General features: G+C 39.2%; 6 protein-coding genes and 1 long non-coding RNA gene across 9 annotated transcripts; 3 read left to right on the forward strand and 4 right to left on the reverse strand.

The window, feature by feature from the left end:
• Nucleotides 1-11,158: 11,158 nt before the first annotated feature.
• On the forward strand, nt 11,159-25,566 carry ywhaba (tyrosine 3-monooxygenase/tryptophan 5-monooxygenase activation protein, beta polypeptide a). The gene is made up of 7 exons (XM_014987243.2): nt 11,159-11,301; nt 15,193-15,353; nt 17,453-17,593; nt 20,535-20,658; nt 21,747-21,910; nt 22,058-22,153; nt 23,399-25,566. The coding sequence occupies exons 2-7, from the start codon at nt 15,201-15,203 to the stop codon at nt 23,453-23,455; spliced, it is 735 nt and encodes a 244-aa protein (XP_014842729.1). The 5' UTR covers nt 11,159-11,301; nt 15,193-15,200; the 3' UTR covers nt 23,456-25,566.
• A 5,462-nt stretch (nt 25,567-31,028) lies between these two features.
• Nucleotides 31,029-40,511, reverse strand: tomm34 (translocase of outer mitochondrial membrane 34). Of its 3 annotated transcripts, XM_088005869.1 has the most exons (9): nt 40,255-40,511; nt 39,383-39,533; nt 38,896-38,995; nt 36,436-36,588; nt 35,955-36,127; nt 35,659-35,806; nt 34,173-34,299; nt 33,693-33,885; nt 32,730-32,839 (listed from the first exon to the last, which is right to left on the reverse strand). In XM_088005869.1, exons 2-8 carry the CDS (start codon nt 39,510-39,512, stop codon nt 33,703-33,705), a joined length of 1,014 nt encoding a protein of 337 aa, XP_087861995.1. In that variant the 5' UTR covers nt 39,513-39,533; nt 40,255-40,511; the 3' UTR covers nt 32,730-32,839; nt 33,693-33,702. The 3 variants fall into 3 exon arrangements, with proteins under 3 accessions (XP_014842726.1, XP_087861995.1, XP_087861996.1); XM_014987240.2 differs by lacking the exon at nt 33,693-33,885 and having other exon boundaries at nt 31,029-32,839; nt 40,255-40,508; XM_088005870.1 differs by lacking the exons at nt 32,730-32,839; nt 33,693-33,885 and adding an exon at nt 33,936-34,089 and having other exon boundaries at nt 40,255-40,510.
• A 1,885-nt stretch (nt 40,512-42,396) lies between these two features.
• LOC106917930 (protein-glutamine gamma-glutamyltransferase E-like) lies at nt 42,397-54,509 on the reverse strand. Its single transcript, XM_014987239.2, has 15 exons — nt 54,389-54,509; nt 49,301-49,471; nt 48,400-48,654; nt 47,316-47,434; nt 46,864-46,992; nt 46,298-46,475; nt 45,544-45,679; nt 45,315-45,424; nt 45,075-45,190; nt 44,870-44,996; nt 44,263-44,438; nt 43,997-44,171; nt 43,743-43,906; nt 43,073-43,206; nt 42,397-42,873 (listed from the first exon to the last, which is right to left on the reverse strand). The coding sequence occupies exons 1-15, from the start codon at nt 54,420-54,422 to the stop codon at nt 42,726-42,728; spliced, it is 2,172 nt and encodes a 723-aa protein (XP_014842725.2). The 5' UTR covers nt 54,423-54,509; the 3' UTR covers nt 42,397-42,725.
• Nucleotides 54,510-60,055: 5,546 nt separating this feature from the next.
• LOC106907059 (protein-glutamine gamma-glutamyltransferase E-like) lies at nt 60,056-77,986 on the reverse strand. The gene is made up of 16 exons (XM_014972590.2): nt 77,883-77,986; nt 77,534-77,742; nt 71,643-71,813; nt 71,270-71,524; nt 70,798-70,916; nt 70,584-70,712; nt 69,285-69,462; nt 68,722-68,857; nt 67,780-67,889; nt 67,081-67,196; nt 66,857-66,983; nt 65,652-65,845; nt 65,172-65,346; nt 64,617-64,780; nt 61,360-61,493; nt 60,056-60,867 (listed from the first exon to the last, which is right to left on the reverse strand). Exons 2-16 carry the CDS (start codon nt 77,568-77,570, stop codon nt 60,720-60,722), a joined length of 2,193 nt encoding a protein of 730 aa, XP_014828076.2. The 5' UTR covers nt 77,571-77,742; nt 77,883-77,986; the 3' UTR covers nt 60,056-60,719.
• A 98-nt stretch (nt 77,987-78,084) lies between these two features.
• Nucleotides 78,085-88,728, reverse strand: LOC106907060 (protein-glutamine gamma-glutamyltransferase E-like). The gene is made up of 15 exons (XM_014972591.2): nt 88,454-88,728; nt 87,146-87,316; nt 86,738-86,992; nt 86,426-86,544; nt 86,069-86,197; nt 85,500-85,680; nt 84,624-84,759; nt 84,301-84,410; nt 83,786-83,901; nt 82,620-82,746; nt 81,904-82,073; nt 80,964-81,138; nt 80,185-80,345; nt 79,466-79,599; nt 78,085-79,371 (listed from the first exon to the last, which is right to left on the reverse strand). The coding sequence occupies exons 1-15, from the start codon at nt 88,686-88,688 to the stop codon at nt 79,224-79,226; spliced, it is 2,367 nt and encodes a 788-aa protein (XP_014828077.2). The 5' UTR covers nt 88,689-88,728; the 3' UTR covers nt 78,085-79,223.
• Nucleotides 88,729-95,406: 6,678 nt separating this feature from the next.
• LOC106907063 (G protein-coupled receptor 37-like 1) lies at nt 95,407-102,398 on the forward strand. The gene is made up of 2 exons (XM_014972593.2): nt 95,407-96,169; nt 100,386-102,398. Exons 1-2 carry the CDS (start codon nt 95,570-95,572, stop codon nt 101,382-101,384), a joined length of 1,599 nt encoding a protein of 532 aa, XP_014828079.2. The 5' UTR covers nt 95,407-95,569; the 3' UTR covers nt 101,385-102,398.
• A 4,221-nt stretch (nt 102,399-106,619) lies between these two features.
• On the forward strand, nt 106,620-113,149 carry LOC106907062 (uncharacterized). The gene is made up of 3 exons (XR_001415497.2): nt 106,620-107,286; nt 108,147-108,251; nt 112,616-113,149. It is a non-coding gene; the product is annotated as an uncharacterized LOC106907062 (long non-coding RNA).
• Nucleotides 113,150-128,970: the final 15,821 nt, after the last annotated feature.

The raw sequence follows: 128,970 nt of genomic DNA on the forward strand, positions 1-128,970 counted from the left end.
ATTTCAGGGTGAAAACACAGATTGTGATCATGACTGTGTGTTCATGCTTAGCTTGTTTGTGGATTTGCTGTGGTTGCTACAGGTCAAAAGCATTCCATTTTCTGAAAACAATAAATTTTTCTGAGAGCATAAACATAATATGCAGTTATCAGAAATATTTTGATATTTTTACTCATTGTCTTCCATCTTTCAGTGGTCGGTGCTGCCTTGCAAAGTCCAGCCTGGAAAATTTCTTCCCTGTAAAGTTGACAGACCTTCTCTGACAGATCCTGTGTTCAGTCAGCATTAGTGGAGGTCTCATTTTGCTTGTGTGTTTACGAAAAGCCCAATGCACATCAGGACGCTTCATTTTAAAATGACTGCCCTGTTGCATCGGCAGCACAGGCGCCTTGCAACACCTTGACTGTGCATCTCAACACCTTCAAAGAGAAAAACTTTTAGCCTTTACTTTCAGAAGGTGTTGACAATGTGAATGACTACAGAAAATGACATGAAAGCCAGGTTTGTGACTTTTTAAGACGATGTTTAAATATCTCATCAGCTAAAATACTAAAATGTACTTTTGAATAGTTTGCACAAGTGCATGTTTTTGTTTCCTGTTTCTGTTTTGTATTTTTGCATCTTGAATTTGTATTTGAAACCTGGTTATTTCCCTCTGACATGGAATGAAAGCGGTTCAGATTTCTCCCCTGGTCTTAAGATTTTGACCTTGGGAGTTTTTTACTTGAGTTGTTCCGATCAGACAGTTTTACTTTCATACACATGCAACTCTTTGCAGCTAAATAGCATTTAAGGCTCACATTTGAAATCATCATGAAACAATAAAAATACTGGATTTTTTCCTCCTTTGTCTGGAAAACTCAGAAAATTGTCAGTCTGGTTCAGTGTGAAGAATCATGGAAGTGCACTTCTATACTCACAACCTGAAATACTTAAATACCTGCTCATCAAGCAGGAGCAGCAGAAACTCCTTCCAGGACATTTCAGCCCAGTTTGGGTAGAAACTGGGCCGTGGCCTCAGAAATTCATCTTATATAGAAAGTAGAACTCAATATTCATTATCAGGCCATTTTTCATTTCCTTTATTCAGACAAGTTTAACCCACATTCTTTCGTAAAAGAAAAGTATCCACACCGCTGAAACATTTATCTTAGCTGCATTTGTCACCAGACAGTGAATGACAAAGATATTATTTAAATGTTGGTCGTTTCCTCCTGAGCGGTTTCATGAGAAAAGCTTCACTCCGTGTTAAAACTATTTCAGTTTTTAAAACGACCGGACTCTTCTCTTTAAACACAGAGTGCATGTGAAACATGTGGACACTTATACCTGCCTGTTTTAATAGTTCCAGCACCAAATATCCATAAATATACATTAATATATAAAGTTTTATATCATTTTAGTTTGATTTTATTTTTGTTTCTTATGCTAATTTTTTTGTTTGTTTTATTGCTGTAAGTAATGAACTGTTTAGAAATTGTTTGAATTATATTTAGACCTATGTTTTCTTTTAATCTTAAATCATTTTTTAGTCTTTATTATGTTAGTTTATAGTCAGCATAAATTAGTGTACTAATTTATGCTGATTTGAATTTGCTCCTGTGTCTCATAATCGTCTTTCAAATCATTTTAATTTGTTTAGAAAACAATCCTGATTTTTTTTTTTGTTTGTTTGTTTTGTTTAGGTAATAGTTATGTTTTTCTTTTTGTTGTTTATTTTTTGTCTTTTAAAAGAGTATTGTGTTTCTCTTGTGCATGAAAGTGCTTTTAAAATCAAAAAGCCCTCACTTAATCCTTATTAAAATAATTAACGAGCGCAGCTTGTTAAAAGAAACTGCTAAGAGAAAATTTCTTATTTTTTTAACAAAAAATAAAAATGTTCTGTCGTTGATTTCAAAGTTTTAATTTAAGCAAAGATTTTTAGAATAATGAGACCAGAGTGGAAATGCATCATCATTATTTAATGAAAATTAAACACAACCAGTCTACCAGCGATCCACTGAGTTGATATCTTTAGATTCTTCTGTAGTCTGGGGTCGTGTCTGTCTGACGGTTAAATGTTTCTGTAAATGATAAATGGAAAAAAACTGCGAGCTCAAACAGATCAGCAACAAGAAAACTGCTGGAAATGAAGAGAGATGTGAAAAAAGAAATGGGCAGAAGCGTCAATAAACTGGATAAACGTAAAGAGGTTTGGCACAGTGATAAGGGAATAGTTTAAGTAAACATTTGTAGGAAAATTTTATTTTCATTATGTTATATTAGAAACAGATTCTACCTTTTTTTACCACAACATTCCTTAACATGGACACAGGTCAATAATTTAAGAACAATCAGTTCTTTTCCATTGTTTTCCAGTGGAAAACAATAAAAGAACGAGTTTATTTTTGCACATTCACACAAACAGGAACTCTCTTCCACACCTTGAGTCATCTAATAAGTGATGAGCATCCAAAACACAACAGGAATGGCACTAATCCCCAGTTCTCCATGCTCTATAAATAACTGTTCTGTTCATGTTAATCTGAGGAGGCAAGCAGGAGCCTGGAAACCAGAGACAGACTGTTGGAAAGAGAGCGCCTATTTCACACTAACATTCCACATTCCTGCAGTTTTCAATTCCTGCAGTGATTAATCTTACATCACACATGAAATGTGAGAAAAATACATCTGCTACTTTAATATCTACAGTTGAATGACGAAATTAAGAATATTAGTTTACTCGTGATGTAAATATGGAAGGTAATAATCAAAAGTGTATTACTTCACTGTTGAACAACCAGCTGACTGGTGTTTTCTTTGCAGTCTCCATTTGGTGGACCAGCGCGGCCGCCAGGAGGATTACGGAGAGCCGTAATTTACTGACAGCTGACGTGAACTGCTTGTGTGGGGAAAAAATCAATTTCACATCAGTTTGAAAGGCTAATAAAAGGATTGATAAATACAAAAACGAAGGATATTATATCTACAATTTTAGTTTTGTAAATGTCTCATATAGTTACAGTTAGTTATAGTTTCCCCATTAATTACTGTTTTTATTTAGTTCAGTGTTTTTTCATCTTCAGTTTTTGTTATTTTGTCCGTTTTAAACAATAACATTGTTTCTTACAGGAGAGTATCTGCATAACTGAAATGAGAGGATTTGTCCTTTAAATGTTTCCTTTTAATTAAATACAAAATGGTCCAAATATCAATCTTGTTTGTTTTGAGGAAGTCTGTGACCTCTCTGTCCCTGCCGGCATGATCAGTGTTATAAACAAATGACTGAAGTTCATTGGTTATTGTTGCCCCCAGTTTTGTCCTTTTTAACCTTTTCTGCATTGTTTCTTTCTTTTCCACTCATTCATTCTTCATACCTCACACTGCAGTCTTATTGCTGTTATTTTTAAAAGCCGTCACCCCTCTGAGCAAACAGTTTGGAGTTCAAATGGTGACTTCATTGATTTTCAGTAGATCTCTCATCTGCTTTGAGGCCCCCAGCAAGTCCTGAGTTATACGACTTCATAACACGTTGATTAAAATTCTGTCACATTGATTGAAGACTGGAGATGCTGGACTCCATCATGGCAGGCAGCTCTCAGTCACTTCTGGGTGACTAACGTTGGAGGCAGCTCACGTTGAGCTCCAGGTGATCAGTTCCCATGGCTGTTTGTTTATTTAACCCAAAATGAAAATATTAAGTCAACTTTAACTGCAAATCATTTCAAAAAGCAATAGCGTTCAAAATGCAGTGCAAGAAAGCATAATCAGAAGGACTGAAGACTGCTGTGTGTTTTAAATCATTTATAAAGTTAAACCCAAAATACCCTGAGAGATTTAAATTACAAATAATATTCTTAGTCTACTTTAGATTATCTGTTGTTTTCAAGTCAGGACTTGACCTGAACAACTACAATCAGTATTATTCCTTTCATTCAGAAGAAACATGCAGGTAGAAAATAATTTAAAACCAAAGCTTCTTCAGATATCAGTACGCTGTTTATGAGGGGATCAATCAATCAATCAATCAGTCAATCAATCAATCAATCAATCAATCAATCAATCAATCAAATGTTGTTATAGCACATTTCAGCAACAAGGCATTTCAACGTTCTTTACATCATAAAAACAAAAAAATACAAATATGAGAGAAAATACAATTAGCAGTTGAAACATTAAATTTTCTCATTGCTACACATCAGATTATTGATTAATGTTTCATTTATTATGTTTCTAAATCAGCTCTAACCAGGTGGGTTTTCAACATAGATTTAAAGGAACTCAGTGTTTCAGCTGTTTTGCAGTTTTCTGAAAAGCTGAGTGCTGTTTCTTTATGTTTGGTTCTGGTTCTGGATGCAGATCCGGACCAGAACCAGAAGACCTGAGAGGTCTGGAAGGCTGATACAACAGCAGCAGATCTTTAATGTATTGTGGTGCTACACTGTTCAGTGATTTATAAACTGGCAACAGAATTTAAAGTCTGTTCTCTGAGCTACAGGGAGGCAGTGTAGGGACTGTAGATCTGGGTGATGTAGAACTGGGTGGTGTAGAACTGGGTGGTGTAGAAGTGGGTGATGTAGAACTGGGTGGTGTAGAAGTGGGTGATGTAGAAGTGGGTGATGTAGAACTGGGTGGTGTAGAAGTGGGTGGTGTAGAACTGGGTGGTGTAGAAGTGGGTGGTGTAGAAGTGGGTGATGTAGAACTGGGTGATGTAGAAGTGGGTGATGTAGAAGTGGGTGATGTAGAACTGGGTGGTGTAGAAGTGGGTGGTGTAGAACTGGGTGGTGTAGAAGTGGGTGATGTAGAACTGGGTGATGTAGAACTGGGTGGTGTAGATCTGGGTGATGTAGAACTGGGTGGTGTAGAAGTGGGTGGTGTTGAAGTGGGTGATGTAGAACTGGGTGATGTAGAACTGGGTGGTGTAGAAGTGGGTGGTGTAGAAGTGGGTGATGTAGAACTGGGTGATGTAGAACTGGGTGGTGTAGAACTGGGTGGTGTAGAAGTGGGTGATGTAGAACTGGGTGATGTAGATCTGGGTGATGTAGAACTGGGTGGTGTAGAAGTGGGTGGTGTAGAAGTGGGTGGTGTAGAACTGGGTGGTGTAGAAGTGGGTGGTGTAGAAGTGGGTGATGTAGAACTGGGTGATGTAGAAGTGGGTGATGTAGAACTGGGTGGTGTAGAAGTGGGTGGTGTAGAAGTGGGTGGTGTAGAAGTGGGTGGTGTAGAAGTGGGTGATGTAGAACTGGGTGATGTAGATCTGGGTGATGTAGAACTGGGTGGTGTAGAAGTGGGTGGTGTTGAAGTGGGTGATGTAGAACTGGGTGATGTAGAACTGGGTGGTGTAGAAGTGGGTGGTGTAGAAGTGGGTGATGTAGAACTGGGTGATGTAGATCTGGGTGATGCAGAACTGGGTGATGTAGAAGTGGGTGGTGTAGAACTGGGTGGTGTAGAACTTGGTGGTGTAGAACTGGGTGATGTAGATCTGGGTGGTGTAGAACTGGGTGGAATCAATGCCACTAAAGATAAATGTATGGATCAGTTTCTCTGATGCTGAGACATCAGTCCTCTGATCCTGGAAATGTTTGTCAGGTGATACTTTGTCTTTATGTGGCTCTGAAGGTTCAGATCAAAGATTCTAACCAGGTGATTATAAAAATCTAAAAATGTGTAATTGTTGACTTAGCACAGTGCTTCTCAATTCCAGTCCTCAGGGCCCCCGGCTCTGCATGTTTTAGATGTGCCTCTATACCAGAACAGCTGATTCAAATAATTGCATGACCATCAAGTACTGCAGAAGCCTGTTAATCACCCAAATATTCAATCCAGGTGTGTGGCAGAAGGGAAACACTTAAAACATGCAGGGCAGGGGGGCCTGAGGACAGGAATTGAGAAACACTGACTTAGCAGAAGAGAACAGTTTCCTTTAGTACCTCTTCATCCTGAGCTTGCTGTGTTTTTAATAATAATTTTAATAATGTAGCTGATAGCGAAAATTCAACCTGAAAGACTCCATCACCTCCATTCGCCCATCGGTGTTATGCTCATCTCCGACCTCAGCTCTGGACCTCACCCGGTGTGTCCAATCATCAATCAAGCTCTGCATAAAGGATCCACACCGAAGCCGTCAGCCGCTTCCCAGCTGCGTTCAACCCACCACCGCCCCTTCTCCACCCACATCCTTCGGCTCTCTGGGATGTCACCCTTTCCAGACCTCCACCACCAGTGTTAGGCCCTGGGGGAGAGCATCCCTAATCGGTTATCGGGATGTTCATCGAGTTCACATCAAATCTCAGCTCAGATCAGCTGCCGGCCCGAGCACCAAAGAACTGTTATTCATTGCTGTCATTAAATCTTTTAGTTGTTCCTTTTTCTTTGTCTGAGTCTTTCCAGATTGAAATACTTCCATCTGTGATCACAGCAAATAGATGCTAAATATTTTTTGAAAGGCATATATAATTCTCCCCCTTCATAATTATGTGCTACTTTGTGTTGTTGTATCATGTAAAATAAAAATTAAGTGGTGTTGTGATTTTAGTGCAAAAAGCTCAAGTGGAATGATGTTCCAAGGTATGAACTTTATCATCTGAATTTTATCATCCGTGGTTGGCATGTATTTGAACATTTGCACATCTATGGTTAATATTTTTCATCTAATGTTGATCTTATTTCAATGGTTAGAGACAATGTTTAAATACTGCTGGTCCAATTTTGGCAAATCTGTATTTTCTTCCGACAGGTTTAAAATATTTTAACACTTTTTTAATGTTACTCTCCCATCCGAACATAAAAAAAACTTCAGGCACGCTTCCTCTGCAGTTTGCTCTCTTTATTGTCTCGCTGTTCACTTGTAACCTGGTTCTTAAAACCTCTACATTAAAGCTGAAATTTCATCACACTAAAAGATGAATGAATTCATTTAAGACCCGGACTTTTAAAAGGGATCCGGAGCGTGGTGAGCTCAAACGCTTTCCGCAGAGGATGCGTCTAAATTTAACACACTTCTAGGTCACAGTAAACTGGTTTAGCTTTGGAGAAAACGACTACCTGAACACGTTTAGGATGCGGGGGTCTGTCAGGCGTGAAGGTGGATGTAAAATTATGACAGAGTGTAATAAAGATGCAGCATTGATGCTTTCATAAATAGGGGCAAGAAGAAGAACAGTAAATCTACCAACAATCTTTACTACCATCTAGTGGCCACTATTGTGAACTACAACTCTGGGAAGTTTTTTTGTTTTGTTTTGTTTTTGTTTTAACAACAAATAAAATAATATTCTTCTTTTAGTTTATTTCATCCTCTCACACACACACACACACACACACACACTTTTAAAACATTTGAGTAAGTTTTCCACCAGTATGGAGTGAATATTTCTTGAAATATATTACGTAACCATGCTATTAGTGATTTTCAGCAATGATAAATGATGGAGCAAAGATAATAAAATTTTAATGTTGCCATTCTTATTGCAAAAGCTTAATTTTAAATAAAATATTAAGAACTGCAGAGGAATTAGGGAAGTGATACAGTTCCCATAACAGGTTTGCTCCCACTGAAGGAACATTATGATGATTTGTAGTTTTAAATTATTTAGCTTCATGTTACATGAACAGATACATTTGTTTTGCAGACAGACACCATATGCAGCAATAGCAATCAAACATAATGTGAAGATCAAATTAAAATTAGCACCATAAAGACAAAGAGAATCCTTAAAAATATGGTTGCAATATCCTGTATTGCCCCTCAGTGGGGAAAATGAGAAATAAGACAAAATGCAAAACTGATCATAGATAAAGATAACCAAAATTATAAGAACATGGATATCAATTGGCATTTAAGCCTCATTATTTAATACTTTGAATGGGAATAGCTTATCAGCAAATAATTCATTTCCCCTTGATGACCAATAAAGTTGATTCTGGTTCTGATTCTGAATTATCCTTCTCTACAGTTTGTCTTCAGTTTTCAGAAACTCGTTATTTATTATTACCTTGTCTGTTTCAAGTTATTTCAGAGATCATTGTGGGTTTTTCAGTCATTAACATATATTAAAAATGTTGTCCACACTTTAATTAAGAAAATAATTTAGTTAATCCTAATACAACTTACCTAAAACAAAAACGTTTAAACTAATTTAACGTTAAGCAGTAAAAGAAAATAAAGTTTTGTGTCTTCATATGAGGGCTGGGTGATATCGACGTAAAGTTTCATCGCTATATTTTGTGGTAATATTGTGATAAGGATAAAAGTGACAGTAAGAACTGATTTTTATTTCTACTTTAGGTAACTGTATGACTGTGTCTGTGTGTCACAGCAATAATAGTCCTACAAAAACAAATACTTCCCTTGAAAAACAGGGACAAAAAACTTGTAATGTGCTTTTTCAGGACATCAGTCACATGATGTAGTATGATTTCATTTGTATCAATTAACTGCACATGGTAACTGTATTTTCAAATTTATTGGTATTTTTTTATGCTTTTATTGAACTAACAATGGAGAAAAACGTAAAACTATCAATCCTCTCAATAAGGTCAGTTTGGGGGTTTAAAGATCATTAACTGAAATTTATTGTGACAATGATAACAAAATATTCTTATCATGATAGGAAACTTATCACAATAAATGATAAATGCCAACCCCTATTTTATATGCAATGCATGGAAATATCAGACTTCAAATGGGAAAACAACTCATGTGTATAACTGAGTTACAGGTCTGTGTAGATGGGAGTAAATCCACATCAAGTGCCCTGAATAAAGAATATCCATCCATCCATCCATCAATCCATCCATCCAACCATCCATCCATCCATCCATCCATTTTCTTCCGCTTCATCCATGGTCGGGTTGTGGGGGCAGCAGCTTCAGAAGGGAGGCCCAGACTTCCCTCTCCCCAGCCACTTCTTCCAGCTCCTCCGGGGGAACCCCAAGGCGTTCCCAGGCCAGCCGAGAGACATAGTCCCTCCAGCGTGTCCTGGGTCTTCCCCAGGGCCTCTTCCCGGGGGACGTGCCTGGAACACCTCACCAGGGAGGCATCCAGGAGGCATCCTGACCAGATGCCCGAGCCACCTCAACTGGCTCCTCTCGACGTGGAGGAGCAGCGGCTCTACTCTGAGTTCCTCCTGGATGACCGAGCTTCTCACCCTATGTCTAAGGGAGAGCCCAGACATCCTGCAGAGGAAATAAAGAAAGAAAGAAAGAAAGAATAACTTGTAGAAATCAAGATTATGTAATATTTAATACTGAGACTCATGATATATGGAAGGGGCTGCACAGTGGTGCAGTTGGTAGCACTGTTGCCTTTCAACAGGAAGGTTTGATTCCCGGCCCAGGGTCTTTCTGTATGGAGTTTGCATGTTCTCCCTGTGCATGGTGGGTTCTCTCTGGGTACTCCGGCTTCCTCCCACAGTCCAAAAACATGACTGTCAGGTTAATTGGTTTCTCTAAATTCTCCATCGGTGTGAGTGTGCATGGTTGTTTGTCCTGTCTGTCTCTGTGTTGCCCTGCAATGGACTGGTGACCCCGCCTCTCACCTGAAATGCCTTGTTGGAGAAAGGCACCCCTCCCACCCCAGTAGGTACAAAGGTGTACAGAGAATGGATGGATATGTGTATGAAAATGATGACTGCAGCTCTATGCTTGATAAACTATTGATCTACTAATTTATTATCTATTGACACTTACTGCCACCATTTTTGCCTTCAGAAATGCCAAAGTACTTCATGGCACAAAATCAGCACACAGATTTCGGTCCATTTTAACAAAATAACATCACACAAGTGGATAGAAACCAAATACAGCCTTTCTTTACATAGTTGTCATCCTGGGAACACAGAGTGAAGATGTCACTGATGACCTGAGGGGTCTACATGTTCATGCCTTAGCAAAAATAAATTTAGGCCCCAGACCGTTCAGTACCTTATAGGCCATACACAAGATTTTAAATGTTATCCGTTGACAATCACATTATGCCGATAGTCGTGAATAGCTATCGGCATATGTGATTTATTTTTCTTTTATTGGCATTTTGGAAGAGATACAGCTGCATGACTATTTTTTTACAGGCAGCACTACATATCAGTGCTCTGTTTTGTTGGAAGACTTTTAATTCTAAAGAGAAATAAAAAAAAAAACATCTGAAGTTTGGTATTACTTTTAGTATTTTTATGTGGTTTGTGAAACTTAAATTTGAATCCAAATGAGACTTTCAGTTTTTTCCTGACAGCACTGAAGTAAATCCTCTACCATAAGACATAAGATGTTTTAATTTGTTATTATATTCCTAGGACATAACAAAATTGCAGTGGTACCTTGAGTAATAAACAAACAAGTGAACAAATAAATAAGTAAATAAATAACAAAAGCATATAAATATCTGCTGCTAAGGTCCGTGAACTTAGTGTCAAAAATATAATTTAAAAAGTGCCTCAATTGGCCTTGGGCGATAATGAGACAAGGCAACATGGAGCTGTGTTTCATCAGCCTAATGTAATGACACCGCCTAGTGGCAGCACATAAAGATTAAAAAAGGTGGGAAATTGAGGCATGTGGGACACCATAATACAAATAAATAACAAAGAACTATGCAAAAGACTCTCTCTCTCTCTCTCTCTCTCTCTCTCTCTCTCTCTCTCTCTCTCTCTCTATATATATATATATATATATATATATATATATATATATATATATATATATATATATATATATATATATATATATAATGTACATTGAAGATTTGATCTGATCCATAATATACATAATAATGTATTTAATAATTAGAATTTAAAATCTTCTATAGTGTGGTAACTGGATCTAAAACCGGACAAGCATTTAGTTTTATATAAGTTTAATTGATATAATACAAGCCTCTGTAAAATTTAGCTCAAAAAAAGCAAGATAGAAATCGGCTTTTCTATATATACACACGTCTATAATATTTGTAATATAAATATTATATATATTATATAGATATATAATATTTGCCCACACAATGCCGCATTGGCTGACATGATGCTGAACTTAGATACGACAGCAACGGTCTCATGGAAACAGTTGCCACGGAGACTGGCGAACGTCATCCTGTAACGGTTGCCATGGACCTCCTGACGTCAAAGCCCCTCGCAAGATGGTTAGGAAACCCCCTGGCGCCGTTGCCATAGATACTGGCGGGGGGAGGGGTGGGGTTTAGAGGAAGCGGAAGTGTCAGAGCAGGCGGAAGTGGTACTGCCCTGAATATCCCGAGCAGCGAGCGGAGGACGGCTTGAGATACTCCCATCGTTAAGAGAATAAAATCAGGATCTCTAATACGCTCAAAATGTGAGTTTACTATTATATTAATCGAGCAATATGTAATATGAAGGCTAAGCTAAGTTTTCACAGGGGAACGGCAGTCGGACCGGTGGTCCCGCGGGCTGCCTCTGCGGCGGAAGGTGCCTATTGTGGTTTGGGGCTGGGTGCGAGAATTTAGGCCAGAGAATGTAACCAGATAATGAGAAATAACCTACAAAACGTTTGCGACACGGTTACAGGTACTAACGGCGCAGTCGGTATGCTGCTGATAATTTGCCTTCGAAAGCACGGGCTCGGCTCGATGCGAGCCGCAGACCGTGTGGGGAGGGAGAAGCTTCTCTCGAGTCTGGCCATTTTGACAGCTTAGCAGCGGCCGAGCCGTCGCGAGAGAGCAGCCCGAACAATTTTAGCATCCTGTGCTAAATACGCATCACGGCGCACTGCCTGTAAGAAGCTCCGTCTTTAAAAAGACGATATAAATGCACATTTTGTCCTCAATCGCTGTAAATTGGTATTATAAGAAACGTAGCTCGGTTGTGAATGGCTGAGCTCCGTCATGGCGCAGTGAAACGAGCTAACACACCCTCCATATTTCCCGGGAGTTTTCGCCTCATACACGACGTTTATTTTTTGCTGAAAATTGAAAATCGCTGCTTAGGAATTCCAAATCGGCTTGATTAGCTTGAAAGAAATGCTATATTTGCCCCCAGATTGGTGAATCGGGCCTTCGGTTGGGTGTCGGCGCTCGGTCAGGTCCCGCTTGCTAGGAGCTAAGCTAATAGGCGCTAATCTATCTCTCCATCTTAAAATTCCGCAGGGGAATGCGACAAGGAGGGCGTAGCTGTTAGCACGCCGAGCCAGTCGGAGGAACCGAACGCTCCCGACTCGATAGCTGTTTTTCAAGCTTTTAGTGAATCGATGCGTTATGTTGTGTTCGGTCCTGTTCGCGGTTTGAAGATGGTGCCTTTTGGGTTTTTTTCTTTTTCCTTTTTTTCGGCGTGAGTAAGCCTGTTAACAACCAGGTGGTTGGATAACAGCCCTGCACGTGTAGAGTGAGATACTGGCGTGCTGGATGATCGGAGCTCAGTTCGATCAATTTTATTCGATCCGTGTGTCATTAATGTCATCTATTTAAAACTAAACCGGGACAAGCGACATTACATGTATAGAAGTAATCAGAATAATAGCCTTACATGTTTGTGTTTAAGCTATCACCAGGAAGAAGATGCGTGCAACGTATATATTTCATTTATGCCTTTTTTGTTGTATTTTAATGCAGATTTAATAGTTAAAATAAAAACTTTGAATTGTATAAATATCCTTTAAGTCAAGGGACATGTTTATTGTGTTTGAGAAAGGATTTAATGCATTTTTTCCTTTCTTAATTTTGCTCTATTTTTACTTGAACCACTAACATTTCAAGTAAAAACGTACTTAATAAATATCAAATAAAACAATTGATTCCTCAATGTATGAAAGTATGTCTTGGTTAGTAGTAGATTTGAGGAAGTGAAAGTACACGCAATATATTTTTAGTAATAGGTGTACATGCTCATTTTGAAACACCAAAAATAACACATCCCTGTGAGTATTTTCATTTATGCTGCATGTAGCTAGCAGAAAAAAGCACAACTCTCTCCTCTACATTTCATCTGCTGATGAGGAGAACAAGTTTTTAATTTCTAGTTTTACCACTGCCTGGTGCTTTTGGTACTTTGTAATTTGGAAAAGGAATGGAATGTGACTCCATATGATCAGGTGATTGATTTTGGTGTTTCTCTGCTGTGAGTTCAATTACCCTGTAGAGCTAGAGGAAGCATGTATAATTGGTCGCACAATAACTAAGTGAAGAAGTTGTCCAGATTAATTTTATCTTTTGTGAGATTAACCAGAGCTACCAACAGATTTTAACCATCGGTTTTGATGGGAAAAAATTTTAAAATAAAGCTCTTTAAGTCAATTTAACCAATTTAAACTGTTTAATACATGTCAAACTTGATTTTATAAAATGTATATAATTTAACTCTACTTTTATTTGAGGGTGAAAAGAAATGGAACAAGGGTTTTCTATGTGTCTAACTGTAAAGCTTCACAACTACTGCAACTAAATGAAAAAATCCAAAGATATTTTTTTATTCACATCATCAAATTGCCCTCATGATTAAAGCAGCACCATCTGGCAATAAATAAAACAGGATGTGGTGAAAGTTTAGGGAAATGCAGCAGTGAACCATCTGTAATCTAACTTAACATGAAAAACTGGATCCAGCACATACCTATATGTTGTATAAATGCATTTGATCACTGTTTTATTAAAGCTTTGTTGCTAAAGACTGACCTTCTAAAGAAACGCAGTCTGGATAATATGACACTGGTGATGAAGACATGCAGGTGGGGCGTCTTACACCACTGAACTTTTTTTATACATTGTGGTGTTTGTTCAGCATCACATTACAAATGGCTGAGCTGCTGTTGTCCCACTGATGTCTTTATTTTAATTAGCAGCTGTTAAAAGCACAAATGACTTTGTTTGGTTTTGGATTTGGCAGTTTTCAGGAGGAACGTTTATTTTGTGCTAAATGACAACTCAAACATTTTTACAGTATTTTTTGACTAATTACTCTCGTTGCCAAATATCAATTTGACTCGGAAAGCCAATCTGAAGCTATTTTTTAATTACTTTGATTTAAAAGATTAATTCCTGATTTAAGTGCCACCTGGTGGTGTGATGAATCTCTACATGAGCATAAATTAACCAAACACCCATTTTGATCCGGTAATTATTAACATTAGGGTGCCTTACTGCACAGAAGTCCAGTGTCTTAAGGAAATAAAACCCATTTTGAAGTTGCTACACATTCCCTTTGCAGAGAAAATCTTCTGTTTTATCTAGGCCCAGATGCTTAGCCAGCTGCAGCAGAACATCAGTGTTTGCCTGAAGATATGCAGAGTCAAAGCCGTGGAAACAAAATGACATAATACCTCGTCTAACTAGTTGAGTAAATGCCGACCTGACGGTAAAAGGAATGGTTTGACCACCGGGTTTCTTAGAGACTTATATTTGGGTAAAGTGCACAATTTACTCAAACGCTTGTACTTTGTGGCTTTATTAAATCCAGGAAATCAATTTTGTTGCTTTGTTTAAATTTTTTGTGCCTTAACAGCAGAATCTTTGAGTCATTGTTTGCAGTGTGCCAGCGGTTGTAACAGGAACTCCAACAAAGGTGTTTCTCTGCTGCTTATCTCTGCAGGCTGGATGCATAACTGCTATGTAAAGCATGTCAGGTTTGGTTTTCAGTTAAAACGAATAAAAGGTGACGTATTCAAACAATACTTAACTACATTAAACCTATTGCCTGCAACAAAACTGCCAGTTTTTCATTTTACTATAGAGAACATCTTGTTTCCACATGGAGGTCAGAGGTCACTTGAGCCCCAAGAACACTTAAACTCAGCAGTTTTGAATTTATATTTGGAAGAAAGTTGATTAGAGCTAATAGTATAACCTATATTTCTTCTGCTGTCATGGATAAATATTTAGATTCATGACTGAGGAAAACTCCAACATTAAAGTAATTCTTGGAGATGGAGGTATGACGGTCCCAGGGAGTCCTGCTGATGGGTCTGAAGAGCTGAAAGTCTTCAAGGATAAAATAATGATACATTGATTGTTTTGGGTTGAGCTTTTAGATCCATTAAGGCTTTTGAAAATGTTTGAGTTTTAAAAATGGTTGTCGATCTGAAGCCCGGTGATCCACCTTCTCGTTCATGCCCTGCTGAGGTCATCCGCCCTGGAGGTTTCCACACCCCTTTGTCCAATTGTTTTATTCAATGAGTTGTTTGCTGCTTTGATATAAATTAATAATGCTCTTCCGTACGCCAGACCCCTAATTTTGTGTGTATTTTTTTGTCTTTCAGCCTAAAAGATGGATAAGAACGACCTGGTGCAGAAAGCCAAGCTGGCAGAGCAGGCCGAGCGCTACGACGACATGGCGGCTGCCATGAAGGCTGTGACGGAGCAGGGTCAGGAGCTTAGCAACGAGGAGCGCAACCTGCTCTCCGTTGCCTATAAGAACGTGGTATGGCAATTATGGCTCTACAATTGGCTCCTAATCTGGCTTACATCCCACAGTAGAGCTCATAGTTCACTATAATTATAAATTTAGTTGGACGAGCGTCAGCTGTGCTTAAAAGCTTTGATTTTTACTTTTTCAGTTAAAAAAAAAAGTCAGTTCTGTCATTGTTCGAAGAACCAGTGGCAGAAACACAACCGATTCACTTTCACTCCAAGTGAAAGTCTTTTATGAGTCACTGACTTTCTGCACATCAATGCCAACATAATTATGCTGAAGCCACGCCCATTTTTCATGTCACTCTCACCTTTACACATTTGAGTCGGTCTGAATAGCATTGCTTCAGAGTTTGAGACTTGATGTCGTCTTTAATGTGTTCTGTCACACGCTGACCCCTAAAGGTCAACCAGTTTTATGCCCCAGTCTCTAAAATAAACACATTTTAAGAAATGGGCTTGTTTTTTAGGTGACCAGGGACAGTAAACTGACTTTTCATTAATCTAGTTTCACATTATTCACCTATCCTCTTCTAACAAACACAAATATTTAACAAGTAGAAATTATTGAAAAGAGGAGAAGATTTTATCTTACTCAAACTTTCTTGCGCACAATATGCAGGAGCAGCTGCACTGCAGTTTTAGAGTTTGAGATCTTTTTTTTTTAACTTGCATCAGTACTAGGAATATATTAAATCACTGTAATTACACCGTAAAAACAGAGAAATGCCAGATGTTTTAATCAGCTAAGAGTAATAAATCATTGTTTTGTTGCCATTAGGGCTGTTGCAACTTGTCACCTGATGATAATCATTGGTCAACATCACTATGGTTCAGTTGTTCATCTTTACTTATTTTCTGAACTTCTTAATAAAAGTTATGGCTGTTTTTGTCCAAACTGCTTCATGTCAGAAGAGTCCTCTGCTCTGTTTGTTGCCCAGGAGCGTTTATGAGAAAAATATGTATTTTTAAAGTTGTTCAGTTGCTTGAAGCCCAAATTCCTCTCAGTTAATTTGTTTTAATTTCTTCTAATTGTGTAAATAATGTCAAAATTATAAATTAGTTTGTTTAACCAGGACAAATCCCCAAATGGAGAATATGGGAAATACTAGTAATTAGTCCATAAAAGGTCAAACTCTGAACAGCGACTTCCAGAAAAACAGCTTTGTGTACTCCAGCCTCCACCTCTCTGATCACCTCATTTTGGTTAAGTGATGTAGAAATAAAAAATGTTCTTGTACTTTTTAGGGATGCACCTGTATGAAGATTTGGGCTGATATTTTAGTAATATTTACTGATATTATTATATATATTTTGACACCTTTTAAAAAAGAAAAAACACCCCTCTTTCACCACTTTCTCTCTGCTTCAGTTAAACATCCCACAATCCTTTGCTGCATCACTGACCAACTTCCTTCACTTGCCCTCATTAACAAACTGCAACAAGATGGAAATATCAGTTGTTAATATCAGCCCAGATTTATTTATCAGATAGATACCGGTGTGTTAAAAAAATGACAAATATCGGCCGATACCGATGTTGGTACCGATATTTTGTGTATCCCTATTTTTATTCAGTTCAGTCTCATAGAATGTAAGATTTTTGATTAAGGGTGCACCTTTAAATAAACCCTGATGTCCTTCATTTTGGGACATCGGTGATTGGGCGATACTTGTTTATGAAGCCGATCTGATCCACTGATCTGATCCACCTCAGCAAAAGCCTAAAAATCAACAACTGTTTTCTTTTGCTCTGCCATGAGAGGTTTGACTGATGGTCACCCGACTGTGGTCAAATCAGCAACATTTCTGACAAAAGAAAAATCAGTATTGGCCAAAATCAGAATCGGCAGCTCAGGCTTTTTCAGGATTGGTAATCAGTGATGGGCCAGAAAATTGCAATCAATGCATCCCTATTCTTTGTACATTTATTTTAAAATCCATGAGTTCATGACTTTGACGTGCTGGAGGGAACATTTTTTACAGGGTAAAATGATAAATATTCTTGCAAAAAAAAAACAACATGAACTTGCCTTTTTTTTCCTCTTTTTTTTTTCTGATTTCTGATGATGTGTTTAATGCCGGTTGTGTGTGTGCTGGTGCCGATAGGTGGGGGCCCGCCGTTCTTCCTGGCGCGTCATCTCCAGCATCGAGCAGAAGACGGAGGGGAACGAGAAGAAACAGCAGATGGCCCGTGACTACCGCGTGAAGATCGAGGGTGAACTCCAAGAAATCTGCCACGACGTGCTGGTATGAACAGGAACAGGGAGGGGCGGCTGAGGGGTGTGAAGAGAATAAAAAACGGGGTGGGTGGTGATGATGGGTCCAGGGAATGGGACGTGGGACTGGAGTTGTTAAATAGGGCAGAGGTGGTGGAAGAGCGACTCATCCTCCCTCGGTGCTGGAAGGCAGGTCGGTGTGCGGAGATTCTCACATCTCTGCTTCGTTTTCTGTAGCAATTTAAACGTTTTTAAATAAGACGGGCTAGGAATTTTATAACAGAATTGCACAAAGATCTGTTTGAACAGATTGAGTGTCAAACACCTAATGTTGAAACTGGAGATGCACCGATTCTATATTAATATCTGTATTGGTTCTGATATTTAAAAAAAATTCTAGATAGAGTATCAGTGACGATGTGTCTGATCTATTCTGTCTAATTCTATGCTTTATGGTCTAGGTGACGTCATGTTTATTATTTATTTTTCATTATATTTAGAATTCCTAATTTGACTTTCTGAACTATTTGAAAGATGTTTAGTTTATTTTTACATGTTTGACCAACTTTTGTTTTAGTCTTATTTATTTTCCATTTGCTGTTTTACTCTTAACTGCATCAGCTAATCAATTTAAAGTTGTTTGTACATGTTTGACCAAGTTTGTGAAGCTGTTGGTGTATTTATGTCAGTTCAGGAGAGTGTTTCTGTATCAGATGATGGTAAACCTCAGATATGTATCGGTATTGAAAGTGAAAAAGTGGAACTCTAGTTGAAACTAGAAAAGATGGAGAACCTGAACCCTGAAGATGAGATGTAGTTTAAAATCTGCTACACCTCAAACTGGTTTAATTTGCTTTACTTCACCCTTAAGAGCCTCATAAACAGCTGAAGGGTTTTATGTGGGACTCAGCCTCAGCTTGACCCTCAGAGAAACTCTGCCTGCAGTTTTTAAACACCACAGGTGTGATCAGCTCCACCAGCAGCCGCTTCTTCACATTCTGGCCCCGACGAGTGGAGAGCAGAATCTGCTCAAGGTCAAACGAGACTGAAATATTTCAGCGCATGAGCAGATGGCTAATAATATCTTCAAGGTCAAAGCTTGGTGGAGCCTCAGCGGTGATGATGTGGGGCTGCAGGAATGAAGGGAGGAAAGGATGAGTGGAAGCATGCTGTCCTTAAAGCAGCAGCAGCAGGAGGAAGAGGAGGACAGGCTACTCCAGGACGAAGAAAATAATCGTTTTTGTGACAAATATAGTGTCTGAAGATGGAGCTTAGTATCCAAAGAGTTGGCCTCAAATTGCTATCCCACAAATTTATAGCTTTGTTTTCTGTATCATTTTATTGCAAAATTAATATTTGAGTCTAACTGCCGCAATAAAAGATTTAAAATTCCTGACATCAGCACAATCGTTAAATCCAGCCCCTCAGTTGCAGAGTTTCTCTTATTGGTTCATTGCAAACAACCAAATCTGCACTCCATTTTCCCACATCGACTCCCGGCCCTGACAGGACTTGGTGAATTCTGTTCATATTCCATAAACTAGTGACCAGAAAAGCCCCAAAAACCTGGGTTAGTATCTGCATGTTTCAGCAAGTCAAAGTTAAGACTTTTAACATCTTTTAATGCCATCTTGAATGAAATTTTGTAAATATAAGGGATGGTTAGGCGATACAATCAAGCAGAGCAAAACTGTGAACCCGGCTTTAGCCCTGTTACACATCCTTAACCTTCATAGTGCCTAGCTTAAGTTTGTTTTCACAGAATAGCCTCTTATAACTTCTGAAAACTTTGTTCAGCAAACTCGTAATAAATCTGTGCTTACCCATGATGACGCTAAAACGCTAGCTAGCTAGTAAGTGTTTATTAGTTAGCTAGTTCTGGGAGCCTCACCCATCTCGAGTTACAGAACGCAATGAAGATTTCTATTTGACTCAAACTTCTGCCTGACTGAAAAGTACAAGAAAATAACTACAATAGAGCAAGATTTAAGATTCCATTAACAAGTTTAAGATCAACTTACGTTTATTTTTAATGAAAATTTAAGACGTTAAGGATTGGTGGACACTCTGTAGCTCTCAGCTTGGTTGAGGTGAATTTTGGTGCAGTTCAAATATGCAGTACATGTGAACGCCAAGTGGACTGGAGATCACTTCAAAAGCAGGAAGTGGACTATAGCAAAGGGTATTCTGGGTAAACTAGCCTAGCACTAGCTAGAAAAATAAGAAGTCTTTAGCTAAAGAGAAATCCTCCAACCACTAAAATCTGATGATACTCCATATTTGCTTACATTTCATGAAGAAAGAAGTTATGCTCATTGCCATCTTCAGAGGTTTTGTCGTTTTCTTCAGTGGTTCTCTGTGCAGCGCCACCTCAGGCGAGGAGGGGAACAGGTTTTTTCAAAGGGTTTGGTTGGTTTGACAGCAGCTGAAAATGTAACAAATGTTGCAACTTTGGTTCCAAATTAAACTGAATCTACCAGACTGTCAGGTGGGAAGACACCTTAAAACAGTTTCTTTTTTTACTATGAACTTTACTAAGCAAGATTCCGCATGCAAAAAATATGCAACGTTTAGCTGAGATAAAGATATTTTTGCATTGCAGAAATGTCAGTAAGTGCTAACAGAAGTGGGATAATGACTGAGAAGTTAAAAATCAGAGGAAAAGTGCTGGATGGTGATTGCTTGAGCAGATATCTGCACATTCTTAGGACAGGTTGGTGGAGTCAGCAGATTAAAATGGGCCTAAATGTAATCACTGGAACAAAGCTGGGCTCAGTGAAGAGATGCTCCGGGGTGAAGTTGCAGCTGATCACATGATCTGGATAAAACCCTTCTTTAAACTATTAGATGAGGACAGCAGCAGCAGCCAGCGTGGCGGGGTGTTACCTGTTGGGAGCAGAGGGAACGGCCGGTGATAGGGTTCCAGGTTTGTTCTGATGTACTGACCTCTGACCTGTCCCTGTTTGTTCCAGAACCTGCTCGACAAATTCCTCATTGCCAACGCATCTCAGGCAGAGAGCAAGGTGTTCTACCTCAAAATGAAAGGAGACTACTTCAGATACCTGTCAGAGGTGGCCTCTGGGGACTCGAAGAAGGGTGAGGATCCCAGCTCAGCCTCACTGCTTCAAAGACGAACAGTTCACACCTTCAGTTCCTGCAGTATCCACACGAACTGGAAGAATAAAACCAAAGCAGTTCATCACCTTTTTATCATTCGCGTGTGCATGGTATCATTTGCTCACGACGGTGTTAATTACACAGAATGCATGTGAAGAGTTTCTACAAACCATTATGTGGAAATGACATAATTGGCCAGAGTGGATGTCATTTGATCTCATGCTTCTTTGTCATCTATTTATATCCTTTTCTTTAAGCTTAAGTCGAAGGCGCGACCGCCTCATGCAGGCTGTTGCTAAGCGACAGCTTCATCGTTTGTTGCCAAGGGTTTCAATCATCTAATTGCCATGGCAATGGGTTGACTGAAGTAGCACTGACTAGTATGGGTGGGCGATATGGACTTTAACTTTTATCATGATATTTTAAGGTACTATTGCAATAATGATAAAAGTAACAATAAGAAATAATTACTTGTTTTTAGGTAACAGTGTAGCTCTAGAAAAACATTCCTGTTTGACTTGTGGGAACTGCACACAGTAACTGCATTTCATTTTATTTGCATTATATTTTATTTGCATTTCATTTTATTAGTATTTCAATGTTTTGGTATTTATTGAAACTTTTAGTGAACAGTGGAGAAAATAGTAAAAATAACATTCCTCACAATAGTTACAGGTTTCTTTAAACATCAGTAATTGGAGTTTATTGTGACAATAAGTCAAAATTCTTATAAGATATTTATCACAATAAATGATAAACGATGTCGGTGCTCACCCGTAATGACCAACACTTCAGTTATCAAACGGTCGCCAGGCAGAATCAGAATCATTGTACTAAATATTTAGTTTTATTTGATATTAGCTGAAAGTAAAGACATTTTTCAGGTTGAGTCTCTGAATGGACAAAAGAATAAAATAATAAATTAGCAGCACCGGTTTCCCTGAAAGAGAATTGTGTCCTCCACTCATAAAGTTTGTTGATATGAGCCGTAGGACGGAGGCGGCTGTGCAGGATCACTGTGTGACGTGTGTGTGTGTGTGTGTGTGTGTGTGTGTGTGTGTTTAAAGAAACGGTGGAGAACTCTCAGAAGGCCTACCAGGACGCCTTTGACATCAGCAAGAAGGACATGCAGCCAACACACCCCATCCGGCTGGGCCTGGCCCTCAACTTCTCCGTCTTCTACTATGAAATCCTCAACTCGCCCGAGCAGGCCTGCTCTCTGGCCAAGCAGGTGAGTTTCAGCACACACACACACACACACACACACACAGGCCGCATGTCTGCCTCTCGGCCGTTAACCCGACCTCCGGAACGGACGCCGAGGCTTTCCAGGACAGTCGGGAAACGGTAACGATGGATTTTTTTTTTTTCACTGCAGGCTTTCGACGAAGCGATCGCCGAGCTTGACACCTTGAACGAGGATTCATACAAAGACAGCACGCTGATCATGCAGCTACTAAGGGACAACCTTACTGTAAGCATGCAACCAACTGTTATCTTAATAATCCCTTTTTGTTATTAAAGCATTTTATTGAAACATCTGTTGGGATCCTCCATAATTCCTGGACATATTCTCCCTTTATTTCTTGAGCTTCAGTAGATTTGACACATTAAACTTGTTGCGTAACAGTGAGAGACGAACGAGTTTTACAGATAAAGCTGCGTTCAGCAGCAGCTGCTCTGATTGGCTGCCTGTCACCAAATGATTTACGCTCTCAGGTTATTTATCCAGCAGTGAAACATCAAACTGTCTGATGGGATTGGTTGAACCTTTTTTGATTTTCGTTCCATTCGCCATCACCTGTAGTAACTCGGCACAGATGTTGGTTTGAGGTTTAAAATCAGATTGAGCTTGTCTGATTATTCTGTAATTACTGGTTTGATGCTGCAGATAGCTTTATGAATGCTAAATTAAAGGAAGGATAGTCTGACCTGTTTCTCATCGTCTACTTGGCACGTAAACATCTGCAATCTGATCAAGAAACGAGAACTGGAGCCAACATTTAAACGTTTTCCTTCTGTAAGGGAAAACGTCCTGGAGTTTGGAGACGAATGAAGTCAGCGGTTCTGAGTTTCCATGTTGTCATTTCTGTCTGACCCACAGATTCAACACAGACGTTAGGTTTCTGATGGGAAATATTTCATTTTGACAGTTGCGTGTCAAATGATTTATTCACTCCTCGATCATTAATGGAAAAATCTTTACAGGCAAAAATGTAATCAAACCTTTTTTAATAACTGCTGAGCTCATTTTCACATGTTTTTGTTGACTTTTGTTTAGTTAGAAGGCTTCTGTACCATCACCCTAATCTGCCTCAGATTGAATTCGAGTCCCTTCTGTTCATAAATACTTCCAGTCAGGAGATGGATGCTAATAAACGGTTTTACTCATTTTGGGGTAAATAGATTCAGATTAGCTTTATTTTATTTAATGTTACAAAAACAAAACAACGTGAAATGCAGTTTTACAAAGCAATAATTTCCTATAAATAAAAATGAAGAAGTGGAATATGAAGTTTTAATCTCTTGAAATCTGCTTCTGTCTCAGGATCACATTTCTTTAGGTTTTATCCTTCAGTTGGTTTATCACCTGCTGTTTGGCTCATTTACTTACATTGTTTGTTTTTTCCAGTATAAACTCTTTGTAATCATCTCCTGTGTGACTGAGTTACTGTAAATTCAGAAGGTTTTGACTTACAGATGTTTTGTGTGTTTGCAGCTGTGGACATCAGAAAACCAGGGAGACGAGGGTGAAACCGGCGACGCAGACAACTAGAGCGCACTTCACTGTTAACCCATCCCCACACTTCTCCTCTTCCTCCTCTCCCTGTATCTCCTCCTCTTCCTCCTCTCTTCGTACACATAAACAGCCCGTTCATTCCCTCGTTCCCGCCTCTCCGAGCCCGGCCGCCTGACTTCCCTTCTGTATAACCAACAGCATGAATAGCACCCGACCTTCACAAATATTACTGAGCGAACGAGGCGAGGTTAAGGACCGCGCCGCCCGCTGCCCCACCCGCCCTCTCTCCATCATGGCACTCCAACACAGGCCAGCAGGCTCACACCTCTGGCTGGTTTAGTCTTATAGCACGCAGAGAGGGTTTTTATCCCAAACCACCAACTAAATGAACATCTTCCAGAGCCCGCCTTCTCCTGTTTATACCTTCCTTGTTTAATCTTTCTCTTCCATCCCTCCCTCCTAACATCTCAGTACGTTCTCTCCCTCCTCCCCTCCTGTCCTAGTGAGTTAAAGCATTTATATAGTTGTCCATTCCTTCTCTGTTTGGCTTTTCATAGTGTACTGGCAAAGAATGGCTGGTTTTATTCCACTTTAAACAAAACAAAGGTTATTAAACTGTCCGTTTATTTTCAACAAACGCTGTGATGCTTAGTTTTTCCTCTAAATCCTCCCGACCTGGGAATGGAGGGGGTGGGTGGTTGTTTGAACAGCAGGGGAATTCTGCTGGGGGTTTATACAGAAGGGTCCTCCATACAAGGCTGTATTGTGACACTGATAAAAGTTAAACAAATGTTTTTTTTTCCTTTTGGTTTGGGTAATCAAACACTCGCTGGTTTCTTTTTTTTTTTTTTTTTTTTTTTGCCAACTGGGACCTTTAAAGATTTGACGCCATTTCACACAAAAAAATAGTAAATTGTTCAGCAAAAGTGGAAACATTCCATCTTCATTTTCAGCAAACACGACCCGCTTGCTTCCCCTCCTTTCTCTCGCCTGTCCTTTGGTTTACTTTTCCGGGTGTTTTGATTCTGTAACCAATCGATCAGTTCCGTTTTTTGAAAACTGTAAAATTGTAAAACATTTTTAGAGCTTAACTGTAAATCTTTGTTGTTGTTTTTTTTGTGGAGAACAGAATGGTTTTTGGATGTTCGTTACCACCTGCCTGCAGATAAAACCTTGAAGCCGTTACAGTCAGCTGCTGTTTGATGCTTCGGTGAATTATTTTTTTTAATCCAGATTTGTTTCTGCCTTCCTTCTCTGCCCTCATTCTGTCCATTCCTGCCTTTACAAGACAAGTTTAGTCAAGTCTCGTGTTACAGCTCGCGGCAGAACGCTGCAAAAAATGCCTGCCCTTAGCTGTAGCCGCTCAAATCTTCTGCAGCACGAGTTAAAAACGGTACAGTCTGTGGAATGACACCGCTTCCTGGGACCTGGCGTTTCTGTTTCAATCAGACCAACATCAAAATCTTAATTCCTCCCCTGCTATTGAAACAAACGTAGCTCTGGTGGAACTAGTTGGAAAAAGTAAAGTTGGTTTTTGGTGCAGGTAGAAGCCTCGGCAGGTATGTACATTTTAGGAGCCAAATCACAGCCGATCAGCCAATCGAGGAAATGAGAACCTGTAGTTTGGATTATGGTTTTAGAAAAATGTGCAGATCAGTTGAGGCACGCGTCCAACTGCACCGAAACAAATACTAAAAATTAAATCCCCCAAATAATCAGATTTCATATTCGACTTTACATCCTGGTATTGGCAGATGTCAGATAAACACACTGCAGCTTTTCCCAAAACATTTTCCCCCCTTTTTTCTACTCAGTGTCACAATAACCTTGTCTAAAGCACCATGACATTCCACTCTGTAGATGTAGAAGGTATTTTTCTTTTTCCTGGGGACAAATATTTTCATGCACTGACATTTAAAAAGTAGAAAGACAAAAAAAAAATCTCATCCTCCCTGCTGCTCTTTTGTTTTCCTCTTTAGCTGAACAAAGACAGTTATTCTTCGCTTTCTAAGGACAAAACTGATCCCTTGCAGTAGTGAATGTGGCACCGAGCCTGTCTGTATATCTGGTATCTGAAATCATTTTGTTTTTACTGACCAGTATTCTGCTTAAAATAAAACAAAAATCAACCCAAAAACAACAAAAAAGTCTGCTTCTGTGACGGTTTTCTTGCTTAGCTCGCACGTGGTTGTGAAACTTTAGGGTTAGCTTAAATATACAAAAAAAAACACAAAAATGGTTTAAAAATTTTGAAAAAAAATCCTGAGTACCTTTCCTTCACTCTGGTTCTTGACGTAAAACTAGATTTGTGTATGTCTTTTAAAAAAAATCCAATTCTAGTTTAACCTTTCATGTTATAAACAGGATAAATTGTAAAAGACGATTTAAAGTGAAATAAAGTTTTATCAGTTCCGAATCAGCCCTTCTCTTTGTCGTCACCTGCCAGCCTGGTCATGCTACATGTTTCTGACTTCCTGTTGACCATATGTTGTACTTCTAAGGGGGTTCGGTTACCAAACAACCAAATAAACAATCTACCAACCTGCCAATCAACAGATCAAATCTCTGGCTCAGACAGCTGTTGAGGGGAAAGACTGATGGGACAGAAAAATGCAAACCTTCAGCACGTTAACAGGCTTCAGTGATATCAAGTCTCTGCGTCGTTTTATTCAAATAAAGACGTATGCAAAGTTTTATTCTCGTTTGGTCTTCATAGACAATCAGACAACGGGTCGAGAAATAATCCTGCGCAAAAACAAAGGACTTGGACTGAATGCTGGTTTCTGTTCATCATTTCCACCATCCTCGTCACTTTTACACAATCCTTTTTTTGGTTGAAACTACATTTTTTTCATAAACTGGGTTTCAGATGAAGTTCTCAGATAAATTAATAGAAATATCCTTTGATCCTCACTGGGGAATTTCAGCTGAACCAGCAGCAAGTTAAAGTGGATGAGAAGACAGGACAGGAGTAATATAGTCCAGTTAAAATGGCACACTGAGATTAAAGGAAACGTGCAACTGATTGTATTTCATGTGGATGGATGCATTTCCATAAAACTGCAAATGGCAAGAATATTGCTAGGAGGAAGGATCTGTTATGCTACTTTGTGCAACCAGGATGCAGCGATCTGTCACTGAAGAAGCTGCAGCTCCATGTATTCAGTTCAGATCCGTTTATTTTGATGGCACCAATTCACGACAAATGTTTCAAAGCACTTTACAAAAAAAAATAATTGAAACATTCCAGTTGATCCTAGTTGTCAGTGCAGTAAGCTCAATTAATTCAAAGTAAAGAAAGTTTCTAAGGAAACTCATCAGATTGCATTGAGTCTTTGACTCGCAGCATTTTCTCCTGGATATAGCGACGATCGCTGGCGTTCTCTTTGGCTTTACAGCAATCCTGCACATGGAGCATGCATGTGGCAACAGTGGAGAGGAAAATCTCCCCTGTAACAGGAACAAACCTCCAGCAGAACCAGAGCAAGCGGCCATCTGCCTGGGATTTGAGAAGATGAGGCAGATGCATGATATTCTTGAAAGTATGGGGTGGAAGACATTTTCCAGCAGTAATCTGGACACATCAATTCTTTCTCCACATTTCCTGGCCAGTTTGTCACCCGACATGTTTCCTGCTGTCCTGAGAATGGGCGGGCCACGCCCTCCTGTTCGCCCGGGTTGCCTACTGATCTGTTGGGGTCAAACGATCACAGAGCCTGTCTGTACACCTGAAACAAACGATTCAAAGGGATTTCCTCTAGAAGTGTTTTGATGTATTTGATCCATATCGCCCGTGTTATGAGAACGGCTTGGTTCAGTGTTTGGGATGAACCACCTGCAGCCTCCAGACTCAAACTGCTGGGCAGTTCCGCCTTCAGAGGTTTGTTCAGGAATGGGAGTTTGCATCTTGTCCAAACCTTGACTTCACACTTTGATTGTTCCAGTCCCGACCTTTGACCACTCTGGAGTTGATCATTCACCAAGTCTTCGCCGCGGCTATTTGAGCTGTTCGATTGGATGATTTCAATTTTCTTCCACTTCTTCCTGGCTCTGGTTTCTGTTTCAAACCGTTTGAGATGATTTTAGCTCAGCGGTCTACCTTTTAATCACTGCTGCCCATTTTACTATGATTTTCACTGAAATTCACTAGAACCAGTTTTAGTCATCCCTGTTTTTCTTAACTCTATTGTTTTGTCAAAGCATGATCAATTGATCTGCACATCTACCAGTAAAGTATTGGTCTGCTCCAGTGGGTGCTGTTCTGTCTGGTTTATCTAAATGTTTGCATTCAGGGCCAAGAAGCTGCCGCGCCCAGCTCACATGAGACCAGAAACGAGACTTCGTATTCATTTCATGTGATATTTGATTTTGACCATTCCACTGGGGAGACATAACTCGGAAAAGTGTTTCCAGACAGTTAATGTATCTTCAAAATGAATTGTTCCAGCACATTTACGCAGATCCTTGTGTGAGGACACGTTTCCGTCTGCGCTGGGTTTGAAAGCTCAGAACTCCAGGAGTCTTTTCTTTGTGCGTCTCGTTGTCTGAACATGCCTGCTGCTGCTCGCTGCGGCTCCTGTCAGCCGGAGCGGTGAGTCACAGTTCACGCTGTGGTCGCTCGCCGACTTTTACAGCGTGTGTATTCAGCGGGGAGGAGCTCAGAGGTGTGTAGCATCTGACTCACTGCTACATTAGTTTTACATGTCACATCGCAGGGTGTGGCAGGAGCTTCAAGTTCAGAGCTGCAGTCACTGGTGAGAACGCTGGTGTGCTCAACCTACGAATCTCACAGAATGTAGGAAAACCGAATGACTGCAAAAGCACTAAACCTTACCAAGAATCTTTCTAGTGGAAATATCTTGGTCACTTGAAATTAAACAAAACTTACAAGTAACTTTTCAGCAAGATCGAAAAGCTTCTAAGTAATTCCTTAAAATTGGAAAAGTAGTTCTATTGGTGGATTATTTTACTTATAACATGGGAAACATGTCTAAGGAAAATAATTTGCCAATGGACCTCGGCCTTTTTCATCAACATTAAAGAATTATTGACTTAAAACAAGCTCCTATACCTTAAAGTTTTCTTAAGTTTTGTCTTATTTCAAGTGTACTAAGATTTTTTCACTAGAAAGTAGACCAAAAATACTTTGATTTTCTGTGTTTGCAGTGAATTGTACATCCACGTTTGGTCTCCATGTTTTAGAGCACAGACTGACGTGTGTGTGTGTGTGTGTGTGTGTGTGTGTGTGTGTGTGTGTGTGTGTGTGTGTGTGTGTGTGTGTGTGTGTGCGTGCGTGTGCGTACATGTGTTTGTTTGTAATACGTTGTGGGGACCAAAGCCTGGTCCCCACAAGGGGAAACCCTGTTTTTGGGTCGGGGTCAGATTTAGGACGAAGGTGTGAATTAAGTTTTGGTCAGGGTTGGGTATATAGTGGTTAGGGTTAAGATAAGGGTAAGGTTCAGGCTGTAGAAATGAATGAAAGTCAATGGAAAGTCCCCACAAAGATAGCAACGCAAGTGTGTGTGTGTGAGAAAGAGAGAGAGAGAGAGAGAAACCGTCTCCCCTCCTTTCAGTATGAACTGGATCTGCTTTGAGGAAATTCATGTCTGAGTTCTCTGCCAACGTAAACATTTACCTCAACATGTTGGTTACACTTTCGCTTTCAAGCTACTCGCCATTACAAGCTTTGAAGAAAACTTAAATATCCAGGTGAAAAACTGAAGAATTTTAACAACGAAAGGCCGTCCAGTCGTACCAGAACTAAATGAGATCAGTGAAAGCAGTGTGGTTGTCGAGCGATGCCTCTTTGTCCTGCAACAGAACCCAACGGTTTCTGTTTCCTCTTTTAGCAGAGGAACCGTTCCAGACAAGCTGCTACGCACATGAACATCCAACCCAAACAGGCAGAAAAGACCTCGCTTGTAAAACACAGACTTGTTTACCACTAAACATTTGAGGTGTCCAGCTCCACAGGTGGATGATGTGACCTGTTTGCCCGACTCATCAGAATGATCTACCAGCAAGTAAAAGAAAAGGTTTGCTACAAACCTTTGACTCTGATTATCATTTTAAAAAATGATTCCTGGTTGACGGTTTCAGCTGCCAAGACAAAAGCTTTAGGACATCTGGGAGTGTCGCTTACTAAAAATTGGGCAGAATTGTTGCCACCAGTGCAGAGCTTGCTAAATGTTAGCAACAGATGTTTGTGAGTGCAGCTAACAAAAAGGACTCAGATCCGCCTCTGGAGCAAAGTCATTTTATAATGAATCCTGCTGATTGTTTTTGTCCAGAGAAGAAAAGGTTAGAGGTGCCAACAGTGTGGCAAAAAAAATCCACTTTAATCAGAAAGCTGACAACAGTTTGGTAGTGCAGCCAGAATTTAGTGATCTCCAGTGTGTTGCTGGTTCAGCAGAGTGGAGGTTGTCTTTGGGTCAGACATTTCTCCCACCACTTGTCTGCTGCTGCTGTTTCTGATTTAATGACAGACTGTCTTCTATCAGTTCACCACAAGCCAGCTTATCACCATCTGTAAGCAAATGATTGTTGCTTCGGAGTCCTCTGACTTGAAGAATTTGTTATACAAATGCAAGTATTAAAAGAAACATTAAAAACTTGGACCTGTAGTCAGGAAACCCACCAGAATGTAACCCAACTTAGATTTTAGAAAAAAAACACGTAGAGAAACGGAAGCAAAGTGATCAATGCCAAGCTCTGAAGGCCGGTGACCGCCAGTCAGGAAGAATGATCAACACTGTAGATATGGACATTCTGCTAAAGATGTGATAATACACAGACCCCACAAACCTAAACCGGGATTGATCCACACACCTGAACCGCCATCTTGGTAGGCAAGCACAACCTGAAGCAAAGATGAACAACAAATAGAAAACTGAGCACTTAAAAACTGTAATGTACTTATATTGTTTATAAATTAGATTGGAATGAGGCAAAGCTAGTTCTAAGCTTATGGCTTGTTTATTTTTAGCATAGCAACTGAGTAGTTACAGCTGCCTACCAAGATGGCCGTCGGCTACAAAGTCACTGTAAGTGTGACGTCACTTAAAAACTGCCTAAATGTAGCTTTTGAAACTGATAACCTCTAAGCTGGCAGTAAACATGCTTTTAATTAAGGCTGTTTCTAGTTTTAAATGCCATGTTTTCACAAACTTTTAGAAAATCACTAACAGAAAAAGTGTTAAGATAAAAAGTGATAAGATATCCATCTGTGTGTAATTAATCCAAGTAATCTTTCACATTTTGGTAAAGTTCCCAAAATACATGAATTTATCAAATAATATTCTAATTTATTGAATGTGTGTGCGTGCAAAACAGAAGAAAAAAAATATCTGCATGACTGGAAACACCTGCCATGACTAAACTGATTTTTATCTGAAAAGTGTTGCATATTAGCAAGTTAAAGGTCATATTTTATCAATCTGTTCAAACCAGGTGAGAACAACCAAGTTTTTATTAGGAAGACAACGGTGAAATAAAAAATGCTGAGCCAAAGATGTGAAAACACATTTCACTCTGAAGGTTTGTTTACGATCAGAACAATCTGATCAATTTATGTTTCGCAAACTTTCTCTGGATAAAGCAAAAACATGAATTATCTTTTAAAATCCTTTTTATTTTGCATACACTAATCCAAAGCAGCAGATGAATGACAAAGGCAGGCACTTCAGGCAAGATGGATGGAAAGGAAAACATTTCTAATGTTCACATCGCAGTGAAAAAACAGGAAAACAAAATGGCGGGAAGAGAGTTTTTTATTAAAGGTCCCGATCCTTCAGAGGAGAAATGAAGCGATCTTACACAAGCAAACAAATGTGTTGATATAGTTCAGAACAATGTTTGATCAAACATTACAAAAACTGCAATAAATGAGGAACTTCTTAAATGTTGAAAGATCAACATCCTCCCGTGATAAGCGGTCAAAAACCGGAGACCAAAAGTAAAGAACTAAAATAAAATAACCTCAGAGCAAAACATGAAAAAGATCATGAAGTTTCATCATCATCATCACAGCTAATCCGATTTATTTTATTCATATAGATCTGATACTCAGGAATCGCTTCTCCAGCCAAGCGGATTCATTTTCTTTCCCGTTTTCTCCTAAAACTTTATAGTTTAAAATCTGTATTTATCTTTGGGGTTCAGGGAAATCCTGTTTTCAGGGTTCATCTTTCAACCTGACAGCCTTCTGCAGCTCTGAGGTACTTTCTACAATATTTCAATCCTCAGCAGACGCTTCAGTCCGAGGGATTTTCCTTATTTTGAGGTCTATCAGTTTCATCAGGATTGTTTTTTATTCTGAAGCAGGTAAAGTCGACTTCATGTGCTAATTCAGGAATCCTCAGGGATGAACCGACAGATCGGCAGATTTTCTTAATCAGCCGATTCATGACGAATCAATCTGATCCACCGACATTTTACCTGAGGTCTGGAAATCAGCCGCTGTCGCCTTCAGCTCTGCTGACACCAGGTCACGTCTGCATGTTAACAGTCACTGCTGCAAACTTAGCAACTACGTTGATATATTTAGAAAAAAAAATTGAAGTCGACCAAAATCGGAATCTGCAAGTCAAAGTTTTAAAAAAATCGGTGACCGTCTAGAAAAGTGAAGTCAGTGCACTCCCAATCACAGCGTCTGAGTTTGTTTCCTCCTGATGAATATTTACTGAAAAGTTACTCATAATGTAAGAGGCATGAACGCATAAAGTATGACATCATGTGGCTTTTTTTCACTGCATTTCCCTTCAGGATCAGAGGAAACATTCAGACGGAGAAACGACTTCAGATCAGAGATTCCTGATCTGAAAAAATACAATTCCTGGAGACTTTATGTCCAATCTGCATTACTGTTGGCTCAGCTTTTATAATCGTCATGAACATTTACATCTGGGTCCATAATTTCTGCTGACTCATCGTGTCTGATCCACCCACAGACAGACACAGTGAAACCCCCAGAGGAACCGGTTTCATGCCATTTGGTACCAGAACTGAGTGTTTGGAGTATTTTATTAACAGGTTTGGAAATAAACTGATTAAAAAGGAATGGAAAAACTTTTTGCTGATAAGCTGCTAAATAAAAAGATGTTTTGTCTCTGCGGTGGACTGTAGATGAATATTCGCTCATGGCTGAACTTTATGGTTATAGATGATAAACATACAGGCTGGAAACGTGAGGGAATAACTGCAGCTGATATAAATAAACATAAATACTGAATCAGAGGGGCTGACTGTTAAAACTGAACAGCTGTAGATCGGTCGGGTCAAACTGGAGCGTTCTGACTCAGACGCCCGGATCCCGGCACCGTCTCACTTCTTCTGCGCCTCCTGCAGCAGCTTCAGAGCGGCCGAGTTCTTTGGCTCCACCTTCAGGAGGACATTCAGGTCGTCCACACAGGCCTTCAGGTCCTGCAGGGACGAAAATGAAACGTTTCAGTGACAAACCGATCCAGACGCATCAACTCACAACTAAAAATCCAAATATAAACACATCAGGACGTCTCAGCTGGAAGAAATGTGTCTGAGCTGAAAGGCGTCTGGAGAATCTGTGGTAATAATTACAGCTTTTCAGGAAGAAAGATCAAGTTTTTCATAGATCAGAGTTAACAGAAGTAAAAACAGAAACAGGAAAATGTTTCCTCTTCATAACAGAGGAAGGTTGGGTTTTTCTTTCAGCCCCGCATACAGACTGAGCTCATGCTGAGGCCGTCCTGCTTCCTGTTACCATTCCTACAGACCAACAGCAGATAAAGTCCAGTTTATCATCTTAAATCCTCAAGATAAGATTAATAAGCAGTGAAAGGTGGCAGCCCTGCTGCCTCCACATCTTCTGGTGTATGTGAGTGAAATGTTGCTATGAAAGCTGCTGTGTTTGTCTAAAACAATCAATCAAGTTTATTTGTGTAGCACATTTCAGCAACAAGGCGGTTCAACATGCTTTACTTTAAGAACATGTAGAACATACGTGTTGCTGTGGTTACACATCAGATTATTGATCAATGTTTCAATTATCATGTTTCTAAAGCAGCTCAAACCAGGTGGGTTTTAGTCTGGATTTAAAGGAACTCAGTGTTTCGGCTGTTTTGCAGTTTTCTGGAAGTTTGTTCCAGATTTGTGGAGCATAGAAGCTGAATGCTGCTTCTCCATGATTGGTTCTGGTTCTGGATGCAGATCAGAACCAGAACCAGAAGACCTGAGAGGTCTGAAGGCTGATCAAACAGCAGCAGCAGATCTTTAATCCGTTCAGTGATTTACAAACTACCAGCTGTAGTTTAAAGTCTCTCAGTGAAGGACTGTAGAACCGGGTGGTGTAGATCTGGGTGGTGTAGATCTGGGTGGTGTAGATCTGGGTGGTGTAGATCTGGGTGGTGTAGATCTGGGTGGTGTAGATCTGGGTGGTGTAGATCTGGGTGGTGTAGATCTTCCTGGTTTTGGTCAGCAGCGTTCTGGATCAGCTGCAGGATTGATATCTTTAGTCAGACCTGCTGCTGCAGTAATCAATGCAACTAAAGAGAGACGCCTGGATGAGTTTCTCTGGTCTGAGACTTTAGTCCTCTGGTCCTGAAATGTTCTGCAGGTGATGGAAGAACCACTGTGGAACCGGCTTTATGTGGCTCTGGAGGGTCAGGTCAGAGGTCAACCTGATCACTGGTTTCTAACTGTAATAACAGAGACTGTGCGTTGGCTCTAGCTCCATCACTCTAGATCATTCTTCTTTAGGGAAAAGGTTTGCCGCTCTCACCTTGAGCTCCTTGTGAGCCTGCGCTCTCCGGTAGAGCGCCTTCACGTTGCCGCCGTCCATCCTGAGCGCCTCGCTGCAGTCCCTGACGGCGTCTCTGTACTGCTTCACCGACAGGTAGCACAGCGCCCTGAACACAACACAACTCATTAACACATTTATTTAGACATTTTAAGACTCTGAATGTTATGTCTATAATTTATAGTCACTGGTTAATCTAGGGTCACCAGGCCCGGCGGCCCGGCGGGCATTGGGGTGCACTGCCTGCCCACAGTCAGCCTTGCCCCCTGGACTGGAAGCTGTTTGTTGTTTTTACCTCAGAGTGGCAAACTCTCTGTTATTCCTATATCAGTTTGATACAGTGGGAGCTTCTGCACTTCCATTGTTAGCACCTTCTGTCACTTTTATCAGCAGTTAAAACTGTTTAATCCGTTGTTAACATGTGGTAACCTGTTTGTCCGAGCCGCCTACGCAGGTGTGTTAGAATCACGGCAGCAAACCAGGAAAACGCAAAGAACTTTTCACAGTTTTTCCCCCAAACTAACCGACTGAGTTGAGTAAAGCTGCTGGATGCAGGTGAAGTTAGCTAAAAGATGACTAGCTAATGTTAGCTAAAAGATGACTAGCTAATGTTAGCTAAAAGATGACTAGCTAATATCAATACAGAACCTTAAGCTTAACAAGTAGCCTGTAGGCTCCTGGTGTTTATGTTCAAAAGTGTGTAATACTTGTTACATTGAGTAACTTTTTTGGAAAAAGGTACTTATACGAGTAGTTTTACTGCACTGACTGTACCTTTTTCTTTACTTGAGTAATATTATTGTTGCTATGTATTCGTTTTGCCCCCCTGTTAAACTCGTCTGGAGACGGGGCTGAGTGTCACTCTTAGCGGTATTGGGAAACAGAAATCATGGAGCAACTTCATGATTTAAAAATGAGGGAGCCACACAAGAAAAAAAAGTGTTTCGCTGGAAACTGTCAGATCTGGCAACCCTGCCGAACGGTGCCATGTTTGTTATCCGAGGTGAGAGACACGGAGCGGCTCTTATTGTGAAAATGTTCTCATCACGATGAGGACTTTGATTTATTGGTGTTTCAATAAATTCCCATTAATGATGTTTAAAGAAAAAAAAATCATGCTATTGGAAATGTTATCTTTGCTACTTTCTTCACTGTTTTATGAGAACATCAATAAATATGTGATTAAATGCAGCTGCTGTGATCAGTTTAGTGATATAAATCTCATTTATTTACATAAGTGGCGACTTGAGGAAGCCTGATTCAAATGGGAAGTACTTAGTAGATTTTTAATCATTTTTATCATCACCAAAACTGATCATTTCTGGTTTCAAACCTTCACTAAAATTGTTTCTGAGCAGACGGGGCTGAATTTGAGTAAAATTCTGTTTGCAGGCGTCTGGTGTTTGTTTTTAACACATCCTTCTTGTATTTTCTGGTTTATCTACATGTAAAGGTATCTTCAGCTCACCGGTTGGTGTAGGTTGTGATCTCGTTGGGGTTGAGTTTCAGGCTCTGGCTGTACTTCTCTATGGCCTTCTTATGCTCCCCTTTCTTCACCAGACTGTTGCCTTCTTCCTTCAGAGCCTGCGCTTTCTTCATATCTTTGTCACTTGGTGCTAGCAAGAAAAAAAAGGATTTAAATATATAGCTCTTTGTTAGGTCCAATAAATTGGGGCAAAATGATCCCATTCCATCTCTTAAAAGTGCACTAAGAACTGAGTGGTGACTTATTCTTTGTTGCTGCAGGAAGCTGTAAGTGCTCACCGGGTTTGTCCGTTTTCTTGATGCCGTTCTGCTGCGGCGCCGGGTTCGCCTTCGGGCCGCTGCCTGCAGCCTGCTGGGCGAGCTTTTCCCTCACCGACAGAGGAACGGTGGGGATGGGAGGAAGTTTCTCCCTCCACGACGGGCCGTCTGCCTCTGTTAGCGCTTTAGTCATTCTGAGAAAACAGGAGATGATTTTATTTACCTGCAAAATAAACGACAACATGCTGCCCGCAGTGGCAGAGTGGGCGCAGATGTAAAGCTGCTGTGTGTAACTTTTATAAAAATTAAGTTTTTACATGTTTGTAAAACATAATTAATTTGTTTGAAGACATAAAACAAATGATGACAAATAAAACACCAGTTTCAAAGAAAGGATGTAAAACTGAGTGAGAAACTAAACCGCCACATTCTTCCTAAACTCGTCCTGAGAGGCAGAAGCTGGTTTATCTGTCGGGTGTTTGAAGGGAGCAGCGGTCCTGACCTGTTGGTGCCGTCATGAGCTGCTGCTATGTTGCAGTCGATCTGCAGGGCGGTTTTGTAGTCGATGTAAGCGTGTCTGTAGCGCTCCAAGGCTTCGTAGGCAGCAGCGCGTCGGAGCAGAGACTTCACGTTGAACGGGAACAACTGCAGAGACCTGAGGGAGGACGAGCAGACTGCAGCTGAACAACTCAAACGCTGCGTTTCCAACGGGCCGGAAATCCACATGAAACAGGAGGCGCAAGGTTTGGAAAAAAGAATAAGATGAAACAAAAAATCTGGTTTCTGCAGAACTGCGTAAATAAATGAGTTTTCATGAAAACTCCTTTTAGTTGTGATTTGTTCTGATTTTGGATTTTTATTCATATTTTTTAGTTGAAGCATTGCTTTATGGAACAATTATTGACTCTGTTTTCGATGCTGTGCAGTTGGAAGGAGTTCTGCTCTTTTCTTTCGGCCAGTGAAGATGCAGGAAACAATTTGTTTTTTACAACCAGCAGCCATAATAACATTATTTTATTAAAAAAAAAAATAATAAAAAAAAAAAATAATATATATATATATATATATATATATATTAGGGCTGTTGTAAACGAATATTTTAGTAATCGAGTAATCTATCGATTATTCTTACGATTAATCGAGTAATCGGATAAAAAAAATTTATAAAATGAAATATTGGTAAATCTGGCATAATACCGGTGTTACTATCAGATATCAATATCAGTCCAATTTTTCATATTTGAGCATCCCTAACAGTTGCTTTTTTGTAGTTTAGAAAACTAACCTGTAACAAAAATAGCTCACTTTCTAAGTTAACCAGAAGAAAAGTTATAGAAAAATCTGAAATTATATTGAATTTAATAACAAAGAGGCAGGCTCACAAATATGCTTATAAAAAATGTCTACAATCCAGCTTTTAGTTTATGTATTCATCTTCAGTGAGTTTAATAGATTAATTAAACTCACCTTGCCACCTAACCTGTCGCGCTTTGGGTTTGAAAATACGGGAAATGCCGCCTGGAGTGGGAGGAGAGGGCGAATGAACGAACATGGGGTGGAGGGGAGGAAATAGACCAGCGGACTGACGAACCGTTAGACCGGGGGACGAACACGGGGGGAAGCAATACGGGATATTTACCACACCTTCACTGGTCACACTCAGAAACTCATCTACCAGCCATGTACGATGCGCTCCGCCACCCGTTTCTTCAGACCGGGATATGAAATTTATTGTGCGGTTCGTCGGTAAAGCTACATTTACACGGTAAGCATCAGCTACTCAGCCGCCCGCCCTGTTCAGGCTATCCGCTCACCTCAGCGCTCTTCCCGCCGTTCGCTTTCAACCAGCAGCCCCGGAGGAGAAATGCTGCCGTACTCCAGGCATTCCCCCAGTCATTTTAAGGATGCTTATTGGCTCCCCAAAAACGATAAAAAGTCGGGCATTATCATCAATCAATAAAATCCCCACGGGCCAATCTTGAAGATTGGACTTTATGCCGCTGAGACTTAGCTTTTGTCAACAACTCAGAGGCGGAAGTGAGAGCTCCGCGCAACGCATATGAAGTCCCGGCCGGAACACGGTGCGCTAACTAATAAAACATAAATTAAAGAAGCTTCGAGGCAGGTAAATTTTCCTCGAGGAATTTTAGTAATCGAGGTACTCGAATCATTCGAGGAATCGTTTCAGCCCTAATATATATATATATATATATATATACATATATACATACATATATATATATATATATATATATATATATATATATATATATATATATATATATATATATATATATATATATATATATAATATTTCTGGACGATAAATTGTCCCAGAAGTTATTTTGATAAACAGTAATATCTCAAAGATGAATAACCTTTAAATTGTAATGAACATTTAACCCTGGAACTGGAAAACATTTAAATATCCTAAATAAATAAACAAAACAACAAACAAAATGAATTATGAAGTCTCTGTAAACAAAATTGTCCTTCATAAGAAGGGCTGGTTGAGACCAAAGCAGCAGACTGAACCATAAATCATCCAAACGAAAATTATTGAGCTCATTTTAATTTATCATGTGATTAATTGATTTATTGCTTATTGTGGCATAAAGAGAGCAGCTGATTAGCAGCTCAAAAGGCTGAACAAACATGAGACTGTCTTCAGTCAGAGGCTTCTTCAGTCAGCAACACTGACTGCTACTGGAGATCCTCCAAAGATACTTGGATTAAACGAGCTATAACTTAATTTTACTTTGGGATAAATGAAGTGAAATGAAATGTTAAAGTTATACTTAAATGGAAACTCTTCCTGGTCATAAATATAAGATGTTTAAAAACAAATAAAAATAAAATATAAAACAAAAAACAAACATACAGATAAATGAAAAAGAGCTAGGAAAAAGGAGTAAACTGTTAAAAACTGAGATTAACTAGAAAAATGACACAAACTACTTACGTATCGCAGTCTTTGACACATTCTGAACAGTTCCCGTCCTTCAGGTAGCTGGCGGCTCGGTTGGAGTACAGGATGGCCAAATCTTCAGGGTTCTTTTTATCTGTGCATAAACAACAACAGCAGATTAAAACTGAACATTTTCCCTGCAGGGTGCCAAGAAGAGAAGCAAATGTTCATTATTTGACATGTAAATGGGATGAATTCAACAAGAGTTGAGGCTTTTTTCCTCCAAAACGCTCTGAGTGTGTGTGTGTGTGTCTGTGTGTGTGTGTGTGTGTGTGTGTGTCTGTGTGTGAGTGTGTGTGTGTGTGTGTGTGTGTGTGTGTGTGTGTGTGTGTGTGTCTGTGTGTGAAAGAAAAACAAAAGAAATGTGGAATATCATCTGTGATATCGTTGGAGGTATTTAAAATACATAATGTGGTATCACTTTTTTCAGTATTGCTAAAAAAGCTGCCATGTTCACAGAAAATGGCGCATTTATACTCACTGGACTTCTCTAGTTCCTTGATGGCCTGGCTGTACAGGCTGGTGGCGTCTCCATACTGGCCCGTCTTGAAACATTCATTTCCTGCTTGCTTTAGTTCTGTCCAAGACTTGGGTTTCTGTTTCTGAGGCATTTCTAGACTTTAAAACTGTTCCTGGAAAAATAGAAAATCAAATTATTCAGAGAAAATCCTGCATAAATCTTTAAGTCAAGCTGCTCTTGTTATATTTTTTATTGTACTTTTACTTTCAGTTCCAAGTAAGACGACTGTCTATTAGAGTAGAATGAATGTTACTGACATCTTTAAAAAGTAATTACAGAAATTAATGCGGCATGATTTAATTTAACTGTATAGTTTGACTATAATTATATGACTGGATTAATTTGATAACACTTATGTGTAAACTGAACCGTTTGTTATTACACTACATTTGTTGTGCACCATTCATATACAAGGTAATCAAAAGAAAGAAAAATGAAATCAGCAAAAATAATTAATATTTATAGCACAATATTCCTTATATCAGTTGTCATTAGACTGTAGATGTTGTGAAGTTACTGTACATATAACGTGAGGGCAGCTTAATTTAAATGAGGACTTAAAACGAGTAAATTCGCCACATAAAGTCATTATGATTATAGTGTATTCCTTCACAGTAAACTAACGTTAGCTAGTGATATAAACTAACCTATCAGTCTGGCTTTTTCAATCATACCGAAGCTAAATTAATTAATTGCTCCGAATAATGCAACTCAGTTTATAGAGGGTATTTTTTAATAAAGATTTTTGGGGGCATAGTGTTTTGAGGGGAGTATATTAAAGCTAACTACTTAGCCACTGCTAAGCTAGCTCTGTAAATGTTAGCACATCTTACCGGCTGGTTGATCTGACAGTGGGGATTCCTACTCTGCAAAACACGCAGTTTGGTTTGAAAGCGACAACACTTGTTCCCAGTTAGCCCAGCTAACGCTAACATTACTCTGAGCTCTAATGTCGTCCTGCCGGTTTACAGACACGAGGTTGTCCTCGGTCTGTGCGGAGCTTCTGGAAAGAAGATGCCGGTTGGATCTAGTAACTTCTCAGTTTGGTGGAGGGAGCACTGAGGGGGAGCTACTGCAGGCTAACGTATCGGTTTCACTTCGTTTAAACGGTGCGTTCAGGGACCCTTTCAAGCGTCGCAAATCTGAAATGTGTGTGAATAAGCGTTGCCTTGTGCCCTCTAGGGGCCGATCGCTGTTTTGAAGTTCCACTTTTTTCCCTTATAGATATTTACATAATTAAAACTATAATTCATAAATTTAATAACTAATTTAAATGTTTCAGTAATGAATTAAATTTAAATGATTAAGATTTATTGTCATACGTAACTGTTTCAGTTGTTTTTTTAAATTTAATTTTATTAATTCACAGTTCCTTTACTATGAGCCACAATAAAATATTTTTAAAATACACCCAAACTCAAAATGGATTACCTGCATAGCAACTCAACTGTAGACCAATCGCCTTGGTTGTAGTAGTTAGTCCCCCCAAACTGAGAATTTTACATTTGACTGAAAATATAACATAAAAATAATGGATAATGAATCATTTCTAAGTTGTAATTATTTAATTGTGTAAATTATAAATTATTTCAACATTTCAATTATCAATATAAGTATGTTTGTGTTTTTAGTTTTATTTGTAATTAGATATTTAGCAATTTATGTATTGCTAACTGAATTTCATTATGTCTACATCCTGAAAAACCCCTCCAATTATTATGAGTAGTAGTAGCAGCAGCAGCAGCAGCAGCAATAGTATTTGTTATTAATCAAAAGCACATGGACACATAAAATCACCAGAACCATTTTATTTAAGAAAGCAAAAATAAAACATCCATAGTGACTGGTTTATAATCAAGGGTTTGGATCGTACAGCTCCAAATAGTAAAACTTTTAACTGGTTTTAAATGGCTTTGGTGAATTATTTTTACTATGAAATTGGCACATTTTATTCTGATTTCACAAATCAAAGGAAAAACATACAAAACGTTTAAACTCAATTGAGAACTGAAATACTTTTTTTACAAACAAAGGTACATCATTCTCTATTTTTTTCTTCTTTTTTCAATACCATCACAAGTTGACACGTTTAATTTAATGTGTCCCATTTTGTGGACAGCCGTGAACGCATCATCAGACGGAGCGCAGCAGTTGGTCGGTTTCTATTTCAGGGAAACGCCGTTTCTGGCTCTGTGAAGCAAATCATGTTCAATGAGAAACTGACTTAAAAATGGATGTTGCTTCTGTTGAAAAGCTTAACTTTAATAATAAGAAACTAGTAAAAACTTTAACTCTTCTCTAAAAATGTAACTTCATCTCATAAGCACATCCCTCTGTTTGCTTTTTGTTTGTTTGTTTGTTTGTTTGTTTTGGGTTTTGTTTTTTTCTTTTTGCTGTAATATATCCTTCTTCATATGTATTTAAATATATTTTTGACACTTTTTGTTATGAAAACTATAACTGAAAAGGTACACAAAGTTTTATTTTACCAGTGTATATTTCTTTAACTTTTGGCTCTCTAGACTTTAACATCAACACCCTGAATGTCTGTAATTATTCTTTATTATTTGTTTTTATTATTGTAATATTCTAATATTTGTCATCAACGTCCATATGTATGTTCATGTTATTTGTTTGAAATAAAATTATATAAAAAAAATCATGTTCAATGAGCAGGTCTCGCATTATTTGAGTATTAACTTGAAAATTAGAAATAATAATTTAAAAAGAATTTTTTTAATTTCATTTTGTTCTCTCAGATGTCTGCAATACTGTCATTTAGGCACACTGGCTTAAAAATACTCTAATTTTGTCTTGTCACAATCAAAATGTTAGGCATTTCTAAGGCATTTACTGAGGGTAACTATTAACTTATTGGAATGAATAAAAAAGTAAAGAAAAAAGAGAAATAAATAGTGTGAAAAATTAAATCCCAAGTGACAGAACAGGATGAAAAAATCATAGCAGACTCCAACTTTTCATGTTTTGTAAATTTATTAATCAGGAATACATATTATAAAGAGAAATTCCTGAAACACGAAGCACACAGAAGTATGAAACTGCAGGAGAAAGTTTCTTTAGTTCTTGGAAAGCAGAAGGACAGTTTGTGATATTTCTTATATATCCTTTCATTAACACTCAAAGTCCTTAAATAAATTATTTCTAGATTAGCAAGAAATTGTGCAATGCTTTAATTAACATATAATATCCCAGATTATGCAAAACCGTGAAACCTAAAATACATGACACATCTTCTGTCTTGATTTCAATCATCTTGTCGTAAAGGGGAGACAATGTGAGAAAGTCAAGGTTTAATGTTGACGATGCAGCTGGACTTGATGTCTTTGAAGGAATTGCAGCTGAAGTTGACCAGCAGACTCCGCTCTCCGGTTTTGTAGGGAACGAGGACGACTGCAACACGGAACCTGCAGTTTGGCCTCAGATTTGGAAGTCTGCAAGCAGCACAAAAGCAATTTCAAATTAGTTTGAAGAAATATTAGCTAATCAACACTTGCTTTTACTGTTTCCCTCTCAGACTTTATTGCAGTGTAGAAAACCTTCAGTTCAGCAGATTATATTTAATTACAGGCCTAAAAACCATCATAAATAACATTTCTGCAATGATTTTGCAGTTCCGTCATGCATACTCACTTGGTTATTTCTTGCCCGATCATGAGTCCACTTCCAGACAGACTCATAGAGCAATCCCTCAAGGTGTCATCGATAGGATTCATGAAAACCACTTCAGCAGTCAGCTCCTGGTTCACCTTGCTTCCCCCAGTCACCTGCATCACAAACAGCCTTAATCAGCTAAAAAAACTAACTCTAAAATAATTTAATGTACTTTTTTAACCTAAAAAATAAATTAATAACTCAATAAAAAAAAAATGCAAAAAATATATTTTCTTCAAACTTAGCAGTCCTGGTGAAAAGACAAAAAGTACAAATATGCTTGAACCAGATCTGATCCAGTTTCATGTTGTGCAAAAAAAAAGAAAGCCACTACGCAGTTTCACACTGTAAAAAATAAAAACAGCGTATCTCCAGCGGTTTGCTAATTGCTGCTGGCTAGTCTGAAGGAGCTCTGAGCCTCATCTTGAAGGCGGGGCTAGGTCCAACCAGGCGTTTATGACTGCTGAATGGTTGCCATGGAGATCAAAGGATTTCTCAAACATGCATAAAAGAATCAAGGCGACGCCCCAGGTTTGATTTGATCAGGGAAAAACATTAAAACATGATGGAAAGCTACATGATACTGCCCCTTTAATAGGTGGGGAAGAGGTGACTTTTAAAAAGTTACATTGGTAGTTTCTGTACTTACAGTGATGGAGACTGGGGGGTTGATGAGCACAACTCTGTTTGTTGCCAAGTACACGTTGTCCTCATTCTGTAGGTCAGTGATGATCGCTGATATGCTCATGGTCCGGCTTTGTATCATGTACTTATGGTAGATTGAGAATGGGACCTTAATAGGGACAATCAGATCTAAAACAAACCAAAAAAACAAGCAAATTTGAGTTCATGGTTGTCAGATTTCAGTTTTAGATCCAAGTTTAAAAAAGAAAAGTGAACGACCTTTCTTCGGCAGCAGCTTCTGCTCTGTGACCTCGGTCTGGATGTTCCCCGCTGGCTGGCCCGTGTACTTCATGGCCTGGATGCTGATGTTGACAGAAAACGTTCTGGTGGTGCTGGTGTCACTGCTCAGAATCATCTTCAGGTTCACATCCTTCCCATTCTCAGGCTTGGAGACCTTCATTGGGAATCAGAGGAAAGTGAAAGTTCACTCTCTTCTTCATAGCAGTAGACCAGGAAAGATGTCCAGCACTCTGGACGAAGGCTACCTCTTCAAATCGGATGAGCAGTTGTGGTTGAGAAGGATCAGGTGGAGGTACGGTGCTCATCTCCGACCCTGAACCCAAAACCCCCGTACCAGAACCACCAGCATCCCGCCTCATCGTTGATCCATTTGCGATTTTGTCGAGAGCATATGCAAAGACCTTTCTTTCCTCCAGAGATCCTGTATCGGGTCAGTCAAAGAAGCTGCGTGAATAAACAAGTTTCATCACAGCATTTTAACGCATTAACAGTTTCATCTCTGTTGATTTGAGTCTGTAAATATCAGGTTTCCTCCAGTGTTGTTTGATTTATTTTTTTTTTTTTCATACATCAGTAACACGGTGTATGAAAAAATACACCGTATTTACACCAGTAACACAGTAATACACAGTGTTACTGGTAATTATCTGTTCAAAATGATAATGGCGTTTGATTGTACATACATAACCTACAGAAAGATTTCCCTTTATTTAAGTTTTGTTGTTGATGTTTTATTTACAAAATTTTCTATCAACTTTAATTTTTTTTTTTTTTACAAAAAGCTCTTGTAGCTAATCAGAGCTCAGTTTGAAAACACAGAGCGCCCCCTGCTGTCCATGCAGGTGAGCCCACCTTCTCTGTGCTTGTAGGTGTTGGTGAGGTCCGTCCTCTTGTATGAGCCAACCGCCTTGGTGGAGATGTTCTGTCCAACTGTCACCGTGTCAGAAAAGATTTTCATCCTGGATCCATCACTTCTCACCTGGCAAGGCCATCAAAAACCCATCATAAGCAATCAAGCTTTTCTTTATTAATGCTTCAGAGTTTACTCTATACTGACCAGCCAGTAAACGGAGTCAGCGTTGACCTCGGCGAAGACAAACGGGACGTCGTATTTAAGATCGACCTCTCCGTTCCGGATGGCGGTCACTGAGGCCGGGCCGCAGCAGAACAGACCTGCAGACACACATGCAACAGATTATCAAGTTATTTTATTCAAACGTTCACCCGACTGGTTTAAGATGAGTACAAACAAGTTGATGAGAATTAATAAAAGATGCAGAGGGAAGGCTTTCCGTACCTTCACTCCTTTCCTGTGGTGTTGGATCCACAACCTGCCAGCCATCATATTTCCCGTCTGTTGCCAGGTCTGGTCGTCTCATCCACCCCTCAACCCAGACGTGAAAGTTCCTTAAGAAGAGAGCACAATATTCAGACTCTCAACAAACCTGCTAAAATAAAAACCAACAGACATTGAGAGGTTTTCAGACTCTGTGCATCTTTAGAGCAGTAAATACAGAGCCTCTCACCAGATGCTGTCTCTGGACTCCCTCTCCATCGCTCCGTTATAATCAAAGTAGCTGTCGATGGTCAGATTCTTGTTGGTGTCGTGAGCTGACTGGAAGTTGCTGACGACACGGCAGGGAATCCCCAGCAGCCGCATCACTGAAACCACGCATGAAAAATTCAGGAAAATGTATTTTTTTCTCCACCTGGTTCGTCTTGATGCCTTTGTAGTGACTTTATTTTTGATTATTAAAGCTGCAGTATGTAACTTTAATAATAAATATGTTCTTTTACACATTTGTTGAAATTGTCACCATGTTGTGACTTTATAGTATGAGACAGATAATCTGAGAAAAAATAGCTCCTCTACCTTCTCTCAGTGCTAAATAGAAACAACCAATCAGATCCAGGAGGCGGGTCTTAGTGCTGTCAATCACAATCCGTTCATTTTTCTTTACTATGCTGCAGCTAGCGTAGCCTGTAGCATGGTGGTGGATAAACAGTCTTTCTGTAATGGCAAATTTTTTATACGCCATTAGCACATTTAGCAGCAAGTACACAAGGTTGACTGACAGCTCTAAGCCCCTCCTACTGGCTCTGATTGGTTGTTTTTTTGCATTTCTTCAGGAGATGAGAAGGTGATCCATCTTTTCACAGATTATCTGTCTCATAACAAACCGTGACAATATGCAAAAACCGTATTGTTTAAAATACTTATATGCTGCAGGTTTAACTGAATATTTTCAGTGAATGTAGAAGCTGACAGTCAGACTTTACCAGAACACATGACGCCGGCAAACACCCAGCACTGCCCGTATCTGACGGAGCGGTAGTAGGAGTTGTACCACTGCTTCAGGATGGCGTAGCTGCCGCTCCAGTAGGTGGGCGGGAACCCGCCGCTGAAGTCGTTTCCCCAGTTTCCCATCACAACGCCGCCTTCATCAGAGCTGTTGATCTGAAGGAAAGTTAATCACACTTTCACTTCAGCAATATACTCGAATCCAAAGTTATACGTTTCTGCTCCGAATGTAAGAAAAGGCTGTCATGGTTAACTGAAACTAACAAAATAACGAAATATGAAATTCAGGAAACATTTTTGTTAACTGAAATAAATGAAGACAGTAATTAATCGGAAAAACTATAAATAACTGGGACTATAATGTGTATTTATAAAACTAACTAAAGCATGCTGAGATATAAAATCCTTCATTTTTGTGTTATTAATCTATTTATTATTCTTTCAAACTTATCTGAAATTATTTTTTCTTAACACACAAGCAGTTTACGTCAGCTGTCGGCAAATTACGGCACTCTAAACTGAGAGCCAGGGGTTTGTGGCCTACCATGGCGCTGACCACCCGGCTGACGTAGATGGGGCTGGAGCGAGCAGAAACGTCATCAGCTGGATTAAGCCAGTGTTTGACGTTGAGGTCGAGCATCTTCATGCAGATCTTCACCATGCCCTCCTCAAACTGCACAGAAAGACAGAAATGGTAGATTACTGCTCTTAATCTGCTGTTATTCCACAGCTGTGAGATAAAATCTAAACACCAGGTGTCAATAAACCTGAACAGTTTATATTCAAACATCCAAACACACTTTGTCCTTAACTTTAATAAGGTGAACTAAAGTTTTCTGAAAACTGAGAATTTGCTCCTGAAAACTTAACACCAATAATCAAATAAACATTCTCTTTTTTAAAATTAGACATCATGGCAGTTTAGTCTCATCTTGAAGGAGTTCAGTAAAAACACATTAAGTTTTTAATGTTTATGAGTTTGGTTTGTGTTTGTACCTGCCCAAAGTCCCAGGACATTGGAGAGATGTAATCTCCGCCTCCTCTGTAGATGATTCCCTGTTCATTCAGTACATACTCCCGCCTCTCCTCCTCCTTGGGCAGAAACACCCAGTCATCTGAAGAGGAAGCCAAATAATACAGAAACTGGTCAATCAGCTAAAAACAACACAGAAAAACTTTTGATGGGAGATATATCAGCTTTTAGAGGGGTTAAATAGAGCATTTATGAGTAGTAAGCAACTCAATTTGGAAAATCAGGGAGAAATTATTATGGAGGATATTTAGATCCACATTGAAATTGAATTGTTTTATATCTGGACCAGGTCTGAATATTTAAAAGATAATAATTTACTGTCCAGACATAAATGCAGATATTTTATTGGATATTTTCCTATAAAATGGTAAACATTGAGTAAACATGTCTACATACATAGCTCTGGAAAAAGTAAAAGTAAAATCAGAGAACTGATCATTTTGTAGTGGTCTGATCTATCTATCTATCTATCTATCTATCTATCTATCTATCTATCTATCTATCTATCTATCTATCTATCGATAGATAGATAGATAGATAGATAGATAGATAGATAGATAGATAGATAGATAGATAGATAGATAGATAGATAGATAGATAGATAGATAGATAGATAGATAGATAGATAGATAGATAGATAGATAGATAGATAGATAGATAGATAGATAGATAGATAGATAGATAGATAGATAGATAGATAGATATGTCACTCTTAGGTTGGGAAAATGCAATAAATGTTTGGTTATGATGATGAAATATGCCATTTATTAAGTACAAACTAATTTAAAAAGTAATTATTAGGTCAAAATGGTTTCTTTTGTCTATTGAAACACGTTCAATACTTAATTTAAAGCAAAATAAAATCAAATTTTTAAATAATTGTTTATCTTATCAGGTGAGTGTGTGTTAAATGGGCCAAGTGGTCTGAAAAAGTTTGAGAAACACTGAACTAGAGCTAATTTAGAAACTTCTGAAAAGCTCATTACATCCCCTCACAGTCAAAAACAAACAGAAAGAAATGAAAAGACAAATAACCCACAAACTCACCAGAACTCCACGGGTTGAAGAGGACAGAGAAGTTTGCCAAAACCTTTTCCTTGTCCTTGAGGCTGGCAGACAGAGTGTATTCGCCGATGGGCGCGTCAGCTGGCGGTGAAACGATCAGAACCAGGACTCCGGTTTCAGGAGAAGAGCCCCGTTGAAGCTCTGCCTTCCACACCGCCTTGGCTGTAGCTGAATGCAGTGACCGGCCCGGGACGCCGAAGCGAGACTTCGTCCCCAGATCCTCCGATGGATCATTTCCTGCAAACAGACACAACTGAAGGAGTAAGGCAACAATCCTCTGGATACAAGTATCAGTTCAGTTTTTTACAAAAAATATATGAAACTTTATAAAATAGAGATTAATTTATAGGCCCCATGCAAATAAAAATTGCTACTAAAGGCGCAGGATGTAACTTTAATGAAAAAAATATGTTTATTATTTATTTGTTAAACTGCCTCCATGCTGTGACAGTTTGCTATGATGGGAAAGATAATGAAGTACACATTCCTGCAACATTAAAGAGCAATAGAAAGCTTTATATCCTTGGCATTCTCTCACATTTTGTCACAAACTTCAACATGTTTTATTGAAATTTTTTTTAGATAAACTAATATGGATAAATAAAAACACAAAGGCACTAAAAGGCTTTTTATATATAAGACTAAAAGGTTTAACTGATGTTTGGGTGGAACTGGAAGACATTTTAAATATCAAAAATAGATCAACAAAACAACAAATAAAATGAATAATGAAGTCTCTTTAAACAAAACATTCAGTTTTTGGTAGACAGACAATAACAGTAAATCATGCAAATGGGAATTCTTTTAATCTATCATGTGATTAATTGATTTATCACTTATTGCAACAGGCCTAGATAAAAACAATTAATTTAAAGGCACCAACCTGTCACCACAGTCATTATGAGCTGATCAAAGCCCAGGTTGAAAGGTTGAGTCAGTTTGAGGGTGAGTTTGAAGGCTTGGCCTCGTCTGACGATCAGCTCCTTCACGGAGATCTCACTGGTGTGATGCTCATAGTTGTTGGTGTCAGTGTGGAGGTCCACTAATCTGAAAACTACAAAAACAGGACAGGACAAACAAAAACTAAATAAGAATCATAACATTAATCAGAAACAAACTAGATTTGAACATTCAGAGCAACATAGAGACAGTTACAAAGTTGGCCTTCTATCACCTGAAGAACATTTAATGTCTCAGCAAGACATAAAGAAACTCATCCAGGTGTTTCTCTTCAGCCACATTCTGATTAAAACCAGGAAGATAGAGCACATCACCAGTTCTACAGTCCTTCACTGAGAGAACAGGCTTTAAAATACTGCTGGTAGTTTATAAATCACTGATGAGCTTAAAGATCTGCTGCTGCTGGATCAACCTTCCAGACCTCTTGGGTTCTGGTTCTGCTCTGCATCCAGAACTAAACCCAAACCTGGAGGAGGAGCATTCAGCAGTGTATTAATCAAAAATAATTGTTTTATAATACTTTGTGATTGTTTTGAACTTGCATATATGGTTTAGTTTGTTTTACTTTTGTCACAATGGGTTCCAGATTTCCCTCTTACATATAAGATCTGGATTTTTGTGAAGTTTCACCTGGTCAAATAAAGAAAAGACAGAAAGAAAACTTTCTATGCACCACAAATTTGGATCAAATTTCCAGAAAACTGCAAAACGGCTGAAATACTGAGTTCCTTTAAATCTACACCACACGTGTCAAACTCAAGGAAAAGCAAATTTGGCCCACCATAGCTTTTCATGTGCCCCTCAAGACTCTAAATTACATCAGTAAGTTCTTCCAGTTTGTCACAGATGTACACAAAATCAACAAATCTGTAAATTTTTTCTGATTTTACTGCATATTTTCTCAAAACTGGTCAAAAACATTGGGGTTAAGCGACTGCTGAATCAGCCTTACTTGATGTCAAGTTATACTCTGTAATCGATACAGCGAGAAATAAAAAATCTCATTTAACATCATACATGAGCACAAATATTGAATTCCTTACAAATATTTCAAAATTGGCGCCACAAAATGTATAATTTTGATTGCAAAACTTCAGTAAAGCAATCACAAAATCCTGGAGGAACAGCTACTTATTGATGTTTTAATAGTTTAATTGGTTTTATTAATGTATTCTGGCCCTATAAGATGATTCAGATTATTTTTAAAGCGTTATAATTTATGTTGTTCATGCTATTGAGTAATTAACGAGGTCAAAGTCCTTCTCGCGGTTCTGAACCAGATTGTTCTGAAAACCAATCCTGCCTGTTCAGGTCAGTTGGATGCAGACGGGGCGTGGTGAGTGTTGAACTCTGTTACTAACTATCTGTCAAAAGTCTGCTGACATACATTGACAGCAGAAACTGGGTGTGTTGGTTGCTTAATTTACTCATCCCAGCCTGTGTGTGAACGGGGCATGCCAAAACAGGAGAGTACAATGAAACACACCCTTTCCTTAACCTCTGCAGCAACACCCTCAAGAGTTGTGCAAACATTTCAGAAATCCACAAACCTCATGCAAAGAAAGCTGGATAAAGAACTGTAAGTAAATAAATCCAACCACAAAAACTGATTGAGCAACATCTGAACATGGATTTTGCCCCAGAAAAGAACAACGAAGAGAAAGTTTAGGTTAAATGAATCAATAATTACCTGTTAATTATTGTGTGACTATGAATGAGTGTGTAATGAAAGTGAGCTACAGGTAAGCTTATCAAATTATTGTATTAAGGTTGTGATTCCAGTCCTTCTAATTCATTTACTGTTTCTGGCTTTTTAAAAAAGAGCAACACCTACACAGGTAACCGATTCTCCGGAGAACTAAATGTTTTTATTTAGTTAGAAAATCCTGGCTAAAAACATCCAAAATCTGTTGCAGCTGCTGGATGTTGTGAAGCAGATTCCCTCATTAAACGCAGGTAAGAATCTCTTCAGAAGCATAAACCTCCAGGCGTGTGTTAACATGAAGCTCACAGGAAATGTCAACAGCCACAAGCCGAGAAAAGAAACAGCATCTCTCTAATTACCTGGCACTGATTATTTTACAAGCAGTTTTAATAATGACAAGTTCACTCTGTGGTCAAGTTGTGTAAGAAAAAAAAAATTATTTTTTCAAGTCAACAGCAGGACAGGTATGAAAATATTTTAAAAAATTTCTCCAAAATCTGCCCATCTAAGCTGTCTGCCAGAACCTTTGGGTAAATATTCTCTTCTCCAGAACAACCTGGATTAGAAATGTTGGACCTTAACAGCAAAATGCTTGGAGAAAATTAAACACAACTCACCAAACCATCAGGCTTTTTCTTATTTATCTGTAGGTTTGGGCTTGTATTTGTCCTGGTGTCATGTTTGTTTCTTTGGGTTATTTTCTATTTGTTTAAATTAGATTTCTGCTTCAGTTAGTCTCATTTAATTCTCATCCCTGGCCTCATTTGGTTTTCTTTTCACTTGTGTTGAACAGGGTCTGTTATCTTCCAGATCACATGTTTCAAACCTAAGGCCCGGGGGCCAACCATGGCCCACCATAGCTTTCTGTGTGGCCCACAAGGCTCCAGATGCTAAGTCATATCAAGCCATTTTCTGTTATTCTGTGATTGTGTAAATTTACGTAAAATCAACAGATTCCCACATTTTTACCCGCTAATGTATAACCGTAAGTTTATTGTACATTTTAACTCCTGCCTTATGGCAGTATTTTGTACTTTTACGACACTGATGCCTGAGCCTTACTTGATGTCAAGTTAATGTAATACATAAATGTAAATATTGTAAAATTCCTTAAAAATATTTATAAATTAGCGCCACAAAAGTAGTGATTTTATATGCAAAAAAAAAATAAAAGAAAATCACTAAGTCAGTTGTGACATCCTGGAGGGATTGAATAATGTGAGAAGATGTTTAATTTCATGAAGTGCTTACAAAAAGCAGAGACAGATATTTATTAGTATTTTAACAGTTTGTTAATGGGTTTTATCAATACTTTAGAACATTCCTGATCTTGATTTGGCCCAAAATGAAGATGAGTTTGAAACGGCTCTTCTGGATGTCTGGTTTTATTTCTCGTTTGCATTTATTCCTGTAGTCCATCCTGTTAACTCAGCTCATGTTTTTCACCTGGTACCTGATTAGTTTCCGCCTCACCTATCTCACATTGCATTCAAGTTCAATGCTTTTGTCTGGTGCAGGATTTGTGTGTTTTTACATCTGTAGTTTGGTGAACTCATGTTCATGTCAAGTTTAAATAAATCTTCATGATGCCACATCGCCGTTCACATTTTCCTCGACCTTCACCAAACCAGACACTGAACACGGCAGTAGATTCACTGTTTGAACTGCTTAATAACTCTGGATAAAGTTATTTTCTTTAATCGTAAATAAACACAGCTGAGAGAGAGTAATGAAAATATTTATCCGTTTATAGATTAATAAAATTAGAGGCAGCTCCAGGTTATTTCATTAGCAGGTGAATCACTTGCTGGATTAATGTTTCATAATCTGTTTTTGTATTCTACAAATCAACACGGTATCAAACTCAAATTACAACATAAAAATGTTTTTTTTTTGTAGAAGCCACTAAGTTGCTGTTTTATGTTGACATAGTTGCCTGGAAAGTTTAATGTTACACTTCCAAGGTGTGTTCTGTTGTTCTTGGCGGCCGTACATGAGAGGCAGAAACACCTGTCTGCCTGAAAGCTTCTCTACATTCATCTGTAAAGCTCAAGCAATTAAAGACACACATTCAGAGTTACTCAAGTGGAAAAGGAACAAATAAATAACAATTGTTCACAGTCAGACTCATCTCAGTCTGATAGGCGCCCTGCTGAGCTGTAAACCTCTGCAGCTCAGAAATCATAATCATCTTCTCCGCTGCTCGGTCTGCTCTGCCATACTTCTGTTCTCATTCATTGATTTAGATGTTTTATAGCTTCTCCTACTTATAATCATCTATAATTTTAAAATGTAGTGCTTTTTTAGTTCAAGGATCCACATGGAATCCAGTGATTTAATGTAAAATCTGAAAAATTTTGGATTTTTTTTTTAAAGATAAAGTCTGTTTTTCTGCTAAGTTGCCCTGGGGGAAGTTTGTTTTTATTTATATTAATAAAGAAAGCTGGATGGATTTTGTAAACTTGGCTTATTATTATCATCAAAAAATTTTAAATAGCTAAATATCACAAAAAAGCAAAAATTGAGTTTTCTCATGAGCCAAAATCAATTTACAGAATATATAAGCAACAAAATAGAAGGTGTAGAAAAAAAACAAGGATGGGAAATTGCATAGTCAGCTTTATTAAATCACCTATTTTTATGTAAAAAAAAAATGCAAAAACATTTTTTTTTCTTTATAATTTCGCTAAGTTGAATTTCAGGAAGAGAATGGAGATAAATGTTGTTTATTATGTCTCCATAGGCTTGGATAGAATCGCACAAACTCTTTGAAAAGAAAAAAAGCTATTTTAAAAAGTGTAAAAAGTTCTGATTTATTCACCAGACTTATCTTAGCAGCTGGGATATAACAAGGAGAGGATTTTGGTGTAGAAAAAGGGGGGAAAAGGAAAATATGGTATTCTTGTAAATGTTGCCATGCAACCACGTCCGACACACTACAAAGTGACCAAACTAAGCTTTAAGAAACCGAAATGGTCTTTTAATGCTGTGAGGCCTCACACATTAAAGCCTGAAGTCATAAAGCTCTTGAAGTGTCTTAATAACAGCCATTTTTCTTTTAAATCTTGATCCATTCAGTCAGGGCGCAGCTGCTCTTTATATTTTTAAGGATTATGTCCACCTGAGACAAGTTTAAGCATGTTCAATATTTATTGTGCTTTTCAAAAACAGCATTGTATAATGGAACTGCAACCAAAATGTCTCCAGAGTTTTAAAATCTCCAGTGAAAAGATTTACATGCCTTAAACTTAACTACATAGTTTTAGTCTGTGTTCCAAAACAAATAGTGGAGTTTTCATACTGCACCTGAGCTGTAGTCAGTAGGCCAGTTGAGACTCATGGCTGCTCCTGTCGTGTTTGTCCTCCTGAGATGATGAGCTGAAAGCGGTCTGGTTGGCACCAAGCGTGTTCTGCCTGATAACTCTGCAGACGCTGCTTTTAAAGTCCTTGTCACGCCCAGCCACATGCCATTTCTTTGAGAAATAGATGGTGCAACCCAGTCATGCATTCCATGGAAATTATCCCTTTTTTCCAAATATAACAACTGCATTAAAGATTTGCTGCTACCCTAAGTTACCAAATATAATTTTTCTGGTCAACAACACGATTTTGCCCTTCACATGACTCTGACTGGTGTTGACACATTAAGCAATAACAGCAAATATTAAACAATGAGCTCTAAAGATTTATTACAGCGTTTTTTTTTTTCTTTGTTTGTTTGTTTTTTTGTTTGCTGGGTAAAATTGGTTTCTTGGTTCTCGCAGTCGATCGGATAAAATCCTCAACTAGATGACAGCCAGGAAAACAAAGGATGCAAATAGAGATGTTCTTCCAAGTCTGTGGTATGTCAAACATCAAATTACTCAGAAATAAAACTGAAATGTTATTTCATGCATCGTCAAAGCTCATAAAGCTGGTAACATTTCATAATGTTTAATCTTTTCTCATTTTGCTATCTTAGAAAATGTAGTGAATTATATTGTGATGTTATGATTCTGCACAGTGAATTTAGGCTTCCACCATCTAACAGCCAAAAACTTGGATTAACAGATGGAATAAATACTCAGGTCATTCTTCAGCTAAATTTAAAAAGTGCTTATCTAGAAGTCCTTCGGTGGTTTAGTTTGTTTATTAACTGATTTTTTTGGAAAGATGCTGGAGTTTTTTAGGAGTTTTGTTCTGTCTGCATACAGTGATTAAACCCAATTAATCTTATTATAAATAGAACTACTCTGTGAAGATCAGCTCTATTTAAAATGAGATTTATGTAAAACCTTTTGTCACATTTGCCTCTGCAAAGGCTCTGCTTTAACTAGTTACATTTACTCAATTACATATACTTGAGTAACTTTTTTTAAAAGTACTTTTAGGAGTATTTTTACTACGCTGTACTTTTTACTTTCACTCGGGTAATTTTATTATTAAGTATCTCTTCTCCTACTTGAGTATAATTTCTGGATTTTCTACTTACTGAATGAAAAACAAACATGAAACATGTTTTAACCAAAAATTCACCAGACACAGACACACCTGCAGTTTTTTTTTATTGAAAGTAACTGGTTTGGGGGGAGGGAATATTTTTTTGTTACTTATATGGATTATTGTCATTTTCGTCCATAAAATACCAACATTTCCACTTAACTTTATATTTTGTCTGTCTGATTATTCATTTTTTATTAAATAATTGTTAATTACTTCTTTCTTTTACTTGAAGTAGTGCTTCTCTTGCCTGAGTACAATTTTTGGCCCACTTCTGGTTATGTTGGAGAATGTTATGCGTCTAAACCAGAAGCTCTCCAATGAACAAAGTTTGTTATCTTATCTAATCTAACATCGTGGCAGAAATGGATTTTCTCCGTCTGGTTTCTACATTCAGCCAGATAACGTGAGGAGCTCCATCATTCCAGAATAAAGTTAATCAGTTAGAAGTGCTTCAAACATCTGACTGGAACCTTTCCTGGAGATGTTTGGTTGGATGTAAAGGGGAAATGTGATGAGTGATGTGAGAAAATGTGTCAGTTCTCTTACAGTGAGTCAAACCCATTAGCCGACGCCAGATTTTGTGAGAGCGCATTATTTTTCTCTAATTTCTGACAAGCAGTTGAGGGAAGCTGAAATTGGGTGGAGTCACACTTTGAGAGTGTTTTCTTTTCTCTCAAAAATGTATTAGTCAAAAAGTGACTGTCATGATTAAAGCCCTTGGTGTGGACAAAGAGGGAAAGAAAGGCATCTTGAGAACAATCAAGACGTAAGTACTTACATTCCTGTTCTGTCTAATTATAATCCATCATATTTGTTTTCACAGTCTGTTGGTAGTGTGTGGCTACTAACAGACTAAATATAAATCTGTTGCAATCTTAATGAATTCAAGAAAAATAATTACGTTTATTGTTTAATTGTAGTTAATTTAAATAATTGATGTTTCTTTTCAGTCCAATGATTCATTTTTCTGAAAATTAGAGCTGTTCTCCCAGAGATCAACAGGGAAGAAGTTATTTTTTCTTAAATTAAAATGTTTCACAGCATTAACTGTAGATGTAGATATTTCCTCATGCAGATGAGCATATAGTTGAGGAGAAGCGGAAAAGAAATGGGTGTGATTCCCCGTATACAAGCTGTGAAATAAGAAGCAGTTAAGTGGGAGTGGCTGAGGTGTGGCATTTCCCCCCAAACTTTCATTATTTCATCATATCACCTCCACATGAACATATTCTCACACATGAAAAAGAACCGTGATCATACCAGGAAACGTCCCACAGAGGCAACTGAGGCAAACAAACAGACACATGTTTGCGTGACTATCTTTGCGGGGACTTTCCATCGACTTCCATTCATTTCTACAGCCTAAACCTAAACCTAACCCTAACCCTAACTAACCCTAACGCTAACCAAAACTCAATTGGTTAGTCCTAAATCTGACCCCTGACCAAAAACAGTGTTTCCCCTTGTGGGGTCCAGGCTTCAGTCCCACAAGGAACAATGGGTCCCCACAACGTAGTATGTGTCAGGAAGATGGTCCCCACAAAGTATTGCAAACACACACACACACACACATTAGTTTGTATTTCTGCCCATGTTAAGACTTTGAACTGTCGTCCATCCAAACCGAATGTATTTTCCACAATCTTGCTGCCCTTTTATAGCAAATCAAGTACAACCTTCAGTTATTATAAAAATGCTGCATACATCAAACATGACTTAAAAGAAATTTGACTTTGTTAATGCTAAGGCTAGTTAGTATAGCTACAGATGACGATGGATAAACAGTTATTTATTTCTCCACCATTAGCACATTTAGCAGCACATACACGAGGAGTGATGACAGCACTAAGACCCATGTCCTGGCTCTGATTGGTTGTTTTTGGTGGTTTTTGGTCGATGCATTTCTTCAGATGACAATATCAGCTGAGATCCTTTCACAGATCATCTGTCTCGTAACATACCGTCAGCACATGGTATCAATTTTAATAAATATTTTAAAAAACAATTTTGTAAAAATGTTAACCTTCATTATAATATTTTAGTGACATATGGTCTTTTGAAACAAAGGAATTATCTCCTCAGACTCTCATTAACTTCTGAAGGAGCTTCCTGGTGATACATTAAATTAAATGATGCAAATCTGAGCAGGAAACAAATTAAAACAATCAAAACTTTTACCCTCAAGGACCAGAGCTGGCCAGTTTTATAAGAGACTGTCATTGGTGTGATTTTAAGGCTTACAGATAGATTTGGTAACGCCTGCTATTGTAAAGTAACATTTTGGAGATGACTCAAGTTATCGGATTTTCACTCTGGAACAAATTACTTCCTCAACCAACACCATTTTGGAGAAGCAGAAGACAAAGGAAAGATGGATGAAGATGATTCAGTTACAAAAGTGCATTAAATCCCTTCAGTGAGATAAACAACTACAATTAGAATAATAGTGTGACAACTTGTCACACTATTATTCCATCTCATTGTTTCCAGACCTCTTTCAAACACTTTTCACATTTCACAGATTGTGAAACACTTTCACTGAGGAACAGTTTCAAAAACAAACTTCTTGATGCAAAAAAATGGCAGGGAAGTCTTAAAAACAGAGTTTTCTCTTCAGTCATAGGTTCTTTTCAGCAAGTTATGCCTGAATACACGACAAAAGGACAAAATTCAAACATTTAACAAAAGTTCAGCTGTGAAATAACTGGACAAACAAACCTTACTGCCCTAAGTGCCGTTTTTGCCCTCACTTCAGATAAAGAAAATTTGTTCAGAGTAACAAAAACTACAAGAATGAAATTATTATTTTGACAATATCTAATCAAGGTTATTAATTTTGTTTTAAACTTGTTGTCTTTATATTTTAAAGCATTACTCAGTTTTCAGCATTGAGGGTTTTAGCCACTATGGAGGGTCTGAAGAGGCAAATGCAGCTCCGGAGTCGCATGTTTTATTGGTTTCCTTCTATTCATATGCTCTGTTTTACCTGTTTACTCAGGTAAATTTAATGTAATTTTGTAAAAAAAAAAAAAAAAAAAAAAAAAATCAATCAGTCAATCAATCAATGATCCTCCTGTCCTTGTAGAGCATTTGGAATGATCTTGTAATTTTTAACTAAATGTAAGAGAAAGTCTGCAGTTGGTGTAGCTATCACCAGTTCCTTTACCTGTGACCAACAAGTGTGAGATAGTTATGACTTGCATATTTTATACCTTATTAATAAGGATTATGGGTGTTTAATGACAGTCTGGGGCGTTGTCCACCTGCTGTGCCTCCCCTTCGAACAAAAATATTAACACTTTTGTTTTTAGTCCTATTTTTCATGAGCTGAACTCAAAGATCCTCAGCGATCTTTTATTGTGGCACACCTGTGCAATAATCATGCTGTCTAATCAGCATCTTGATATGCCACACCGTGATGTGGAAAGGCTCACTATCACAGATTTAGACAGATTTGTGAACAATATTTCAGAGAAATTATTATTTTGTTTATACAAAAATTTTTAGATATTTGAGTTCAGCTCATAAAAAATGGGAGCAAAAGCAAAAGTTGCATGTGAAGTCAATTCAGAATAAGAGGAAGGGAAGAAAAAAGAAAGAAAGCGAGAAGAAGGAGGAAAAAAGGACAAAGAATAAATTAAAGTTATGATTCATGATGTTCCGCCATGTAAAATCATAAGAAAACATGGCGGAACAGTGACGGACAATGACGGGACAATTATTAGCGGCAGACGGTAACGCAAAACAAACGGAGTTTGGTGTCACTTTTGAACGGCGATCTGCTCGTGTGTCGGACCTGTGAGGAGCCGGATTCATCTACAAACAAGCAGAGAGGCAGCAGGTATGGCAGAGGCTGGATTATTACATCCTGGAGTAGCTCTAGCCTAGCCTAGCCTAGCCTAGCCTAGCCTAGCCAAACTTCCGGCTGAATGCCAGCTCGTTAACTCGTATTGTCGGCTATATCTGAACTTCAATATTATAGCGTAGTTGTGAACTCTAGCATATTAATTGGTGATTTTTATGATTGGAATAATTGTTGTATTGCGTTTCTTTTTTTATGAAGTTAACAGTTAAGCTACTTATTAAGCATTAAATAAGTATTTTTTTATATTTGTATAATAAACATTCATGATTTCAAAAGGTAAGGTTTGAAATGTAAATATTAATTTGAAATGTAGCACTTAAAAGTTAAAGAATTTAAATTAATTATTTTTGCTCATTTAATTTGAATCACTTTGTGGGTTGATTCACAATGGTAGTATTTTCTTTGCAGTCTGAGTAAAATTAATTTATGTATACTTAAGTAATCCCGGTTAGTAATATTTATTTTTTCTTCTTTTGGGGTGAAAGAAATGTTGAACATAAATGGAGGGCAGATGAAGAAAACATCTTTGTCCTTTGAGTGAAATCCAGTCAATTAAAAAAGTCTGTGTTGATGTATCTATTTCTTATCAAGTGGAGAAGCTACACAAATTAAAGGGAAACTTGACATTGTGTATTATATTTTTATTCACCATAGAGATCAGAATAATTTAAAAACCCCAAAACAGGTAGCACTGATTACTTTAACTGTTTTTGGTGACTTATCATTGAACATCAAGACTACTGTATATATATTTAATTATACAGAATTTTATTGAATAACAAGACTTTTCACTAAAACAACAACACTGTAATACCTGAGAAAACATATATGGAAGTTAACTTTTTAAACCTACAGAAATAAACAGAAAGCACTTTGAAAGTAAGTGACGTAGCAACACAGAGTCTGTAACAGGCTGTAGATAAATCAGCTTTTGACATAAAATGCAGTTTATTATAACACTGGTTATTTTCAATCTCTCTTTTTGAATGGCAGGATGTATTTTGTTGAGCAAATTTAAGTTAATAAAGAAACCTGCTGAACACAGCAATAAGTGAACCAGAGAAAAACACTTTTTAAAACTACATTTCACAGCTCTTAGGCGTACAAAGTTTTATGGGACCGGTGTGTTTCTGTTCATGTCAAAAAAATAAATTTCTGATTTCAAAATTTTGCATAGATTTTACACACTTTATTCTCACTGGAAACAAAACACATAAAATCATTATTATCGGTAAATGTATTGCATCAGCCATCTTGCTTTAAAGGACTAAGGAAGTGGATGAGAGAAATTTAAGGTTTGACGATGACTGTGCAGCTTTGCTTGATGTCTCTGAACGAGGCGCAGTCAAAGTCGACTAGAAGAGTCCTCTCTCCGCTCTTATAGGGAACGAAATGAAACTTCACACAAACTCTGTTGTTTGGCAGCAGATCTGGGAGTCTGCGAGGAGCACAAAGAAACATTTTTAAAGGCAAAAAAACATTAATACATTTTTACTTTGCTGACTTATGTTTCAGAGAGTGTTTTGATTTGTTCAGTGGTACAAAATACTGTTAATATAAAGTCAGGAAGAAAATTGGAGGTTTTATTGACTAACATTTTTATTTTCATTTTACTTTTCCCCAAAAAACATGAACATCATAAGATTTTTTTTTTTTTTATTATTATTATTTTAATTTTCTGGGCTTCCTTACTGTGTGTTTGTAAAATGTAGATATTATTATTTATTGCCAGTTTGTTTCCTTTTTTAAATTAATTAAAATTGGATTGTTGTGAATACTGAGCCTAAATGAAAATTAGCCTCCTTCCTAAAACAAAATAACTTTTATAACTTCTGTGGGCCCTCTTAGTTTGTTTTTTTTGTTACCGTACATAAATGACACACTCATTACAAACTCAACACATTCCTAAACACTTGTTAAAAACTCTCACCTGGTTACGAGTTCTCCAATAAAGAGGCCGCTTCCTGTCAGGGTCAGACTGCAGTCCCTCAGTATCTCCTTCACTGGATTCTGGAAAAGCACCTCAGCTGTCAGTTCCCTGTTCACTCTGCCGTCACCAAACACCTACAATCCAAAGACACAATTTAGACGCAGTTAGTTAGTGGAAGAAACATAAAAGCATTTTGTTATTAGAACCTCCAAATTGATGCTAAACTGTTAGAATGTGATACTTTGCCCTTTTTCAGACAAACTTCATGCATAAAATTGAGGATAAAAACCATAAGATACAGTTAAATGTACAAAAAATGTATTTTTCCATGTATTATTGAATTCATTCTATCACACTGTGTAACTTTATTTTAGTTCTTCAGGAAGCAGGAACTAAAATCCATAATTGACACCTGGGTATGAATCACCATTTGTGAAAACGCATAATCCATCCGATAAATTAAAATGTATTTGGCCAGTTGGATGGATTTGTTGCTCGTTTTTTTGCCCCACACCTAATTTACAGTCATAACCAAGTCACAAAAAAAACAAACTACTCCTCTGTGATTCAGCTGTAATTTCAGCTGGTAGTTTTCTGCGTGACTATCAGCCTCTTCCATCATTGTGGAGGGATTTGGTCTCACTGACATTTGCAGACATCTGCTGTGGATTAGAGCAAGCTCTGTCCTGCATAATGACAATCATCTTCTGGAAAGCCTTCCAAACAAACCACATTAGTTCAAGCTTTTGGTATTATCATGAATTTAAACATTTAACTCCCTGTTTGGCTTTTGTTTTCTTTTATTTCCATGACCTCAAGATGAACGTGCTGGGAGAGATTAACAGCTGTTTTGAATCTTATTTACTAGTTGTCATCATTTTTTCCAATTGTAAATAATTGGAATATTTATAATTATTCCAACTATAAATACAATTATAATTTAAATAATTATTGTATTTATATTTTCCATTGCGCTCTCTCTCTCTCTCTCTCTATGTGTGTGTGTGTGTATATATATATATATATATATATATATATATATATATATATATATATATATATATATATATATATATATATATATTATTTATTTATATCAGTGACATGCAGTCAGGGGAGGCAGGTGAGGCAAATCTGATGATTTTTTTTCTTCAAAATCGCTGAATTTTCGCATTTTCCCACTCAAATGGTTGGAAGCGAAGCCGGTGAGGCAGCAGCGAGCTGAGCCTCACCTGGGATTGCGCAATCTCTGGCTAACTGCACCTGTTGCCATTCTATGAGAGCATGCTCCTCTTGTCTGTACGTCGCCAATAAAATGGTTAAAAACATTTAATGTATGAACTGATTTTCCATAATTTAGCTTATGTATTTAATGTACTGTGTTTTTTGTCACTAACTGTGTGTGTAACGTGTTTCGTGTGCTGAGGAGCGATCAGAAATGGCAGAGAACAGATTCAAGGTGAGGCAGGCAGTTCTCGTGCCTCATCGCTGGGGGGCGCTCATGATCCCAGACATTGTGACTCCACAACTGCAGAGTAAGAGACAGTAACAGCGAGCTAGCTATACAGTAGCTGCGCTGATACAGAGAGCGAGAAAGACGAGGTTTTCAGTTGTACTTTAACGGTTTCTCCCTTTGCTGTTAAGCACAGCACAAAATTAATAATATCTACATGTCTAAGTTTGAGATAACGGAACAACTCTGCGGCGGCGCGGCTAAGCATCACATGTTAAAGAATAGCCTGTTTGCCCTCCAGCGTTGTACGCATGCGCGAAATTTCCTTATGTAAACAATAACATGCAGGGGGTCTGGATTTGTAAATCCGATTATAATTAAGTCGGTGCCTCACCAGCTATGAACCTCACCGCACGTCACTGATATATATCTATCTATATATATATATATATATATATATATATATATATATATATATATATATATATATATATATATATATATATATATATACACTGCTCAAAAAAATAAAGGGAACACTCAAGTAACACATCCTAGATCTGAATGAATGAAATATTCTCATTGAATACTTTGTTCTGTACAAAGTTGAATGTGTTGACAACAAAATCACACAAAAATCATCAATGGAAATCAAATTTATTAACCAATGGAGGCCTGGATTTGGAGCCACACACAAAATTAAAGTGAAATGTTCCCTTTATTTTTTTGAGCAGTATATATATATATATATATATATATATATATATATATATATATATATATATATATATAAATACCAGGGCCTCAGAGAGGAACTGGAGAAGGCCTGGAAGGTGAAGACCACAGTGGTGCCTGTGGTCATCGGGGCCCTCGGGGCAGTCACCCCCAAACTGGAGCAGTGGCTCAAACAGATCCCAGGAACAACATCAGACATCTCAGTCCAGAAATGTGCAGTTCTAGGCACAGCCAAGATACTGGAGGAGAACCTGAAGCTCCCAGGCCTCTGGTAGAGGACCCGAGCTCAGAGGATGAAAGAGACCACCCGCGGAGGGTGAGAAGGGAATTTTTATATATATATATATATATATATAAGATCCTGTGGGACTTCCAGATCCAAACAGACAAGATGGTAATGGCGAACCAACCGGACATTGTGGTGGTGGATAAAGAACAGAGGAAAGCCGTTGTGGTGGATGTAGCAATACCAAGTGACCACAACATCAGGAAAAAGGAGCAACTGGAGAAATACCAGGGCCTCAGAGAGGAACTGGAGAAGGCCTGGAAGGTGAAGACCACAGTGGTGCCTGTGGTCATCGGGGCCCTCGGGGCAGTCACCCCCAAACTGGAGCAGTGGCTCAAACAGATCCCAGGAACAACATCAGACATCTCAGTCCAGAAATGTGCAGTTCTAGGCACAGCCAAGATACTGGAGGAGAACCTGAAGCTCCCAGGCCTCTGGTAGAGGACCCGAGCTCAGAGGATGAAAGAGACCACCCGCGGAGGGTGAGAAGGGATTTTTTTTTTTTTTTATATATATATATATATGTTGATAGGAATTTAAATATTTTATCTATTTTTTTTCAGTGTGGTGTTTTTTTTCTTTTTAACTTGCATATGGAAAAGTAAAAAACAAAAAAACTTAGTAAGATTCAGATCACTTTCTGTTCTAAGCCTGGCTGTGGGAAATCTGGATGGAGAACAGAAGATAAAACATTAAGGTGTAAACATTAAGTTCTCAGTAATCTGTGATTTTTATTATGTTGCTGTTTCTTATGTGTTTGAAATCACACAGAGAAATACTCACGGTGATGGAGATTGGGGGCTTCATCAGCACAATGCGGGTTTCTGCCAGAAACGTGTGATTTTCATTCCGTTGGTCGGTGATCACAGCTGAAATGTTCATGCTCTCACATCCAATCATGTATTTGTGGTAAGTTAAGAACGGGATCAGGATGGGGACGATCAGATCTGGAGGGACAAAGAGAAGGGAATGAGATCTAAAGTTGATTTTGAGCATGTCAAAAGAATCAAAAACATAAAAAGTCTAAAGAAAATAATGAGATGTTGGATACAGCAGTAACAATTTTATCCTGTAAAAAGTATGGTGGCCCTGAAGTACAAACCACTTCAACAATTCAGTAAACAACTACAAATCACACAAAACTACATTAACTGAGCCTATTACAAATCACAAAATACGACACTAAGCAAACTACAAATTAAGAAAACTGTACATTAAGAAAATATATTTTAGTACATTTATTTATTTTATTTTTTTTATGTGTAGCTGTGTTTTGTGAACTGTTGAAGTGGTTTGAACTTCAGGGCCTCCGTAGTTAGTGTCCATGAAGAGGCTGACCTTTTCCGGGCAGCAGCTCCCGCTCCAGCGCCTGAGTGAGGATGTTCCCGGCCGGCTGACCGGTGAACCTCATGGCCTGGACGGCGACGTTGATGGACAGCCTCCTGGTGGCGCTGCTGTCGCTGTTCAGAATCAGCTTCAGACTCACATCCTCACCATCCACCGGCTTGGACACCTTCACAAATTTAAAGAAACATTTAGATTCTGCTACTCGGCTTTTTAAAATGTTTGTTCTTCATAATACTGTGGTATTACATCATAATTTAGTGAGTATCAGAATCACTTGTTCTGTTTATTGTTTAGTTTTTATTAGTTAGAGTTGTAGTTCTAGTATCGCGAAGATGTATTCATTGGTTTGGTAAGGAATACTCAAAAGATAACATTTTCAGAAAATGTATTAAATAAATTGTAAGCTATATTCTCATTTATCACAATAACTACAGGGACAATTTATTATGTTATTAATGTTGATGACTGTACCTCTTCAAATCGAATGAAGAGTTGTGGTGGCGGCGTTGGGCTGCATATTTGATCGTTTGTAGCATTTTCATTGGATCCATTATTCATGCCTGTCCCATTTCCAACTTTCTCATCACCAACACAAGTTTCTCCGTCTCCTTCGTTCTCCAGCCTGGTGAGGGCGTACCGGAAGACTCTTCTCTCCTGTTCTGTTCCTGTGAACATGATGGTTCATTTAATCAGCAAAACTGCATCAAACATGGGCTTTGAATTGCTTATTATTAGGAATATATATAAGGAATGTCTTCATCCTTGTGTGTGCGAGGACTGAGGCAAACGTAGAGGACTATGGCAAATGATACAAGTTTTACGTGTGTGGGGTCGGTTGGACCCCATTTCTACATACAAGGGTTAATCCTGTGCAGTGGTGGCCACACATCCAATAACTTAGAAAACATTTAGCCCATTTAGCATCCTAGCATATCACAAAACTGAGGTGTTTGTAAAGTTACACAAAAAAAAATTGACAGCAATCATTTCTTTTATTTAGCCTGTTATTTAAAAAAAGTCTTATTTTCACCATGTTATACATACATTTATAAATGTCAACCCCAAACTTCATATTTAAAACTAAATATTTAGTTTCCAAATTAATATTATAACTTTCAAGTTCTAAATATTTTGTTTGCAAATTAAGTATTTAATTTCTAAATAAATATTTAACTTTATTTAACTAATTCTGTAGGAATAACAAGGCGAAAATGACTTAAAAAAACGAAAACGCCTTTTTTAATGAAAGACAAAATAAACCAAATTATTGCTGTTAAATTTTTTTTTACCAAAGTCCCTCTCTACAAACGGCAGCCTATACACTGTTACAGCATGTTTTGTCATTGATATAGTGCGTGTCAATATGGCTGAAGTTAGCACATTAGCATTAGCTTGCACTAAATACAATGTTGATATAGTGCTTTCACATTAGCGAAACTAATATTTATGATTAGAAATGAAAACAATCGTTGAGATTTTAACTAAGAATCACTGCTTAAAGTAGAACAAAATACTGAAATATAATTGTAATATTCTGATATTACATTGGTACTGTCAGTGACTGTTTTGGACACAATATTATAGTATCAAGTTATTATATTTAATTGAGTATGCCATTTGTACTAAAGCCTGCTTTGCAGTAATCATTAAAAACAGTGATGGAAAAGAGTAGAAACCTTCTTTCTGCTTGTAGCTGTCTGTGATGTTCATCCTGTCGTTGGTGCCGACCGACTTGGTTGAAATGTTTTGCCCGATTTTGATATTGTCTGTATCAATGTTTACCATGGAGCCATCACGTTTGACCTAAAGGAGCATGCAATAAAATCAAAAGGTGAAGGAGATGTGAATTTAAAAACTGGCTCAGAAATAATTCAGAGAAGGTTAATGTCTTTCCACTGACCAGCCAGGTTATGCAGTCAGCGTTAACCTCGGCGAAGACGAACGGGACGTCGTATTTGAGGTGAGTGTCTCCGTTCCGGATGGCTGAGACTGAGGCCGGGCCGCAGCAGAACATACCTGCAAGAGCAAAACACCAAAGGTTTATTCCTCTTCTTCACTCCCATCAGCCTTACACTTTGATACACATTTTAAGTGTTGAAATAGCACAACCTGTTTTTTTGTAATAAAATGAAAAGATCAAACATAAAACTTAACAAGACACATAATCACACTGCAAACACACACAATCTTAGAAAGTCATTTTTGTGTAGTTTCTAGTGCAAATATTCAAGTGTACTTGAAATAATACAAATTAAGTACTATTTCCACTGGCAGATTATTTTACTTATAACAAGATATTTCCCGTAAGTGTAATAATCTACCAATGGAACCAGAACTTTTTCATCAGTATTAAGAAATTATTGACTTAGAAGAAGCTCTTTTGTCTTGGTGAAAAGCTACTTGTAGGTTTTGTCTTATTTCAAGTGTAATAAGATATCTGCACAACAAAATAGACCAAAACGTACTTGGTAAAAATTTGTTTTTGCAGTGTAAACTTTACATCATTTAACATCAGACTGAACAATTTTGGCAAGAGGAGATCCAGGTGATCAGAGGTCAGTTAGAAAAGACACGTCTATAGAAACGGGTTTGATCGTACCGTCACTCTTTTCCTGTGGAGTTGGGTCCAAAACCTGCCAGCCGTCATATTTACCGTCTTTCGAAAGGTCGGGTCGCCTCATCCAGCCCTCGACCCAGACGTGATAATTCCTTAAAACAACATTCACAAATTTAATGAAAGCAGCTCAAACTACAGCAGGTTTATGGCTTTTGTCACATTTTTTATTACCAATGTGTGCAAATTCTTCTCCATATTCTGCTAATGTCCAAAAAAACAATTTGGCAATTGCGGCGTTTCCATTAAAAGAGAAATTCAATTAAAATCACACGTGATTAAGCTTGTTCATGCAAGAAGTCATTGAAAATCATGGCAGTGACGGGTATAAACAGTATCACTCATCATCTATGAGCTAATCAGAGGAGATGACAGCGACTTATTCAGGCATTGGAGCGACAACCCTGCCTACTTCGGAGCGAATATGTATGTAGTCGGCCATTTTACAGAAGAGCTATGGATCCAACACATAGCTGTTCTGCAGCTGGCCTGCCTCCGGACAATGGAGCCAGGCCAGCTGCAGATTGTCTGAAAGAAACAAAACAAGCAATAGTCCTCCCACTACTTCCTGTTATCTTCAGCGTTTCCGGTGGTAGTAACATCCGCCTGCTGATCACATGACTTGCGCGTCAGCAAAGTGCAAAAACTTTGCCTTAAACATTATTTTTTTTCAAAATCGATTTAAGCCAATTTACTTTTGCAATTTTATGGTTAATGGAAACGCAGCTATTGTTATAATCCAACTTCTGTAAATTTGGTATGTATTTGTTTTACTATTCTTTCTTTCTCTTTTACACCAGCTTCCAAAGGTTAACGTCCAAAGTTTCTTCTGTCACTGTCTATTTCCTTTACTGACTTTAGGAAGAAGGCAAATAAAACATAAGGACTATGCATCGATTTAAATCCTCCATGTATGAATCCTCTCACCAGACGCTGTCTTTGGACTCTTTCTCTCTCACTCCGTAATCAGCGTAGTACGTGTCGACGGTCAGGTTCTTGTTGGTGTCGTGAGCCGACTGGTAGTTGGTGACGACGCGGCAGGGAATCCCCAGCAGACGCATCACTGCAGCCACGCATGAAAAACATCATTAAGATGCTTCAACAGCTGCTTTGATTTTATTTATAGACAAACATTCACTTTTGGACAAATGTCGTTTTAGTGAGGTTTTCAATAATTATTTGAGCTACATTTTCAGGGTAGAAGGGTTATGCAGTTGTTTGCAATTGCTGTGGTTCTAATACATTAGTCACAATTACAAGTACAGGCCCAAATACATATAAACTTTCTGTAAATGTCCTTTGCCTGTTGCCAATAAACATTTTATTAAATCCATCCATCCATCCATCCATTTTCTATACACCCTTGTCCCTTAGTGGGGTCTGGAGGTGCTGCTGCCTCTCCGGGGTCACCCCGGGCAGGTCGCCAGTCTGTCGCAGATCTTATTAAATATCATTAAAATACTATTTAAATTGGAGGAAGTGAATATTACCTGAACACATGACACCAGCATACACCCAGCACTGTCCGTACTTCACAGAGCTGAAGACGGAGTTGGACCATTTCTTAAGGATGGCGTAGCTGCCGCTCCAGTGAGTGGGCGGGACTCCGCCTCTGAAGTCCATTCCCCATTGGCCCTTCAGGATGCCGCCCCCATTTTCACTGTTAATCTGGAAGAACAAATAAAAAAAGAAAACGTTTTTATTCTCAGGAAAACGGCACTATGGACCTAGTTTAATGGACCTTTTAAAGTAAATATTACATAAAATGTACCTTTAGGAGCTGTTCTTAAATTTCTGGATTTTCTACCCGCTGAATGAAGAAAATGTTTTAACCAAAGATTCACCGGACACACCTCTGCAGTTTTTGCTACTTTTATATCAAAAAACTGACTTTGGAAAAAAAATTTGCTTAATTTTATTTTTTATAACATATGAATTATTGTTATTTTGGTTCTTAAAATACCAACGTTTCTACTTAACTTCATGTTTTGGTCCATCTGATTATGTAATTTTTAAACATTAAATGATTGATAATTTGATCAGTTTTTATCGACGCGTCTTTTGGTAAAAAGTGGCATGGATACCAAGTTGACCACTAGGTGTCAGTATAAAGCCAAGGCCTGACGGCATTTATTCCAATTAATTAATGATCAAACAATATGGGACTTTCATCAATTTAAAGTGATATGAGGGATATTTGTAATTCCTGTGTTTTGCGATTTGTCCAAATTTCAAATAATTCATCTTTCCAGGAGAACAAACGATCTCGGTTGAAGATCTTCATGTATTTTATAAACAAATGCTTCGCAGAAAGGGCATAACTGATATTGTGAATTAAAGTTGAAAATTTGGGACTTATCTCTCTCAATATTAGACATAGACAGTTAGTTCTTAATATTAAATGTTTCAAAGGGATCTGTGAAAGTATTTTCCATAATAGTTCACTTTATTTGCTACAGGCAGCTTTTATCACATTTTATATTCACAGCATGGTGCAAGCGAACAGATGCAAACAGTGTTTCTATTTTATTAAAATACAGATAGGTAAGGTTTTTAACAGAATAACTTATATTAAACTATTAGTGAAAAATACATTAAAGTTTTACTTTTGTTTCCTTGGAAAAGTAAATGTATTTTCCAATAAAAGAGAAATTCAGGCTAAACCTCAAGCTGAACTGAACAGTGTTTAAGTATTTTATGGCCTGTTCTAAGCCCAGATTGTACTATTCTGAAGCATCATAGCATCATTACAAAATGTTTTAAATATAAAAATAGAGGCTGTGACCCACCATGGATGTGACGACACGGCTGACGTAGATCGGGTTGCAGCGAGCGGAAACGTCGTCAGCTGGGTCTTTCTTATGTTTGACGTTGTAGTCGAGTACTTTCATGCAAATCTTCACCATGTCCTCTTCAAACTGGAGAGACAGATGACCTTTAATCTAGTTTACACACAGAAACCTGAATAAATGTACAATTATAACAGTAATAAAGTATGGCTACCTGTCCGAAGTCCCAGTGAGTTGGAGAAATGTAATTATCAACTCCTTTGTAGATGATGCCGTGTTCATTCATCACGTACTCTTGCCTCTCGGCCTCATCTGGCAGAAAAACCCAATCCTCTGCACACAAAAAGGAAAACAATGGGGAATTAATATTAACAGGTACAAAAATATGTTGCATTATTAAATGTATCCAATAATTTGATAAAACATATAAAACATAACTTCATCTTTGACTTATTAACAATGAGCAGAACATATAAACTATTTTAAACTATTTTAAAATCATGTGTTGTTAAAAGGAATACAAAAAGACAATAGAAGAAGAGAGCAGTGTTTTTGTTTTCTAAACTGAGAAAGTTGGGGAAAAATTTTTTTTTTCAAGAACAAAATGGGAAAAGGGCTGAATGACCAGCATGTCTAACCCCCCCAAGTTTGGACACTTTGGTGTTGGGCAGACACCAAAAACCTACCAGGACACCAGGGGTTGAAAAGCACAGAAAGGGTTGCCAGGTCCCTCTCCTCCTCCCCCAGTTTGGCAGACATCTTGTATTCCCCCACTGGGCAGGAAGCTGGAGGCGTGATGGCCAGTGCCAACACTCCCGTTTCAGGACTGGAGCTCCGCCGAAGCTCCGCTTTCCAAACCGCCTTTGCAGAACCAGAACGTTGGACTTTGTCTGGGACGCCAAACCGCGACATTGTCCCCAGGTTTTCAGACGGAAGTTCTCCTAGAGAGAGGAAATCAATCAACAGCACTTCATGTTAAATCTGTGTAAACAGATTGCAACTTAATCTGTTTGTTTTTTCTGTTTAAGCTGCATATAAATGATGAAATAAAAGGTCAACCTGTCACAACGGTCATGGTGAGCTGATCAAAGGCGGGTCTGAACGGTTGTGCCAGTCGGAGGGTTAGCTGGAAGGCTTGGCCTCGTCTCACAATCAGCTCCTTCACTGAGATTTCATTGGTGCGATGCTCGTTGTTGTTGGTCTCACTGTGCAGGTCGAGTCCAGTAAAAACTGAAAGGAAAACAAAAACCTTTAAAACTGTGGCACAAATCAATCCAGCAAGTTTGTTTGCACAGCAAATTTCAGCAACAAGGCAGTTTAAAGTCATTTACATCATAAAAACACAAAATAAAAAATAATCAAAAGACAATCAGCAATTAATGAAACAGACGTTACATTTTGTTGAATGTCATCATCAAAATCATCAATAAACATCAAATCTGTTGGTCTATGGTCCAATTAATAGGGTTAGAAAAGCAACTCTAAGAGGTTTGTTTTTAGCTTTGATTTAAAGGAGCTCAGTGTTTCAGCTGTTTTTCAGTTTTCTGGAAGTTTGTTCTGGATTTGTGGTGCTTAGAAGCTGAATGTTGCTTCTCCAAATGTAATTGTAAATTATTTTTACAGCCATAACTTCATGAATCGCGTCCGTGGAGCGGAAAGTAAAAGTGCTTCACCATTTCTTACTTGTTTGTATGCTTGTTATGTAATTTAACTTAAGTAAATATCATGGATAACTCAGGTAAATGCAGAAGGCAGCAGTTTAACAAAGGCTTTTAAAGATCTGAATGCCGTGGTGTGAAAATTGCTCCCACCCAAAACATCCATTAGCTCTGATGTGTCATATCTTTGGAAATCTGTGTTCAGTTTCCACACCCGGCCAGATCACTGCCACACCAGTTATCAATCAAGAAAACATTTCAATAGCAGCTGCCTGACTAAAGGGACAGCACCTAAAAATCTTTAAAATTTAGGAATTAATGTGACACAAAATAACTAACTGAGATCTAACGGCCTGAAAAAGACTCCAGAGAACCAGAGAGAGCCAAACGGTGAAAACGTTGAACTGTAGTGAACTGTCTGATCTGATAACAATCACCTGAAAATCACAGCGAGAACTCAACATGGAGGTCAAAAAGACCTGAGAGCGACATCCAAATTTAGCTCCACTTGTATGGAGCTAAATTAGTGACATGAAGTTTGTTAAAACAAAAGAAAATTGAAACTGAAAATTATTTTTGAAGCTGAAAAAAAAGTAACTGAAAATAAAGACTTTAAACTTAAAAAAAAGGGATGCGAAACTGAAAAATAATGTCCAAAACTACTTTTCATATTCAAGATCTTATTTTCAAATTTTCGTTTTTCAATTTCTAATTTGTTTTTAGTTTCCAAACCTTTTTAAATAAACTTTATGGCCCCAATTTAGCTCCGTACATTATCCTTATGTAAGGTCAGAGGTCATGCCTCCACTGCGGTGCCTGGCAACGTTTCATGGTGAAAACCCCATACTGAAAAGGAATATTAATCTCTGTTTTGCCAAAAGACATTTTGTTCCCAAAACTTTGGGAACCTTTGGGACACAGAGTCATATAAAAAGGAACATCAAAACGCTGGTAAAATATGTTGGTAGATTGACAGTAGATTTACTGCCGGACATGGAAGATGTCTGAAATGCATCCACCAGTCCAAAACACGTCACCGCTTAATAGCTGGGAGAAGCAAAATAAAGACTGTAGTGGGCCTAGTCAAAGGCCTGACCTAAATTCATTAGACATGCTGTGGCTTTAACTTCAAAAACTGGTTTATGCTCGTAAATCCTCCAAAGTGGCTGAATTCCAACAAGTAGATGAAGATGAGCAAACCAAAATTCCTCGACTGCGCCTTAAGAAAAATGTGTGGCAAAACCTGTTATTCCCTGGAAGTCATTATAAACACGTTCATTTAAAAACTGCATTTGCATTATCTATGACAAACTCTGACAAACATACAAACAAGAAGAAACGACAAACTTTTGTCTCTCTTTAATTATACTGCATATATTATGTGTTGGTTAAAAACTTGAACTTTTAGAGCCAAAACTTTGATGAAATAAGTTTGATGAAGGTTTCACATCTTGATCCATTATGTATAATTCAATAAATCTGCTTGTATTTAGAGAGGGAGTGAAAATCTGGATTTGTTTTACTGAATGAAAAGCTAAATGACGTTTTGCAGCATTCTGGGTGTTGGTTCCTTAAATCCATGTATCTGAACCAGGCATGCTCCGGCAGGAAATGAGGCTGGGCACAACACCAACACACCTCACATGTGAGCTTCTGAGTAACAACCTGGAGACATTTGGACATCTTCCATAGCATGTTGGCACGTAACACACATGGCAGGCTGTGAGAAAACCTATGCTTTAACTCATTATCTTTGTTAATTAATTACAGTAAATTTAAAACGACTAAATAATTTATCTGGAATCTTTTTGTCTGAACGCGTGTTGAGGCAGAAACTGAAGAGAAGCTCAGAGTTTAACAATCCTGATATAAAATTAAATGCTAGACAGCACAAGTTTAAGTCCTCAGAGTAAATTTATAAAATGTTTTCCTAACGAAGCTGCATGTTCTAGAAGAACATGAAGTAGACACCAGTTTGTTTTCTTGCTGTGAGGCATTTTGGATCTAACCATCTCCAGTTTGGTCCAGGTGGATGAACAACAAACACAACTTAACCTAAATGCTGTAAATCAGGGGTGTCAAACTCAATTTCACCGAGGGCCACTTCAGCATATTGGCCACCCTCAACGGGCCACATTGACGGTACAAATCAGGAGTGCCCAGCTGCAGTCCTTCAGACTGCAACTTTTAGATGCATGCCTGCTAAAACACACCCCAGACAAAAGGTTGACTTCCCTCATTAGCAGCAACTCAGTTCTTTATAGCCTTATAATGAGTAAATGATCCAGGTGTGTTAGAGAAGGAACGCATCTAAAGTTGCAGAAGGTAGCTCTGGAAAACTAGACTTGGGCACCCCTAGCATAAAATGTATGAAAATACAATGTTAAAAATAAATTAAACACCTCATATTGTTAAATAACACTTTGGAGCTTCTGGTTAGGAAGCACATTCAAAACCTTTGGTTGAAATGGTGCGTTTAAATTCAAGTCCAGAGATCAAGACCAGTTTTCAGAGGCGCAAAAAGTGGGTATGCAGCGTATGCAACGCATAGGGGCGCAGCACCAGAGGGGGCGCCAAAACCCCGTCTGGAGGGGGCGACGCGCCGATTATGTTTTCCCATACACTTCAGCGCGCCTCACGCTCCTTCACCTCTCGCACATAACGAGGTACATGTAGCGAGTTTTACACTTCACGTATCATCGCCTCGGGGGGTCCTTCACCCTGACGTTCCTTTCCTTGGGAGGGGGGGGTCGCCGATTTATGTTTTCGCATCCACCTGAATAATGTGTAGTTGCGCCACTGAAGAGAATGCAACACTGTGTTAATCCATTTGAGGAGCCTGCAGTTTATCTTGAGGAAATAAATGACGATGCAGAAGTTAATTAGACTGTAATATGCGCAGTGCGCTGCTCAACCACTGCGGACGCAGCTCCGCCGCTGCAAAGAATTAGAAACCGCTGGAAGTAACTCATCCAGAAGATTTAACAAATGGAGCCTTGTTGCACGTTACCCAGGAGAGCGGCGTTCTGGAGGAGCTGCAGACGTCTAGCGCCACCTGCCGCCCTGACACCAACTCACACATCTTCATTCAGTCTTACTTGTAAATCGCTTTTTCTTTCCTTGGACGTTTTGATGTTAGCTTGTCGATGTCTCAGTTTTATTCGCTGGGAAAATCAATAAGCAGCTTGAGGTGACTCTGCTGCTCTCTAGTGGCGAGAAGCCGTAATGTTGGCTAGTAACAATCGGAATGCATTGTGGGAGATGTCGTTTGTAGTCAGTTCGTGCTCAAAACCTATTTTAAGTCAATCATGGGCCTATAACACGCTGGAGGGGCCACATAAAATGACGTGGAGGGCCACATGTGGCCCGCGGGCCTTGAGTTTGACATATGTGCTGTAAATCATCAGAAAACAAAACATTTCTGTTCATTTATTGATACAGCTGAAGATCAAAATGTGTTTGAATTTATAATTATTGTTATTTAATGTGCGACAGACTGGCGACCTGTCCAGGGTGTACCCCGCCTCTCGCCCGGAACGTGAGCTGGAGATAGGCACCAGCACCCCTCCCGACCCCACTGAGGGACAAGGGTGACGGAAAATGGATGGATGGATGGATGTTATTTAATGAAAAAAAATGAAATTACTGATTATGAAGCATAAAGATCATTAGTTGATTTTGTTGTTTTTTTTGTGTACTAAAACATTGCTGCTTGTAATTTGTGTATTTTCCAGGCACATATTGCCATTTTATGCCACTATGTTGTTTTAAAACTGCTGTTTATATAAAACATAACTTAATAGAAACTTGACTTTTCAATCTGACTCCTGGAAATTGGGCCTCTGTCTCTTTAAGAAGCTCATGCTCTTCCTGATACTCTGACTTCATCAGTTTGCAGTCGTTCTTCGGACTGTTGGACTCTACCAGGTGTTTGCTAATTGCTGCTGCCGCTAGTCTGAAGGAACTGAGTCTGAAAGAAGCTCTGTGAGGAGACTGCAGCTCCAACGAAGAGCTTTGTAGATTCAAAATTTGACATTTCTTTAATAATAGAAAACAGAAAAAAGTATATAAGAGTAGAAAACATGCAGGATCATTGCAAATTTTCCAATAAGTTACCATTTTTATCATTTCACTCCGTGTTTGTCAGGAGAAAGCTTCAGTTTAGATTTATTGTGCTGAAGTATTAACAGTCGGTATCTGGAAATGACAGATGCAGTTATATTAATCTTTTCTTTAATCATGCCCTGACTAAAAACCTTCAGATTAAACCAGGGCGTACTTTCTTTGAACAATGACTTTAGCTTACAGTAGTATTTATTCAGAAAGCACAGATTGCGTTATTTTCTGTTTCCATAGAAACCTCAACAAATCACCTGGCTCACCTCCTGGGTGTGTACTGTAATTATTGGCATCTGTATGTGGGAAGGGCAAAAACACATGTCTTTGTGTAGCAGTCATTTGTCACCAGAGTTTATTTGTGAATGAAACTTACACAATTAAACACAAACAAGCCTGGAAAAATTTCTGAAAAATAATTCTGAAAGTTTTACGTCTCAGGTTTGTCTCTAAATTTAGTCTTTTGAGAAGGAAACATTTTCAGTAAGTTTAAGAACTATCCTAACGTTAAAAAATAAAGATGACATAAAGATCATTGACACAGATGAAAGAAGAAGTAAACTGTCAAAAAAACAGTTCAAGACTTTCATAATGTAACTCTTGTTAAGTTTGGGTATTTGTGATGCTTCTTTGTCAGTCACCAGTTTTCAGGGTTTCAAGTTTTGGAAAACTCTGTTGTGAACAAAAATCTGAGAAAAGTGTGAGCTACTAAATGAAATAAATAAATAAATAAATAAATATGTAAGTAAAAAGCAGCAAATGAAAAATGTACCATTATTTACAGAAGCAAAGCACTGATTGTAAAGTTCATAATTTCCTGCTTCAGAGCTGCTGGGTTGTCATCATGTTGGCACAAACAGCATCGATTTTAACAGATTGATTCTTATTACATGTAAATTAATTAAAGTTTTAAGCAGATGATTTTGGTTTCCTCCTTCAGGATGAGATCCCACTGAGACAAGTTTGGTTAGGAACAGCGATCGCTGCAAAACAGCTTTCTGGAAACAACGTGATCCAAAAACAACATTTATTTTTTATTAGTGCGTCAGATTCAAATTTAGCAGACTATAAGACATTTCTGTTTTATCTGCAGTTACAGGCAGTCATTCACACAGAGCTCAGTCAAACGTCTGAAAGACAAAAGAAGATCAACGATAAAGTTCTTATAGTGCGTACCTGAGTTTGGATAGCTGTATTTCCAGTCAATCTTCATTTTCTCTCTTTGCAGAATTTTCTCTGTTGTAATGAAGAAACGGCTGAATTTGCTGTAGCAGGAACACAACTGCAAGCGACGTAATGCACAGGTGCATTTAGAAGTCCTTGTTACACCCAACCACTTTTAGTTTCCTGAGTGATTGTGCAACCTCATTACAAATGCTCTGAGTCTGCCAAGCAAAACAAATAAGTGACGTTCGTTTTACAGTTCTCTCCGGGGCTGAGTCAGAACTTTTATAAAATAACACTAATACATCTGTAGTGTCACTAGAACAGAAAAAAGATAAATGATAAGATTTAAAGACCTTACCTGCGTTCAGATCGCTGAACTTCGTCAAGTGTAAATGTGTGAAACTTTCCCTCTTACATTAAAAAACACTTAAATTTGTTCCAACATACAAACATCTGCAACCTGAGTGACGGACAGGCGGATTTCATAAACCTGGAGTGCGTGTCGCAGCCTCATTAAAATGTCTGAAATCACACCAAGTAAGACGATACTGACGTGTGTCTGAAGGATTACTCTCCCATTGAGTCAGAATGTTTTTTATTTATTACACTGATGGGAGTTGTCTCTGCTTTGATCACCACTGAAAAGCAACATGTACAGATTTACATATTTCTGTTTTATGACTTTTTATTAGACTTCTATGACTGCACTGAACGTCACAAAAAAATAGAAAATAAAACCTATTTTCAGAGATTGTTTGCATCTGAAGAAATCTGGCGAAGAATAAAAAATCCAACTCTAAGGTTTCCAACTTTCACGTTAGAATCAAGTTACGACGTATTTGGTTCTGACAAAAGTTTTTAATTTTGTTGCTCTATTTCCAAAACCATGTGATTCCTTTAAACTTATCTTTGGATTACAAAAGCTCAATACTTTATGTTATTTATTTTAAAAAGTGAAACCCTTATAAAAGACAGATTAATTACACATTGAGGGAAATATTTCAATGTTTTTTAACTCCTACCAATAATCAGTAAAGACATGGACTAAAACATTTTTGATGTCTTTGTAATTGATTTTAAAAGTTGTAGAAACAGTTTTATCATATTTGTCAGTTTTATTCCCAAAGCAGATTGTAACAGTCTGAAGTCGTATTTGATAAAGTCAAACTTTACAAACTTAATAACCACAATAATAAACTGAACCAAACGAATCTCCTTGATTCCAATTCCAAGAGACAAAAGGTTAAGAGACAACTAAAATGTGGCGTGATTTACTGCTTAGATGTTAACACACATTAAAGTTGTGCACTTTGGTAACTAATACCAAACTTCAACAGTAAAAAAAGACAGATTTGTGCAAACTTTAAGCATTAAATCAGACTGGTTTAAGAATAAATTGGTCTGGAGAAAAACAACAGTAAAAGCAGGACCTGTCTTCTTATGACTGTTATAAGTTTAAAACAATAATACAACAGAAAGTCATGATTAGATTAAATTCCCAGCACCTGAGTGTCGTCTTGCTACAAGTTTTTCATTGTTCCCCTTAGAAATCCAAGTTTTAAATTTAAAAATAAAGAAACAACCTAAAACAAATTATTGAAACAATATTCTCTGATTTCATTGATCTTCATTGACTACTTCAAAACAATTCATAAAGCCTTTAGCAGAAACAAATGCATCACATATTTCTTTCTGGAGTTTAAGGTCTGACATTAATGACGCAGCTGGTCTTGATGTCTCTGAAAGCGGCACAGTCAAAGTCGGCCAGTAGAGTCCTCTCCCCGCTCCTGTAGGGAACGATGCTTAATTCCACACACATTTTCTTATTTGGCATCAGATCTTCAAGTCTGTGGGCGACACAAAAACACAAGAGTCAGGTTTCTCCTTGAAGCTTGTCCACTTTTTAACACCTGTCATGCAGGTAAACAAGGACAAACATACTTGACTCTTTGCTCCCAATCAATAAGTCCAGTTCCAGAGAGAGTCAGAGAGCAATCTGTCAGCGTCTCGCTGATCGGATTCATGAACGTCACCAAGACACTCAGTATCTGATTCACTCTGGCTTCATCAGACACCTGAAACAAAAACACAAAATTTCAGACACAGAAAACGTTTTTATACAATAGAAGGAAGTGGAGATACAAATGAAATAAATGAGTTAAAAAGTTAGAAAATTTTAGGCAGATGTGGAGAGAGTAGCCAAAAAAAAAGTATTTGGTACACAGTCAAGTACTGAGTAACTGATCAAATTATCAATCATTTAATATTTACAAATTACATCATCAGATGGATCATAATATAAAGTTATGTGAAAATGTTGGTATTTTAGAGATCAAAATGAAAATAATTCACATAAATAATGTTAAATCAGGAAAAGTAACCATTGTAATGCAAAACTTTTGAAACTTTAACAGAAAGTGCAGGTGTGTGTTTGTGTCTGGTTAAATCTGGGTTAAAACATGTTTGATTTTCATTCAGTGGGCAGAAAATCCAGAAATTTTACTCAAGAATAGAAATACCTCATAATAAAATGGCTCAAGTAAAAGTAAAAAGTACAGAGGAGTACTTTTTTCCCCAAAATATTACTCAAATAAATGTAGCTAGTTTTACCCAACTCTGAATTTAGGTAAGAGGAGAGTTAAACAGCAAAGGAATCTCACAGTGATGGTGATTGGAGGGTCTTTCAGCACAACGCGATTCGCTGCCAGGAATGTCTCATCGTTCTGGAGGTCAGTGATCATGGCTGAAATGTTCATGGTCTGGCAGTCTACCATGTATTTACTGTAGGTGATGTACGGGATCTGGATGGGGATGGTCAGATCTGAAAGATAAAAGATCAAATTTAAAGATTTCCACAAACTTCAGGGTGTTTTCACACCTGATAGTCAGGTAAACTTGGTTCGATTAGAGACCAAAGTTGCAACATTTGTTACATTTTCAGCTGTTGGGGTTTGATTCCACACTGCATTGTGTCCAACAATCAAAACTAATTAAAAAACTTATTCCCCTCCTCACCTGTGGGGGCGCTACACCAAGAACAACTGAAGGAAGCAACACAAAAACCTGAGCACAATTTGAAAACAAAAACAAAGTAGCATCTGACTTCAGCAACTGTAGGGTTTCTCTTTCATTTTTCGTAAAACACCAGAAGCCATTTCTCCCGCTAGTGCTAAGCTAGCACATTTGTTTTGGATGAATTTACCCAGAATGCCCTGCGCTGTAGCCCACTTCCTGCTTCTGAAGCGGCCTCCGGTCCGCTACAATTTGAACCACAATGTAGTTCACTCCAGTCGAACCCAGTCTGAGGTTTGTCGGTGGACCAGAGTTAAATTTTTTAGCTCGCATCAGAATTAGACTTCACATTCACTCCTCCCCGAACGAGCCGGACTTATTACCGGACTAATTTCTATTAGAGCTTAGTTACAGTGGACTAAATCACCTTTTCCAGGCAGCAGTTGTTTCTGGACGACCTCATTCTGGATGTTTCCTTTGGGTTGGCCGGTGTACGTCATGGCCTGGACGTTGATGTTGACAGACAGCATCCTGGCAGCGCTGCCTTCACTTCTCAGCACCAGGTTCTTCTTCACAGCCTGACCCTTTACTGGTGCGGACTCCTGCATTAGTTAAATTCAAAGAAAGAAGACAGACCAAGAACATGTGTTTATTGTTTATTCTGGGTTTTACTTTTTACAGTTTGTCATTTCATCCTATTTGTTACCCATACTTTGCAATTTGTCCATTTCATTGTTTTCTGATGTTTTTCCCATTTATTTTTAGTGTTGATCCACATTTGGGCCAGATGATTCTTATCACATGTGCCAGTCAAAACAACCTTAGTTGACACTATGGAGCTAAATCAGGGCCAGAAAGTTTGTTCAAAAGAAAAAATTATTTGAAACAAAAAAAGTTTAAAACTGGAAAAAAAAGTTTGAAACTGAAAAATTATTTTTGAAACTGGAACAAAAACGGTTTGAAACCAGAAAAAAAGTGAAAATAAAGATTTCAAACTGAAAAATAATGTTTTGAAACCAAAGGAAAAAACCTGTGAAACTGAAAAATATGTTCAAAAATACTTTTCAGATTTAACATCTTTCTTTTTTTTCTTTTCTTTTTTTTTCTTCTTTTAAACAAACTTTATGGCCCCAATTTAGCTCCATAACCTTCTGTGGGAGTCAGATGACCACATTGGATAAACTTTCAATAGAATATTGTGGAATATAAAACAATATGTTTAGACTTTTCCTTGCATCTTTGTAAAACATTTGGTAATTTTATTCATGTATATTGCTGTAACTGCATGATGAAGCAAAGTCTGAGTTAATTTAAACTGGAACTGAAACGCTGAGCAGTAAACACGCTAACAGAGGCTAATGACTTACCTCTTCAAATTTAACAATCAGCTGCGGAGTTGCATGGCCATTCTCTGTGTCTGTGGTGTTGTTTATGACCAGTGCTTCAGGTTCGACAGCTATTGGACACACTGCAATTCTTGAATCATTGTCCAGTCTGGTCAGGGCGTATCTGAAAACGTCCCTTTCCCGCGCCGATCCTGTAATCCAGAGAGGAAACACAATGGAGTCACATTATTCAACATTTACCTGCAAAAGAAAGTATTCTAGTTTGTAATCTTTGATTAAAGTATATTTACTCGTCTGCACAATTGAAACTGCAGTATGATTAGTATTTTATGCTTATGAATCCAAATTATTATGCTACATATGTATACTTCAATGCTACCACACCTTTTTCAAAATGGCTGCTTGACATTTTGAAAATGTGAAAATCTATTGATGCTGGAAAAATGTAAAATAACATGTTGAACAAAGTGATTCACAAAAAGAAGGAAGTGAATTCTGAGAGGTAGTTTTGGCCCGGCTTTTCCATGTGAAGTAGCATTTAGTTTATATTATTCTATACTATTTTAAATATTTGTATATTATCATTCTAGCCTGGTGCTCTTGGAGGCCCCCTGGTGGTGTGGGGGTCCTACACAGATGCCTAAATGCACCTGTTGGTGAATTAAAACAACACGGCAAATAAAAAGCTCCACAGTAATGCATTGAAAGGATTGTGTCTGGTGTGTCTGTCTGCTCACCTTCTGTGTATTTATAGGCACTCGTGATGTCCATCCGGCGGTTGGAACCAACAGCCTTGGTGGAGATGTACTGTCCAACACTCCTGGTGTCAGACTTCATCTGCACTTTGGATCCATCTCTTTTGATCTGGAATCACAGGAAAACATCTGTGTAAAACACAAGACTTCAGCAAGGTCAGCAGTTTGATGTCAGATATTATCAGTGTGTTTCTTTACATTCGTCTTGTAGAAATATAACAATAAAGTTTAATGACAGGATGAAGACTACTGTATGGACACATTGCAAAGATCCTGACCCCCTTCTCCCTGCTGGAGGGCAAGAAATGTTTTTTTTTGCTATCAAGTTGGCAACATAACACAGTAAATCTTAAATATATGAGTGATATATAAAACAAAAAAGGATGCTGTGCTTCACTACCAATTGTATGACAGTATGACAACTAGATAAGGTTAGGAAAAAGTTTTACTAAAAAATTGGGAGAGAGAGAGAAGTAGGTAAGCTATGCTAGCTTGACTTTGAAAACCGTAACATGTAGATGTGCTGTGGAATTTGGCGTTTCGGTTCAACTATAAAAAAATAAATAAAAGGTGACTTACACACCAACTCTGACAGATCATCAGCTGAGCAGGTCTTTAAATTTGCTAAAGTGATAGATTAGCTAATCTACCACAGCGATCACTTATTCCAAAGATAAAAATCAAGTCTGAAAATTTAAATCTGTAACGGACTGTTTGGTCTGTTTTTGTGTTGAAAATGTCTGAGTGTTTTTTTATTGTTTGTTTGTTTTTTTTGGTGTTGAATCCTGATACATTTGTGGTGTTGTTCTCAGCCAGTTGCCGTGGCAACAAGCAACGAGCATGTAGCAAATCCAACACCAAAGAGCAAGAAAATAGAAGAATACGAGCGTTTCTGAGTAGTTCAACAGTTTGTCTGTGTTATTTCTCCCTCTGCTGTGGCACACCACGCTAAATTAATCATACCCACATCTCCAGGTTTCATAATGTTGTAGTCTTTTTGCCCTCCAGCCTTGTGCACAATTTTCAGAAGTAAACAATGCAACATGTCTATAAATTCCATCCAGTTACCTAAATACATGCGTCTCCTTTTCTTTTTCTTTTTTATCCCTAAATGTGAGTCTGACAATGTAAAGGCTTTGCCTACTGACCAGCCAGGTAACACGGTCAGCATTGACCTCAGCGAAGACAAATGGTACATCATATTTCAGGTCAACGTCCCCGTTCAAGATGGCCGCTACTGGAGCTGGACCACAGCAGAACACACCTGCAAGACAAATGGCAGTTTAACATCCCGGGGTTACACCACATTCTGTGACCGCTGGGTGTTAGGACCATCGGAGGCTCTGGAAAAATAAAGAAAGAGCCAAACAAAGAATAAAAAACTCACTCTGTAGTAAAATCCTAAACTCTACTGCTGAAGTATTTCTTATTTTTCTGACAGTGTGGTGACAGTATTTGACATTTCCATAATAGTCATTATATAAGTGGTGAAATGTTACGTTTTATTTTTTGTTTGTTTTTTTCTTTATTTTTCCTCTTGCGTCTGATTTCTATACATTTTAACAGCATGTTTACTTTACTTTGAACAGAGATAGATTGAGATCAATAAATATCAAATAAATTCTGTAAATACAACTCAAATTTAAAACCCATGGTTCGGTACCTTCACTCTTTTCCTGCGGCGTTCCATCCAGAACCTGCCAGCCGTCATATCGCCTGTCCTCTCCCAGATCCGGTCGTCTCATCCACCCCTCTACCCAGACATGGAAGTTCCTTTAAATACAACCCAACAGGGAAATGCATGAGTGTCCTGATGGTATAATGAGTGAAAAAATGAATCTATTGACATTGCACAAGTCAGCAAAACTGAAACTGTGAAATTAATATTTCTGACAGTTAGTCTCACAATGTCTTTTGATTCCTGTGCTTTGAAGATTAAATCTAAGGATAATGTGCATCTCAGAAGGAGAAATTCATGTATTTTACCAGACGCTCTCATTGGACTTTTTCGGTCTGACACCAAATTCTCCGTAGTAGGTGTCGATGGTCAAGTTTGCATCGGAGTCATGAGCGGACTCGAAGTTAGTGACAACACGGCAGGGGATTCCCAACAGGCGCATCACTGGAACCAAATACAGCACGATTTGGGTGAATTATCATATAAACTCTTTAGTGTAATAATTCTCCTTACAGCTTATTTTAGCACTTTAAGATCATCATCTTTGTAAACCTAAAATATGTTACCTGACAAATTAAACATTCATTTGTTTGCTTGATATTTAATAAAAGTCTAATGAAAGTTAAGTGCTGTATAACATACAGTTCCCCTAGTGGTCACATTTTTATCAGCTGAATAAATACAAATGTAGATTTCAGGCTGTTTCAAGCATTTGGCATGATGAGGTGAGTGAATGTTCACAAATTCAGTCAAATGAACACAGAAAAATTTGATTAAATAAACATCATGTGGTAAAAGTAGAAGGCAGAAAGAAAAGGCCAAAAATGTTTCCCATGAAAACATAAAATAAAAAATAACTCATAATAGCCATAATTTAAAAAAAAAAAAAGTCTATTCTTGCTCATCATGATGCTGGGAAATGAGAAACATCGTCCACCAACATCACATCCCTGCTAAATCTTTACTTCTTAATTTGAACCTGAACACCTAACCTTAAAACCAGATTTTCATTTCTTTTTTTAATTTCAAACAGGTTTTAAAAACAAAAACAAAACCAGTAGAACAAGTGAAAACATGTGCATTCATACCCAAGAGCAAAGTAATTAGCTTACCACTGCTTTTCTATTTGAACCGTAAATACGCTGAGTGTTAAAAGCTTTGAAGGAAGATCTGGATGATCTCACCTGAACACAGGACGCCGGCGAACACCCAGCACTGTCCGTAGTTGACAGCTTTGCAGAAGGAGGCGTACCACTGCTTCAGGATGGCGTAGCTGCCACTCCAGTGGGTCGGTGGGAAGCCATATTTAAAATCACCTGACCAGTTTCCCCGCAGGACACCATCGTTCATTTGATCTTTGTTAACCTGAAGGGAACAATAAAAAATAAAGAGCAAAGTTAATATTTTGACAAGGCAGAGCTCATTTATGTGTTTCCAACTTAATTAGTTTAGAAGTTTTTAGTTATGTTATTATTCTAAATGAGAAAACACAGATTTTATTTTTATTTTTTATCATAAACACTACATTAAATGTGTCCATTTTGTTGAGTTCTGTCAATTTACTTTTTCTTAGAACCAAAATCTGTGATTAATTTTTATATTTGAAATTGTTTAGATCACTTTGGTAACTTTTAGATCTGACAGTAATCCCACATTCACCAATATATTGTGGCTAAAATCTATCTATAAACAAAAGTGAATGTTTTCTTAATTTACACAAAATTTAATATGAAATATATAGAGCAGTTCCTACCATGTTGGTCATGACACGGCTGACGTAGATGGGGTTACAGCGAGCAGAAACGTCGTCAGCCGGATCCCGCTTGTGTTTCCTGCTGAGGTCGAGTAACTTCAGGCATATCTTCACCATGTCCTCTTCAAACTGAAAGGAAAGAAAAATATTCATAAACAGCATCTTATGCAGCAAAATTTATTAAAAATTCAAGTATTTGCACCAAAGCAAATACTTGAGTGTATTAAACTAATATAAAATTTATTCTAGGACACACATTTTTCTTTTTTTTTCAAGAGAAAACAAACAGTTTTGGTGTTTTTTCAAAATAATAGTACACCAAGCATTCCTCATGTTTCTATTTTCGGCGTGTTCTACCTGTCCAAAGTCCCAGGAAAGTCCATTAATGTGATGATCAGAACCTGTGTAGATTATTCCATGTTGGTTCATAACGTATTCTTGTCTCTCCGCCTCGTTAGGCAGAAACACCCAGTCATCTACACAAAGAGAAAATTATATAGATGAAGCTTCCATCAACATGAAGGATTTTGTTTAAGTGGGGTCATGTGTGGTTGCTATGCGCAGTCAGTGTCTTTTCAATGATTAAAATATGTAGAAATTGTCCACCATTTTGATAGGAATGAGCAATCATTTTGGTTTTTGTTGATGAGTAAACAGAAAATGTCCTACCAGAACACCAAGGATTGAAGAGCACAAAGAGTTGTGCCAACTCCTTTTCTTCAGCTTTAAGTCCTGCAGAAAGTTTGTACTCCCCAACCGGAGCGTCAGCGGGCGGCGTTATCGTTAGAGCCAACGTTCCTGTTTCAGGAAGGCTGTTTTCCTGAAGCTCTGCTCTCCAGACTGCTTTAGCACGTGATGAGCGTTTCACTTTGTCTGGAAAACCAAAAGATGACATCGTCCCTTGCTCCTGAGATGGATGTTTTCCTGCAAAATAAAACACAAGTCACATTGTACTTATTCACGCTAAACAAGTGAGCAATGCCTTTGACAACTTAACAGTCAAATAAATTATTCATTTTAAACAGAGAATTGGTAAGAAAAAAAAACTTTTCATATAAATAATAAAAAAGAACAAACCAGTCACAACTTTCATGGTGAGCTGATCAGAGTCAGGGTTGAAAGGTTCAGTCATTTTCAGGGTTATGTTGAACGGCTGGCCTCTCCTCACAATCAGCTGGTTCACTGAGATGGAGCTGGTGTGGTGGGCCTTGTTGTTGGTCGCACAGTTCAGGTCCACTTCCTGAAAAGCTGAAGGGAAAATGGAAACGTTAAAAAAATCTAAAAATGTAATTTCGCTGATAAAAGAAGGTGTAAAAAAGTGTAAAAATTTGATGTAAACTTTTATGGAAGTATTTATTAAGACATTTATTTTCAACTTGATGCTGCAAGAAAACTATTTTCTTCATAGGAATAATAGAAATGCATTTCTTTTGCACATTACAGACAGATATAGTTTTAAAAAAGAGTGTTGGGTTTGTATTGTTTAGGTGAATATGTAAAGTGATTTGTCTGAGAAAACAAAAAATACTTAGTTTCTCTTGCATCGAATGTAATTGAATGTTTTGGTGAGTTTTGACAAGAAGTGTCCTTTTCTTTCTAAGTCACAATTAAAATCTTAAAATCTGCGTTCAGTTATTCTTTTTTGCTAACTTTCTAATATATTTTTAATTACTGATGTGATCTGCTGTAGAAATGTGATTGAACACCGATTCCCTTTATCTGCTAATTATGAATGACCACAAGTCACATCAGCAGATATATATAACTAAAAATACTCAGATAAAACTGACTTACTACTGGGCTAAGGTCGATATCAGGGTTGAAACAATTAGTCACATTAATCATGATGAATTCGTTATTTTAAAAAAATGTTCAGAGCAATAATTAAGCCAAAATTGTACAAAAATATATATTTGCACTTACCTTTGTGTATAATCAAGTCACAGTTATAGATTCACATTTTTCTAATTATGTAAAAACAATCACCTATTGCTTTCCAATAATTTAACTCTTAATCCAAAATATTGTCAAAGATCAGCGTTATACTGTGTCTAATTTAAAGTTGAGCATCTATGTTTATGCTGTGACCAATCGTTCACTAAAGGAATGTTGTTATTGTATTTTAGGCAATAACATGTTTATTTTCTTACATAAAAAAGGAATTTCATTACTTGTTTATTTGCATCTTTTTCCTGTATTTTTTTATTAAAAAAATAAAAATTAAATGTTAAAACTGATTATGCCAGTTTCATTGATAGTTTAATTGATGGCTGAAATAATCACAGTTTAAGCCTCAGTCTAAAACTTATTAAAGCTTTTCATTTAACTGCATTCAATAATAATACAGTCTAGTTTCTATAAACATTGATGTTTTTTATACTGTACCTGAATGCCAGTGATTTTTGAACCGGTTTTTGAGCAAGTTGAACCCATTAATGGTGCTGCACCCATTAATGGTGCTGCACCCATCGGTGCTGAACCCATTAATGGTGCTGAACCAATTGGTGCTGGACCCATTAATGGTGCTGGACCCATTAATGGTGCTGGACCCATTGGACCACCGGAAGCCGTTGGTGTCGCTGAAGCCGCCTGAGCTGCTGAAGTCGTTGAAGTGGAACATCGTTGTTTCCCTGCTCAGCTTTTCCACTTGAGACGATGAAACGGTTGAAGGCTTTCAGTCTGGAACTGAACTGGGAGCCGACTCTCCGCTGGCCGCTTTTAAAGGTCATCGTCACACCCAACATTTACCGAATGGGAGGAATCCATACTGGGAACAAAATTTTAAATTCCAAAGAAAGTGCACCAGGTGTCATGAGTAACAGATTTTGCAAGTGATGAGGTTTTCTGTAAGGGTGTGACTCAAAGTTGCAAAACATTTTCAAGATAAATTTTGTAATTTTACTACATAGTTTTCAAATTTGAATTTTTTTAAGCTTAAAAGTAATTCATGTTTTGGTAATTTTTAAAAATATTCAACAATATTTTTCTGATTTTTTAAATATGACAAAAGAGCAATTATAGAAAACAATTTAATTAAGGATTCACATTTATCTAAGACTGTAATTTAATAATAAAAATATATACTTCTATAGTTTTTCAAACTTTATCTTGATTTAAGGAACATGACAGCTCTCCTCTCAGAAAGAACAGAAAAAAAGAAAGAAGTGGCTTTAGGGACCACTATGGTAGAAAACCTCTTTATTGGTCAAAAATACTTTACAGTTTATGTTGAATTGATAATTGTATCAATTTAAACATTTTGGAACAAAACGGAGCGATTGGATCAACTGCACATGATATTTGTTGGATTTAATGGAAAACAAGACTGCATGCTGTTAGAAGAAACACCAAAAAACAACATGATGTAAAAGATGTTTTTAACTGTAGTTCTCTGCTGTGACATGTTTTCCTTCACTAAAGGAATTTATAGAAACAACAAATGTTTTGTTTCCACTGTGAAAGTGATCAGTGTGTCATCTGTGCATCAGTATGTCATCAGTGGTTTAATGGGCTCCAGTGAAATGGTCTCACCCTGGGTGGAAGCTCCAGGGCTGAGTTACAACACAACCAAGGCGTTTAGGCAACTCTACAGGCAAGTGTGGCAACATATCTGACGTTAACTATTTGATCTGTATCTCTAGACCAAATGTAGCTCTTTTTTTATGTTTTGTTTTTGAATTAATCAGGACCAACTTCATATATAAAGACAAACGATGCAGTACACTACCAAAGCCATGGTAAAATCAGTGTTTTCCTTAGATTTTGTTTCCACTGCTACAGTAATGATGTCATGGATGACTGGCAGTTTGCTTATGGAGACAAAATTGGTCTCAAGCCAGATGATTTGCATTTAGACAAGAAAAGCAGAAAGTCGGGAATCAGGTTTCATTTTCTTGGTTTTTAAGAGCTTTTAACTCTGTCCAGTCCCATAAAGGGGACCCATATGAAAAATACATATTGTGCACATTTTTGTTCTTCCATTTGGATCTCAACTGCTTCTAAGAACCAAATTTCAGTTATATGAGGCTTTTCAAAAATCTTGGGACTATAACATCACAAATGAGCAGGCACTGCCCCTTAACATGTTACCTAGCAACCCCAGCAAAGACCAGCCTGTTACCTAGCAACCCCAGCAAAGTCCAGCATGTTTGGTCAGCTGGTTTTAACGCTGTAAGTGACGCTGGAAAAGATAAGCATTTTGTTGCTCATGTACCATCCAGAAACCACTTGCTGAATTCTTTTGGTTGTGCAGGAAGCTGCACTTCTGCTTTTCAAAGACGCATGATTGTACAATTGTTTATCTATTTGCAGCCATTTTCACATAAACGTTGAGTTTGGGGGGTCGTGGCGATAATCTCAAATGATGTGCTTTTTTTGGTGAACTCAAAAAAAGCACATAATAGAGCCTCAAAATGTAAAATCATAAAACTTTTACCATTTTGTAGATGCATATATGTATGTATTGTTTTACCACGTATGTTTATAACCGGTATATGTATATACATGCATATCTGACAAATGAACCAAAGCAATCGCTTGTTTTAAGTCAATAATTCCTTAACATTTATATATAAAATACATTTCTAGTTCCACTGGCAGATTATTTCACCAATAACGTGGGGAAAATATCTTGTTTGTTGAATAATGTTAGAATGTCGGTTAACTGTGATCAATATGATCATTGTTCTGTTCTGAAAAAGTATCACAATTAGATATTTTCTGTATATCACAGAAACAATCAATTAATCTTACATAAAACGCTCCAAACATTTGCTTAAAATTGTTGCCAATTTAGAAACCTGGAGAAAAATAACATGTTTATTAGAAAAATAATCCAATGTCAGTGGTATGGAAAAATTTTAAATATCAAAAATGACCATTTTACGCTTTTAAAATAACGGTTTTATTGTTTAGATTAAAGAGAAATTCTTTTAAAGATGCATTTTTATAAAAATCGTATTCTTTTTATAGGGTTTTCTATATTTTGCCTAATCTTTCCGCCTTTAATCAATTACCAGTGATTCTTGACAATAGGGACAAAACAGGTCCTATGGATAAAGCATGAAATTTGAATAAAATATACACAAAATATATTTTTTTCAAATATCTAACTAAACTAACCTGGGTCATGTGAGCACAACAATGTATATTTTTCTTTTTTTTGCTGAATATTTTTTTTATTTTAAACATTGTAGTCGGTGGATGATGCCTGTAAAAGCCCTTGTCCAGGAGCAGAACTCAACACATTCTTATAGTTTAAAACAATTAAAGAAATACTAAAATTATATATTATGACAATTAAGTATAAGTAGTCATATAAATAATTATAAAAGTATCGATAAATTGAATTAAAAATAATTTTTAGATATTTTCCAACTCCGTTGAAATTTGTCCTTAGTTTTTGTCAACACCGTCAGAAATGAAAAGAATGTAAAAAAATCAGGCATTATTGGGGGGCACCAGAACTTCTGAGGACCCCATGACGTCGTCTTTTCTCTTCCTTTGCTAGGAGGGCTAGTTAGCTCCGGTTAGCTTAAGTTATTCTTTAGTTTTTTCTTCTGTTTTATTCCTAAGTTGTTTGTCACAACCATGATGTGTCAACTCCATAACTGACAATTTACAAAACTTTGATGAAATTTTGCGAAATAAAAGCTTAATTTTGGTAAACTGTAAATATTTCATGGACCTGACGAGCTACAATATGGCCTCCTTCAGAATAACATCATATAAATTGAGGTAGTTTGGCATTTCGTCAACTCCGTCAGATGTCAACTGCATCAGAGTTTTTCTGACTCTTTCAGTGAAATTGTTGTCAAATCTCACTTAATTGTGCAACTAATTCATTTTAATGTATCTTACATGAATTGCATTACTTCACATGTACCAAGTTTTTATTTTACTCACTAGTTTGTCACCACCTTCAGTTCTGTGTCAACTCCGTCATGCACTGTCAACTCCATCAGATGGACTTTTTCTTGTTTTTTGTTTTAAATAATATTTATTTTATTTCTTGAGAAGCATTTGTCTGTAAATTGAGTAAAAATGTCACTAATGGGGTATTTTAAAAATCATTTTAGATTTATTTTAGTCAGATGGTGATGACAAAGTTTTGGGTCAGGTCGATTAAAAATGTAATTTTTTTAAAAAAAATTCGCAACTGGGAGCCTGTACCTTAGCATCTTCATATTTTCTAAACATTATTTGTCATATTTGCATACATAAGGTTGAGAAATAATTTAAAAAATATATGGGAAAATTAAAACCCATTTTGTCCCTATTCTCAAGAATCACTGTTACACAAAAAGTTTGTTCTTTGTGTTCTGTGATTTCATCTCATCTCCAGTCTGCACAGAGGCGCAAAAAGTGGGTATGCAGCCTATGCAACGCATAGGGGCGCAGCACCAGAGGGGGCGCCAAAACCCCGTCTGGAGGGGGCGACGCGCCGATTATGACATTGGGCTCCTTCACCTCTCGCACATAACGAGGTACATGTAGCGAGTTTTACACTTCATGTAGCGTCGCCTCGGGGGAGGGGGCAAAGCGTCGCTCCTTCACCCTGACGTTCCTTCCCTTGGGGGGGGGGCGCCGATTTATGTCTTCGCATCCACCTGAATAATGTGTAGTTGCGCCACTGAGTCTGCAGTCCGGCTGCTGTGCCAGGTTTTCACTGCATGTCTCAGTGACATGTTCGACTTGTCACACAGGGTTGCAACATCCATCCATTGCAGTCGAAACTGTCAGAATCCCATCAAACAGATTAACTGATTAAGAAATTAGGTATTGATTTATGGACAGTTACAAAACAGTTTGGCGTTTAAAGACAATTTTACACTGAAATCTGAAATAACGTTTTTCAGGAGGACAATTCTCATGGGCTGGGCCGGATTTTAGCAGGGGCTTACCGGGGCTGCAGCCCGGGGCCCCGGCATTTCGGGGGCCCCGAAGGATGTTTTATATTTTTGTGAATGGATAGTGTCAGAATTTAATCAATGACTACGATGATTTTGACAGAACCGATGAAAAATGTTCCAATTTGTTCTGGCAAACGTCCATCTTGAATGCTTGCGTGTTATTGGTCCACTTTTGACGCATCTTACGCATTGGGGAGGAGGAGCGTCAAGGGAAAATTATTTTACAATGGCGGACAACAGAAAATATGACAGCGAAGCGCAGAAAAGAAGGAAGAGAAAAGAAAAAGAGCATCGCGCCAAAGAGGCGACAAACAAAATGCCTAAACTGACAGGCTTTTTTAAACCTGTTAGCGGAGATGGAGCAGAAACATCATTATCCCCCGCTCCTCAAACCCTTAGCTATGCTAACACCGGCACTAAGATCCCGCCAGAACCTTTAACCGTGACTGAGTCGGTGGCTGGACTGGCATCTGTGGAGTCAGAGTCGGTGGAAGCGGGATCTTCTTCCGCAGATGGAAAGACGACTGTGGATCTGTACAGTACCGATCCGGCGCATTGGGGGGAAATTGACGAGTCCGTGCGAGCTTACTGGGCTGAGCAGGACCGGAGAGCTGTCAAAATATGAATGTTGGCTTTCAAGCATCAGAACGGGAGTACAAGCATCAAAAGCGTCACTTCTCCAAATCTCACTTTAAACGCAAGATGTTAAATGGTGAGTACATCGAAAGACCGTGGCTGCTCTACTCTCCATCCACCGGAGCTGCATTTTGTTTTGCATGCCGCATTTTCAGCAATGCTAATACTCAGTCAAACTTTGAAACTGGTTTCAGTGACTGGAAGCACGCAACTGAACGCATGAAGAGCACGAAAACAGCGAACATCATAGAAAAGCAATGCTGACATATGTTTCACTTGCAGCAGCCAGCGGGAAGATAGACAGAACTGCAGAAACAATTTGAATCTGAGTGTTCATATTGGACTGAAGTGTTGAGAAGAGTTGTGTCTGTTGTCAAGTTTTTAGCCCTTTCACTCATTACTGAAAGGGCTTGGTGTTACTGGTTAGGGCAGTGGTGTCCAAACTTTTTGACATGAGGGTTAAAATTATGTTAAAAGAACTTTGGGGCTGTAAAATAATTTGAAAACAAACTTGGTCTTTTTTAAAGTTTATCTGCTAAATTAAAGTAAAAAATTAAATGATTGTAGATACAAAACAAAGATTGTGCATGTCTGCATTATAAGACAGGCTCAAAGTTTCAAACTTTTCAGGGTTGAGTATTATTTTCTTATTTGGTTTGCGTTTGAGTAAATGTAGGTCGTGTTTGTGGTTCGAGTTCCTACAAAGAAGTTGAATGCAAAAGTGTCATTAATAAATGGAAATCTGTATTTTGTTCTTCATATTTTTCAAGATGTTCTCTGTAAAAATCTTGGTCTAGAAGATGAAAATTGTTCATTTGCACCAACCTCTGCTTTTATTGAGAACCGGGGGCTGTAAAAAATCCTTCAGAGGGCAGCACTTTGGACTTACTTACCTGGGTCAGGATATTTTCTGAAAACTACAGTATGCCTGATCTCTTTTTTCCAGAAGATATTGTTTATATCCATGTTCTGTCTGACTGGCAGAGAAGCATTTTTTGACATTTATTTCCTCCACTATTTACCAAGAACTTTAAAACTAAAGAAAAAGTTTGAGCTTTGATATATTCCACTTGTACTTATATGGACTTGTAAATGCTGGGGATATTTGTATAAATATTGTTTTACTCGCTTTGCTTTGTAAAAGTGAAATATCAACGATATAAATAATGAAATATCAACGATATATAGATATAGATAATATCAACAATTATCTAGAAATGATAAGTTGAAGTTCTGTCTCAGTTTTTGCTCCTGAAAACACGCATGAACAAAGTGTATCCATGAACACAGAGATGCATGTGTGTTGACGCAGCTGGTGGGGAGAGGAGGCGCTCTTTCGGTGGTGGAATAACGCCCCCTTAAGGTGAAACAGTAAACAAATTATACACTGAAAAAATGATTCTGTGGTGAAGTAAATCTAACATAAATGAATCTGAGATATCGACAATAAAAATTCAAGCTAGTATGTTTACACAAATATATTTAGTCTTCATTAAATGTTCCTCTAAGCATCCATGTCTCTTGCAGGAAATTATATACATTTTATCATTTCATCTGTATTTTTAATTATGTTGTTCTAAAGCTGAAATGAATCCATCTTTGTCTCTGTAATGAATGGACCTCTTATTGGCATAATTTATTCAGAGGAACCTGCTTTTAATAAATAACACGTCTATTTAAAATTAATCAATAATTTTTAGTATTTACATTTACATTTTGTTCCCTCGCATTCCTCCGTAATTCTGAAATTGTTTTAAATTCGAGCCTTTAATTTGAAATGTCTGACCGGATCCTCTGTGCTGTTTCTGTAAACTTGGATGCTGAACTTGTTTGGACTCTGAAACTTCTCCATCAGGACCACAGGGAGGTTGGACCGTCTCCCGCACAGCTTCATGGACATTTGTCTCCTGCTTCAGTCTCAGCAGATGAAGGACAGCAGCGGCTCAGCGGAACCATGAGGCTTCTCTGCTGCTTTTTTCTGCTCTTTCTGCGCAGCGCGGACCTCCGTCATGTCCTCACAGATGCCGACTTCCAGGCGGAGGATGCTGCGGGTTTGGCAGCGGGGGCAGAGGAGAGGACCGGGCCGAACCGGACGGAAACTTTCAGCCTGAAGCGGGTCACTCGAGGAGCCAAAGATGGGAGTTTCAGGAAAAGAGACCCCGTTTCCCAGAACAGTCCTCCCCGCAGACACGACGACCCGAGCGGCTTCTTCACCACGCCGCGGACGCACCGCCACTCCTCCGCCCCGCGGGCCAACTCCTCCGCGGGCCTCCTGAATCCGCTGCTCCCGGTCACGGACGCCTCCTACTGGGCGTACGCGGTGCTGCTGCTCGCGCTCGTGCTGTTCGCGGCGGGTCTCGTGGGGAACCTCGCGCTCATGTGCATCGTGTGGCATAGCTTCTACCTGAAGAGCGCGTGGAACTGCATCCTCGCGGGCCTGGCCTTCTGGGACTTCCTCGTGCTCTTCTTCTGCCTGCCCGTGGTCATCTTCCACGAGCTCACCTTGAAGCGGTTGCTAGGAGACCTGTCCTGTCGGCTCGTGCCCTACCTGGAGGTGAGAGAGTGGAAGTGCGCCCGAGATGCGCGGGTGTTCCGCAGGTTGACTGCTGATTAAAGCGGGCTGAAAAAGTCCGTTTAATTCTGTATTAATGCAACTCCACCTTTAATTTTATTTAGTTTAGAAATACAATTCCAACCTCAGCAAACTTTTTATGAAACAGAATAATCGAAAAATGACGTCATAATGCTGGCCATTTACATAAAACCAATTACGAAGAAAGAAAAATGTGAAAAGATGTTATTTGGTTAATACAAAGCACACGTAGGTCACATGACCACTGATTTCCTCACTTCTAAGTGATCAGATTATCCAAAGCACCAATTCACGTTCAGATGTGTCTGTCTCTAAAGCATGTTTGGTTAAAAGATGTTTGTTCAGTGAAGTTACTCACAAGGAGTAAAATATTCTGAAATGTTACTCAAGATAAATTAAACAGTACCGTAGTAAAACTACTCCTTTTTCCACATTTTCTAAAAAAAAAAAAAGTTTCCAACTCGATTGATTTCAGTTTGTGTTCTTCACTTAACTGGTTTTCATTGTTGTAGCAGTAGTAGACTTAGTTTGACTTACTAAAACATGTCAACAATTTCCACACAGTTAAGTGAATTAAAAAATACATCATTTTCGTTTTGTGTAGCAAACATTTACCAATAAAACACAACATCACAACAGATAACTGCTAACATATTGTAGCGTAGCACCTACAGCTACAGAGAGAGACGCTGTGTCCCGGGAATCCACCATTACATGGCATTTTTGAGGTTATATGTTTGAAACTCCAAAGAGGTAGTCTTCATAAGCCTACCTCTCTCTGTTATGGTTACTCTGATGGTTTAACACAAACTAACACATAATGAACATAAACTAGAGTAAGAGCAACAGAATAATCACTTAAAGAACAATGCTAAACGATTCACTGAAAAGATTAACAATGAACATAAATCCTACCTGTAATTCCTCACTGAAGCCACATGACAAACAGCCAAACACAGCAGAATAATGGAAATATATGAACTCTGGTTCCAGTTATCGTATTAATCAACATTTTCTATCTTCTTCAATGTTAAACAATGTTCACTAAAAGTGAATCTATTAATACCACAGGTACTTATGACATAGATATGGTGACTTTCGGTGTTTGACAAGATTGAAAGAGCGAACAACAAATACTCAGTTATTTTTTCTGACTCAGGTATGTGAATTTGTTTTGGATCATTTGGGGCAAAACTGTAAATTTTTCTAACCCGGGGAGAAGAAGGCATAGACGACGGACGGATTGTCTTATGTTTTATTACATTATTGGCTGATGCTGTTGCTTTAAAGACTTTATCGTAATTATTTAATGTTAATGGAAGATTCAGAGTTCATCTCCTGATCTCCAGCCGGTGAACACATTCAGTTCAGACCCAGTTCTCCATCTGAGCTGTTTTACTCCTCATGTTGGAGCGACTGTGAAGCAAACTGATGAATGGCTCTTTGTCCCTGGCTCCAGACGGCTTCCCTCTGAACAGAACGAGCTGCTGTGACCCGTTTGGCCTCTCGGTTCTGTTTGTGAAGCATGAAGCAGCTCTTGTTTATCGGATCTCAGAAACAAACAGTTTGCAGAGCTGAGCTGTTTGTCTGCAGGTGCAGACCAGAAGATCCACAGCTGGGTCTGAGTGAAGACAGAGACACAGGTTCTGACGTCTTCAAGCTAAAATAAAAATATTTAAAGTTTGTGGCCCGGATTACTGGGTCAGGAAGGACCGTCAGGTAGAACCTCAGCTGTGAAGCGACAGTTTAATTCCATGTTTTAGTTGTGGAGCAGAATCACAGATTTAAACACAACTGTTGGTTTCACGGTTCCAGAGTGTTTCCACTTTAGTCGCATATGTCACCTGATTTCTCGACAGTGCACCTGGAGAGAATCTGAGGTCACAATGGATCAACCAGACCTTGGAGGGAGAAGAAAAGTCAGAAAAGTCAGGCAGACTTTCTGTGTCTGACACAAATAGGTCTCAGCTGTCTCTTCACCACAACCGATTGATACAGCACCCACTTCACTGCAGATGCCGCACCGACCCATCTGTCGATCTCCCAGTCCATTTCTCCCTCAGTTTTGAGCTAGAGATACTTAAACTTCTCCACTTGGTGCAGAACCTCTTCCCAGACCCAGAGACGGCACTCTACCTTTTCTGGCTAAGACCATAGTCTCAAATTTGGAAGCACTGATTCCCCTCCCAGTTGCTTCACACTCAGCTGCCTGTGAATCACTTCAGCAAAAGCTGTAGGTCACAACCTGATGAAGTCGATAGGACCATATCAACTGGAAAAAAAGAAGCGTGTCCAACCCTTTGCGAGGAGACAGGCTCCAGAGTCATGTGTCGAGGTGTATTTCTAGCTGGAATCTCTCAAACTCACACACCAATTTGGGATCCTTCACCTCCAGAGAGGTGACATTCCACATCCCAAGAACCAGCTTCTGTTGCCAAGGATCAGACCGCCAACTTTGGCCATCACCCATCCCACATTACACCCATCACTTTGGCTCCTCCTCTATGAAGTTTGTGAAATCAGGCAGCGGTTAGACTGCAGGTAAGAGCGTCCAAATACTCCCATGTTTCAAGGCTTGGAGACTGAGGATAACTATCTCAGGGTGATCAGTCCTGGGCTCCTGTCCTTTCATCCTTCCGTTCGCTGGATCCAGGCAACAACATCAACTTTATGGAGTTTTCTGTTAAATAAGTCAATGAGAACAGAATCATTTGCCTTTTAGAGTTTTATTAAATCTTGTTATAACAAGGAGAGCGCTGTAATATCAACAGTATTTTTCAGAGCTCTATCACATCCAAAATGTTTATTCTCCTTTTGAAACCTCCTGCCCCGTTTCCCTTTCCCACCTCTTATCATGACCTTCACATACCAAGAGTTGCTCCAAGTTACACCACTTTATTGATATCTAACAGATCCCTTTTCTATTTTACCTAGTGATTAAATATTAAGTGCAATAAGGAAAAAATACAAAGTCAAAAATTAAATTGTCCATTACCATCAACCAGCTGGTTGAGTTTATTTTAGTTTCCCGTCTGCAGCGCTCCATTCGGGCTCCCAGGTCCCTGAACTGGAGCTTCTCCTCATTTGTAGGAGCATGTCGTCTGCAGCAGGTCGTAACGAGGTCGGCCCTCCAGCCTCATCAAGGCTCTGCGTCTTCACCTCTTTTCATGCAAACAAGGGAATCTGTTTCCTGCTAATTAATGACCGTTTTCTTTAATTGCTCTTTTTGCTGAGGAGCGTTTAAGCGGGTCAGGCTGCCAGCTGCCCCCGTCTGCTGTTAGTTCAGTCTTTCTCATGCTAATTACATCTCAGCAGTAATTACCCTCAGCTGGGTCTTAACTGTTTCATCTCACTAAGCTCTCTGAGGGAGGAGGAGTCTGTTTCTTTTGGTCAAAATCTTCATCCTTCTGTTCAGACGAGTCTCCATGAACTGTCAGCCTGCAGAGCAGAAGTCGTCGGTTCATGGTAATGCTCCCTCTGCTCTGGAAGTTGTTGCTGGTCTTGATATGCACATAGATTATTTAAATTAATGTTAGGAATAAGACTGAGATAGTTTAGCTGTTCAGTTGATGCAAAAATAAAGGATTTAAAAGGACAGTTGTATGTATTTTTCCAGGCACATAGTTCCATTTTATAGCATAATCAAGTAACTATGATACCTTCAGATATGACTTAAAATAAAATTGACTTTGTCATTTAAGACCTTGAATTTGGGCTTCTGTCTCTTTAAGAAGCTCCTACTCTTTCCAACACGCTGCCTTCAAGCATGCCGTCACAACACTGCTTCTCATTCATAACCGTTCTTAGAAGGAATGAACTACAAAACGGTTCCGATAATGAGGTCAGCAGATTCACAGTCACACTAGGTGTTTGCTAATTGCTGCTGGCTAGTCTGAAGGAGCCGAGTGCCAAGGCACAGAGGAGGGCAACTCTGAGGCGGGGAGGAGCTGCATCTCGAAGGCGGGGCTAGGGCCAACCAGGCGTTGTGCACAGCTGAATGGTTGCCATGGAGATTAAAGGATTTCTCAAACATGCATGAAAGAATCAATCCAGAATCGATAAATGTTTGACGAGGGAATAGCATTATAACATGATGTCCCGTTTTGTTCTGAAAGCTGTCTTATTGCAGCCAGAGAGACGTTTTAAACTCTGGTCTGGGTTCTGTCTCCTCTGTCAGGTGACCTCTCTGGGCGTGGCGACCTTCAGCCTCTGCGCTCTGAGCATCGATCGTTTCCACGCCGCCACCTCGCCCTCCCCCCACCAGACGCCGAAGGTGGAGCCGTGCCGCTCCATCCTGTCCAAGGTGGGTGTGATCTGGGTTGGCTCCATGGTGCTGGGGGCTCCAGAGCTGCTGCTGTGGCAGCTCGTCCAGCAGACCGTCAGCCTGCCGGCACTGACCTCTGACCTGCCGCAGCACCAGCCGGCGGTCTCCCTCCTGGCCTCTCTAAGGGCGGACAGGGTGAAGGTGGACGCCTGCATCCGCGAGCCGTGGGCGGAGCTCCCGGAGAGCGTCTACGCGCTGGTTCTGACCTACCACCAGGCCCGCATGTGGTGGATCTTCGGCTGCTACCTGTGCCTGCCGCTGCTCTTCACTCTGGCCTGCGACCTGGTGACCAGGCGGGTTCTGGCCCAGCGGGAGCCGCAGAAACCCGGCGCTGAGAAGGTGACCAGCAGGTGCTCTTCCTCCTCTTCCTCCTCCTCATCCTCCTCTGGGAAGAAGAAGCAGCAGGTGAGGGAGCAGAGGCTGCGTACCGCCGTGATGGCGCTCACCGTCCTGTACGTCACCTGTAACCTGCCTCAGAGCGTGTGCAGCATCACCCTGGCCTACGTGTCCGCCCCGGTTCTGGTTCTGCCGGCGCTGGCTCTGGTCGAACAGTTCCTGCTGTTCGTTCGCTGCTCGGCGACGCCGGTTCTGTTGCTGTGCCTCTGCCGCTCTCTGGGCCAGGCCTTCATGGACTGCTGCTGCTGCTGCTGCGAAGAGTGCCTCCCTGACTCCTCCTCTTCCTCATCCTCGGCCTCCACCGCCCCCACCTCCACCCTCTCCTCACCCTCCTCACCCTCACCTTCCTCCCTCGCTCCCTCTGGCAAAGAGGAGGCGATGAAGAGCGTGGTGGCAGAAAAGGCTGTCTGTGAGGCAGTGAAAGACTCTGCAGCCGCCATCGGGACGCCCTGCTGAGCCCAGAACACAAAACGACCATTTAAAGGGATAGTTTGTGTTTTCCACATCCAGGTTGTGTGAAGTAGTTATGAATAATCAGCATCTTACGTGCAGAATTAATTCCTCATGGCTAAAAGTAACTGTGTTTCCATTACAGTTGTGTGCACATCTTTGTCTGTATTCTGGGGTTGGGATGTGATGCGTTCACTGACTCAGACTTCAGTCTGCTTTCATCACTTCATTATTATCATTTTCAGACATTGTTTGCATCCAGATTTAAAGTCTGGCTTCTTCTGCTGCAGAATAATGACGCATGTCGGATAAAATGCGACATGACCATATGGGCAAAAACAAATTGTCATTGGGTTTCGCTCACCCAGTGCAGCCATGGTGACTGAGGCTCAAACTGTTAACCACTGCAGGGGAGATACTGACTACTTGGAACTGCTCCACACAACCCTTTTTAATTTTTTCTATTATTCTTTTTGAGATTATGAATTCTTGGGTTTTATTTTAACATTTTCAAATAGTAAAAATCTGATATGTAATAACAGAGCAGAGATACTTTAAGAAGACATTTCCTCTGCCGTTTTTTTTCCATCTGTTTCTTTGATCCAGACGAATGAAAGGTAATAAAAACTTTTCTCTGATTACTTTTTATTTGTTCTGGAACTGCAGACAAAATAAAACCCAAGAAATAATTTTATGTAATAATATTTTCAGGAGGTTCTGTAGAGCAGACAATTATGTTACTTTTGTTAGAAAATTACAGATTTTAGAGGAATTTCTTTGTAAATGTTTGTAGATAAATATTCTGTTTTCCAGTTTCATATTTTCATTTTCTTACTAATATTTGTTCAGGATTTCTGTCCATCCTGTTCTCAGTACTGTAAGACATGGAAACTAACTATACTTTGCTAAAATGAGGCTAAATTCAGCTATTCTGAATTATGGCTGTTTATTTTACAGCATGTTTTTGCTGGCCATTTTTTTACATTTTGTTTCAATAAAATGTGATTTTTCTTCTTGAATGTTAACATTTGTTATTTCTCTGCTAACACAGACATGATGAACCGTCCTATTCAACATTTTCTTAATGTTTTGCTATTTTTTCTAAGGACTGGTTGAATATTTTCTCCACAATCACAGATTCAGGGAACTTCAATTTTAATATGTTTCTCAGTGAATTCAATAAAATGAATGAAAATAAAGAAAAAAATTGAATTAATTTGTTGCTAAAAGTAAAAATCAGAAGTTTCTTCCTGCTCTGTTTCAATAACTTTCTTTAAAAACTTTCTATATAGAGACTAAAATATAATCCCTGTTATTTTAAACACTTTTTGGGGTGATTTCAGAATAAAAGCTCATGTTTTTCCTAAAGAACTTTCACTGTGACGGTTCCAGAACGTCAGGTTGCCGTTTGGTTGCGTTTTGTCTGGAAGGCGGGGATGACTGAAAGGAGCGCTGAGCAGCTGCACGCCCACCGCTGCACCGACCCGCCATGCCGGACTGTGACGCTCCTTTTTGTTGTTGTTGGATTACTGAAGGTCACGGCTTCACAATGAGCTCCTGCAGACTGAATGAACACAGACGCTCTGTGACCGGTTGCTCTGGAGAAAACGCAGGAATTCCTCACTCAGCCGACGGGTTTCCAGAACCTTCTTCAGATTTTCCTTTGTTCCGGGTTCAAACTAAACAGCCGGTTTCATCCAAACACAAGAAACTCCCTGGCTGCCTGATCCACAGACTGGGATTGGTTGGATGTATTCAGAGATCTGATTGGCTGGTTGCTCTTTCACAAAGTTTCCTCTGCAGCAGAAACCATGAAGCTGAACTTTGGTTCTATCTTTACTCATAAATGAATAAAAAAAAAAAAACACTAGTTTTTCCAAAAATCATCAGTTTAAAGATTTTATTTCTGTTTTCCGGAAAGTTTGACTGAGATCCAGTCTCTTCCTGAGAAATCTCTGTTTGCACTTAGTTTACACCGAGATCCGTCTCATTTTTATCATAATTCTGATTACAGAAATAAGTCTGACCATCTGCGGTTGTCCACATCTAGAAAAGGTCAAATCTGACAAACTGAAATGATTTATGTAGGATTTTTCTCCCCTGGTTGGACTCCATCAAAAAGACAAAAATTAAAGCTGCAAACATCCAGGATTCACATCCTACGTGCAGCTCTGGACCAAACCGTCATCTACAGCCATAACTAGAGGTTATGCAACTGTGGTTATTTATGGAAGAAGTTTTATAAACCTCTGAAGACGTTTTATGGATAAAACTGGAAGGAGGGGACAAACAGCCTGACTCTTCGTGTGTTCTCCCTGTATGTTCCTGCGTTCTCTCTGGGTACTCCAGCTTCCTCCCACAGACCAGAACCATGACCGTTAGGCAGATTGGTCTTTGAAATGTGTGCAGGGTTGATTGTGTCTCTGTGTTGTTCTGTGATGGATGGATCTCAGAAAAAGCCAGATAATAGAGACAGAATGAGCTCTGCTCTGAGATTAAACCTAAAGCAGGAGCTCCAACTCCAGCAACTGATTTATGGCCTTAATATTCACCTGAATATTATTTCTGTTATTTAAATAATGAAGCTGAAACACCTGGAGGCCGTCGTCCGTCTGAGTTTCAGTTCATGAGCTGCTGCTGCGTCTCGTTTCCTTTGAGCTGAAATATTTGTCCTCCCACGTCGTTGTGCCTGGGCCTGAGGAGGAGGAGGGGAGGCCTCAATAAGGAGCGCTTTGTTCAGGCCCCCTCCTCCTGCAGCTCAGAGAGAGACGGCTGAATAACGCTGCATATCAATCCCCATCCACTGAGGGAGTTGCTAAGCTACAACACCCACCGCCTCCCGCCACCTGCCCCCCGTCACTGAGCAGAAAGAGGCCGAGATGTAGAGGAGGATGAACGGCCGGATAAGCTCAAAGCCAAACTGCTCAGTTTCCTCAGAAACCAGTTCAACCAGAGGCAGGAATATCCTTAAAACCAACACTGTCCCCAGTTTGAACCAGACTGAGCTTTTAATCCTGCAGAGGTCATGTGATCAAATGTTTTCTGCAACAAACTGAAACTGACTCAATAATTCTGAAAATTTTTTATTTTTCATGATAGGTACATAAAACCCAGAAGGTTTTGTGCTGACAGGAAGAACAGCTGATAGATTCATACAGTCATCCATCCATTATCTCACACTCTTATCCTTCATAAGGTCAACAGGGTGCTGGTGAACTTCTCCAAAGGTCAACGGGCGAGAAGCGGGTTCACCCTGGACTCACATCGTTCTATCATAAATTATCAATATTAATCATACATCCATTTTTTCAGGTCAAAGGGGCAACAGGCCCAGGAGGGAAACCAGACATCCGTGTCCCAACTGCAGCTACTCTCTGGTGTCCCAGGGCAGAGGGGAGAGCTGGTCCCTCCAGATTCAGTTTTTGAAGGACTGAATCTCGACTCAGAACCCTCTGTGTTAGTTTCAGTAGAAACTAGCGGGCTTCTTCCTCATCTTGATTGTGTCCACATGAAACTGTATAAAGGGCAGAGAGTCAGATGGATTGTCTCTGTGAAGCCGTAACATCGGTTCTGTAAAGGTCAATACTTAGCAGAGTCGTCAGCAGCTCCTCCCAGATTCCTCTCAGTCCAGAAAAAGATCCAGAGGATCCGAGTGAATCTGGACTGGAACGGAGGAAAGCTGTCGTTCTCTGATCTGGACACTAACAGACACAAACACGCACGCACACGCACACACACGCACACACATGCACACACACCTTCACTGACCAGATATTTCTATTGAAACCTATAGAAAAGTAAAACTCTTACCCATGAAGACCTCAGGTACCAAACAGCAGCTCTGATGTTCTCAGTATGAAGATGACCATGTCCAAATTAAACCTCATTGATGAGAATGAAACTTTGTGTTCTTAAACAAGAAACTGGAGATGATTTGATTCGACTGTTCAGATTAAAGCTGCATAAAATAAGGCTTTGATTCAGGGTGTGAAATATTACAAAGGACTGCTTGGATGTAATATCTGTCTGATACGTTTTCCTCTTGGGAATAATCTTCTCCTCTGCAGAATAATGGACTTCAGAGAGTTTGGAGACGACCTTTGAACTGTTCCCAGATTAATGGTAGAACCAGTTATTGCTCTGATGTCTTTCTGCGTCTGCTTTGTGCTAACGCACATCTGGCTGCTACTTTCTGTTCTAGAACCTTTGAAAACTTAACAATGGACCAATATTTTCATTCACTTCTTCTGGGTTTTGGTTCATTGACATTAATTTTTGTCATATTCCTTTGCACCAAAAAGCAGTTTAACCATCTTTTTATAGATGTTTTACTGATCAATAGTTTCCTCTGTGCTTCCCAATGGAATCACAGAGGAAACTGTGTGGAGGGTTTTATGTTTTTGTACAAACATACAAGTACAAACTTACAAACTATGCTGCACCAGATATTATTTAGATCTTGGAATCTCTTGAGTTTGACGCTTCCCATCGTCTCCTGCCGCTCCGGATGCTTCCCTGGAGTCTGCCTCCTGAACACAGAGGGTTGTGGTTTGTTGAGAGGCAGACGGCGGGCGGTGGAAGCTGGCTGGAGGCCCACCAGCATGCCGCTGAAGGACTGCCTGTCCTCTTCCTCACTGAGTCCTTCAAGAGGACATGGGAAACATCACAGGAGCCCACAAGTGAACTCTGGGGGTCTCCTTTGAGCGCTGAGCAAACAGAGCCCTCATTAAGCCGACGGCTCTCAGGCTGGGAAAATGGCTCCATTCAAATTCAGTCAAAGAGAAACCAGCCAGAGCAACTCTGGGTTCTGCTGGAGACCAGAATGACGAACTGGACCAGAATCAGTTTCATTATGGAGACTGGCTCATAATGTTTCTGATGTGTTTAGATTATGATTAAAAACCATCCTCTGTGATAAAGTTCTGTATTGTGATGAACAGTTTTTTACGTTTTTTTGTATCAATAAGAATAAAGTGAAATGTTGGTTTGACTATCGGGTTGTTGCTTCTTACTGACATCTCAACTAACACTAACAAAACTTTATACTGTTTTTAAATCCAGCCAATAATTTCTGATCAATACTTAATGTCCTGAGTCTGTCGTCCACCAGAGGAGGAGCTGCTCATGATTCAACTAACACATTTAATGTCAATTTTATCTTATGCCCTTGAAGTCATAAAACAGTAAAAACATTACTGATACAACAGTGTTGTTACTGATTGTTTTTTTAATTTTTTATTGTAAATCAGAATTTTTTTCTTCATATCTCATTTGCTTAAATAAATAACAGATTGGACAAGACATGCTGACCTTTCTTCCTGCAGGTAAACTTTCTCAGTCTGAAGCTAATCTGATTCTGTGACTCCGTCCGTTTGTCCTCCAGCTGTCTGTGCTCAGGCTGGTTGGTTTCATCTTTCGATAAAAACTGAAACAAAGTTGTGACAGTGGGATAAGAAGTCATTAAATTCTGCATTATGGGAAATGACAACACATAGGCGAGTGGTAATCCAAAAAAATAACTGTTATCATTACTCAGCATTTCCTTCAGCCGCTTCCTTCACTTCACTGGCTGCAGACGCTCCTCCTGATGAAACCTGCTGAGTAAAGGAGCTACAGCTGTGCCAAGGGTAATGTCTGAGCAGACAAGATGAGGGATTTTAGGTAACATGGAACTGAGAGGATACAACCAAAAAAAAAAAACCCATGGGCGTAAATCCCCCCCCATAAAAAGGAAAAAGAAATCATGAAGGAAACCCTTGTATTTACACAATAGCCCCCTCCCATTGTTAGAACAATGGTTCAGTCCAAAGTGTAGGAGGAGCAACAGCAGCCGAACGGTACCGCCGAAGTGAGGAGCTAGCAGCTAGCTGTTAGCTGTGCCTCTGCAGTACAAACATAAAACCCTCCAGTAAGTACAAACTTAAAGCAAAAGACATGTAACACCTTTAACTCTAGTTTGAAACTGGAGGGGCTGAGCGTTAGCACTAGCCGACAGCTCTGTATGGGAGCCGAGAGCAGAGGGGCGATACTGCAGAGCAGCTGAAACAAAGTATGCCCTTATTTCTTACTGTCTTCAACATAGAGCATTTAAAACCACACGATAAACTCTTTTTTCCATAAAAACCCTGGTGCTCTGAGCGATAAGTTTAAGTTATGATACTTCCCAGATATTCACCTACCAGGTTCTCAGCCATCCAGGACATGGGAAAATCAAAAAAGGTTTAAAAATAAAGCAACTTAAGTTATAATTTAAACACATAACTTGTATTGCGAGCCATTACAATATTTATGAGAAATTTTATTAAGTGGAGTCACTCATTAAAACTTGTTTTTATTTAGAGTCTTACATTTTGTAAAGGTGTAGCAGAGATTGGATCAGTGACTGAACCAAACTCAGATCTAAACATTTGAATTTTAGTTTGACTGCTATGGGTCTCAACAATTTGTTGATGGAGAAAAACACGTTTGTTGTACATTACCACTTACTAGACATTTTTGGTCCTGCAGCTTGAACACATTAAAAACTTTTTAAACCACGTTACATTTCACCGTAACTTTTCTGACCACCCACCCAACCCAAAAAAACTATGCTTAAGAAATGTCCTTGTTTATTGTCCCCCCCAATCATGAGATGGGATTTACTCCCTTGAAGAAGCCAATAAAACCAGGAATGCTGCACTTTCATGCAGAATCCCATTTGAAAGTAAAAGGCAGTTTATTTCCAAGATGCAAAAATGTGCGACTGAAGAAGCTCTTCTTCCTGCACAGGTCCAGATGGTCTGGTGAGGGTTCAGGTGCAGAGATGGCAAACTGCAAACATGGAGGAAGATCTGAAAAGCTTTTCAGACAGACCTGAGTGCAGAGAAAGTGGAGGTGAGTTTAACTCACAGTAATTAGTGGTAGGATCTTCACTAGGAGACAGGAGACTGCCATGAGGTTAATCTGAGGAATAACGATCTTTAAATCCTCGGTGGCTTGATGATGGAGTCTGCTGCAGATGTGAAGGCAGCACATGGTCAGGAGCGCCCTCTGCAGATAATCCTCTCTGGAAACCAGACTCACACAAACATACAATGACCCTCTGCAACCGACTGCTCTACCAAGATAGAATACTGTCTAATTTGTTCAGAGCTATGCTGCAGTTTGACATCAGTGAGACACAGTGGGGAAGTAAAACACATCCACTTCTGAAATATACAAGAAGAAATGCAGTGAACTCATGGTGGAAGTCCAGCAGTACAGAAAACGATGTTCCTCTTCCACGCTGGTCCTCTCCAGTTCCAGCTACCATGAGGGGAGGGGTGGTACCAGAGGCGTCTCTGTTTTGTTGAATATTTTATATTTTTAATTAAGCAGATCTTAGTTGCTTAAGTTATCTAATTCTGGCCGCTTAAGTCAAAAAGTTTGAGGTGGAATCTAAAATAAGACTTGCAGTTATTTGTTTCTCCACGCGGGGGCAGTGTTGCTCCACACCAGAGGGATTCATGTGGTTGAAGGAGTGAGTCAGACTGCAGAGAAGCAGTAAAACTTTTAGAATCTTTTATAATAAACTAAATAATCATTTACTGTTTATTTCCTGATATTGGAGCTGTTTAGCGAAGCGGTCCATGTTTCCTCTGGGTCGGACCTGCTGCAGGGTCTACATGCTCCCTCTGTAGTCACATGACCTGCTTGTTGGGTTCATTGATTATCCTTTCGTGCACACATCCATGAACGTGCACGCTCCTCTGTCTCTCTGTGTTAGCCTCTGGGTGGGCAGGCGACCCGTCAGCCTGCCGGTCCGAGTCCTCGATGGGCCAAATTGGCACAGTTAATGCTGGGCTGTTGTTCTGCGTTATGTAACTCTATCAGTGGGATCAGCGCAGGCTGGCTAACAGGAACTCTTCAGGACCGTTAAACTCTTGCTTATCCTCCATAACCATCATAAACCTCTTCCTGCAGATCCTCCTGCCACACAGAGAAACTTTTATTATCAACTCATACATCTGCAGCTCGGGCTGGGATACATTTTTCACCCCCAGCATCAGTGCAGGGAGTTTTCCATCAGTGTGTGTGTGACTGGATGTTTACACAGCAGGCCTGCAGTTTCCTAACAAAGACCAGCTCCCAACATCCATATTTAGACTGTTAGAAGCTGCAGCAGCTCGACTGCCACGATTTCTACCCGCATATGGAGAACGTTCTGCTCTGACACCGTCACACTGTCCTTCTGGTGTGGTCACACGGTTTATGTTTGAGCCTGGATCTTGTTTACGGCCTGAAATAAAAATACTTCTTCACAACTGAGAGAAGCAGCGATTGTTCTTCCAGAGATCTGGGAAAAGCTGCAGTTTTAGGCCGTCAGTTGGAGGATTTACAGCAGAATTAGTTCTTCATTCATGCTCACATTGTTTACAGAAGAAAGTCAAACAATGAATCCAGAAAACAGAACTGTGAATGAAAACATCTTGTTCTTCCAGCATGCATCGTTTCTCTCTGGGTACTCCCAAAAACACGACTGTTGGGTTAATTAGCCTCTGTGTGTGTGTGTGTGTGTGTGTGTGTGTGTGTGTGTGTGTGTGTGTGTGTGTGTGTGTGTGTGTGTGTGTGTGTGGGTGTGTGTGTGTGTGTGTGTGTGCGCGTTTGTTTGTAATACTTTTTGGGGATCACTTTCCTGATACATACTACGTTGTGGGGACCCACTGCTCCTTGTGGGGACCGTCAGCGTGGCTGATGGAAACGGGGAAACCAGGCCGACCGAACCAGCAGCAGCATTGATTTAAAAACTCACGCTGATGTTTCTGACTGGAGGAAATTGATCCGGCTCTGGTGCTCCAAAGCTTTCAGTAAAATGACATTTAAAGATCTGAAACGGTGGAAATGAGGACAGCAGAGTGGCTGATTGCTCTCTGTGGTTTGGCCAGTTATGAAAACACTCAGACATCCAGGCTCAGAGCTCAGGATCCAAACTCAACAAGCTGCTTCACCAAGACGGAGCTGGAAGTGGATGATTCTTCCTGCAGAAAACTCTGAGGACGACCATTAAGCCCAAATGTTGATCCGAGTGGGTTATCTTTACCTCATATCACATCTTTGTCTGCTGAACAGGCTGCAGGTTGACTCACTCAAACAATGCAATGAAAACATCTAACTTTGACTAGGCTACTCTAAAATCTGTATTTGTTTAGTTAAACTGAACCATTTTGTTTTTCCATTTGTTTGAAGATTATAAATGTTTAATTGTGACCAAAAATTACAAGGATATAAAAACATTTTGCAAGGATATAAAAACATTTTGCAGAACTTTAGGCTGAATGAAAGAAATTATTAAAATTGGTAACCTAGGCAACAGGCAAGAGAACCACTGAAACCAGAACCACTAGAACTGAAAGTCCAAACCTCAATCCAGTCAGAAGTTCCTGATACTTTTTGTTACATGATGGACAGATTATGATGTAATTAGGATTGAATTGTGCTCATTAATTTGAACCTGTCTTTATAATTGGATCAATATGTTGATATTATTTTCGTCTTCAGGATATTATTGGGAATATTTTGTGAAGTGTGAATAAACTGAACTTAGTTGATCCGGTTTATGGAAGTGTTACAGTTTATGGTGTGAGAGTAAATATTTTAGTATATTCATGAACAAACAGGATAAAAAAATTTAAATAACTTATTCAATGTGACGCTTCTAATCATTCATCTCATTCAGATTAACGATCAGTATCAGGACCATCCAGCTGCTGCAGCAGAAATTTAAGATAGACTTATTGATTTATTAATTTAATTTTTAAAACAGGAACAGATTAAAGTAATCATGCCTGGCTCAGCATTATTGGTGGTTCCTGTTCTGCAGAACATAAAAACATGCAGATGTCCAACATCACAATTATTACATTTTAATTTCATATAAAATGTTTTTAAGGCTGGTAGTTGTCAGTTGGTAACAAGGGAACATTTCGGTCTCTGCATCTCGTTTCCTCTCATTCTCCAACCTGCCTGCATGTTCTGATGTCTGCCCGGTTCTGCAGCCTGTAATCCCATTACTGCGCTGCCCCCTGCTGTGCATGTGTGGGTCTGCAGGCTGACGCTTGTTCTGATTTTTGATAGTACAGGAATCAAACCACGGAGCTGCTGTGATTTTTCTGTGTCCCTCCGATTGAAGCAGAGCTGCCTTTAATCCCCAGCATCCCTCCCCCTCAGAGACTCCAACCCTTCCTGTCCTTCCCTTTGTCTCTGTCTCTTCCTCCCACACCTTCTCCCCCTCTTTCCTTCCATCTATCATCATCCGCCGCCTTCAGCTAACCGGCCTCCCAGCAGAGAATTATGAATAGGATTCAGATCAGTCGAGCTTATTGTCTGCCGCCCCCTCTCTACCTGCCCCCTCTGCGTCTCTGTCCCTACTTTCTAACTTTCTCGTCTGTTTTGAATCGATTGCATCCGACCTGACACCCACATCTCAGCTTCCTATGGATTAACCTCTTCGCTGCCTGTCTGAGGCAGGCTGAGGGGAGAGCGTGGCTCATTCTGGTTCACAGATCATTAATCATCCGTTTTCTCCACTTCCTCTGCTGAGAGTTATCCAGCTACAAAATCTGGCCATAATCTAACACCACGGGCTCAGTCAAAGTAACGAGGAGACTGAATCAGAGTTCTGAGAAGAGAAATTAACTGTTACTTTTAGAAAATTCTGTTTTTTCATTTTTTAAAAAGGTTTTTACTGCAGTGCTCCCAGTTCAGATCCAAACGCAATAAGCATCAATTCATCTAGTGATAAATTAAAACAAGATCAATAATTTCCATTTACATGATGTATAACTTTTTTCTTTTTATCAAAAACTGGATGACTAAAGTTTTTATTTTGGTGCTTTTTTCTCAGCTAAACCTTTTACATACAGAGACTTTATGATTCACTTTATTTGTTCTTTTGGACACAATAAATTATCCCAGAAGTTATCGTGATAAACAATAATATTGTTGATTTTAGACCATTTTCAAGAAATATAACAGTAATAGCAAATATCAACAAACTTTAATTTCTAATGAACACTAGTAAACAAAACAGAAAAAACAAATAAAATGAATTATGAAGTTTTTGGTAGAGAGAAATGATAAATCATTCAAATGGAAATTATTAAGTTTGTGTTAATTGATCATACGATTTATTGATTTATTGATATAGTAAAAACGATATCTGAAGGTTTGGAAAACATTAGATTTTTCCAAGTTTTTTATCCTTATTTGTGTCTCTGCAGCATTGTGTCACCTTCCTGCTGCTGGGAACACAAAGAAACCTGAACAACTCGGATCAGAACCGAACAGAACCAAACACAGCAGCAGAACACAGACCGGGACAGCACCGAAACAGAACCGGTCCATCTCATCCTCCTGGTTTATCCTGAAGTTGATTCCAGGTGAGAATATCTCCAGATGTCCATCAGATCAGCTGCTCAATGGATCAGAACCAGAACTTGGTCTGTTCAGAACCAAGCGGGTCTGGCAGCAAAACCAATGCTGTGGATCGGCTTCACTGAGATGTTTAACCTGTCATTTTCTCCTCCAGTCGTGTGGCGACGCACACGCTCGTTGCCATGGTTACACAATGTTTAAATATAGGATATACATTAGCAGCTGCTCAGAGGCAGCAGGAACACACATTCAGTCATTTTCCTTTATTAAAAACAAGATGGAGGCAGAAAACGCAGGAGGAGCTTCAGACTGAAGTTTGGAGCTGAAGTTTATTTTAGTTTTTAGGGGCAAAGTGTCATCCTTCCCTCTGACCATCCATCCTTCATTCAGCTCCTAAACTACTGGAATAGTAATAAATTTCACTACTGGAGGAATTTTAATCAATAAATCAATCAGTTTTTTACAAACACTCTTTCCGACTGTCTCTCAGGGCAGAACTCAACCTGTTCATTAAAAGGGCAGTATCAAGTAAAATCCACTTTTTTAGCTCCATGCCGTGTCATTATGTTATTCCCTCATCTAAAACAAAACTGGGGAGTTGAATTGATTGTTCCATGCATGTATGAGACATCCTTTAATTTCCATGGCAACCATTCAGCTAAAACGCCTGGGTGGACCTAGCCCCGCCTTCAAGGCGCAGCTCCTTCAAACTAGCCAGCAGGACTTAGCAAACACCTGATGGAATGACTGATCTCTTTATAGGAGCTACTGCTCAGAGCAACGCTGGTAAAAACATTAAAGGGTTAATACAGGAGCCATGTTGTTTCAGAAAAAGTAGGAGCTTCTTAAAGAGACACAGACCCAATTTCAAGTTAGTTAAATTACAAAGTCAAATTTATTTTATGTCCTGTTTGATGTATGTAGTATTTTTATAACAATTGAAGTTAACATAATTACTTGGTATAAAACGGAACTACGTGTGAGGAAAACTCATAACACTCCTTTAAATAATCCACATTTCTGTGAAAATGTGTGTTTTATCTCCTTAAAGGTTTCTTCTGTTTCCTTGGTCATCAGATCATCAGTCCAATAATAATATCAGACAAAGATGATCTGAATAAACACTAAACTGATCTGTGTTTGAACTCTTAGTTTTCTCTGTGTTCATGGTTTGAATAATTTCCTTGTTATTTACATAGATCTCTAGATCTAGAGCTAAATATTTATAAAATGCTTGCCCATAAGTGGAATATCAAAATAAAAGCTGGGTTTATGTTAACCCCAACTCCACTCCTGGTGAGACTGAATTGTTGCTCAAGTAATGATTTTTTTTTTGTTATTAGTTTGTTTATTTCCTCTCCATATGTCCAACCTGTCAGTTAAAAGCATTAAATGTTCAGTTTTAATGGCTTTTCGGGTATTTACTCATGTTTCTATAGCAATAGTTTCTGCATCAACATGCATCTCTGCAGTCAAGTCAGACAACTTCTGATTGTCTTAAACATTTAGTTAGAAACTAAATATGTAGCTTCCTAACTAAATAGTTGGAAAACTAAATATTTGGCTTATGAATTAAGCATTTAGTTTGGAACTTAGACTTTTATAAGTGTAGGAAAATATGACTGAAAAATTAACACCAACATTTTGTTTCTTTGTGACTGGCTAAATAAACCAAATTATTGCTGTAAAGTTTTACAAACAGCGTCGATGTTTTAATCAGCACTGCAGCTGCACCTCCATTGGTCCAAAGGCGTCCAATCAGCAGCCAGATCAGGTCCTTTCTGGTAGCTGGAGGTGCTTAAGGCCTGGGAACGCTTCAAATTTGCCCCACTGGTTTCCCTGCAGTGGGACACACAGTCGTTTGAAGCTAACGTTTCAGAGATTTGCTCCCTCTCAGCTGCCATGCTGCCACGGAACAAACATGTTGATGTTTTTCATAAATGGCAGCTTTAAGGAAACCGCAGCGTATCTTCAGCTTTCTGGAGAACTGATTCATTTCTGCATGTGGAGGCTGAGCTGAAAGATTCAGGGGAACAGCCACCAGTTAATCAGTGTCACAGCTTGAGAGCGATGACTGCAGCAGCGAGGCGGTTATATAATGTCAGACTGTGGGATTCCCAGCAGCTCTGCCTCCTCCACTCAGCAGTCTGAGGAGAGGAGGGGGGGATTGATGTCGGTGATTGCCATCATGAGTGTGAAGGGTTTAGATTGGCCACCAGCTCCTCTGCTCCTCAATAATCCAATAATTACAAGAAGCATGTTAACAGGGATCCCTCTGCTGCAGCCGGGCAGAATCAGACTCGCATCCATAATGCAGCCAGCCTGAGAGCACAGCGGCGACAAATTACGCCTGGAAAGCCAAACAGCAACACATCTCTGCAGGAAGCTTCCCTCAGAAGCAGCAGAGGAAGACTCCGGCAGCCGTCACTGGGAGTATTCCTCTGGTCCCCCTGAGGTCTCTTTAAATAAAATATCAGCTCTGTTTTAATTAAAATCTCTGGATTTAAAGGGACTCATGCAACTCTGACAACTTAAACTGGGAATATGGTTGGAGGTGACGACTCAAGATTCAGGCAAAATAACAGATTTCAGACGCAGCCTTTTCTCAAAGACTTGAAGCTTGACTTGGACTTAGAATCTCATCTTCTTCATCGTTCCATCCGTAGATGCCATCATCGTCATCATCATTCTCTCAGGCTGAGGATGGCTGCAGAGTCAACGTCTCGATGGATCCTTATAAACATGATGGCTTCACCAACTGGCGTCACAAACTGGATGGACGGGTGTGGACTTCACTCAAATTCATAGAAACTTTATTCATCCAAGAGGGAAATTAAATGTTGTCTTAACTCATATAATCCAAACTAGCTTTACAAACATGATGCAAACTCCAAAACGCAAAAATCAAAAGCTGCCTCAAATAGCAACAAATATAAAATGCTGCAAACGCGCTCAACAAGACAGAAGTCCTCCAGACCACTAGGGGGAGTCGATCACTTAATCATACAGGATAACATCCTCTGTAAATGTCATGATTTAAAGCTGCAGTTTGTAACTTTTATTAAAAAAAAAATTTGTTTTACATACCTTTTGTTGAAACTGTCACTATGAGAGTAAAATCTGAGAGATAATCTGTGATAAAGTTGAGCTACTCCGGCTTCTTCCAGTGCTATCTAGAAACAACCAATCAGAGCCAGGAGGCGGGTCTTAGTAATGACAGTCACAGTCTCGTAGCACTGCCAATTCCCCCCCTTCCTCTCTGCTGCGCTGCAGCTAGCATAGCCTGCTGTGAATGCTAAGGCTCATTAGCATAACCACTGATGATGACGGATAAACAGTTTTGAGTTTGATTGACGGCGCTAAGACCCTCCTCCTGACTTGACTCCTGGTTGCTTGTTTTTGGTTTGGAGCGGTGAATTTATTCGGACGGTTATAGAAGCTCATGGAGGAAGTGGAAGAGATCAATGTTTTCACAGATTATCTGTCTCATAGCAAAATGTCACAACATGGTGAGAGTTTTAACAAATGTAAAAAAGACATTCTTTATAAAAGTTACATACTGCAACTATAACAAGATATCAGGAAGAAAGTAGGAGGGAAGAAAAGGTCTGTTTTCTATGAAACCTCAGCTTAGTTCTTTAGGTAACATTACCGACTCCAGACTCCCCCTAGTGGCCTGGAGGACACACAGCTTATGGAAAAAGTTTGGGATTTGCTATTTTTTCCATTTGCTTCTATATCTTCTGGTTGCAGCATTTTTTGTTTGCAGTAGGGGGTTTTTCTGTTGCATTTCTGTTTTGTGTGTTTTGGCGTTTGCATCATTCATGTGTTTGCAGCTCTTCTCTATATTTGCATCTGTCAGCCACCAGAGGGAATGATTGTCTAAACATGCAACAGTTCAGCCAAAAAACGGATGAACAAATCAGAAACAGTGCAGCAGTTTATCTGCAGCTATGAGGGCGTCCATCAAGTCTGCTCTGGAGAAGAAGAATCTGAGCTGACGCTCAGGAGAACAGAATGAACCAGTAAAATGGAAAAGTGGCTGAATTTTTTTAGCTGTTTTTCAGTGTATAATTTCAGATTTGCTGAATGGAAACTGAACGACTTTGTTCTGATACTTTCTGACTTTGCTGTCTGTAGTACTCGGCTTCTCGTCCGCCGGCTGCAGCAGCAGATATGAATATTTAAAAACTCCTCATATATGTAGAGTTTTATTTATTCAGCAGGGAGAACGACTTCCTGGAAGAGACGTTGCATTAAATTCATTTCCCCCAAACCTGTAGAGAAGATTTTCTCCCTTTGGGACTTTTTCTGCACAGTTAATATATAATATATAATAATAACTTCATGTAGGATGTTTTTTTAACACCTAGAAAGGCCTTCCCACTTAAATTAAAGATGAATTACTAATGCAGCAGTGCTGCTGCATGGGGAGGGCTGCTGGTTTCCTCTGCAGAAGCTGCAGGTTTCTGGAAGCAGAATCTTTTAGGACTGATTCGTTATTTACTGAGACATTTGTTTCCCCCTGAAGACCTGAAGGTTGTCGATTAAGTTTCTACACCAGTTTCACCGCAGTGAGGCTGACCAGCTCACCTGGCCAGGACGGATGGCTCCTTACGAACATGACAGCATCACCAACTCCAGTGTCATAAGTAGGATTGATTTGGAGTGTATGAAGCTGAATTTAAATCTGACTGCATGATTAACTGGACTGATTAGATTATCTGCATGAATTGGATCCATTTGTCTTCTGAAGTGCTGAGAAATAACATTTATATCCAACTGGTGCTGAATAAATGAACACACAGAGGAAACCTGACAAGCAAACTGAAGGAAATGCACAATATTATCATATATGTGCACATTAAAACTGAGAATGTGGCAGTTAATACCAACCTGACAGTCTAAATATCTGGTACCAAACACAGAATAAGCTTTATAAAATGTCTTATGGGGGTTTTCCAAGCTCTGTGAATTAAAACATCCTTCATTTAAAGTATGGAAGCCTAAGGAGGACATCTTTCTGTGTTTATAAAGTTTTGTCAGAGGAAACTAATGGCTGTTTTATTATCCAGCATCAGCCTGAAAAATGTCCTATTATCATGAATCAACTCAAATCGTGATGCATAGAGGTTATAGTCCTTTAATATTTTATTTTCATGTTGCAGTTCAACTAAGTGAAACTAAAAATGCAATAAATACAGTTATATGTGACAGAGAGCGACTGCTGTAAGCTTTAAGCTGTTCAATGCAGAGATGATTGGTTGATGCTGCTGCTCAGATTTGTAAACATCTGATCAATCTGCCAGATTTATAAATATATATGCTATAAAATATACATGTGAGAGAACCCATTTAACATGAATTATTAATGTAACATCATTACTCTGGCTGGACTCTTGTCTCTATAATGGTCTATAATAACGACTATGGATGATCTAATCAGGGCTTGTGTCCATGAGAGCAACCCGACTCATTTAGGACCCGACCCGAATTAAAGTTCATGAAGACGCAGCAACTTTAAAGCAGTAGAATAAGATACTTTTTTCTCTCATTCTTTCTTTCTTTCTTAATGTCTATAGCTAACTTGCTATAGATAGCGTGCACAAGTTTTTTTCTGTATTCTGCTAATGCTGAAAAAACACAATTTCTCAATTGCGGTGTTTCCATTAAATAATAAATTAAATCAAAATAACACATGAATAAGCTTCTTAATATAAGTCATTAAAAAATTATGGCAGTGACAAATGTAAAAGTTACATGACATATATTCATAATTCAGCACTTATCTATCAGCCAATCAGAGGAGACGTTGTAGCAACAAGCCCCGCCTACTTGGAAACAACTATGTAAGCTGCATTTTGGGGAAATTGTAGTTGGCCATTTTACAGAAGAATGATGCACAACTTTTTATGAACTGTGAAGCTGTGAGAGCTCTGGTGGAGCCGGCTGCACAATGTCCAGAAAAATCCATCGTCCTCCTGCTACTTCCTGTCGTCTTCTTGGTAGTTTTCTCCAGTGGTAACGTCAGGCTGTCGATCATGTGACTCATGATGTGAAAAAGTGTTTCCATTACAGTTTTGTGAAAAACATCCACTTCAATACGGCTGAAAAACCACCTGATCACAGAGCAGGTTTTCTTTTTTTTTAATTGGTGTTTTATTTTAATTTGCATAGTTTTATAGTTAATGGAGACGCAGTTATTCATGTCTGGCTCCTCTGGCTGCCCTCATGTCAGACGAAGCTCATAACTCCGTGGAGCGTCTTTCACTGAACTCTTGGCTGAGCTGCAGAGCCTGAAGAGTCACAGTGAGACAGATGAAACAGACTCTTGTCTCTTTCTTCACCTCCTCACCTTCTCCTCCCAGTCCATCCTAACCTTGTTTTCCTCCTCCGCTCCATCCGTCCTCCGCCTCCCACCACAGAGTGTTTTAGGACTCTGTGGACGGATCATAAACCGTGTTTTTTTACAGCCTCCTCCTCTCTCGCTGTTTATCTCGGAGTGAATGGACGTCAGGAGCTCGTTGAATATTTACAGCAGCCATTAGAGTCTCAGCTGAAAGGAGAACAGAGCAGAACAAACTGAGGGGAGGGGAAAGAAAGAAAAACCTCCATATTTTCTGTTTTATTCTTGGCTTCACAGAACAGATGAATCAACTGATGATGCAGTGGAACCGGATCCTTTGGATTTCCCTCCGATCATTTAAAGATGTCTTGATCAAAGTTTCTTCAGGCTTTCTGGAGACGTTTTGGGTTATTCTTTGGTTGCTTAGCACCAACTTTCAGTCCAGTATTTGACTCAAGAAATCATCTGTGAATTATTGAGTCACTGCACTGGACTGAATTTTCTGCTGACTGGTCTGAAGGAGCTGAGTGGGGGAGGAGCCGTGCCTCGGAGGCGGAGCTAGGTCCACCCAGACGTTTTTCACAGCTGAATGGTTGCTATGGAGATTAAAAGATTTCTTAACCCTTTTATGCCGGAATTTCAAGCGTCTGCCTAAATAAACCTTCCTTATTTTAATTGTAAGTAGTTCTTTAAATGTCCTGTGAGATGATATACTTACCCATGTATCGATAACAACTGGAACTTACAATATCCAGCAAGTTATTTTCGCAATATGCCGTCTATTAAACGAGTGCCCCCCGGATTAATTACACACTCTGCAGCTGCAGCTGTGAAGTTACCGTATTAACCCGATACTTGCTGGAAAGGGCAACGCCTCCCCTTTCAGAAACCGTTGGAATTTTTCAGATAGCGCTACGTGTGGCGGAATTACGGTACTGCAAATTTGGATGTGTCGCCGCCGACACATCCCTGCGTAAAAGGGTTAAACGTGATTGAAGGAATCAAAGCAACACTCCAGTTTGTCTTCCATGAGGAAATATAAAACTATAACATGGTTTAAACCTAAAAAAACGTCAATTTCTACTTCGTATTTACTGCTCCTCTAACTCTGAATAAACATGAGGGCTGGATCTGCCTCAGGCAACAACCGAAAAATAAAATATCTGAGTTTTATTTCTCCGGCAGGAAAATCTCTGCTGCTGAGACAAAAAGATTAAGAGTTTAGCTTCTCAGTGTTTGTGCCACAGCGTAGATCTATGTCACGCAGACTGAGTTGTTCCATTTCTCTCCTGGAGGAGAGGTTTGGATCTCGGTGAAAACCAGGCTCACCTCTCCGTCTGCGGCACACGTTAACCAGAGCGCCGCCGTCTCAGTGAAACCTGCGGTCACTAAGAGCCGCTCTGAGCAGGTCCAGGCTCCGACCCGAAATCAGCTTCAGAGGAGCAGAAACCACTCTGGGTCAAACCTTAACGGGGTCGGGCTTCGCTTAAATTAAAGAGGAGCGGGAGCCGCACAGGTCCATGGCTCAGGCGGGTCGTCTGTTCATCATGGACGCCAAATGTCTGGCCTTCAAGGAGGAATAAAAGGAAACCAGAAGCTCCTGTTTGTTACATTTATTCTCCTGAAACATCCTGAATCCAGTCTTGAAGCAATCGAAAGTTGCTGCTGAATAAGGGAGACAAAGTGCCTGAAGTCGTGGATAAAGTTAGTTTAAAGGAAAAACTCTGAGGCCTTGTCCAAACATAGCTGGATATTTATGTGATTTTGGCCTTTCATCCCATGTAGCTTAATTTAATATAACTAAAATGATTTATATTGAAAACTCTCGCCAATTCTCCGTTTTTGTATTTGCATGTGGAAACCAGAGATTTAGTAATAGGATCTTGACGTCACATGAGTGACCATTGTTACTAGATGAGCTACTGATTCTTTTTACTTGTGCATTTATAAACCCAAATGATCCAACATGGAGGCTCATCCTCCACATACTGGCTTTAACAGGATTCCCAGTCGACATCATCTTGTTTTATTAATTAACTTTATATTCTAACACTGTATTTAAAAGTAGTTCAATCTCTCTCTGTCCACACAAATGAAACTCCGCCGCCATGTTTAATTCCTAACAGGAAGTCAGTGTTGTTTTGAAGGATTCTGATTGGCTGACAAGTTTTAGCTTAGCACTACACTGCCCCCTATTGGTTTGGCATGCTTTAAACAACAGTCATTGGTGTAATTTAGCAGACTTGTGTTAATGAACAGTTTTCCTAAACTGATCAGGAGTGGACGTGATTATTTTATAAAAGCGAATATCTCCACTACATCATTTTAAAAAGGTAATTGAGAATAAATTAGAGTTTAGGAATAAAGTTTGAACTACTGAGAAAACCAAAAATCGTAATTCTGTTTTGCAATTTAATTCAAGATATTGATAATAAAGTGTGAATAATAGGTGTAGAGTTAAAACTGATCCACATTCATTTAATGTTTTTGAACCAGAAATCTGCCGCTGACTGACGGCTGCTGAGCCTCGACCAGAACCTTTAGGAGCGATTAGTTTCCTTGAAGGATGATGAATGTTTTTCTTCCATTGCTGATCATCTATTATTGATCAGTTGCAGCTGTTAATTATGGATGAGGTTCCTTACGAACGCCGCTGCCGGCTGAGATCTGTTCTCACCTTCCAGGAGAAATGCGACGGAGACGTGATTTATTTCCCCAATAGAACATCGAGTGACAGTGAATGCACCGTGATGAGTTCAGGGCTCGTTTTGATGTAGGAAACGTGTACTGTTTTAAAGTTTCTGAAGACATCTAATGATATTCTGTTGACCTATAATTTTGATATTTTAGTTTTTTCCTGCAGTGATTTAGTTCCCTCAGTTTGTGTTTCCCAGGGGAATAAAAACCATGTGACACAGAGGCTAAATTCTCCTCAAAATGGGAAAGACAAGACAGTGCAGCAGTAAGATGAAAATTTAACTTATGTAGCGTTTTCCTGGTCAAAGTGAAAGGGTTCAAAATAAAGGCAGAGAATCAAACACCGACATGCAGGACAGGAGGCAACTTTATATTATATTACATTTAGTTTGCAAACTAAATATTTAATTTATTAGCTAAATATTTGGCTTGTGCATTAATTTAGTTTGGAACTCTGACATTTATATGTGGATCAGCCTTCAGACCTCTCTGCTCTCCTGGTTCTGATCTGCATCCAGAACCAGAACCAAACATAGAGAAGCAGCATTCAGCTTCTATGCACCACAAATCTGGGAGAAACTTCCGGAAAACAGCCGAAAAACTGATTTCCTTTAAATCCAGACTAAATCCCGCCTGGTTAGAGCTGCTTTAGAAACATGATGAATGAAACATTAATCAATAATCTGATGTGTAATGATGGCAAAATGCAATGCTTCGGTTGTTGAGTGTGTTTTTATGATGTAACACACTTTGAACTGCCTTGTTACTGAAGTTAAACTCAAATAAACTTGATTGATTGATTGATTGATTGATTGATTGATTGATTGATTGATTGATTGATTGATTGATTGATTGATTGATTGATTGATTGATTCAGTGGCTTCATTCGGATCAGAACAGAACCAATCAGGAGTAATAATCAGTTTAATAAAACCTTTTTTCCTCCCAAACATCATCTCCATCAGCCTGAGCTGATTTTGGTAAACTCTACATCACTGGAGCCTTTAACTTGTGGAAATTGTGGGTCTTTGAGCTGCTTTTGGTTATTATTATGAAGTTGGGTTAAAAAAACATCCCAGGTTTCCTGACTCAACGTCTCCAGAGCGAATTTTTCCGCCTCCTGCAGTGAAACCTCTCGCTTCAGGAACAGACCTCCCACCGAACGCTTTTCTTTGAACGCCGAGCCGCTTGGAAATCTGCAGCCTGTTTCCATCTGCAATTAGTAAATAATTTCAGTTTGAAATCAAAACGAACCCGGAACCAGACGGGTTCTGTGCCTCTGCAGATGTTTGCTGGGCTTCATCTTTAATTCTGAGTGAAAAGCATCAGGTTTTAATGTGAGCTTCATTAAATCTTCTGTCTGGAGTTTAGGCTGAGGAGAAACGAATGGAAAGGTGGCAGAGCGAGGATTTACCGAAGGCCACTTCCATCTTCTCTCATTCACTTTGACTTCCTCCCTCCTCTTCCTCACCCCCGCAGATGCCTTGATCTCTCTTTAGTCTCTCTTTCCTCCATCCAGAGAATCATTAGAGCTCAGATGTGATGGCTGGGACACATCAGAGGGAACCTGCAGCCCAACGTGTCGAAGCTTCACCTCTTTTCAACTCTTCCTTTTCTGATCTCATTAACATTTACATTCGCTCCATAGATCCTCCACCGCTGAGCAGCTCCCACCGTTTCATCACTTTCTGCTGGAGAAAAACTTCTGTTCCTGCAGGAAATCGTGTTTATCAGGCGATGAAAATAAAATCTTCTTCCTCATTTATTACCTTTCTGTTTCTAACCTTCATTTTCAGCAGATCTCAAGTTTCTATAAAGTAAAAAATAAGATGAGTTAAATTTTCCTCTCATGAAATTATTCTTTGGTTGATTTTTTAATGCGATAAGCAAACACCTGGAGGTGGAGCTTCTTAAAGAACCAGATGCCCAATTTCAAGGCCTTACCTTAGGAAGTCAATTTTTTAAGTTATACTTGATAAATGTAGTATATTTATAACAACTGGAGGTTACATAGGTTTTTGATTGTGCTATGAAATGGCATTATGTGGATGGAAAATACATAATACTGCACCTTTTAACATCTGTGTGGTTTCTAAAGATCTAATTGGATCAACAAAAAAAAGCCAAACTTTCATCCTCAGATCCTCAGATTCTGATGCTGAAACTGGATCAAAGTTCTTGTTTTTAGGTTTTATTCTGAGCAGAAATGTTTGTTTTTCAGGATTAACGTCCACTCAGCGTTCCTCTAGCAGCAGGACCCTAGAGAGCAGCGGCAGCTCACGCTGAAATCTGCGGCAGGTTCAGATTAATTCAATTGATTCTTTACTGTTTGGGGGTTTAGAGTTACATCTGGGATTAAATTATTTCCTTGATATTCTCAGCTCAGCTTTGCTCCACCCCTTTATTTTTTCTCTGTTTTTTGATATTTTATTTAAATGTTGTTGCTAGTGACTGAGAAATCATCAGCATGTGAATATTTACAACAGACCACATTTGGTCCTTTGATTGAAAAGAGAGTGTCTGTATGTTTAACTTTTTCTGAGCAAAACACCTGCAATTATTACATTTGCTTTTTGAAAGCATGAAGAAATTCAAGAATGGAAAGGGGAGCGAAAAAACACGGAGCAACTTTTATATTTTGTTCACAAGATTAAAGATAAATGATAGTTTTACTGGACATCTGCAGCCACACAAGGAAAAGTAAATAAAAATGCTTAAATTTGTAAAATCAACCTTTGGACAAAAGTGAGAACTTGCTGTGAAACAACACTGCTTCAGCTACACAAGCAACTCTTTGAATTAGCTCTGCTCTTTCCAGCAGACATGAATTAATTCTTGTTTTAGATGTTTTATGGTCATAATCACATTTCCACTTGGCTCCAGGATAAAGTTGTCCCTGTTAGCCGCGTGATTTTTGAAACAGACTCTTTTGGCCCTGATGGTTTTGGGGATTTCTCCCCTCCCGGCATGGACTAATAATAATATTAAAATGCTTAATAATTTATTGATACATCCAGGATGTGTGTTTTTAGGAACAGAAAGTTTAACATCTGATACACAGATTTTTTTATTCAAGTGATCATATAAAAGATGATTTTTTTTTAAATATGACAAATATTTATTAGCTTAACCTATCATTGTGTTTTTTTAATAAATGTATCAAAAATATTGTGCAATTTAATCTGATTTATTCAGAATGTTTATCAATGTGTGGCTGCATTTAATCCCATATTAGTTTATTGTGGCAACTATTGGTTTATCATGGCAGATGAATAAATTAATAATTCAGAAACAGGTTCAGATCATTTTTACTTTCCAGTCGGCTTAGAGTAATGATGATGATGATGAAGAAGGGGGAGCTGATCCTGCTCTTCCTCAGTGTTGCTCCTCGTCCTCATTTTGATTCCCAGTCCTGCTTTGTGCCGTCAGCTCTCTCTGAGCTCCTCTTCCTCACTGACAGATAATCAATGAGCGTATGCCCACAGGGGAAGAGGCTCCGGCTGGGCGCCATGGATTTCCAATCGGCCCGTCGACCCACTGAGGGATGGCAGCCGAGAACAAAATGTACAGAGAGCGCTGGGAAGGCTGGGAACACACAGGAGGAACTACTGGGAACAACTGGGAAAGACTGGAATCACTGGGAGTCACTAAGAATCCTGACAACTGCTGGGGAAAACTGGGAACTAAGGGACTGGTAGCTTCGGGATCTTCGGATGGACCGGTTAGCTCCAGCTGGACCCAATAGTTTCAGCCGGACCCAGTAGTTTCAGTGGGACCCAGTAGTTTCAGTGGGACCCAGTAGTTTCAGTGGGACCCAGTAGTTTCAGTGGGACCCAGTAGTTTCAGTCGGACCCAGTGGTTTCAGCCGGACCCAGTAGTTTCAGCTGGAACCAGTAGTTTCAGTCGGACCCAGTAGTTTCAGTGGGACCCAGTAGTTTCAGTGGGACCCAGTAGTTTCAGCTGGAACCAGTAGTTTCAGTCGGAACCAGTAGTTTCAGCTGGAACCAGTAGTTTCAGTGGGACCCAGTAGTTTCAGCTGGAACCAGTAGTTTCAGTCGGAACCAGTAGTTTCAGCTGGAACCAGTAGTTTCAGTGGGACCCAGTAGTTTCAGTGGGACCCAGTAGTTTCAGCTGGAACCAGTAGTTTCAGTGGGACCCAGTAGTTTCAGTGGGACCCAGTAGTTTCAGTGGGACCCAGTAGTTTCAGCTGGAACCAGTAGTTTCAGCTGGAACCAGTAGTTTCAGCTGGAACCAGTAGTTTCAGTGGGACCCAGTAGTTTCAGCTGGAACCAGTAGTTTCAGTCGGAACCAGTAGTTTCAGTGGGACCCAGTAGTTTCAGTGGGACCCAGTAGTTTCAGTCGGAACCAGTAGTTTCAGCTGGAACCAGTAGTTTCAGTGGGACCCAGTAGTTTCAGTGGGACCCAGTAGTTTCAGTCGGAACCAGTAGTTTCAGCTGGAACCAGTAGTTTCAGTGGGACCCAGTAGTTTCAGCTGGAACCAGTAGTTTCAGTGGGACCCAGTAGTTTCAGCTGGAACCAGTAGTTTCAGCTGGAACCAGTAGTTTCAGCTGGACCCAGTAGTTTCAGTCGGACCCAGTGGTTTCAGTCCGGCCCGTTAGCCTCAGTCGGGTCGCTGCCTCTCCTCCAGGCTGATGTTATTACAGGGACAGTCATTTTCTGAGGCGCTGCTTCAGCTTCTGCTGCTGGACGGCTAACCAGACGAGCTGCAGTCAATTAAAACTAATTAGAGCTGAGATTGAGGCGCTGCTGCAGCTCCTGCGGCTCCTGGTCTCAGGTGACATTTCCTGCTGACATTCAGGGACAGAATCTTCCTTTTTTAAGTTCTTAATGAGCCCATTACTGGTTCCCAGCGACCCTGTTTACTGCTGCTGGGCTGCTGTGGTTTCTGTGGAGGGGGGGTTTAACGGCTCAGCCTCTTTGCTGCAGGTTTTCATTAAAACCTTCAACCTCTGATCAACTTACAAACATTTTAACTGCATCTCTGTTCCTGACCAGCAAATCCTGCAGGTCAGGATTTACTGATGCTTTGAGAAGCTTTGACAGATCAAAGCTTCTGATCCGTCAAAAATTTTGCAATTGCAACTATTAATTCAAATTCACTCATCATTTATAAATGCCCTGTGGATTTACATTTTTTTTCTCCAATTATTGCAACGGCTTCTCCAATAAATTTTTTTATAAGATACATTTTTTTTATAAGAAATTAAGCTTAAGAAAATTCAGGTTTTTGAAAACGTTGCCACAAAATCTGTCATTTTAGGCTGTTGCAAAATCCTGGAGAGCCTGATAAAACAGTCAAGAGTTTATTGGATAGTCGTGTTTCCCTTTATGACCAGCTGTGTTCAGTGATCTGTTATCAATAATATTTCCTGTTCTGATGTCTAAATGCTGCTTTCATCTGGAATATTTAATGCTTATCAGATGAAATGAGTGTTTAGTTTCCCGGGTTTCGCTCGGTCGGGTCGCAGTGTTTCCACATTAAGGCCGATTGATCTGAACGGCCCTGAGTGCAGTTATGTCATCACCCGCATCATAACTTTTCATATTCACACACAGAAACACATGAACTCAATTAATGGATTGATTGATTGATTGTTACGCTGCAGCGGCAGAAGTTGCTGCAGATTGATGCCAGGGTAGAACTACATCAGAGAACAGCTGCTGCTGCTGCTGCTGCTGCTCGTCAAGCTGGGAAGGGTCAAAGGTCGTCGTTCACCAGAAAGGAAAACTTCTCATCAGCTGCCAAGGAGCAGACACCCATCAGATTCAGCCCCTTCTTTCTAGAAACAAGATGGCCGCCGGACCGAGGTTAGAAAAGCTGCATGTGGATGGAGGACAGGATGTCAGAGTTGAAGCACGGTGGTGGATGGTTGATGATGTGAACTTTTACTTGTTAAAGGGACAGTAGTCTGTATTTTGCATGCATTTTTATTACATTAGCAAGTAAAAATTATACATATATCATATATGACTTAAAATAAATCTTACTTCATAATTTAACACCTTGAAATTGGGCCTGGGTGCTGCACAGTGGTGCAGTTGGTAGAGCTGTTGCCCCCGGGCTGGGTTCGATTCCCAGTCCGGGGTCTTTCTGCATGGAGTTTGCATGTTCTTCCTGTGGATGGTGGGTTCTCTCCAGGTACTCTGGTTTCCTCCCACAGTCATGACTGTCAGGTTAATTGGTTTCTCTAAATTCTCCCTAGGTGTGAGTGTGTGCATGGTTGTTTGTCTCTGTGTTGCCCTGTTACAGACTGGCGACCTGTCCAGGGTGACCCCGCCTCTCACCCGGAACGTTAGCTGGAGAGGCACCAGCAACCCACCAATCCCACTAGGGACAAGGCTGTACAGAAAATGGATGGATGGATGGAAATTGGGCCTCTGTCTCTTTAAGAAACACTTGTTTTTTCTGAAAGTCTGCCGTTAGGAAGTCGTTACAACATGGCTCCTTTATTAACCCTTTAATGAGCTGAGTGGGGAGGAGCTGCGTCTCGAAGGCGGGGCTAGGTCCACTCAGACATTTATGACTGCTGAATGGTTGCTATGGAGATTAAAGGGATGCTTTTGAGGAGGGAATAACATTATAACATTATGGAAAGATTTATTTTGAAAAAAGTGAATTTTGCAGGATACTGCCCCTTTAAATGGACCATGATCTCCTCTGTCTTCTAGAGTCAAATGTCGTCTGTCCACCAGTTGAACCTGGGTCCAAACTGGGTCATCAGTGGTTGCAGGTGAAGAAGGGAGAAAAACTCTGGATAGAACCAGAACCAGAACCTCTTGCTGCATGGAATGATGGTCCATGTGTTCAGCAGACCGATGCCACAGCGCCGCAGCATCTGGTTCTGGCTCCGATTGGACCCATCCTGGATGTGACTGGAGGAACGCTCCGTCCTGCTGCAGGCGGTGAGGTGAGGCTGATCCGCTCCGGCCCAGATGTGGAACATCTGTCCCCCAGAGACCCGTCCTCTGGGACGTCCTGTTCACCCAGGAGGCTACAGACGCTGAGTCAGCGTCGTCCTCAGCCGACTCAGACCGAGGTCAGAGGTCATCGGATGAACAACACGTCAACGCCTCCGCCATCTTTCTGGAAGTGTGAAGAAACGTCTTCATCAGGGAGCAGATGCAGCGGACCGAGCT

Source organism: Poecilia mexicana, unplaced genomic scaffold, assembly GCF_051168715.1.
Source record: "Poecilia mexicana isolate PSO_F unplaced genomic scaffold, ASM5116871v1 scaffold_5, whole genome shotgun sequence".
Lineage (NCBI taxonomy): Eukaryota > Metazoa > Chordata > Actinopteri > Cyprinodontiformes > Poeciliidae > Poecilia > Poecilia mexicana.

Excerpts from the sequence above, each read along its gene's own strand:
- ywhaba (XM_014987243.2), top strand. The coding sequence starts at position 15,201 with ATGGATAAGAACGACCTGGTGCAGAAAGCCAAGCTGGCAGAGCAGGCC. Across the intron at positions 17,594-20,534 it reads AAATCTGCCACGACGTGCTG|AACCTGCTCGACAAATTCCT; the intron begins GTATGAACAGGA and ends TGTTTGTTCCAG. Across the intron at positions 22,154-23,398 it reads TACTAAGGGACAACCTTACT|CTGTGGACATCAGAAAACCA; the intron begins GTAAGCATGCAA and ends GTGTGTTTGCAG.
- tomm34 (XM_088005869.1), bottom strand. The coding sequence starts at position 39,512 with ATGCCTCAGAAACAGAAACCCAAGTCTTGGACAGAACTAAAGCAAGCA. Across the intron at positions 36,128-36,435 it reads GCTCATGACGGCACCAACAG|AATGACTAAAGCGCTAACAG; the intron begins GTCAGGACCGCT and ends CTGTTTTCTCAG. Across the intron at positions 35,807-35,954 it reads CAAGAAAACGGACAAACCCG|CACCAAGTGACAAAGATATG; the intron begins GTGAGCACTTAC and ends TTTTCTTGCTAG.
- LOC106917930 (XM_014987239.2), bottom strand. The coding sequence starts at position 54,422 with ATGAGTCTCAACTGGCCTACTGACTACAGCTCAG. Across the intron at positions 49,472-54,388 it reads GCCTACTGACTACAGCTCAG|TTTTCAGATTAGTGGACCTC; the intron begins GTGCAGTATGAA and ends CTGTTTTTGTAG. Across the intron at positions 43,907-43,996 it reads GAAGCTGCTGCCGAAGAAAG|ATCTGATTGTCCCTATTAAG; the intron begins GTCGTTCACTTT and ends GGTTTGTTTTAG.
- LOC106907059 (XM_014972590.2), bottom strand. The coding sequence starts at position 77,570 with ATGAAGATTGACTGGAAATACAGCTATCCAAACTCAG. Across the intron at positions 65,846-66,856 it reads CAGCTACAAGCAGAAAGAAG|GAACAGAACAGGAGAGAAGA; the intron begins GTTTCTACTCTT and ends TCATGTTCACAG. Across the intron at positions 64,781-65,171 it reads GGAGCTGCTGCCCGGAAAAG|ATCTGATCGTCCCCATCCTG; the intron begins GTCAGCCTCTTC and ends TTGTCCCTCCAG.
- LOC106907060 (XM_014972591.2), bottom strand. The coding sequence starts at position 88,688 with ATGTTCCACTTCAACGACTTCAGCAGCTCAGGCGGCTTCAGCGACACC. Across the intron at positions 82,747-83,785 it reads CTGACCGTGTTACCTGGCTG|ATCAAAAGAGATGGATCCAA; the intron begins GTCAGTAGGCAA and ends CTGTGATTCCAG. Across the intron at positions 79,600-80,184 it reads ACCCTCCAATCACCATCACT|GTGTCTGATGAAGCCAGAGT; the intron begins GTGAGATTCCTT and ends TTTTTGTTTCAG.
- LOC106907063 (XM_014972593.2), top strand. The coding sequence starts at position 95,570 with ATGAGGCTTCTCTGCTGCTTTTTTCTGCTCTTTCTGCGCAGCGCGGAC. Across the intron at positions 96,170-100,385 it reads GGCTCGTGCCCTACCTGGAG|GTGACCTCTCTGGGCGTGGC; the intron begins GTGAGAGAGTGG and ends CTCCTCTGTCAG.